The following is a 144,179-nucleotide window of genomic DNA, read 5'->3' as shown; positions in this document are numbered from 1 at the left end:
TTTGTTGATCCTTAAAAGTTATTCTAAATACATGTAAAATATAAGATTATCTTTTATTTATATATATATATATATATATATATATATTGGCGGACCTATGCCATGACAGAGGGGAGCCATGGCTCCCCCAATTTTTTTTTTTAAATTTATTATATATATATTTAAATATATATATATATATATATATATATATATATTTAATTATAATAAAAAATTAGATTTTTAAAATTATTTATATTAATTTTATATTATGGAAATTATAATAAAAAATAAAATAAAACATTTAATAGAGACATTCATTTATAAAAGAGATTAGGATTTTTTTGGCTATAAGATTTTTTTCACCGTGTAAATTATCGTGAAAGTGTGTGAAGAGAAATAAAATAAATACAAAGAGATACATTGAGAAACAAAGATTGGGGAACACATAGATTGAAATTGAAGTATACTTCTCGCATGATCTCTCACAGATCAATGTTAGTATCTTATTATGATTTATGTATGTTAAATTTATGATTCATTTTAGAATGTTTCTCCAAATTAAGTTTATTCGAAATTAGTATAAACCTAATTATGATTTTAGGGATTCTTTTGTGAAATTGGTATGAACTGTAATTATACTTTTTTCAAAATTATTATAACCCTTAATTATGAAATTTATGGATTTTGTGTTTTCTGCTGCTTATGGTAATTTTTTTTAAGTTTTGAATTTATATCGTGTTGCTTATTTACAGTGGCGGATCTTGATCAAGAGGTTGGAGGGGCCAAAGTAATATGATTATTTGATTTTGATTGAATCATTAGTATAATGTTTTTAAAAAATAACTTGTGTAACTGAACAATTGAATCATTGGTATAATGTTTCAAAATATGTGAAGAAGTAAAATCTATGTTGTTTTTCATCTTCACGTAGTTTTTCTTTTATCACTTTTAAAAAAATATATATTATTTTATTCTTCATCAATATACTTTTTTTTAAATGTATTAAAAAATAATTTTTTATAATCTAATAAAAAATTGAGAGACATAATTATTAAAAGAGAAATATATGGTAGTCAAGTTACAATTAAACATTGGTTATAAAAAAACACATAATACAATATTTTTTACTTCTATAATAATAAAAAGTGAATATACAAGATACTCATGAGATAAAAAATAATAATTTTAATAACTATTAAACTAATATTTCATTATCAAGTAAGACAAAAGAGTTACATCTTGTTATTCGAGAAAGAAAAGAAACAAATAAGAAATAAGAGCAAAAATAATGAATATATATATCTAACTTTATTTTTTCTTCAAAAACAAAAAAAAAAATACGAGAGTGAAAAACTAAAAAGACAATGAGAAAAAAAATAAAAAATATCTTATTAAATATTTTGTTTAATTACTCTTTTGGTTACTATTTCCAAAAATATCAAGGTCTTCCCATTTTTTTTAGTCTCAATTTGATCTTAATTGTTTAGTCACAATTTGATACTTTTAGATGAAAATATAGATAAAAAAATAATTAAACATAAATATTTGTATTCTTTGTTATATTTGATTTTATGTTTTATTATTTATTAGTATTAAATCTTTTATTTTATAAAAGAAATAAAATAATTTAATTTAATTTTCTTCAATTTCTAAAATACACTATCTATAATTTTAAAAAAAATTCAAAATTCTTAAAAATTTCAAAAACATATATATAATTTTAAAAAAAAATCAAAAATATTTGGGGGGGGCCAAGGCCCCTTCCAGCTTCATAGAAGCTTCACCCTTGCTTATTTAATTAAAGTGGTATGAGTTTTGTTATATTTTACATTGTGATAATTGTGATTTGTGAATATAAATTTTATCTTTTTCTAAATAGGTGAGATATGATAAATTTATATTAAAAAGATTATGATGAAGAGGAAAAAAATTGATTCATTTTTTTTTAAAAAGAAGGTTTGTGATAAAGATGAAAAAAATACATATACGCTAACTAAACTTTTCATGAGAAATTTCATGAGAACCAAGAATTTAAGATAATGAAAAATAAATCACTAAAGTTTTTAGAATTATATATACTGAATTTAAAAATTATTTAGAACGCGATCCGGGAAAAGCATCATCAAATTTGACAATACCCACCAAATCAAATTGATGAGGTATGAATGACTTATCTAAAATGATATTCATGGTTTGGTATCATGATTTAATAGCATGATATAATAACGAATTTTGTTGAATTCTACTGTTTTATGTGTTTGTTTTAAACAGGGAAAATGAAAAAAATTATATATAACAAATCTAATTTGGCACCCCTAAAGGTTGTGTCCAAGTTCCGCCACTATATATATATATATATATATATATATATATATATATATATATATATATATATATATATAATTTATAAAACACTTTTCTATCCCAATAAGTTTATGTTAGTCAATACTCCCCTAATATAAAGATTATTAAAAAGAAGTATGAGTCTTGTTAACCATTGTCATTAGTTAAGAATAATTAATACATTAAATTTTATAAAAGTTCATCAAACATTTAATGACCTCAATAATTATTAATACAGATTTATTTAGAGCAAAAAATTGTTCATAAATGTTATAAAATTGTAAATTCATAATTTATCTAATACACACAAAAAAAATTAAAATAATTATATAATAAGATAATTTTAACGTTGTAATTTTTTGGTGGAGATATTAGAAATTCTAAAGTATTTGTAGGAATAAAAGACGAAAAGGATATTTTTGTCTGTAAAACATCTATTATATGGATTTATATTATTTTAATTAGGGGAGTTAATTATTTCAGATTTCATAAAAATATAGTAGAATCAATGATAATTAATTATACTTTAACCAGTTCCTTGAGGCATTAGTTAGCGTTCCCAAAAAATAAAAAGAAGAACTGGAAAGCATAGGGTCATATCAAACTCATGATAAAAAAATTATCTATGATGAAAAATTAACTAAATACATAAATGGAAAAAGTAAACCAATACAACATTAGTAGAAAACTAAAGCTCAATAATCAAATTTCTCAGCATATTAAACACATTTACAAATCACAAAAGGCCTTTAAAACTTGTTACAACATTTTAGAAATATTTATTTTAGATGATTTAGTATTAATTTTCATTGGCATTACCCCGACCAGGTTTCTTTGTAGTTTGAATTGACTCATCATCCTCCTCAGAATTAGAATATTTTCTCTCAATCATAATATCCCATTTTGAGATTATTTTCAATTCCTTCACAAAAGTAGTTTTCTTAAGCATAAAAAAAATAGGAACTACCTTAGAACTACAATGAGGTGAATATAAATGTTGTAAACCATGTAGACTATCGACAGTAGGAGTAACATCCTTAAAAGAAGACATATCAGTCAAGGAATGAAAATTCACTAGCACACCACCACCAGTAGAAAAATCTAGATTCTTAACAATAGAAGATTCATACACAACACAAACATTATCATGATTTGACTCAAGTTGTGATTGAGCAACATTAACCAGTACAAACTCCCATACGCCCCTACGAGATCCACTACAGGCTCCACAAGCTAACCCATGGGCTCCAGCACGAGCTCCAAAACATGCTCCACAATAGGTTCCAAAACAAGCTCCACAACTTGTTACACAATAGCCTTCACAAGCTTTAAAACCGAACCTAGAGAGCTTTTATTCCCATTCGAGGCACCAACCACCTTAGGACGATAAAATTGTTCTAATTTTACACCAATTGTTTCTTCCAATTAAAACCACATTAACATCTTGTTGTAACCGTGTACAATTAGATAGATCATCAATAATCATTTTATAATTTGAAAAAATAAAATCATACTCCACATCAATAATAAATACAAATCCTAATTTTTCCAAGACACGATCTCTATCAGTATAAACAATATTGAGTTCATGCATAAATAATATACAATAGTATTTTCCATCGTTAACAAATAAATATAACTAGTAATAGATAATCTTATTAGTATAAAAATCATGTTTATCATCGGTGTATGAATATAAACATGCATTACATTTATTAACAAAAATAATTTTCTTTGAGCATAATAATTAATATATGATTTCTTATTTTTAGTGTTAAATTGATATTATGGAAAGTAGTGAAATATTGTACTAAGATCTTAAATCTTAATGATTAGTGAATGTCTATTTTTATTTATTTTTCTAGTACTACAAGAAAAATATAATGAGCCGATCAAAAAGTCAACATTCATCTAAAAAAGGTTATTAATTTTTCGTCTAAAAAGATAAGAATGCTATAATAGCAGTAGTGTCAGATGCAGCTAATAATATAGACTATATGTTGACACTAAATGGGACATTATATTAAAAATTGATATAATATTAATTGAATGTAATATCCTTAATCAAAAGTAATCCTATAAAACTTAAATATTTATAATATCTTATTTCGACTAAGGAACATTAACTGTGATAGACATTAATTCGATTACTTATAAAAAAAAATTAAATAAAATTATATTTTTAAAAATAAAAAATATATTTAAAAACTAATTTCCTAATTAAATATTAATTTAGAGATTAATAATTTAGGTAGTCAAAATTTTAATAATTAAGACTAATTTAGAGACCAATTATAATTTTTTTAAACTATTTTAGTTATCGATATTTTTGTTTATGAATTGATATCTATGGTGACTAATTATTTTTTTGTCACTAACATTAATCATTATTTAAAGATTTTCTTATAAAGAGTATTTGATCAACATAAAAAATTTAGTTTTAATTAATAATTATGCTTATATATTAAGCTTTATGATTCATTATTTATGTATTTTTTTTACTCAATTCAATCCTTTTATCTTTTAAATTTAAATAGAGTTGATTTGGTCTCATTTGCTAATCACGTTTGTTTGAGTAATGTACCTTTAGAAGAGATGATGAGTAGAGTTTAAAAACAAATTCAAAAACTACGTACACAAATATACAATTACAAGTAAGTTACTTAATTAAATTAAAAGTGTTGGAATGAAAGAAGAGAGACAATAGAAAGAAGGTTAAGGGGAGTCCACTCCAAGAGTCCGATTTTTTTACTGAGTTTTTTTGTGATGTTCTTTGTTGAGCATTACAAACACAATGTGTTGGTACTTTAAAGATAATTTTAATATATTTGAAAATTTTAAAATTAATGGCCAATTTTAAAGGCACATCAGAGAAATAACAGAGAAGAAGCAATAGAAAATCAAAACTCTCACCCCTCACACCCCGTCCTCCCAAATAAAATTATATGTAAAACAATTTTTAGGTAATTATAGGTAGTATATATTGAGAATTGATTGAAATTAAATTAGGTAATATTTAATGTTAATCAAATAAGTCTTAATTTTGGTTTTGCATTCAAATAGGTCCCAATTTTAGTCAATTTTGTTCAATTGGATCCTTTTTTGCTAACACTGTTTAAATCATTGATGACCATAAACAGTGACTACCATGTATCACTTCGTGGCTTTTTTGAATTTTTTTATTTTTGAATTTTTTTTTAATTTTTTTTAACTCTTTTTAAATGTCCACGTATCAACCCAGTAGCGTGTCATGTGTCAAAGTCAATGTTCTATATTTAATTTGGTCCCTTTTATTTGTTATTTTTGTTCAATTTAGTCCCAATTTTGTTTAAAATTGACTAATTTTGTCCCTATCGAAGATGTGACCAAATTTAATTTTTATATCAAAGTTATAATGGTATGAATTTTAATATATTATATAAAAATATTTAATAAAAAATGTGAAATTTTAATATAAAAATTAAATTTGGTTTCAATTTGGAGAGAGACCAAATTAGTTCATGTTAACAAAAATTGAGACTAAATTGAACAAAAATAACATATAGGAACCAAATTGAATATAGAACATTGACTTTGACATGTGACACGTTGTTGGGTTGACACGTGGACATTTAATAAAATTAATAAAAAATTAAAATAAAATAAAAATTTAAAAAAACCACGAAGTGATATGTGACAGTCACTATTTGTGGTCGATTTAAAATGTGTTAGCAAAAAAGGATCCAATTGAACAAAATTGACAAAAATTGGGATCTATTTGAATACAACCAAAACTATGACTTATTGACAAAACTTGACGAAAATTTGGACTAAAAGGGTATTTTAACAAAAAAAAGAAGAAGATAATTTTCTCTTGTCCCACTTGATACTTAAATATTAGTTTAATAGTTAACATGTTTTTGTTTATCTCATGAGCCTTTTGCATATTTATTTTGTATGAACATAGGAGAAAAAATAATATACTATATGTTTTTCCATAATCGATTTTTAATTGTGGCTTAATTATCTCAAATATTTTTGTTAGTAATTACGTCTTAATTTTTTATTAGATTATGATAAATTATTTTTTTGTCTTAAACTTAAAAAAGAAAAATAGGTATATTAATAAATAGATTATTAGTTTAAAATTTCACTTCAACATTTTATTGTTGATGTTCCTAACCATTCAAATTTGAAGAATTTATTGACCATTATTGAATTATATCAATCTTTGACAAGAACAAACAATTAAAGACATTTTACTTGATTGCTTATCTAATTCATTTTACGTTAACTCTTTATGTATCATTTTCTATAATAAAGATTATCAAAACAAAAAATTGCAGAACAAGATGAAGGATGAATCTCATGACGACAATATGGTTATTTACGTTGAAAAAGAAATAACTAAAATTTTTTATCCAGAATCAATTATTGATGAGTTCAAAATTTTTTAGTATATATTATTATCACTCTCCCAAAATGATTGGCCAAGATATGTGGCGCTATGGAAAGACAAATCATTCTGTTGATAGTTATAACTCGAGACATTTTTACACAAATGTTTTAAAAATGTATTATAACCTTTATAATACCTACAATATCCTCTTTATAATCCTTCAATGATAGTTAACATTTTCAAAAAATACAAAACGCCCCTTGACTCCAATTTACATCGAAGTTGCCCAAGTGCTACCAACATGTGTAACAAAACTCCCTTTAACTAATTTGTATCGAATTTGTATCCAAGTTTCTCAACTCCTACCAACATGTGCAATGTTCTCTTTTTATCAACAATGTCGGTTTTGAACTTTTTTCGCCTAATAATTGCTTTGTCGATTTTTCTTTATGTTCCTCTTATTAAGTTTAAACTTTCTTGATATATAGATATAATTTTCACCGACAACATCTTACCTTCAATATTGTCAAAGAAAAAGTCATACAGAAAAAATACACATTATAAAATAGGTTTCCATATTTGCAGCTTAATTAGTCCCTAATAGAAAGTAATGTCGGTCATCACTCTCATATTGTTAATGAGAAATAGCCATTTTTTTTTTCTCTTTTGCTCAGGAAACGAAAGCAATTTTATATATTAAACGAGAGATAAGTGTTGCAAGATGATACCACAAACGTGACAGAGCCAAGTTAAGTTGTCGGGTAGAAGGAAACAATCCCTCCCCATGCTTTTTAATCTACAAAAATTATAAGGGGGAATCAATCTATCAATGAATACGTAGACACAAGGGATTAAAAAAATGTTATCTTTACGTTAAGCATAGCATGAATCATAAAACTCCATTACTCCATCATCCCATTACACAAACTCAAATAAAGAACTCTTAGACAAATCGCATTCAAGCAATTAACAAAACATAGATTTAGATAATAAAAACAAGGTCTTTGGTAGAAATTTATGATTATTTTGGTGGAAACTAAAAGTTGAACACAAAATCCAATGAGGTGCCCACAGTTTTAAGTAGCAACATATAATATAATACTCGTTTTTGCCTAAAATGAAGTGCGAGAAGAAAAACGGAAATAAAGAAACAAGTTGCACTTGCGTGCATAATATCTGTGAGAAGAAAGATTCTCTAGAACTTAGATGATGATGATGATGATGATGAGCAATAGTTTATATAAATTAATCAAGTGGATACATATATAGTTATATATCTTACACTTGAGGGAGAGAAAAAGAAAAGAAAAGAAAGATGCATATATATATGTTAACTAGTAGTAGTAGTATGGTTGGTGGCGATGGTTTTGTGTGCCCTGTGTGGAGGGCATGTTGGTAGTATTGTAGGAACATTGGGGTGTGGAGGGTCCAGAATCGTGTTCAGTTTGGTATTCCATGTTCACCCCAAAAAGCCTAAGTACCCTTGAACTCGAGCTTGAACTGGGACTGTTTCCCTCTGCTACGCTCCTTTCTCTCTCACCTTGGGACCCTTGTCCTGTAACATTGCAACACGTGCATTTCTCAGTACCTTCATCAAACTATCCCATTCAATTCAAAAATAAATAAAGCATCATCATCATCATCGCCATGGATGAACATGAACATCACCAGATAGATACAGACTAAACGGCACCGCATGCTTTTCTCAACCTGCCAGTTTATGCCAAAAACCTTGTTTTTTTTTTCCTTAAAAAATTTGTTCAGCGACAATCGGCGCGTGTGCTTCACGTGGGTTTCGGCAATCTAAAACAACCTATTTGCCTCCTCGCAAATCCCAACATAAAACCACATTTCTCCCGATTAATTGGAAGGTAAACTTCACGCACTTCCACAAGAATGTAATTATTTCATCATCTTGTCCTTTTTTTTTCTTTTTTTTCACATCAAAAAAAGAAGCAAGTACACTTCAAAATAGGAAAAATAAACCCGAAAAGAAATAAAAAATCCAGTGAAAGGAAGTATTTGAAAGGATATTGTACTCAAAGAAATCCAAAAAAAAAAAAAAGAGGCAGTGTTATTTATGAAAGGATAGATGAATTACATTTACAAGTACAACTTATGAGTTGTAATACTATTTTACTCTCTCTTTTTTATTTTATTTGATGTTTCAGTGTAAAATTTTTGATTGTTTTTAACATTGTCAATGAAATATTAAATGTTGTTAAAAGAAATATGGGTCAAAGAAAAATCTAACGGATATATGAAAGATAAAAAAATGTGTTATATATATGTATATATATTTTTTTTAATTTCAAATATGATTATAGTATTTGTTACACAAAACCTGAATGGCAGAGAAGGGGATGAGAAAAAATATTAAAAAAAAAAATAGGTGAAAGTGAAGAAGGCAAATATAAATTTTTTTAGGAAAATTATCCATATTTTTTGGGAAAAAGAGACTAAAGAGATAAATTATTTATTTGGATTGAAGAGATAGAGCAACCTGCATGAAGACAGTCATATTGGTATGGCAAGGGCTGATGATTATGCAGCTGCTGCTGATGCGTAGGATAAGGATGCGCAGAATAGAACCCTCTGGTCCACCCCAGACCACCACCGGTGCCGCCGCCACCCTCATTCTTACTACTCCCGTCGCCACTCTTCCCGTGCGCAACCGCCCTGCCGCTAACGTGCACCGGCGATGTGTCGCCGTGTCGCCGGCGCCTCCATCCGATGAAGAGGCGGTGGGCGTCGGCGCGGTGGCGCTCGAACAAGACAACGTCGCCGGCGTCGAGGCGCTTGTCCTTGACGTAGCGGCTCCACCCTTTGGTCAGCACGTAGCTCTGGCTGCTGTTCCAGTAGGAGTAACGAAACCGCCAGCACTTACCCGACTCGTCCTCGAAACTCAATAGGAGCCCCTTGCACTCGCCCGACTCGCCGCCACCGCCACCGCCACCGCTGAGAGGGAAGTACTTCTCGGCGTGCTGCTTGGGGATTACGAGGCGGTTGAGCTTCCCCACGTCGCTGGGGGTTAGAGGCTTCTCGAACATGGGTTCCTTCTCGTCTTCCGTTTCCTCTTGCTGTGTAGTGGTCGTTGTTTGGTCCTCTTCCTCTTCGTCTTCTTCCACGTCGTCGTTTTGGTGGTTGAGGTTGAGACCCAGAGGCTCCGCAGAGGGCCAGGAAGTGGAGGAGCGATTCGGGGTTGCTTCCATTAACATGGGTTGTTGCTGCTGATGAGGCTGTTGTTGGGGCCACCACAGTGTTGTTTCGGGAAGGTCCATGGAGTAGTGGTTTATCGACATTTTCTGCGTTGTTCACTTCTCTCTCCACCGAGAGAGAGAGAGAGAGAAAAGGTGGATGGGGAATTGAGGATTTTGTGAGGGTACAGATAACAGTGAGGAATGAAGAATGAGAGAAAGGAGAAAGAGAAAAAGGAAGGGTTTTGAAAGAGGCGTGATGATTATGGTTTGATGTGGGAACTGTGGGAACTATTTGATGGAGCAAGATATGACAAAGAGAGAGAAAGAAAAAGAAAATATTATCTGCCACCATTTTAGTTTTCTTTTCAATTCTTTTACAATAATTCGGAGAAAAACAGAAACACATGTTTCTGTTTAGTTTTTGAATTACTCTTTATATTTTAGCAAAATCTAAAAAAATACCCCGCCATACACGTAATACTTATTGGCTCAAGTTACGTGCGAAACGCGTTACTACATCGAAAAAGTACATCACATTTTTTTTATTTCAGAAAGTACATTACAATATCCCGACGAAGGATCGACAATGATAACTTATTTTCTATTAAATAGTTGATATCCTCGACAACTATTTATATATAGTCGTTTTTTTTTTCTTCTGGTTTTCCACTCTAATTGTTTATATTTTAATGAACCATGACTCTGTAAAATTGTCTGGGTAATTAAAATTAGTGAAATATGTGGTAATGATGGTTGAATAAGTTGATAGAAAGGTATATATACTAGTACGTGAGATTATTAAAAAAGTGAATTATTACTGAATTGGGGCGAACATTTATGTCTATGAAAGGTGAGAAAGAAAGAGAGATTGTAGAGGAGAGTAATTTGGTGGAATTAGGGACATCCCATGTTACTAAATTGGCAAACAAATCAAGTATAAAAAAAGATGGGTCCCTTCTTCTTCTTCATTCCCAGACTAAGTAATCATCATAATCTCAATATGCTCCCTCACTCTCCGATGCTTCCTCTTTTCTCATTCCCATGCCGGCCTAGTTTATTACCTATTACTCTTTTACTCATTTAATTATTTCCATTTTCCATTTTCCCTCAGTTTTATTAAACAATGTTGACTTTATTCATTACGAGTTTGTGAGTGACGTAAAAGTATCCATTAAAAAAGTAGTAACAACACACTTCTTAATTGAAATCACGATAAAGGGTCATCAAAAAGGGTAGCAATTTTTTTCGCAAAAAGCTAATATCATTGTTACTGTTCATAGAAGTATATACCTACCTACAACCATGTTTGTGTTAGTAAAAAGAATAGAGAATGTAATCAAGTAAAACAAAAGAGAGATTGGATTGTGGTTTTGAAGATGGTTTTGACGAATGAATGAATGAAGGTGATAAAATGAAGTTTTAGGGTGAGGTAAAAATGTGAAAGCGTGGAGAGATGAAAGAGGTGAAAAGGGTTGATTTTAAAATGAGTGTCCAATGAGTTGATATTTCGTGGTTGAGATGGATGAAAGGGTGGCCATTTGAAGAGTGAGAGGGGGGAAAAAAAGAGAGTGGTCCATGTCTTTGGTTTTTTGTGTGTTTATGATGGGCATGTGTGTGCGCAGATATAGGTGCAATTGATTGAGGTATCTCCAAAATGTGGCATTATGTTTGGATGAGAAAGAATAGTATTCGCAAATTGCATCACGTGGAAGAGTGCATTATTTGTGTTTGGCCACTCCTAGTGTTTGAATGATAGGAAATTATGAAAATGAATAGTGAGGGAAGAGAAGCAGAGAAAAAAAGAAAAGGGATGGATGCATTAGGTTCCCAATGAAGGAAGATGAGATAAGATTTGTCCAATAAGAGAAGACAGAAAAAGGGTGTTTGTGTAAGTGTAAAGGTGTTTGAATCCCCTCCTCACACTTGAATCTCTCTATGCACCCTTCTATTAAAATATGCTTCTATTGCATCATATTTATTGGCTTCTTTGGTTAGATTGCGTCTTTTCCATGACTTGAAGACAAAACTCACCTCAATTTCCAGGTAGATTCAGACACCCTTTTCTGCTCCACCAAAGGTTCAACTGTGTGTTGTTTTAGTTTAAGTACATGTTAGAGTCACGCCCATAATTATAGACCCTCCTTTGGCCTTTTCTTGCATTTTCTTTCATTGTTAATTCTCTAATACAAACAACCACCATTGTGTCATCTTACTCCAGGTATATATATAAAAATATACTACATCTCATGTCCCTTTGGATCGGACGGTCCACACCACCAGAACAAAAAAATGGTATCGCCAAAAACACAAACACATGGAGTGCAATTAATTCCCAGAAGCTGGAAAACTTGTTGAAAATTGCACTTGCAGGAGCCTCTGCAAATGATGATGAGATCGAGTCGCTTATTATTACATGTAAATGCCGAAACCTGAAATTTTATTTTACTTGGCCTAGTGCAGGAATCCTTAAATATGAAGGAACACACAGGCTGGGGGTGGGTGAGGAATCTGCATGCCATGTTGTTGTTTATTTCAGGGAAGAGATATGGAGAACAAGACAAAGTAAATAAGAGATATTTAAGGAAACTAGGGTAGGCACTACCATGGAGAAAATAATAATAATACAGAATCACAGATTTAACATTTTCCCTATGTGGGGGTTTCTCTTTCCCCTAGTAAAATTCCACACCAACTTGCTTTTTTTTCTACTACAATCTTATTTTAGAATAACAAGTAATGTGAGTTGAAATTTCAATAGTTAAAACATAAGTAAGATGAACATTATACAAGTTAAAAGATAAAAAAATATAAAATCGTTAAAGTTTTGGTCCAAAATAATATTTTATTCTCTTCTATATATTTGTTCATAACTTAGTACCGAAACTATCAGTTTCAATTTGAATAGATATGAAAAAATTAAATATTATTGTAGAAATAATATCATAAATTTATTACTTTAAAGTTTTAAATTAAAAATGATGTTAATTTTGAGTTTATGTCTTATTAATATCGTAAAAAAACCTATCATCATTTTCCTCAAGAAATTCTTAAAAGAAAGAGATCATAACTTTTCACATACTATATTTAATAAAAGCATTCCAAAATTTGATTGGAGAAGAACATCAATAATAGTTGCGGCACTGTATGTATATTCTGTGATAATCGTAAGTATATTTAAAAAGTGCATTGAAAAGTATGTTATTGAAAAATGTGTTCTATTTTGAATTGATTTGGAGGAAGAAAGCAAGCGAACATGGTTTTGTGATAGAGATGCGATGATTGGTTAAAGTATATATATTGTGTTTTGTATGAGATCGGAGAGACCGTTCCAGATTGTAATTTGCAACAGTTCATTGTAGCATTTATGTATTCCAAAAACAACTTGTTAACAACAGGCCAAGAACGATGTACGAAATCTATTATCTTTGATACGCATCCTGCACCTCAGTTTATCGCAAACCGAGACTAATAAACAACAACAACAACATCTACTATTTTCAAATTACAATACAAAATTACTTAAACTTGAGTTCATTCTTTGACCGGTCTTTTCTGACACACCAAGCATATTCCATTAGAATTTCAGATTACTTTATCAAATTTCAAAACATTAAATTGAATCAGAAAACCTGTATGCAAAAGGGTAAGTGAGAAATCAATTTTTCATGAAAGATTTATTCAAAAGTGATACGAGTCCGACATCAGAAATTACCACCGTTACCGACTCAAAATTTTAAAAATATAAGTGTATAGATTTTCGTGATCTTCGATTTTTTTCATTTTTATTTCATGTTAAACTTTAAACTCATGCTTAAATTTTTATTGACAAATAAAACAATTAATTGAAGGTGATATCACTTATAATAAATTTGGTCTTTTTTATTCATTTTGGTTGTCTATATTTATTTTTAATGTAGTTGAGTCGTCTATTTTTAAAAGACACAATTATAAGTTTCTATTTTGAAAAAAAAAAATCAATATGGTATTTTTCATTAAATTGACTAACGTTAACATTGTTTGGAAATATCATGTTAAAATGAGTTTATCATGAGTCAATTGAGTTTGTCAAGTGTCTAAATTTATGTCATAATTTATTTATGTAAAACAGATTTAATGTGCAGTCAAATTGACATTATCGTTATTTGGAAGTGTTATGTGTTAAAATTTGAGTTCGCGTGTCAAAATTTGGATCATTTTTTATTTAAAATGACTTACATGTTAAAATTAAAAGGATTTCAAACACTTATATTTTGACACGAAAAAGATCTAGAGTTCGATATACGAAAAATTTATATTTTGATATGTGACATTTCAAATGATATTAACACCAATTATTTAATGGAATGAACATTAAGTCTTTTTATAAATATTAGAACTCAATTAAATCAAAAACTAATATAAAGATAAAAATGAATCATCAAGTCTAAATACGGATACCAAATTAATAATTAAACCAAAATATTGCATATTGCATGTTTGTGGTTTGGAAGTGGAAAGGAGTACGATGATTATAGATGGTAGCTTAGCTGGAATTAATTTAAACGTATGTGAACCTAAACTTGCAAGAAAAAGCAGAAAAGCAGATTGAAAGGTGCAGTCGGAAGGCAACGAAATGTGAAACTAGAAATTAAAGTTGATGGCAAAATTCAATAAAATTAGGCTCACGCAATTCCAAATGGGTGCAAATAATGTTCCATGAGGATAATTAATGAGTGTGGGGACCATAGTCCTTAATGTTGTCGTTGTTGATGGAGCATTAACTTTGGTAATAGTGGTGAAATGCAAAGTGGAAGAGATGTTGTTAGACTTTGATTACATGGGTAGGGACTGAAGTTGTGCTCAGCTTTCCATTGTCCTTGGACATTATTAATGATCAATCTTATCAACATCATTAGTTTCAGGAGGGTTGGGTTTAACTAGCCACCTATAGAACATGGGTTGAATTTGGTTTATTGGAAGACCACCGTGGATCTATTAATCAAACACAGACCAAGTATTTGTAATTTGACTAATTTCCAAGAGTGATGCCATAAAGCTACAATTCAGTTTTGCACGCCAAATGTCAGGGCAATCGCCACTCCCACACTTCTACAAAAACACCATTAAATTATTTTATATTATTGAGATAAATAATAAAAGAAATAAAGTACTTTTAATGGATTTGGAAAGTTTGTTGGCATGAAGATTCTTAAGTAATGATTTTAAGGATAGAAATACATGGAAGATTCACATGCAAAAGAAATTCTGATGTTAAAGATAATGAGAGAGTTTAAATTTGTGAGTGTATAAGTAAATATGAGAGAGTATCTTATTTCTTAGAAGAATAGCATATACTTATAAGATTTCTAGTCCATCAGAAAATCAGTTAATAATAATAATAAAAACTTATCACATAGAAGATAAATTAGTAAGATTACTCTCATGGGAGAGGATTCTTCTGCAGAGTCATCTTCTCTTTTTGGCGATGGGACTTCCTCATCGAAGCCCAGTAGTTGTTTCAAAGAAGTAGAAGAAATAAAAAAGAAGATGACCAAGGGAAGAAAATTACACAATTTGAACTCACGGTAAGGAGATGTGATCGGTTTCCCTCTATAAGAGATTCCAGGTACACCTAGACCTAGGATGAAATTGCATCCTATGCTTCCGAATTCGTTGTTGCTAAGAGGGTTGTCGAGCTTGTGAAGTCCTTCAATATATACCCCGATGAGCTTACTACCTTGTTCCTGTGTGAGAGGATCTTCTCCGAACCTCTAGAGAAAGAGGATAACTTTGTCATCGTGTGTGAGTACTTTTTTAAAGACTTTGACATCTCTTTTCACTTGACCGACTTCGAGAGAAGTCTTCTTTCTTTGACCTCTATAGCTCCTAACGAGCTTCTTTATTCACCATGTACACTCAATCCTTTAAGAATTTCAATAAAAGATTCGTTAAGTTGAATACTTTGTCTAATGAGACCTAGCTTTTGTTCAAGAAGTTTCTCAAACGGCTAGGTGGAGCTTAATTAAAGGTTAATGACAGAGTAGGTTTTTTCTTATTCTTAATCTTCTATATATTTGGATACTTGTGAAAGTTACACCTTTGAGTACATCTTAAGGGATTATGTTGTTTCCTCAATCTTTTTTAATTTATATGCTTATCATATAGGAAAATGGAGTTAAGTTTTGTTCCCAAAAACAAATGAAACGTCTTATAAATATGGACGAGACTTTAGTTTTGTATATACATGTCATTCTTTAAGGAATTAAATACTATATTTAAATGTTATATGTTAACTACTATAAGCATATCCATTTACCGATAAAAAAAGTAAAAAATAAAAAACTATAAACATGACTCCAAGTTAGTTGCATTCTAAATAGTTGCGAAATTAATAAAAACTGAATTTCTTAAAAAGTAACTATAAAAATGTTTTACTTTAAAGGTAATTGTGAAATTTTATTATCTTCTGTATTATTATTTTATTAAATATTGTATTAGTGAATGTTCAAAATGAAAATTTAGAGACTGTTAACTATTAGTGGCAACGAGTGGGTTAATTTCATGTTAATCCCTTGTTTGTCGATCATGAAATGGATGTTTGATTAAGACATATACCAATGATTTTGGCTTATGAAAAGTAACACTAATCATGAGTTAACATAATTCTATATTGTCGGTATGAACTCTTTCTTTTCTCCATCTTATATTATCAAGCAATTTTTTTTAAGAGTTATATTACTAAAAAAAATTATATTTTTTTTTTAAATTTTTGTTTTTAGAAAATACTTACAAATTTGTTATAAAAAAATAATTTGCAAGAAATTGATATTAATTTTTTTGCAAAATATTTTATATAAAATATTTTTCGCAAAAAAATTTGTAAGAAATATTTACGAATTTTATAATTTTGTAGAAAATAATTATTTATTAAAAAATATCTGTCAATAAAAATTTTAAAAAAAATGGTAGAAATTTTTTTTTTTAATATTTTTAACTAATTTGCAAAAAAAAATCTTGTGTAATATGAGAAATTTTAGTAGTGTTGGTTATTTAAATAATAATTCGTGGAACATCTATGTAATTTTTTAGCACTAATTTAAAATTAAAAAGAGTCTAAATGATAATAAATATACTAAATTTTTTAAAACATTGTTAATTAACTAATTAATAAACTAAGGTATAGGAGCCAGTCTATTTCCGAATAAGATATTATTATTTTCGATATGAAAATAAAATGGTTAATAGTAATTCTAGTTATAATCAGAGTTAATGACCAAGTTCGAGTCTATGTATAGTCTATTTTGAAATTTAAAACTTCTTCACAACTTTGTTTTAAAAAAAAAAAAATCTAATATATTGAAAAAGATAAGTACATTTAAATTATTCTTAATTTTGACTTCTTTGTGCCAAAAGTAATATATAGTTATATAATTTATAAAATACAGTAATTGTGATGTATAAATGAATGGAAATCATGATTTTAAGATGGTTACCTTTCTTAATGTCAATGGTAGGCATGATTCCACTAATAAAGAGGGTGAAAAGCAGTTGATGATACGAAAATATGAAAAACTTGATGAAGTTACATCAACCTGAACTAATTAAATATTGAGCAGAGTATAAGACCTAGGGCATGTTAGTTTTTAAACATACCTTTTTTAAGGAAGCTGTATTATAGCTTCTGAATTTTATGTTATCTTTAATATATTATATACCAAACCAAAGGAAATGAAAGCAACCTTACAACACATATAATTAAAATAAGAAAGAGAGAGAAAAGAATGTTTATAATGGAATTATCTATATATAACCAGATAAAGAATATAGTTCTGTTACTCCATGTTAATAATTTTGTTTAAATTGTAACAATTAATAAATCCCTGAATAAAAAAATAACTTAAATATGATTTTAGTATGATAAGATCGGTAAATTTTGACTTTAGTTTTATAAATAAATAAAAAATCTTCGTCTTTTCATTTTTTTTAATTTGAAATAACTATTTTTAGGTTTGGGTTTAATTTTAAATAATTATTTTTTGTATTCATTTAACATGGATAAATAATATTTATTTCATGAATATAATGCTATTTCATCACATGACATGATATTATATATACATGCATATTGTTGAAAAATTCAAATGTGAATCTAAATCTCATTAAATAAACATAAGAAAGTTGAGCAAGATTTAAAGAAAAAACTTATAAATTGTTATAAAAGTAATTTCCAAAGAAAGTTTTGTTCCTCATTCTTTTACTTCTCATCAAATCCTCACATATGTCAAGCACTATTACAGTATATAGGTTGTTCAGATGTCTCACTAACCTTGAAAAGAAAAATATGTTCAAAGAACTTAACATTTTTTTGTCTTTATTATGTTGTCTTCAATGATGATGTGCGTGATGAGGTCCGATAGTGACACCTATTTCTGTTTGTGCTCTAATTGTTGTTTGTAATCGTCCTGAATTCCGAAATTTTTTTTATTAAAAGGTTTGAAACAAACTCATGAGGTAAGACTATATTTTCTACTTTGATATCCTCAAGCAACTTGTTTGTTGATATGGATCTTGATGTTCTTGTCTTCTATCATCTCAAAATGGTTGTAGTTTTTGATAATGAACCATTGTTAAGTTGAGTCATACAATTTTCCTCTTCTAATTCACCATTCAAAATAATTGTTTTAACATTCATCTAATGTATCACTAGCTTATGGATAACTACTAGAGCTAACAATACTCAATAGAGAAAATCTTAGTCGCAGAAACAAAAGTATCAATGTAATTTATGTTTGATTTTTTAATATATATATATATATATATATATATATATATATATATATATATATATATATATATATATATATAACATTTTGCTATATATCTTGCCGTACATTTCTCTATAGATCTACCAGGATGATACTTTCTCTTAAAGATCCATATGCCACCAATGAGTTTTGCTTTTTTAAATAAGTCTTTTAAGGTTCAAATATTATTTTTCTTAATTAATTCAATTTCAGTCCTAATGACCTTATCCCAATATGTTACATTACGAGCACCGATAATTTCTAAAAAAATTATTATCTTAATATTTTTGGTTGGATATAATATTATTTACTTAGAGAGTGAGATCATGTCTTATTCATTCCATGTCTCCCCAATAATTATTCCTCCAAAGACCCATCACACACACTATCCCCAGTTGTGAAGTAAAAAGCAAAACTTGTGTTTGAAATCTCTTTTCTATCATAGGTGGTGTTAATTAATAGTAGTTTGATCTGAAATACATAATGTTTCATGTAAAAGCATTAATTTCTAATACATTTATTCTTAGTTTGTTCATAAGGAGTGTGAATGAATTAACACATTAGTTTAATTTGTTTGAAAAATAAAATACTCAAATTTGAATAAAAAAAATATAGAAGGGGCAGAAGGGGAGAAAGATAATTTAGGTTTTTTGATTTTTAACATTAAGTAGAAATGAGAACAGATCTGGAGTCCCTATATTTCACCCTACAAAGTACCCTACTCTTCAATCCAGACAACCGAATATCTGGCATAATGCAACCAAACACCCACCAAAACCCCTACGCCCTATACCTATACCAACAATATAAATATATATTAACAATAACAATTCCCCAAAAATTATACTCATGCATATGTTTCACAAACACTTCAACACCTACATAAAATAATCTAAAACTCTATACTATGATATCATTAATACATCAAAACAAATTCTCACACGGAACAACAAAATATAATTCATTCTTTTATTTTCATCCATCAGTTAACATTTAAGAATCGTTGTATGTGACAACATATTTAAAAGTTTTTACGTGCTGAAACAGTATTCTTGGTGCAGTAGGTAAGAAACATTCACAAGTACTTTCTAAAAAATATAAAAAATTAATATGTAATTTGTTTATAAATTATTATTTTTAAAATATTTGTTTTAAAGCCTTACGGTGTCGTCCAAAACCAGTTCACTGAGTTGAAAAACAACAGGGGAAAATGATTGGTGGGGTGGTGAAACGGTGTTATTTACTGTTACTTAAAAAATGTACAGTGAAAGAAAAAAAAATACTGTGGGTGGCGAAACAGCTTATATGTGTAGTCGTGTCGTAAATAAATGGGACAAAATTAGGCGCCGTACTTAAATCTTGTTGTTATCACTTAATTAAAATTCCAGTTTTATTTAATAATTCAGGTAACAAAAGTTGACGTTAAACGTGGATAATTCTACCTACCAAACTCTCCAATTAAGAAAAAAAGTCGGAATTAAATTAACCGAATTATTTATATATTATTAAATGTTGAATATTTTCTATAAATACATCGAATAATCAGATATTGATAATTATTAAATGAGGTAAGTTATATGAAAAATTGTGAAAGAAAAATAAGCATCTTCCTGAATTAAATGCGTACCAGGGAGTAAAAGCGAAAGAAGGCACGCGGGGTGGTGGTGGAGGAGGTAGGGTTACCCTAAACGGGGCCCACAAAATCAATGCATATGGTTTGGGGGCCCACTGGGTCAGAAGCCCAAAGTGGTACTATTTTAACCTCCTCCTTTCCTTTCTTCCCCTTTGTCAACCGTCCTTGTTGAGTTCACTATTTCTCAATTCTCATATCTTCTGATGCCACAACAAAAGGGTCACAGAGAATGGTGATGGAATCGGGTAAACAGCACGTGGCGTGTGATCACTGTGGCTTTCTAGGGTAGGAGCATAGGCCCGAATCTAGCCTCTAGATGTAGGACCACCCCCATGTAGAGGGTGGAGGTTTCACAAGGCCCAATACCATGGCCCACCCACCCAGCCCAATACAATCTTTAACACGTTCTCTTGGTGTACAAATTGTTGATAAATTAATTTTTTTTTGTCTCAATGTGAAATATTAAGGTACAGCAGAGCACGCTCTGTATGTTATTAGTTAAAAACAAATTTTTAACTAATATTGTTGATTTTATTTTTTTAACTATTATTGGTGACATGACAAGATTGTGAATGAGAGATTGATGCATGAGACGTTTTGGTCGTAACTATGTAACGAAGAAGAAGGATTTTGACTTACCTTTTTAAGAAAGGTTATGCATGCGCGTCTTAAAGGACATCAATGAATGCTGAATTCACCAAAACACGAGATGAGATAACGTCGTCTCAATTATTTTTGCCTTTCCTCTCAACAAAGTGAGACGTATATGCATTATGCAAACTTTGTGCTCCGAAAAGTAGAAAACAATTTATGCATATGCAAAACACACACTATTTATATCACATCAATTATTGAATTACTTTTCAATTTTTAATGTCATTCAATCTTTTGTCTAATAAAAGTAACATGTTAATCATCTTTTCGCATTCAAAAACTGTCACATATTGCAAACTTATTAAGAGCCTTCATGTCTGTTAAACAAAATATTTATCTTAATTTTTTATCTTGTAATGATATAATTTTACTTTAATACGAAGTTACTCGTTAAAGTTTCACATCATTAAATATAAGAGTAATTTATAATATATATATATATATATATATATATATATAAATATATACAAATTTTACGATATTAAATCAAATTTAAAGTTCTTTTATTAATTTTATTAGAATAAATCTTATCTTAATTATGAAAAGTCTATCGCTGTCTCCATATGAATTTAGAAAACATTATCTCGTTCAAAACCTTTTTTTTTTTTCTTAAACAATGTTCCTTAAACAGAAATGTTGGTGGGAGGTATGCCATATCACTGGTTTCACTCGTCAATTTTGTTAAGAAATGTTGCTTAACCATAAACATTTTTTAAAAGAACTATATTGGAGACACCTAACGATAAACCCGAACTGAAATACTTACTAAAAAAAATTAATCAAATCATTTCTTTAATTTTAATTTTATTTGTCTATATAAAATAATTATTAAACATGAAAATTAAATAATTTTAATTTAAAAAATATTAATATTAAAATAAATGTAATTTAAACATTATAAATATTACATAATTAGTTATTTTGTTTTTTAATTATGTTTACTATTATATGTAATTTTTTTCATTTTTATAAATGATATATATCTTGGTTCAATAAACTATTATTTTATGAAGAGAGAAATAAAAAGATTAACTATATAATATTTATAATATCTAATAATATTTTAATTTTAGTTAAATAAAAAATAAATAAAATAAAGATAATAATCTATTAATAAATGACGTATTTTTGTTATAACTCTTGTACTTTACAATAATTTTATATTAATCTCAAGATATACATCAAAAGACGGCTGAAAATTATATATATATATATATATATATATATATATATATATATATATAAAGAAATATATTTCAATCAAAAATTTAAATTACAAAAACTCCTTTAGTTATTTTAAAAATATTACTTTTGTTTATGTAAGGATGGTCGTTGTAATATAAGAAAGCGTGATATGTGGCATCTGAAAAATCTCAAGAGGTCAATATAATTACTTAAAAACGATTTAAAAATTAAACTAATTACTAAAATAAAATAAATATATAAATATTACTATTTTTTATCCCAGCTTTGGATTCTTTTTCTCTCTATTACTTTTTTTCTCTCAAAGCTAGTAATTTATAATTGGTTCAAACAACTCTACGAGCAAGGATGAGAGTATCAACATCCTTTTTTATCCTTCCTACTGTGTTATGACAAGACAAATTAGATGTAGTGTGAGATCTAGAAAATTGTTTAAGAGTATAAATAGTTTTATAAATAATATTTGAATATTTTATTATTAAAAATTTAAATTATAAAGAAAATTTCCATAAATAAGTTAATTTTACAAAAATCATAGTCTCTATAATTGTTTTCTCTAAATATTTTTCTGTCATCTTTTTTAAGTTTTTGACATTATTATTGTTATTTTTTTAAAATTTGAACTTATCTTAACATTTGATATTAAAACTATAGTAGTTGAACCGCAAATCATATCGTATATTGAAGAACTTGTTCTTCATATCGCAAATTGTTTTGTACCATGAATAGTAAGATTCATAAATATTTAGAAAACATAACATTCAAAACATACAAACATGTAAAGATGAATTTAATAATAGCAAGCACATTAAAAAAGAGTGTTGTATAGTGGATAAATTAAGTTAATATTAAATGGTTGGATATATAGGGTTAGGTTATATGACCCAATTTCTAGAAAGTGGTAATCTCAAAAGGGGAGGTGTCGATAACAACTCTACAAAATACAAGAAATAACATAAGTTATAAATTTTATTTTAAAACAAAATTAAAAAAAACTAATAGAAAAAAGGTCAATAAACTTCCCTTTAACATATTTATTTTTCTCGAATTTCCTATTCCATCTTTAGTTGGGGATAGATGCTTATCCAAGGTTATTTGAAGAAAAAGATGGAACAATTGATAAAAAATCATGAACAATATAGTATGACATCATAAAAAAAGATGAACAAATAAAACTTATTCTACAATACATTTAAATGAAAGACAACAAATGAAACTTATTCTCTTTACTAGTGGAGATAATTTACATATTAGACTATATTAGTTACGATAAACAAAGGAACCACTATAGTTGCATGTCTAATGGTATATTGACTTTGAGTACTTTTTTCATCTTTTCTTCTCAAATTAATAAGAAATTAGTTTCTCTTTCTTTCTAAATTCTTTCACAACATAACAATTTTTTTATAATGATAATGAATGATAGACTTTATTAAGAAATAGGAAAGCTTAGATCTTATTGAAATATATTGTAGACCTCTTATAATAAACCAGTAAAATGAAAGATGAGGCAGAACAAGATAAGCATCACATATGAGTTTAACTTATAGCATTAAAGATAGGAGAGATTTAAAAATGATTCATATTTGTTCTAAGAAGAGGATCAGAAATATATTTAGTCTAGTAAACTGAAAACCCTAAAAAATACCCTAAAGTTGCAAGTACCTTAAAAGCTATGATAAAGTTTAAGTTGGATATAAGAGTTTTAACTCCATATTTGGAATTAGCTGTAACATATTTGGAAGGTACAAGAAAATGGAGAGTGGAGACGAAGGACAGGTCATATTTATGGCCTAACTTTTGAATGTAGTCAATTTGTTGAAGACTCCATACAACAACCTGTCTATTTCTCTCTCTAACTCACATCAACTTCATTTTTCTTTCATAAATAACACTTCAAAATTAGTTTTTTTTTTAAATAAATATATGTGAGTACAAAATAAAAGAGAGTGAATGAAATAATGTCTAAATACATAGCCAAAAAGGAAAATTGCGTAAGTGACACTACTTCAGTTGTGTATATATAAAAGTTCAGTAGCTTTTTCATCTTGAATATGACTACTGATATAAAATATGATAAAACATTAGAAAATGCCATTCATTGAATGCTGATAAGAACTCAAAAGCTACAACATTAAACATTAGTCAAATACATTTATTTTGTGCTGAACTACATGTCATACTTCTATTTTCCGAAGTTCTTTTTTGTGTCTCTCTTTGAGTTGATAAGAGGTGAAGACACGTGTCGAGTAAAAGAAAAAAAATATTTTATGTTCATTTTTTTAATTTATATATAAATTGATTTTAACTAAAAATTAATTTAGTTTTTAGTTTTTAGTTTTTTTTCTCAAAAAAATCCAATCTTGTATACAAATATTGTTTTCCTTCTATATAATAACTTATTCGTTGTTTAGAATTAATAGAGAATATAAAAAAAAAAATCTGTTTAAAGAACTATAAGTGTATGAAATTTATGTAGAATACCTGAACAGAGATACAAGATACATTATTTGATCCAATTTTTCACTGTAAAAGAAATAAATCATAATGAACATATATAGCTTCCAATTTCAATAACACATATCAGTTAACAATTTTATTTATATCAAACTAAAATGATTATCACACCAAAGAGGCAAGTAATTTCTACCTGGACAAGAAGAAAATAGAGAAAACTCGACCCCCAAAATAAACTAAATTTTAAATTTGATTTAAATATTTTTTCATAAATTATGGAATATATTTTTTCCTAGTAGTTTTTTTTTTTTTCTAAGCAGCGATATCTGAATAAGTTCATTCTTATGCTCAAAGTTTTAATATACTTTCAAGACAAAAAGTACATAAAATAAAGTATTGAAAAAATATTTTTTTTATTAGAATCCAAAAATAAAACGGATATTTTATTAGATACAGAAATCATGTTTAAGCTTTCAAAATTTAAACGGACATTTTATTTTGAGCATTTTCAAGTTTTATTTTTAAGCAAAACGAAAAATAAATTTAAGAATATATTGTTTGAAAACTAGAAAACATTTTAAACATGCAACAAATTTTAAAAATAAATATCCTATTATTATTATTATTATTAATTATTATCATTCGAGTACATCATCACTACTCTTCAATTATGTGAATGCAACTCTCAAATGTGGAAAGTAGTGAGCGAATTAAAAAGGTACAAAAGTGAAAAGAAAAACATATTAAAAAATAATAAAATATATTTATTAAATAAAAGCCAAAAAAAGGAAAAATGTTTTTTTTTTTTCAAAATAAACTCTTCTTTTCAATAAAATGTTATTTGCTATTAGTTTTTACTCAGAGTTTTATCTAATGTACTTTCAAGACAAAAAGTACAATAAAAAAGTATTGAAAAACTATTTTTTTATTAGAATCCAATCCAGAAACAAAACGGATATTTTATTAGATACAGAAACCATGTATAAGCTTTCAAAATTTAAAGGGGCATTTATTTTTAGCATTTTCAATTTTTATTTTTAAGTAAAACGGAAAATAAATTTAAGAATATACTGTTTGAAAACTGGAGAACATTTTAAAAAGGCAACAAATTTTAAAAATAAATAGCCTATATTATTATTAATTATTATTAGGGTACATCATCACTATACTACTGAATCTCATTCAAGTGTATATATATATATATATATATATATATATATATATATATATATATATATATATATATATATATATATATATATATATATATATATTAAAAAATAATAAAATATCTTTATTAAATAAAAGCCCAAAAATAAAAGCAAAAATGTAATTTTTTTTCTTTCAAAATAAACACCTCTTTTCTATAAAATGTTATTTGCTTAGTTTTTATAAAGAAGTAAAAGAAGTCATATTGTACAAAAATCTTACGTGGATTAGCAAAGTATTCAATGTATATGTCTTATCTAAGATATTCTTTTTGTACTTTTATTTTCAAATTGTTGCTTAACCATTTTAGAGACTCAATTATTGATGAAGATAGAGGTTAAGTATGTGTGGACGTGTTATTAAGAAGAAATTGAAAGAAACACGTAAATCTATAAAATCAAATTATTCGCATTCCACAGAAGAAGAAGAAAAAAAAAAAAAAAAACTAACCTCACACTTCTACATATAATTTTTTGAGAGCTTTTAAATTATTTTAGAAATTCAGCTCTATAACAATAGTGTAGTGTAAGAACTTAATTTGTTGGTTAAAAGTTTTAATAAAAAATATATGAGAAATTTTTTAAATTATTTATGATTTGAAGTGTGATTTAAATGTATGCAAAAATAAACTTGTCACCAATAAGGGTTTTTGGCCTGGGTTGTTTTTGCTATTTTACCTCAGTTTCAGAACCGAAAGATATAGAGGTGAGGTAAAAAGGGGATACGATTGGTTTCGGGTGTGTTAACCGAAGCCATAAAGCATTTTTCTACCTTGGGTCACGCCTGAATCGAAGCCATACAACAACCACCAGAAACCTCCTTTGCTGCAGAAACGCGAGCTCCACCATTGCAGAAACACGAGCTCCATTCTCTCATCAAATATCGTCCACCACACTTCGTCAACCTACATCCACAAACCAGATCTGAAATTGCACATGCGACTTCTTCACCATCCACGCCCACGTCGCCAGAAGCACCACCATTCTCGAATCTGCAAGCACTTTCAAACGCCATGGGAGTTCCACTTCCATCACGTTTCCACCATTGCAGCATGCACCATCGCAGATCTGAATCATCAGCATTCAACCGTGAACCACCACGAATTTGTCGGAAACGCGTCTGGGAGAGAACCATGGAGTAGCAGCTTGCAGACTGGCCACCACATATTGGGCAGCGGAAGTGCGGCCGCCATTGGTCACGGTGGTTCGAGCACGACTCAAGGTTAACGTCGTTGGCAGTGGCCTTGGGTGCTCACGCGGGGGTCGTTTGGGTCGCGACTGAGAAGAAATGGAGTGGCAGAGAGAAATGGAAAACGCGGGGAAGAAGAAAAAGAAAAAGGGGTTCGCGTTTTGAACCCTAAATAAGCTATATGGCCTCGGTTCAATTAATAACCGAGGTATATGATTGGTTTTGGCACCGGTCTTCTGTCACCCGAGGCCAAATATGCAAGTTTTTTGCTTCGGATCTCCGCAATCGAGGCATATGCTAGCTTTTGGCACCGATTTTTTATCAACTAAAGCCTATAACTGTGTTTTGCTTCGGATTTTTTTCTGAACCGATGCATAAAAGTTGCCTGAAATTGTAAAAATGTCACCGTGCTATTATATACTTTAGTTCCTGAACAACTGAGACATATAAGGCGAGTTAAAATGTGAAATTTGCACTAGTGTGTAAATTATTGTTTACGGTTTTCTTTAACTGCTTTTTCAAATTAGATATTGAATCTGATTATTTTCTAAACTATCAAGTGCAAACAATCTATTTACTTTGAATTTTGGAAAAGTTATAAATTCTTCAATAATGTGAATAAAGCAATGCAAGTTTTGGTATATTTTAGTTTCAAAGTTATCAAGCTAAAACTTACCTAATTTGTAAGCGTTAGGAAAGTTAAATATTAAAAAAACAAAGAAATAATAAATAATTGAAAATTAAGGGACTATAATTAAATAAAACAAAGACCAAAATTACTAATTTCGTGAAATATAGAATAATTCTGTTTTTCTATAAAAGACGAAAAGCATATTCCCATAAACCTTTCAATAAACAGTTGTGTGTGAAAAAAATTTATATATATATATATATATATATATATATATATATATATATATATACTCTTTTAAATTTTAGTAAAAATTAGAATTAGTTTATTTTTAAAATTTTAGACTAATTTAGTCAATCATCTTTAAAAATATGTGAATCTAGTCCTTCAAATCAAATTTTATTAAGTTTATTCATCGTATCAAACGAGTTTTTCCGTTAATATTGAAGTGGATATGTGTCAAGATATAAACAATTCAAATATTATCATAAAATGCGTTTAAAACGTCATGAAAAGTTAAGTTAACAAAGTTTGATTAAAAAAAGACTAAATTCACATATTTATAAAATTAGAGAACTAAATTAAATTAAAGTTTCAAATACTAAATTTAATTTTTTTCGAAGTGAAAAGATAAAAGAAAACATATTTAACCATGTTTTAAATTCTTATAAAATTAATTTTATTTTATTATAAGTCAAACTTAGTTTACAGGAAAAACTTATTTTATGTTTTCCTCTTATTTTTTAAAAATAAAAATTAATTCTTGAAGAAAATGTTACTTAGTTGAAGTAATACTACAATTAAAAAAGCCTATATATTAATGTCTCGTTTTTAATATATAATTCTTTCTTTTAAGATAAATATACTTAACAGGCTTTGTTTATATTAGGATGACAATAAAAACTGATAAAAATAGTGACAAATAATATTATTTAAATTAAAAATAAGTATAATGGTAAAAATTGTAACACCTTGATCACTAGAATCACCTATTTAAAGTATTTCAAATTTTAGTATTAAGCAAAATTACTATATAGTATACGACATACGTATTAATTATTTCTCATAAGCAAAGATGACAAATGAAACTCTCATCATGGGTGTTAATGAACCCATATGAAAGAGAATTCTTAAATTATTAAACATGGGTGGGTAATATTCGATATTTTCAATTTGAGATATTTTTCCGTCCATGTTTTTATACCAGTATTTAGAGATGACAAAGGTACGCGGCGGGAGGACAGGTTTCGCTATTCCATACACATCTTTATAGAAAAAATTCATCTTCATTCTCATACTCAAACATAACGGGTATCAAACTTTTGTCTCATCCACATTTCCAACCGGTAACAAGTATATTTTCGTATCCATATCCGTACCCATTTTCTTACTATTTGAATATTAATTAATTAATTTTTATAAAATAATAAAAAATTACGGTAAAGGAAACATAATATTATCAAGGCTTAAATATACATTTGGTCCCTATTTTTGTTGATTTTATTCAATTTGGTCCCTATTTTCGTTTTATGTTCAATTAGGTCCTCATTTTCGTCAAATTGTGGTCAATTTGGTCCTTTTCACTAACGGTGTTTAAATAGTTAACGTTTTTGAACAGTACATGCCACGTGTCAGCTCCTGGTTTTTTTGATTTTTTTTAATTTTTTTTTAATTTTTTTTTAATTTTTTTTTAATGTTTTTAAATTTCAAAAAAATGGTCCACGTGTCAAGTCATAATTGTGCCACGTGTCAGTTGTGGTAGTATTATTATTTTTGTTCAATTTAGTCCCTATATTCGTTATTTTTGTTCAATTTAGTCCCTATATTCGTTATTTTTGTTCAATTTAGTCTGACACTAAATTTAATATCTTTTATACAAATTATATTAATATCTTTTCTAAAATTGATCTTTAAATTTATTATTTTTTAAATTCAATTATAAATTATTAAATTTAATTATAAATTGAATAAATTCTTATATTTAATTTCTAAATAGAATATAATTATTTAAAATATTATGAAAATATAATTATTAATTTTTTTTCTAATATTTATATTCTAAAATATTTTTAAAATTGATATATAAAAATATTTTAAATATTCAAAATATTTTAGAAAAATAAACTAATATTTGTAAAATTAACATTTACATATAAAATATTTTAGATTTTAATATCTAAAATGCAATAAAAATATTAAATACTTTAAATTTAAATGTAAATTTTACAAATATTAATATATATTTTTAAAATTTTAATAATTATATTGTAATAATATTTAAATAATTATATTTTAATAATATTTAAATAATTATATTTTAATAATATTTAAATAATTATATTTTAATAATATTTAAATAATTATATTCTATTTAACAATTGAATCTAAGAATTATATTCAATTAATAATTAAATATTATAATTTATAATTAAATTTAAAAAATAAGTAATAATAATGTCAATTTTAAAAATTAAATGGTTCTATTTTCACAAAATTTGGGACTAAATTAAACAAAAATAACGAATATAGGGACTGAATTGAACAAAAATAACGAATATAGGGACTAAATTGAACAAAAAAAATAATACTAGCAGAAATTGACACGTGGCACAATTGTGACTTGACACGTGGACACTTTTTTTGAAATTAAAAAAATTTTAAAAAAATTAAAAAAATTAAAAAATTAAAAAAAAAATCAAAAAAACCAGGAGCTGACACGTGGCATGTACTGTTCAAAAACGTTAACTATTTAAACACCGTTAGTGAAAAGGACCAAATTGACCACAATTTGACGAAAATGAGGACCTAATTGAACATAAAACGAAAATAGGGACCAAATTGAATAAAATCAACAAAAATAGGGACCAAATGTATATTTAAGCCTATTATCAAATATTCAATATTAAGAGGAAAATTATTTCTTTGATATCAAATATTTAGAAAGAAATTAAAATTGTATACATTTAAATTTAGAATACCAAATAAAATTTCATGAGAACCAAAACATTTATTAAATTTGCAAATAAGTTGATAAAATTTAAAAATATTTTAAAAAATATAAAAGAAAAACAAATATTCAAATTAAAATATAATTTAAATATTTGTTTACTTCAATTTTTTAAATTCTAATGAATCTCTTTTTTATACACTAATAAAAGTTATAACACATCACTTGATTAAAATCATGAAAAGAAAAAGTATTAAACTAATAATAATAAAATTTTAAAATAGATCTTATATCTTTTAAACTTCAATATATGTTGGATGGTGATAAAAAAAATTCATGACAAATTACATTAAATTTTTATATTATAGTAAATATAATTTATTTATACAATTATGGTGACAAATTACAGTATGATTAAGAAAAATTATATAAAATATATCAAAATAGTATTTTACATGATAAAAATAAACAAAAAATAAAAATATTAAAAAATTATCAAATGTGTGTCTTAGAAACAATTTGAGAGATTATCGAATGAAATTGCACAAAGGAAAACATATGTATATTAAAGGTATGATAAGATGAAAAATACCTTGGAGATGTAAGAAATTTCTTCAAATATTAACATAGTTAATGGTTGAGAAATAACGAAAATTGTTTTAAGAAATATGTTAGATATTTATTTTTTTAAACTGCACATGATTGCAAGTGATATTTTTTATTTGTTTATTTTTCATTTTTAGTTATTGAATAAGTTTGCTAGTCAAAATAAATGTTCATAGATTTTAAGAGAATATCTCAACAATGTGTCTTTGTAGTTTGTAGAACGTTTCTCATGTCCATCCATGTACAAGAAAAAGAAGGTTGTGGCGTGATCTATGAAGGATATTATGATATGACCATCTCGGACATTCTCTCATACCGTTAAGATCTCTTGAATTTTATATATGTTAGTGGATTCATTCACTAGAACCATGAATCCACATATATTAGATATTTATTGTTTTAAACTACACATGATTGCAAGTGACATTTTTTATTTTTTTATTTTTCATTTTTAGTTGTTGAATATGTTTGCTAGTCAAAGTAAATGTTCCTACACATGATTGCACCTGATATTTTTTATTTGTTTTTTTTTTTCATAAGTTTGCTAGTCGAAGTAAATGTTCTTATATTTTAGGAGAGAATATCTTAACAATGTGTCTTTATAATTTGTGGAACATTTCTCATGTCCATCCATGTACAAGAAGAAGACGTTGTGGGGATATTATGACATGTCCATCTCAGACATTCTCTCATGCTGTTGAGATCTCTTGAACTTTACATATGTTAATGAATTCATTCACTCAAATCATGAATCCTTATATTTTAGATATTTATTTTTTAAATTGTACGTGATTGCACGTGATATTTTTTGTTTGTTTATTTTTCATTTTCGGTTGTTGAATAAGTTTGTTAGTCAAAATAAATATACTTAGATTTTAGGAGAGAATATCTCAACAATATGTCGTTGTAGTTTGTAGAACGTTTCTCATGTCCAACCATGTACAAGAAGAAGAAGGTTGTGACGTGATCTACGAAGGATATTATGACATGTCCACCTCGGACATTCTCTTAGGCCGTTGAAATCTCTTGAATTTTATATATGTTAGTGGATTCATTCACTTAAATCATGAGTGAATGAAACAAGAGTTGTTCAAATGAAACAAAAATATATAATAATAGAATAAAGAAAGATAATTTTTTTATATTACCTAGTAAATGAAATGTTTATGCCATTAAACACTTAAATTGAGAGTGTTAAACATTTTCATGTGAAATGAAAATACACAATAAATAGAAATATTGAAAAAGAATGGAAATATTTAAATCTGAAACATCATAAATATTTAATTGACATACATCATTTGAACATAAGTGATAAAGATTATGATAAGAGTAAAAATATATTGGAGATGAGAATGAATTTCATAACAAACTAAATAATTAGAAGAAATAAAAATAAAAAGTGGGTAGTAATATATATATATATATATAATATATATATATATATATATATATATATAATGTTACTTAATTAACTGTTAATATTTTAATAATTTAATCGGGGATCGGGATGTGACAGGTATGGAGACGAGAACGGGACAAATATGTACATTCTCATACCCAATTGAAAAAGTCAGAAATCAGAAATTTTTCATATTCATACTCATACCTAGTCAATGTAGGAATTCTCCATCTAAACAGGAACGAGATTGAAAAATATCCATAAAAATAAATTTATTTACCATCTCTGTTCATATATATTTCGTCCCATATTGTTCTTGTGTAAATTACTAAAAACTCATACTTTATATATATATATATATATATATATATATATATATATATATATATATATATATATATATATATATATATCATTACAATTATTTACACTAAAATATTTGTATGCGTCTTTTTTTTTCATTAATTTTATGATATTATTTTTCATATTTTTATGTCCTTAATAACATAATTCAAGACCATGCGCTCCTTTGGTTCTGGAAGAGTATAATGAAAAACAAGTGTAAAAAATATTAAACTGGACATAATTGATTTGCATTTAGACATAATTAATTATATTTCATAATGGTATATAATTTATTAAACTTAAAGACATAATAAATTATGCATTATTTAAACAATTATTCTTCAAACCTATTCATGACTATGAGTGTAAGTTACAAAGATAAATCTGTAAAATGCTTTACCTTCCATTCAAATTAGCTTATTATGAATGGAACAAGAATCTTAACCTTCAACATTTCATGTTGCACGAATATGAATATAATTCTTTGGCAGCTATTGCTATTTACACCCTCTACTTCCTAAATTCGCTCATCTCTCCTTTTTTTTTCATGTAAAATTACTCAATTTTTTTTTATCTCTTTTCAATTACCCATATTCACACAATTTTTTTTTCTTTTCTCTTTTGACCATCTTAAATCATTCAACCACTCTTCCTGTTTCTCTTATTCCACAACTACAAACAATAATATATTTTAATTTTATACACACAAAATTTAGAATTTAATACAAATATTTCTATAGAAAAACATTTCAGTAGAATAGAAATGAAATGAAGGTAAAATCTGTGTGTACCTTTAGTAGAGAAAAATAGAAATTTGTCGGAAAATAAGGTGTGGAAAATGAATTGAAGTGTAAAGAATAGGATTTAAGGTTTCCACTACAGTATATTTGATAATAAAAGTAAAAAAGTTAAATACGTTTTCTATATCTTCAAAATTAATTAATATTTAAAAAAATACCTAACATGTAATAAATATACTAATATTACATTGTCAATATACATAATTAAAAATGAAATTTGAATTCTTTACTGATTCTTTTTATTATTTACTGATTACTACTAATTTTAACGTTTTATAATATATTAAAAAAATATTTAAAATACTAATATATTGTATTTGTAATGTTTAGCAGAGAAAAAAAAATTGAATAAAGAATCTGGACTCTTAAAAATATTGCTATGATAACCAAATCAATATATTTATTAATTGTTGGATTGGATACCACTGTGAAAAGAACTTATTTTATAAAATTTATTTTATAAAAAAATTGAAACAAGGGAAGTGGGTCTGTTGGTCTAATATGGTCTTGGGCTGGTTACACGAAAGGTCCAATGATTTGGATAGGATTTTTACAAAACCCTAATCTCCCTCCGTTTGCCCTACCTCCGTGCTTGCCGCTCTGTATCTGCGTCTGTGTTGCGTGGTGTGGTTGAGGAAGAGAAGCAGTTGAATCAGCAGAATGGGGCGTGTAAGGACGAAGACAGTGAAGAAGTCGTCAAGGCAAGTGATAGAGAGGTATTACTCTCGCATGACGCTGGACTTCCACACCAACAAGAAGGTTCTGGAAGAGGTGGCTATCATTCCATCGAAGAGGCTGCGCAACAAAATCGCTGGTTTCTCCACGCATCTCATGAAGCGCATCCAGAAGGGACCGGTGCGCGGCATCTCCCTGAAGCTGCAGGAGGAGGAGCGTGAGCGCCGCATGGACTTCGTCCCCGAAGTCTCTGCCATCCGGATCGACCAGATCGAGGTCGACAAGGAGACCATCGACATGCTCGCCGCCCTCGGAATGTCCGATGTCCCCGGCGTCGTCAAGGTCGATCCGGTTCCCGTACAAGCACCGCTCGCCTTCGGTCGCGGCGCCGGCGGAAGGAGGTATTAACCACCGCCGCCTTATTTTTGATTTTGGTCGTGTTGTTAATTAGAGGACCAATTGTTATGTTTTGTGATTTGGATTATTATATATCTTAGGGTTTACATTTCTGGATGGTCGGATTTGTTAAACTGGTTCATGGAATTGATTTGGTGTTGCTTATGATTTATACGTTTATAATGTTACTCTTGTTTGAAGTGATGGGCTAATTACATAGTTTGATTACTGCGCTGAAACGATGTTAGTTAGATTCTGTCATGTTAATTGATTGATTATCTGAGCTTATTAGTTGATTTGAACTATACTACTAGTTCTCCAAAAAATCACATTCTAACTTATCAACAGAGAAATCCTGGGTTTTTCTTATGGAGTGTAAAGTTATTGGAGCATTTTCCTTCAGTTAGCAATGTTCTATGTATGTTATCCTGCCACTTAAATTATGTTCTCATCACCTCTGTTGTATTAGCCAATATATCTCATAATGTTTTTATTTGAGATATGTGCATAAAGTCGATGGTTGGTTACTCATGGGATTTTGTAGCATTTCATATTTCTAACTTAAGAGGCGTTCTCTTCAAGGTTTCTTTTACCACACAGATTGATATTCTTGAGTCCTATAATTAACCTGAAATATTTTCATCATGTCAAGTATTATCTCCATTTACATTATGAAAATTTTTGAACAGCTATATTTGCATAATCTTACGCCATATTTAACAGAAGTTTTATTAGACTATATAGTTTAACATGAGTAATGATATTGGACATTAGTATAAATTAATTTTAATTGAATAATAAATTATAATTTGATTATTAGTTAATAATTTTAATTTATTAATTTTATTATTGTTGTTTATTAATTTATGTTTATGTTGACTTTGTAATGGATAGACTCATTTTTGTGAATTTGAAGCTTTTGGTGCCTTCATATCATCATGAAGGTCTATAAATAGAAAAAAGGAGTCTCTTGTGGAATTAAAAAAATAGGAATTACGCAAATACTATTTTTTCTTTAATGTGAATGGATGAGAAAAGAAAGTATGGGTTTAGTGAAATCTCACCAACTTATTCTATTCGGTGTGTTCATTTAGTTCATGTTAGAAGCTTTATATTTGTGTTACTTTTATTGGAACCTCGGAATTATCTTCATTTCTTTACATGCTCTTCAAACAGTCCTCACTTTGACCATCTTTAGCATTTAGTTTAAAATTCGAGTTTATCTTTCTTTTAGTTGTTGATGATCAAAGATGGTATTTTCTCTGGATAATATTTTGACGATGTAACGGCGAATCATGCTCGTAGGGAAGAAGATTTATCATAAGATAAGAACCGCGATCACTACTTTTAGATGTTTTCAAAAAGGATTAAAAGAATATTTAAAAATAAATTAATCAATTATCATTTGACATATATTACTATCTTAAGTTACTTGATCAATTATAATTATTTTTTATTTATTATCAGTATTGTTAAATTACTTCATTCTATTAATCAAAGTCAACTAAGTTATTCTTGGATTACGTCATATTAAAGTATGAAAAAAAGTTCAATTCAATAAAATGTAAATAGATTGAGTTGAAAATTAAACTAAACTCGATCTAATCCTACCATTTTAAAAAATAGTATTACATGAATGTTAATATCTTGCATAACGAAAATCTAATATTGATAATTAATTTTGTTTGAAATCCATAGATTCAATTCACCTACACTTCAAAGTTCCTTAATTATGACATTATAAATTGTTTTACATTTTTAGTCCTTTTATTATGAGACTTGATTTCTCAAACAGATATAATTTTGTATTTCTGAAAAAGTAATTATAATCGTCAAACTAATATATATATATATATATATATATATATATATATATATATATATATATATATCAAATTAAGATTTATATTGTGAACAACATAAAAAATTAAAAAAATTGAAATATATGATATCAAACTTTGAATTTAAAATTCAAAATAACAAAAAATATGATATCAAAGTTTGAATTTAAATTTTAAAATCCAAAAAATTATAAAAAATTAAAACTTTTTTAATGTTTCTAAACCATTGATCGTATATATTCACCTATAAAAAAACTTAAATAATAATTTAAAAAACAATTTTGATAACATACACTAAATGTATTATTAAAAAGGGGAAATTATAAATTCTTAAAATTTTTGAATATATAAAATTCACAAACAATTTTAATTTTAGGCTTAAAACCTAAGTTCGTTCTTTAATTTTAGTGAAATTCTTAAAAAGATCTCTAGTTTTTTAGTTGTCAATTTAGTCCTCTAGTTTTTTAAGGAAATTCAATTTAGTCCAAGTTAGTCCAAGTTATTGACGCGGTTAAAGCAGTTAACATAATAGTGAGTAGTAAATAGGATTACATATGTGGCATATTTTAAGACAACTTGGAAAATTAATATTTAATTGATTGGAAAAGTGTTTTTTGTTAAAAACGTATCAAAAGCAAGGATTAAAAAAGCATTGTCCATAGTAGAAGAAGCTGAAAGCGATTAGGGTTTTGTCGTTCGTGAAGATTTTGTGTTGTCGTGGTGGAAGGTGTGCTGATTTCTTCTCCCTTTCTTTGATTTTTCCATGTAATTTGTTCATCAACATTATGTGGTCCTCTAATTTGCTCATGTGATAGTGATTGTAGAGATTGGATTTCTTCATGATATTGCCTCATTATAATTTGGAAGGTTATGTGCATTGGTGGTGAAATGTGCACTTTTAGTTTTTCGTTGTTCGATTTTAAGTTTCTATTTAGGGGTTTTCCTTCTTGATATGTGTGTTGCCTATTGTTGTTGTGTCAATATCCATGTGTTTTGTTTATTTGTGCTTTGTCAAGTTGTGGGTAGTGGATTGTATTATTGTTTAAGGCCCACCACGCACTTCTATTTGGTTTGATTGTGGTCCCCTAGTTATACATCTTGTCTGATTGATTTTTGGGGGTATGGGTTGTAATATGTCTTGATTTTGTGGGCATATATATTTGACAGGATAACTATTGTTTGTGTATATATAGGTTGAAATGTCAAACAATTTATTTGAAATGGTGGTCCACCATGGTGGCCATTTTGTTAATAATAGGGCATTGGAATATATTGGGGATACAAGTACCTAGTCTTATGACCTAGATAGATGGAGTTACTTTGAGGTAGTAGATATAGTTAAACAAATTGGATATGTAGATATTAAGGAATTGTGGTATGTTATAGGTTTGGGTTCTTTTTTGGGTAAAAAGTTCCACCTCTTGTGCGATGCTACTGGTGCAATGGACATGGTCCATATTGGCAAGCGATGGGGTAAAGTCCATTTATTTGTTGTACACACAATATTTGCAGTTGAGATTGTTGAAATGCTGGAGTATCCGGTGGAATATAAGGATAATTGTGAGGGGGAAGGTCAAGGTGAGGGTGGGGTTGCTGCTGAGGTTGAGGGTGAGGTTGATGGTGAATTTCATGGTGTGGTTGAGGGTGGGGTCAAGGGCGGAAGAACGTTGTGACAGGGGGGAGCCACGACTCCCCCAACCATTTTTTTAATTTTATTTTCTATATATTTGAAAAATAATATTTATAAATTATTATTTTATTTATATTAATTCATTTTTATTTTATTTTATTTTTTATATATTTTAAAAAAATATATTTATATATTACTACTTTATTTATATATTATTACTTTATTTATATATATTATTACCTTATTTATATTAATTTAGTTTGAAAAATCTTTTTTAAATTTTAAAAATTACGTCTTTTTCTCTATTATAATTTTTTGTACCTTTTTATTTGGTTTCTCTCTTCTATGCCTCCATATCTTTCTCTCGTTTTATTTTCATCTCAATTTTTGTAACATCCTTAAGGAATTATTACTAATATTTAATAAATAAATTCTAAAATAAAATAAATACCACATTTATAAATAAACCATTTCCCAAAAACGCTGGAAATTCAAACCAAAACTAGTAACCAGACATAGTTCGAATGTACATTATCGTTGTATATACAAGTTACTAAAGTTCAGCATAAAATAATTACATCAAAATCAAAACAATAAAGTTTGCTTTCAAAAGCCCAAGTAGCCCATGCTCTCCGTCTCTAAGCATCTCCTGACTCACTTGTCAAATCATCTGCTCTCGGATAACAATTTTTTCGATCATCGTCATACACACAGAGATAGGGTGAGCTATGCACAATATATAAAATTGATACATGAATATAAGTATGTTCCCCAACCCAAAATAACATAACTAAAATTCTCATACTTTTCAAATCACCCAACCATGACCTCATATGCATGAACTAGGTCTTGGGACTTCACTGTGCTTCCACGAAACTAACTCATTCGTGGTCCAACCCTATGAGTTTATCCCGCTCATAGTCCTGCCCTACAAACTCCTCGTCTGTAGTAAAACATCCAAGTCTCACACTTGGACCCTGGCACGCACACAATCACCATACTATGGACTCCTCGCCGAATAGTAGCCGACGGGAACATATCTGTTCCTTGCCCATCGTGCGGCCGACACATGTAATCACCATACTAAGGACTCCTCGCCCATTAGTAGCTGACGGGAACTCAATCAGTTCCATGCCCATCATATGTCCAACCACCAAGCACATCCCAGACCCCTACTGGACTTAGTCCTTCAAACCCAAACACCACACCACATGCATTTACATCCTATACCTAGGATACAGAAGCCAAATCACACACACAAGCACACACAAACATGGAATTTCGCATAAACTCGCTTAAGCTAGGGACTCTCGCCCAAGCTAAGCCCTCAGTCTCGCTTAGGCTAGCTCACCTCGCCTGAGCGAACTTAAAACAACAACATCATCACGTTAGGTCATCTCTCGCCCAAAACTCACAACTCTTCCTCGCCTGAGCTACAATGCAAGTAACACATCACAATTTCGTCACGATATCTCGCTTAGGCGAGACCTTCTCGCCTGAGCGAGACCATGGTTCGCTCAAACCCACAAAAACTCTCGTCTGGACGAAAAGTCGCGCTCAACACACGCAACTTCATCACCACCTCGCTTAGGCGAACCTCACTCGCCTGAGCGAGTGTATGTGTCGCTCAAACCCAATCCTCATCGCATGAGCGAGAAGCTCGTATGGCAACAGAGTTTGCGTCTCTGCTAATCTCGCCTAGGCGAGCCTGGCTCGCCTGAGCGAGAAATGCATACTCATACACTGATCACACATGCAACAACGGCAACCCAAAATACCAATTCACACTCCACTTCATACCAAAGTAGCTTGTATCGATTGCATCAAACATACCACATAATTTAAATACAATACAATCCCCAAATTCACAATTTTGCACAATAGCAGCATACATATTGCAGACATCCATCATAATCGTACATCTAGGCAAAAACACCAATAAAACAGTTCCCAAATACCCAACCCCTAATTCCTCTCAGGTAGAACACGAAAGTTCATGGCAAAACAACATCACAAGCATACAATATAACCAAAAACATACAACTACAGTTTAGCTCCCCCTTGCACTCTCAATTCAGCCTCTCACTCTCAAATTTCGCTCTCCTCTCCAGCTGCCACAAAACAATGGCAGAAACCCTTCTTTTTACCTAAAATTTTCCTTTTATAGGTGTCTTAAAAATAAAACGAAATTGGGCTTTAATTCCCCTTGAAGGTTAATTATTTGGTGGTTTTCCCAACCCTCTTGGCTGCCCATTATGCTAGGTTTTCTCTCTACCTTTCCACATTTATCCCAAGTTAAGTTTAGTAAAAATGAAGGTTAAGTTTCGTCTACCAAGGTTTGAACTCGTAACCCTCCACTCATAATGCCAAGCACAACCACTATGCCAATTCACATTTGGTGATACCCTCCAATCAATAATAGCTTACATTATCAATCCATACTCATACATATTATTAAAATTGATAATACAACACATAATTGGCATACATAGGACTCGAACCCAAGTCCTCTCACACAAACCAAGTACTCTCAACCACATGAGCTAGTATTTATCCATATCACATTAAACAATAATTAATTCCATAAAGACACTTTCTACTCGTATTTATTAATTATTTATTTATTTAATTAATTAATTTCACGGGTCTTACATTTTTCACCATCAATTCCTTATTATTTTCAAAATCAAATTCCACTACAACAAAATTGAAGAGTTAAGGAACATTTTGGATCGAACAATTTCTTCTTTTGAGTAAGTTCATCTATTCCTATTTGTTTTTGAAGCAATATGTTTCCCTCTTGTATGTGACTTTTCTACGCTCTAGACATATATCTATCTGTTAGAGATCATAAAATCATGCTTTAATTGTTGATCAAACTCTTCTTTGTGTAGATAGAGCTATTTTAGGCTTTGAATTTGTGTAAGGAAAAAACAAGATTAGGAATCTACTCTAAGGTAAGGGAAGCTAATCATTTAGAAGTTATTAGTTTTCTTAAAATATTGAGGAAGGCTTGTGATGAAGATGAAAAAAATGCATCTACATCATCTAAAATTGAGAAACTTCATGAAAATCCAAATATTGAAGAAAACGAAAAACAACTCTCTAATGTTCCTAAAGTTACATATAATGAATTTGAAAATACTTTAGAACATGATCCGGGGAAGCGTCTTCAAATTTGGCAATACCCACCAAATCAAATTGATGAGGTATGAAGAACTTATCTAAAATGAGGTCCATATCAAATGCATCTGACTAAAGGTAACTTTTGTTTATATATATATATATATATATATATATATATATATATATATATATATATATATATATATATATATATATTATTGTTGATGATAAACTTTATGTCACTCTTTCATATATATTATTGTTATATTGTTTGGATTTTATTGTCATGAGTGCTTATTTTGAATAAAAAAATTATATAAAGAAATTATTATTTTTTAATTAAAAGAAATTATTATTTTTTAATAAAAAAAATAATTTATATATAACAAATATAATTTGGCCCCCCTAAAATTTTTGGTCAAGTTCTGCCACTGGGTGGGGTTGTTGTAGTGGTTAAGGGTGAGGTTGATTGTGAATTTCAGGGTGAGATTGTTGTTGTGGTTGATGTTCCAGTTGAGGGTGGGGTTGCTATTGTGGTTGAGTGTGGGGTTGATATTGAGGTTGAGGGTGGGGGTGAAGGTGGGGTTCATTAGTCAGGTTGAGGTTAGTGAAGATGTTCATGGCAATATTCATGTAATGAAAGGTAGTGTGGAGGTGGAAGTCCGTCATGAAAAATATGATGATGATGTTAAGGTGCCTTGTGGGAGTGCCTTCCGAAAGAGGAAAAAAAGGGAAGGCAAGGTTGATTTTGACAAAGAAGTAATGGATGGAGAGGATGAGAAAGTTAGTAATGATGATTCAAGTTGGTCTGGTGGTGACTAGGAGTTAGAAGAGTTGGGCAGCGTGTGTGACAGTGATTCAAAGGATGACAGACAAAGTTATGGGCATTTTCCAACCTTTACCATGTCAAAAAGCATGACTGATTATGAATAGGAGGTTAGAACATATTTTGGAAACAAGGTTGAATTCATAAATGTAATTAGAACATATGACATGCATAGTGGAAGAAGATTGAAGATTGGTTATATGTAGTTCTTTGAACTACAAGTTTGAAGGACATGTATTTTGTTAATGTAGTTCGTAGGCTTTTGGAATGTATGCCGAATGTTGCACGTAGCAAGTAATAAATATTGTTCTCTCTACAGGGACTTGTGCAACACTTGACAAATCTAACAAAGCTCACAAAAACACAAATAAACTCTTTTTGGTATTTTATCAAACAGTTGATGTGCTCAGAAATTTAACATAGCTTATATACAATTGTCAAGACTTGATTTCATTCTCATGCATTCACAAACATCTTAATTCCAATTTCAAGTCAAAATCAACTCAAAAGAATACTCAAAGCATATTCCTAACAACTTTGAGTTTATGATAACTCATCGAGTTTCAATTCCTTGAATCCTCAACAAGTGAAATCATGCATTAAGTTCAAGAGTCTTAAGATTACTAATGAATCATGTTCTATCTCCATTAGGCATTCAATTTCAGTTCTAGGTTCAAAAGACATTTTCCAACACCTCAAGAACCACAAATCATGCATGATAGCCAAACCAAAGCAAGCATTAAGCATGGAAATCAAATACTAACATAGAAATGGAAAAAACATATGGATTAGCATCACACAATACACAAGAATTTAGTTCATTATATCTAATATCAACAAATAGGTTTAGCTCTCCATGGTGGAGAACCTAGGTTTTACAAATTGAAGTGATAGAGAAGAAATGGAAACCAAAGAAAAGATGCAAGCCCTTTCCTAAGATTCTTGGCAACTGATTCATGCTCCAATTGCGCCTCTCATTCGCGTCTCCATCTCCAATTCGCAACTCACTATAACCCCAAAAGGGGGAAAACCCACCATGAATGGAGGAGAAGACCCAAGGAGGAGTGGGAGAGTTTCCCAACACCCCTAGCAACCTCCAAAAGGCTCTCCAAGCACCCAAAAGTGTTTATCTATTGTGCAAAATGAGGAAGATGACTTCAACCCTAGTTTTCCACCGCTTAGACTTGGACAATTTGACAACATTCTGTATTTAAAGCATTGGGCGTGATTCTAGTGGTGCGCAACGTGGGTATTTGCTTCAAAATCATGCTCCCTTGAGTTCTTGCTTATTTTCCTCCACCACAAATGCTTCTTATTAACTTATTTAACATACTTAGAAAAGGAGATTAGAGACAAAACAATCATAAAACAATTAAAACACAAAACAATACAAAACACACTAAACTTGAGGATATAACACGATAAAAGCTCGAAAAGAGTTTATTTATTCATGAAAATAAACACACAAAAAGAGGTAAAAATGGAGACTTAATTTCGTAAACCACAATAATGGGGAAACAAATTTTTGTTTAAACTTGTTCAACAAGGATTGTAAAAAAATTTGTCTGAATGAACCAATATTATATATACATAAGTTGACCAACATTATATATACTACCAGGCATGATGTTCCTTTCATATTCTAAATTGATATATCATTTTTTTAGTCTAAAAGTCGAGAAGGATGTTTAATTATGCCTAAATGCATTGGCCCTATAATGTTGTGATTTGAGCATCCAAAATATGAAAATTCTCTTAAATGTTATTGTCCATAACATATTCTTTTTTGCATACACACTTACATTTTAGGAGTTAAATTCTTCATAATGTATTATTTTTTGCATACACATTGCACCTACAATATGCAACATCAATTACATCCTTGAACACCTACAAGACCTACATAATCACTGCAACACATTCATACACCCATTCTTCATGGAATTCTCACTACCATTGATAGGATCACATTCATTATACCAAAAATAAAAACCAACCATATCAACAGATTAACCCATTTCTTTAACACCTTAAGATATTTCTCTAAATTACATATCTTCTTCCTCTATCTCAAAATAGTACAATCCCTTTGGTTGCCAACATCTTCATTACACCATTTGAAGTAATTGCATCCAACAAAATATGAGCTTCCACTCTATTATTCAAAAAAAAAACATAACCTTAGGGTTACAAAAACGGTAAAACAAACTAAACCAATAAACTAAAAAAAAATCATTAACATTACCTTATAATTAGGTCAACCCCAAAATTATTTTCCCTTATTCTTTATAGTTCTTGCCGTTTTCAACACTGCAAACTCTCTGCAATTACAAATTGGGCTTACTGCAAAACACCTTGACCCAAATCCATCAGAGGGAATGCTATGATTTTGAATCGCTAAGACATTGCATGAACAAGAGGAAGATGAAAGAGACCTAGCCATAACTCACCTCAACCCTAAGCATGAACAAGATGAAGATGAAGATGAAGGTATTCAATGAATTAGGGCAATGTTCACATTTTTCCTTCATAAAGGGATGGCACGTCACCTTCACAATTTCCACTAATCATTTAAACAAGTGTCAATTTTTCATACACAATGTGCCATCTCAATAAAATCTAAACAACGTTTACATCAAATTAAAAGAGAGGACAAACTAATACGTTTTTAAAAAACTTGAAGACTAAATTGGACAATTGAAAAATTAGGGATCTTTTTGAGAATTCCACTAAAATTAAAGGACAAAATTAGGTATTAAACCTTAATTTTAATATTTTTTTTCTAAAATTAAGATATATATTGTCAAATTTCAAATTCAAAATATATGATAATAAAGTTTGAATTTGAAATTCAAAATCATAAGAAAAACTATAAAAATATAACAATGAAGTTTGAATTTGAATTTCAAAATAAAATAAAAAAAACTATGAAAAAAAAAACTCCAACACATGAGTACACCGTAAGTCTAACTTTTGTATTTTTTAGGTTAAATTATACTTTTAGTCCCCATTTTCGTAGCAAAATTTGAATTTGGTCCCTCAATTATTTTTTATCTCAATCTGGTCCCTATTTTGGGAAATTTGACTCAATCAAGTCCTTTCCGTTAGTGGTGGAGTAACGGTGTTAAATGGGGTGCCACGTGTCAGCTTCTGGATTTTTTGAATTTTTTTTTATTTTTTTTTTATTTTTTTTTATTTTTTATTAATTTTTTTTATTTTTTTAAAAATTAAAATTTTGCCACGTGTCAAGCTGACATCGTGCCACGTGGCAGTGACAGTGCCACGTGTCACTATTTGGGAGGTGTCATTTTCTCATTCTCAATTTGGTCCCTGTATTTTTATCTTTTTTCTCAATTTAGTCCCAATTTTTGTAAAAATTGGGCAATTTCGTCCCCCTCCAAATTGAAACAAAAATTATAAAATGTTATACAAATATTTTTATTAAATTTAATTTTTTTATTCAAATTGATATTTTTATTATATATTTTCAATAAAACTAAGTTTCTTTAAATTTGTTTCACATTAAATTTTACTTAAAATTGTTTTCAAATTTTAAATTTATTTCTTTTTTATTGTTACATAAACTAGTTAATTTTTCTTAAATTATATAATTTTTATTTTTATACTAACTAAAATATTTGTATAGAAATTATTCAATTTTACACATTTTAAAAATATGCAATTATTTAAAATATAAATTCAAATAAAAAACAATATTAAAGTATAATGTAATAAAATATCAATATAATTTATGAATTTTTATTAATATTATTTTCTATTAACAACTTTAAAATAATTTTAAATAAAGTTTAACGTAAAATATAAATTAAAATAAATTTAATCTTGTTAAAAATATTTACTTGAAATACCAATTTTGATAGAAATATCTTTGCATATTTATATAGAAATTAAATTTGATTTCAATTTGGAGAGGGACAAAATTGCACAATTTTTACAAAAATTGGGACTAAATTGAGACAAAAAATAAAATACAGGGACCAAATTGAGAATGAGAAAATGACAACTCCCAAATACTGCCACGTGGCACTGTCACTGCCACGTGGCACGATGTCCGCTTGACACGTGGCAAAATTTTAATTTTTTAAAAAAATTTAAAAAAATTAATAAAAAATAAAAAAAATTTCAAAAAAAAATTTTAAAAAATAAATAAAAAAAATTCAAAAAATCCAGAAGCTGACACGTGGCACCCCATTTAACACCGTTACTCTACCACTAACAGAAAGGACTTGATTGGGTCAAATTTTCCAAAATAGGGACCAGATTAAGATAAAAAATAATTGAGGGACCAAATTCAAATTTTGCTACGAAAATGGGGACTAAAAGTATAATTTAACCTATTTTTTAAAAGTCTAATTTTTATATTTTTTTTAATGGTCGATTTTTGGTAGGTTTAGATCGTTTAGTACTTATATTATCATATTGTTATGAATATTATTTGTAGTTTTATATTGTGTTCTCTTCGCATTTTTATTATCATTTAACTTTTATATTTTTAGAAAGCTTACTCAATAATATATTGTTCAATTTTAATTTATTGTTTAAAATAATTATGTATAATATATTTTGTTATATATATATATATATATATATATATATATATATATATATATATATATATATATATATATATATATATATATTTTCTATAAATCTCTTTACCCGGAATAAGCTTACAGTGTTGTATACAATAAATCAAACTAATGGATGCCAACATACAAATAGGATATATCGTACAAAAGTAGTAATGAAATTTTACTTTTTTTTTTCAAATTAATATTTATATTGTCACCTACATAGAAAATTAAAAATTCGAAATACATGGTATCAAATTTTAAATTTGAAATTCAAAATAGCAAACACAAGTGGTAAAAATACGATATGACAGTTTGCATTTGAATTTTAAAATCTAAAAATCTATAGAAAAAATTAAAGCCTTTTTAATATTTTTGAACAACTGATAAAATGTTTTTCACCTCTTAGAAAAGTTTAATTAATTATTTAAAAATATTACAGAGTGAAAATTATAAATTCTTAAAATTTGTAAAGATATAAAGATTACTAACGATTTTAATCTCAATATTTTTTCTAAAATTAAGATATATATTGCTGAATTTCAAATACAATAAATTTTGAATTTTAAATTTAAAATCATAAAAAATTATAAAATTATAATAAGAGTTTGAATTTCAAATTAAAAAAGAAAAAACTTCTGAGAAAGGACTCTAACTGTAGGTTTAACTTTTGTATTTTTACAAAAGTCTACTTTTTATATTTATCGCTTATGGTCAATTTTTAGTAGTTTTAGATCCAGATGGTTTACTACTTATGTTATTATACCCTGATTTATTATTTGTAATTTTATATTGTGTATTTTTCACATTATTTGTATGATTTAAACTTTATATCTTTAGTGAGATTATTCAATAACTTTTGTATTGTTTTTCCTTTTCATTATTAAAGAATCTATTATTTATGTTTCTACACTTTCGAATCATTATATCATATTTAAAATTAAATTTGATTTCTAAATTTTGATTAATTCTGTAAGACCCGTTAATATTATTCCTTTTTTTTCTACCTTAAACTAAAGGGCTGTCCTTGTAAGTGGGCCTAAGGGCTGATCCAGTAGATAAAACCCTTCTCAGTTGTCCTAAGTCACATTTTTCACTTCATTTCAGAGAACTTAAGCTGCAGCTATCAACCCCCTCCGCTAGAGTTTTGTTTCCACTGCCACATTGAGCTAAGAGAACTCGTGCTCCATGTAAGTATCTCTTCTAGCCGTATTGGTTTCCTTTTTACCATCTTTTCGTGATTTCGGTTGAAAGCCTCTGTTAACGTCATTTGTTTGGTTCTGTTCCACCCTATTTCAGCCCATAGTCCACCCTTAGAGCTGTTGCGTCCGTGGTCGTGCTGTCAAGGTTCTGTTAACCTTTTTTCCAGGTACGGGAAGTTAGGGTTCGAGTCTAAGTTGTGTTTTATGCCTGTTCTTGAGCTTGAGAATCGTTTGTATGGAATAATCGTTGTTCTTGGTATGTAAGATGCTTTGTGTGATTGGCTGGGTTGAATGATGCTTCTGTTGCAGGTGAGGCTATGGCGAGGACTGATAATCTCGCCCAGGCGAGTCGAACTCGCCTAAGCGAGTCTGGCGGAGGCTCGCCCAAGCCTTTTTCGCCAAAGGTCGCCCAGGCGGCCAACTCTTTAATTTTGAGCGAGCAGACAACTCGCCCAGGCGAGAGGGGTCTCGCCTAAGCGAGATCCCACGTTGTTTCCTGTTCCTGTTTTGAGCCCTCGCCTAGGCGGAGACTGTCTCGCCTGAGCGAGACCCCTCAGCCTGAGCGAGGTGCTGGGCGAGACAGTGCTGTGTTGGGATGTTTGTTTATTTCTGGATGATCTATTTTGGTTGGGTATGAATGTTATGATGAGGGACATGTATATACTGGAGCATGATGTGTACGTAGCATGATTCATGAAATTTAAATGATGGGTTTGGTATGAGTTTTGGCATGTGAACTAAATGAGATTAGTGTTATTAAAGTGGCATGAAAATGAGATGAGTTGGATTCTATGTGCATGAATGGATTATGATGAGTTGGAAAGGGTTGGACCTGGAAATGTGAAAGGTAATGGCTTTAAAGGTTGACATAATGAATGTATCTTTGCATGGTGAATATTATTTGACTATATGATCGTATTTTTGTCTGTGTCAGTGCATAATTCTTTGGGGTCTCTAGGTGAGACTTTCAGGGTCGCGCTTTAGTGGTCAGGACGTAATTCCATGGTCCCTGTTAGTGGGTGTCCTTGGTGGTGCCCCATCTGTATAACTAGGTAAGGATTCAAGGTAAGGTCGCATCCTGACACTCTGAGGAGTCAGTTAGTCTCACCTAGAGCGGACTAACTCTTGTGGTGAGAGTAGCAGGAGGCCTGAAATTCATTAAGGGCTAACCTTGTGGTGAGGGAAAATTGATCCATCGTAACACTTGTAACACATAGCTCGGGGGTGAGCAGAGGTATCCACCACAAGCGCAAGCATCCGCTGAATCTGACCAAGTTATACGTATCCGGATGAGTCGAGTCGAGTCGTAGTGTATTGATCGAAAGTCATAACATGCTTGGTTGATGTATGGATATTGAATGGTGAGAAATATATTTGATTGTATGATAAAAATGTTGTTGGCTCTAGCTTACCTTGTTTATTGTATGGTTGTCTTGTATGTGATTCTTCTTTCTTGCGATGATCATCAATTTAATTGATGGGAGCAGATGGGCGAGGTTCCCGAGGTCAGCAAGGAAATGGAGATTCTGCTGCTTAGCCATCTGGGCTGGACTTTATGCTTTTTTGTTTCGTGGGTTTTCTTTAGGGCTACGGCCCATGTATTTCTCTATGCCTTACTATTCTACTCTCTTTGGTTAGACCTTTTATCTGGTTTCCGTTGGCATCGTGGTGTGCCCAGTTAGTATGGGTTGTGTTAAGGACCCCAGGACTACTCTACATTACTATTTTGCGTGACGTTTCTTTTAATTTCGCTTAATAATTAAATGGGACGTTACAAATTCAATCTTAATTTATTGTTTAAAACAATTATATATAATATATTTTGTTATATATATATATATTTAAAAGATTATTATTTAATTTTACAAAATAAAATACTTATATAAAAGTTAATTATATATTTATAATTTTAAATTAATTTAATAAATATATTATAACTTTTAAAGTATCGTACATGTATATATATATATATATATATATATATATATATATATATATATATATTACATTAATAACATAAAAAAATTTGTACGCGTCTTTTTTTTTCATTAATTTCATGATATTTGTTACGTCTTTTTTTTATTTTTACGTCCATATTAATATAATATACATATAATTTATTAATTTTTATATCTTCAAAATTAATTTCTGCTAAAATTATTATCGAAAATAATTCCGTACTTCAAAAATCAAACATGTAATAGATACGCTAATATTACATTACATGTCAATACATAAGTAAAAACATTGCTATGATAACCAAATCAATATATTTATTAATTGTTGTATACCATTATGAACCGAGTAAATCTTAAAGTACCGAAAAAACGTTTATTTTATAAAAAAAAAAATGAAACAGGGAAATTGGTCTGTTGGTATAATATGGGCTTGGGCTGGTTACAGAAAAGGCCCAATGATTTAGATAGGATTTTTACAAAACCCTAATTTTCCTTTGTTTGCACTACCTCCGTGCTTGCCGCTCTGTATCTGCGTCTGTGTGTAGGTGGTGTGGTTGACGAAGAGAAGCAGTTGAATCAGCAGAATGGGGCGTGTGAGGACGAAGACAGTGAAGAAGTCGTCAAGGCAAGTGATAGAGAGGTATTACTCTCGCATGACGCTGGACTTTCACACCAACAAGAAGGTTCTGGAAGAGGTGGCTATCATTCCGTCGAAGAGGCTTCGCAACAAAATCGCTGGCTTCTCCACGCATCTCATGAAGCGCATCCAGAAGGGACCGGTGCGCGGCATCTCTCTGAAGCTGCAGGAGGAGGAGCGCGAGCGCCGCATGGACTTCGTCCCCGAAGTCTCTGCCATCCGGACCGACCAGATCGAGGTCGACAAGGAGACCATCGACATGCTCGCCGCCCTCGGAATGTCCGATGTCCCCGGCGTCGTCAAGGTCGATCCGGTTCCCGTACAAGCACCGCTCGCCTTCGGTCGCGGCGCCGGCGGAAGGAGGTATTAACCACCGCCGCCTTGTTTTTTGTTTTGGTCGAGTTGTTAATTAGTGGACTAATTGTTATGTTTTTGTGATTTGGATTATTATATCTTAGGGTTTACATTTTTGTGCCTGAGTTTTGGATGGTCGGATTTGTTAAACTGGTTAATGGAATTGATTTGGTGTTGCTTATGATTTATACGTTTATAATGTTACTCTTGGTTGAGGTGGTGTGCTTGCTAATTACATAGTTTTATTACTGCGCTAAAACGATGTTAGCTAGATTTTGTCATTAATTAATTGATTATATGAGCTCATGAGTTGATCTTAGTCGGATTTGTATTCTCTTGTGACGGTCACCTGAATGCTATATATGGATTTGAACTGTACTATTTCTCCAAAAATTCACATCATAACATCCTAAATTATCAATAGAGTACTCCTGAGCTTTCTGGTTGCATTTCCCTTCTAATGGAGTGTAAAATTGTTCGAGCTTTTCTCTTTTAATCAGGAATGTTCTATCTATGTTATTCTACCACTTGAAGTAGAAAAAAAATATTTTACCAATATTAGTGACATTAATTATGTTGTCATCACCTCTGTTGGAATAGCCAATATATCTCATAATGTTAGTTGGTGGGCGTGTTGAAGGTTTTTTTATCTGAGATATGTGCATAAAGTCGAAGGATGGTTACTCATGGGATTTGTTGCGTTTCACATTTCTAACTTTAAGAGAGGTTCTATTCAAGTTATCTTGTACCACACAGATATATTTTTTGAGTCCTATAATTAACCTAAATATTATTGCTTGAAATATTTTCTCCATGTGAAGTATTATCTCCATTTACAACATGAAAAATTTTAAGCAGCTATATTTGCATAAATTTATGGCATGTACTTAGCAGAAGTTTTATTAAACGATGTAGTTTAACATGAGTAATAAAGTTATTGGACACGATCGGTTTGGATTGACTTTGTTTCCACTATTTGATTTCTAAATGTAATAAATTTGATAAGAAAATAAGAATTTATAAATTAAAGATAGTTTATTCATTAAAATTGTTATTCTATTGAAATAATGGCAGAAGGAGAGTGGAAAATGAAGAAATATTTGAGTGTTTGGATTGATATAATTATTATTATTTTTTAATTATAAATTATGTTTATAGAATATTTAAATTACACATGATAGTATATATTAGTTTTAATTAAATAATAAATTATTATTTAATTATTGTTTAATAATTTTAGTTTTATTATTTGCATTATTGTTGACTTTCTAAAGGTTAGACTCATTTGTGAATTTGAAGCTTTTAGTCTTCATAGCATCAGGAAGGTGTATAAATGGAAAAAGGGGAATCTGTCGTGTAATTAAAAAATAGGATTTTATGCTTATACTAATTTTTTTAATGTGAATCGATGAGTATAGAAAGTATGGGTTGAGTGAATCTCGCCAACTTATTCTACTTGGTGTAAGTTCAGATTAGAGGTTTTTTATTTGTGCTAATTTTCTTGGAACTTTGATATATCGTCATTTTTTACATGTTCTTTAAATTGTCTTCACTTTGACCATTTTTAATTTCAAATTCGAGTTTCTCTTTCTTTAATTGTTATAAATTGATCAAAGATGATTAAGATAGTATTTTCTCTGGATAATTTTTTGACGATGGAACATTATTTTTCAGTCTTAAATGTATACGTCATCCTTGTAGGAAAGAAGATTTATGTTAAGATAAGGACAGCGATCATTACTTTTAGATGTTTTCAAAAAGGATAAAAATAATATTTAAAAACAACTCAATCAATTATTATTTGACATATATTAGGAAAACAAAATTAATATTTGTCATTTGAATATTATGAGTAAATATTTCATATCACAGGTTTTTATAATAAACATTTCATTTCCTAAAAATTGATTTATAATTAATTTTTAGTTTTTTTTTACAATTCTGTTACAATTTACTTTTGAAATTTAAAAAATAGTGCAAGTTTCTAAAATAATTCTACGAAGGGAAAGTTGTGAAAAAATTGTACATTTTCATTACGAAGAATTTATGTCAATATAAAAAGACTTTTTGCGTGTCATAGTCATATAACTATAGTTAAGTTTCCAACAATGTTGTGCTAATATGGCATGATTTAAGCTTTGGATTTTGTACGAAGAAATAGTCCAAAGATGGCATAATTTTAGTTTTTTTTTTTATTTTTTTTTCACGTAGTTAATTGTTATTATCAAAAATAAAAAATTAATAGGAGAATAATATAAATACCTTTCTGAAGGGAGAAAATCATTGCTAATTTATGCTATTGCTAATTTTTTTTTTAGAACCACAAGGGACAAAAATTGAATGTATGTTACGAGTTGACCAGTAATATTCAGAGAATATTTATGTTTTATTAAAGAAAAATGAACAATAATTTGCAATATGTCATGTCTAAAGATATAATCGACAGAATTCAGTCTTTGATGTTCACGAGATTTCCACTCTCCAACTTGGACGTCATCCAGTGTCATATATTATTAAGCTAAATAATTGGTGGTGTGGTTGTAGGGACTTAATTACACATCACCCTCATGTAATAGTTGTTTGCTCATCCTTCCATTTACAACCTACAATATTTGTGGATCTCTTTATAACCTCCAAAATATTTTCAAAGCTAATGAGGTATAATTTTAACATGTTTAAAATGAAGATTATTGGTCTATTTATATTAGTCTAAATTTAATTCTCGACCCTCACATGTGACACAAATAATCAAGAAGACCAAATACAAATTGCGTCCACAATGAAATGGACCTGTCAATTTCAAACAAACCAGAGAAATGTTTCTTTTTTTTTTTGCAAAAGTATTGGTAACAATTAGAGGTGACAAAAATATTCGTGCATGTGGATATTCACAGATAAAATTAATTAGTACTCTCAATAAACTACAAAAATTCAATATAAACTCAATTGAAAATTCATATATTTATCATGAACTCAAAGTATAATTAAATATATATTATACTAATAAAAACATATATCTTACGTTTTTATGTATTCACTTTTTTATGACAACAAAATAAAAATTATTATTATTGTTATTATTAAAATTATTAAATATAAATAATTTTTTTAATTTTATTACTAAAGATAATGTTTTAATTATAAAAATAATTAAATTTAATAAATGATCAAATCAGATACAAAAATGTTAAATTAAAAAGAAAACAACTTAAAAGATGATATTGATAAAATATTTATTTAATTTAAAAAATTATTTAGAGAGTAAAATTAGAAAATAAATATTATAAAAAATCATCTTTATATATAATTTATATATAGGTATCGATTATATTATATATATATATATATTACATTTTTATTTAATTATATTCTAAATTTTTAAAAAAAATATTTAAATATTAAAAGCAACTATAATCTTGAATACTATAACACATATTTACATAATTATCAACTGCTTGACTAATAATTATTAAATTAAAATAGTAGATAAGCTTAATCATCGCTTAATCACAAGCAAATACACTATTAGTTATTGAGAATGGAAACAATTACAACAAAAAGAATTTCTACAGGAATTGATAAAAATTGAGGAAAATTCACAAACTAAGCCTACGAGAGAAAAACAACACGCAAAAAAACAAAAGAACGTTTTAATTGAACAATCTTCCAGAAACCAGGAGTATCAAAGAAGGAACCTGCATCGGCGTCAATCTCCGAATCGCTTCTTGAGAATATTTTTCATGACTTCCCTGCGAGCCTTCAAGCGCTCCTGTTGAGGACCCACGTTAACAAGCGAGTAATAAGCTCCGACGCCGAAGCACAAACCGCCGACGATAAATAAGCCGCCAGTCACCATCATCTGCCTTGCCGTTGACGGATACAACCACGTCATTGAATTCACTTATTTCTTGGTAGTTAACGAAAGGTATTCTTCTCCGCCCAAAAATATAAAATGATAAGAGTTTCGATATGGGCTGAGGCCTATTTCAAACAGGCCGAACATGGACTGTTAAAAAGTCCAAGTTAATTTATTGAATTCGGAGTAATTAATTAAATTATCTCTTCAAGATTAATAAAAAAATGGCAAATATAGATGGCTTATTTGAATTTGTAACACTATTTGGGTAATACCGTCTTAATTTAATTTAAAGATGGGTTGATAACTTCGGTGTAAGGAATAGAGATAAAGTTGGGATAGTATTTTTCAGTAATAATAGAGTTGGAATTGTGGAATAAGAGCAAGGATAAGAGGGGATTCATGAGGGAAGGAAAAAGGCAAAGGGTGTGAATGTAAATATGATGAATATTTGAAAAAAAAAAGAAAAAAAATATAAGTTAAGTAACTTTACATGATCTTTAAAATGGGAGGGTGAAGAAGTGAAGAAAAAGTGCAAATAGAAAAAATTAGCAACAAAACTATATTTTCAGACTAATTGAAGGTGTGTCTAATGAGCTTTGTCAAAGCATCTTTCAATAGAAAACAACATTAACCTTCATTTGTTCATATTTTCCAATACGAAAAATTATGTAAACTTTTCTAAAATCTTGTAATACAATTCAATCCTACCTTATCGTGTTTTTTTTTCTTGTTTTAAGGAACATGCATTACTCATCAACATATGCCATAGTCAAAGAACTTGCCATCTAGATGAGGCTTGTATTGCTTCAAAGAGTAGGTGCATCTGACACCTTTTTGATGAAGCATCTTGGTCATCATCTACAACTCAAAGGCATCTTCATAAAACTTATAGTCTTTAAACTCATCTCTTGTTAAATGGTCAAGTGAATCAATCTCAAAGAATGATAAAGCAAAAAGGTCTAGTGGATCCACCTTTGTCTGTTGCAGAAGGTGAGAACGGATGAACTAATTTTTCTTTATCGCACGATCTTTAGACTCATTAAGTGGCAACATTGTATTGAATATGATATTGTAAACCATCCTACCCAATGCTACCAAATTTGAAGCCTTCAGAAAGCTTCATATCTCTGAACTTGAGCCATACTCTAGTTGTGACTTTTTGTACAACACCTTGTCGACGACATCAAAGTTGTGAATCCTTATCCCAACACATTCAAGCACATTGTATTCACCAACACGTATTCAAAGAGGTTAAAGACATCAAATCAATTCTTTAAGGACAATGGTAACTTTGATAAATTTGACTCCAAAAGTGTTGTAAAGACCATGGTTTGTTATTCCAAAACTTCAAAGAATTAAAATCCGCAACTCTAATGAATTATCAAAGGTTAATGATGCATCTAGACCTTGAAAATATGCAATTCAAGATACATCTACTCAACAAATAAATAATGTTTAACATGTGTATAATCTATCAATATATATATATATATATATATATATATATATATATATATATATATATATATATATATATATATATATATATATATTTGACTAAGTTAAAAAGTGAGAGCTAAAAAAAACATTAAACCATTTGCTTAGCTCTGTTCGTTTGAGAAAAAATATTTGAGGAGAGTGTGAAGAAGATTTTGGATGAATTTAACTACATGAATATTTATGTTTTTTTTAATGGATTTAGAGAATAAACGGAATAAATTTGGAGATAAATTTTATTAAAGTTAATTAGTGATTTGATAATACAATTAGATTAAAAAAATTTAATAATTTTTTTTAAATTACTAAAATACTCTTCATGATAAAAATAAATTTAAATAATTAATAAATAAGTTAAAAATATTAAAATTTAATAATATTTTAATTCTTAATAATTATTATATATATTTATACATATTTTTATTATTAATAATTATTATATATAACTATATATTATTATTTTTTAATAATATTATAATTATTATTAATTATTATACACATATACTATTACTAATAATAATAATTATCATATGTATTTTTTAATTGCTATATACATAATGTATATTTATATATATTATTGATAATAATAATAATTATATATATATATATATATATATATATATATATATATATATATATATATATATATATATATATATATATTATTATGTAATCAGTTAGGTAATCAGCTATATATACTATTAAATTGGTTATTTAACAGACTACGTAATATATAATCGCTTAAGAAACTGATTATATAATCTAATATAGATAATAAATTATTATATTAAATAATAATACATATTTGTATATATGAAAATTAATAGTACTAACGAAACAAAGTATAAGTGTTTGATTTTTTTAATTTTTATAAAAATTTAAGTTAAGATTAATAATATTTATTTTTAAAATATGTAATTAAATTTTAAAATAATTATTAAATAAAATAAAATAATTGTAAAAGAATTTTTTTTTAAAATAATGATTAAATGTAAATTATTGCTAAAATAATTAATTTTTAAAACAATTAAAAAAAATTTAAAAATAAAATATGCACGCAAAAGAAAAACTTTTAAAATAACAGTTAAAATAAAAGAATTTTTTAGAATAATGTTAAAATATTAATTATTTATAAAATAATTAAGTTTTTAAAATAACACGTAAGGATAAAACTGAAAAACAAAAAAATGGACACGAAATAGAAAATTTCTTTAAATATTGTTATAAATATATTTAATAATAATAATAATTAATGATATACAAAATAATTAATAGTATCATAATAGTAATTATTATTTAATTTTTTTATTATATACATAAGGTTAAGAAAGTAAAATAATTATTTATTTATCTAAATCACTCACAATTGAAGATATTAGTTTTGAATTTGATCTCGTAAATCTGTTTTTACTTCTCATATCAAATCGTTCCATAAGAACATGAAAATTAGTTATCTTCACAAATCAATAGATTTAAACAATCGTTACAAACGACCACAAACTTAAAGTTATTCTTGATTATCTGAGTAAGAGAATGATGATAAGATTAATCTTTTTATGAAATTTCAAGACTTATCTCTCAAATAAAGTTTTAAACACTTCCTGGATTAAATACCTAAGTCCATATTCATGTAATACAAGGACATAAAGAGTTTTTAAAAAAATAATCCAAAAATCTTTAAGTAATCTTAAGTACATAAAGTTATTAGAATTACATTCATCTAAAGAATAGCTTGACAAATAAAATAATGTTTTAAAAAGTGAGAATAAATTAATAGTCAAATGAAAACATGAATGAAGACAAAAATTACATTCACATTAAGATACTTAAATAAATACATATTTTATTAGGTGATATTCACTTATTGTGCCAAATTATAAACTTTAATAAAAAAAATCATTAAACTTATAAATAAATATAGAAAATAATTTATAACACTGATTAAAGACAATTAATATATCTTAAACTTTACAAAAATACATATTAAATATAATATTAAATGAATTATGATCTAATAGTCATAAATATAATTTTACTTTATCTAAAAAATAAAAATATCGTGAATATAATTTTAATTAATAATTTATTTGATGTACACCTATAAATATTTAAAAAATAATAAAATAACTATATTTATAATATTATTAAAAATTAAAATAAAATTAGACATAAAAAAGAAAATTAGTTTTAAAGGAATCACAAAAGTTATTGTGAAGAAGGAGAAATTTTTTCAAATGAAAGAACAAAGATTACATATTTCAAAAAGATTTTTTTGTTTTAAAAAATTAAAGACTATATATTTCAAATGTTTCAAGCTTTCACGTATCGACTCGTCCAGAGTAAAAATATAATTTTGTCACTCATTCAAATTATTTTTTTTACGATTAATTATATTTTAATTTTTAATATTAAAATATAATTATTTTATTATTTAATTACTTTTAACTTTTTATAAATATGTATCAAATAAATAAATTACTAATTAGAATTATATTTACCTATAAACATTTTTATCTTTTAAATATAATTAAATTATATTTATGATGATCACGTGAAAATTTATCTAATATTATAATTAATTATATATTATTATAAAATGCAATACATATTAATTATTCGTAGATATCGGTCCTAACAATATTGATCAGCAAAACCTAATAAATATTTATCTTTTATCAATTAAAATATAAATCTAACCATAGAAGAAAAGTTAGTTTTTAATTTAGAAAATGAAACTGTTTTAATTTAAATGAAATCCAAAATTTGAAACATAAATATCACAATATAACAAATACTTTTAAATTAAAATGAAATAGTTTATATATATATAATTTACAATTATTTTCAGTTTGATCTGTATTTATATAGCTTTTGCACATATTAGGGTTTCCAGTATCCCTCCACCTATATATTCCACTCTCTACCTCGGAGTTAGGGTTTATTGTCACACCCCAGCCGTAGCTGCACTTTCGTGTTTGCATTACTTCGGTTATTGACAATGGCGACTCAAATGAGCAAGAAGAGAAAGGTGAGTTTCTAATTCCTTAATCTTCACGAATTTGCAATAGCCTTTAACAACATCAGCAACTAAACCTTTGCCAATAATAAAATCAATAATTAAAATATTTGTGTATATGCGTTGCAGTTCGTGGCTGATGGAGTGTTTTTCGCGGAACTGAATGAGGTTCTGACGCGAGAGCTGGCGGAGGACGGTTACTCCGGCGTAGAGGTGAGGGTTACGCCGATGCGCACTGAAATCATCATCAGAGCTACAAGAACCCAAGCCGTACTCGGTGAGTGTGCCTCTGTATAGTTATTGAACCTTCTATTAACTTTTTGTTAGAATTGAGTATTGAAGGTTTTCTCTTCGTGTATGTGTAGGTGAGAAGGGGAGGAGAATCAGGGAACTTACCTCGGTGGTTCAGAAAAGGTTCAAGTTTCCAGAGAACAGCGTTGAACTCTATGCGGAGAAAGTCAACAACAGGGGACTTTGCGCTATAGCTCAGGCCGAGTCTCTTCGCTACAAGCTCCTCGGAGGACTTGCGGTTCGCAGGTACAGATGCAGACAGTATTTTTTTTTCATTAATTCTTTCTGTTGCCGTTGTAACATTTACTTGTAAGTTGTGATCCTCAACATTTCTTCCAATCATGACATTGGTGTGAAGTGTTCACCATGGCCACCGACATTCTGGTTTCCCATTTAGAGGCGAATGTGTCTTCCTTGCAAAACTTTTTTTTTCATTAGTGCAAAATCTTAGATTTATTGTGATCCTTGATATTGAGGATTATTGTTGACGAAGATGGTTCTGCTGTAATTCCAATTGTGGTGATTTCAGGATCATTGATGTTGTTGTTGTAATTGCTGCTGTGTACTGCATTTTATGAGTTGATTGTTTCTTGTCCTCATTGGTATTGTGGTCAATAGAGACACAGCTGCAATGCCAGAGTCAGAGATTTCAGGAAGTTTGATGTTGCTGCTGGATTTGCTGTTGGGGATTGTTTTTAAAAATCTTGGTTTCTTCATAATTTGATTGATAAATGTCAATTTTATTTTGACAGTGATTTTATTTAGTTTGGCAATTTACGAGTGGTTGAAATTAATCTTGTGTTATTTACAGAAATGTAACTGTTTATTCTTGTTATTTAAAGAATGTTCGGAGATGCATTAATTTTTATAAGCAAAAAATTATCTTTTAGACCTATTTGTTTCTGTAAGAAACATAATTTTGATTAGTTTGTAAATTTGTTTATTTTCTAATTTCGGAATGTCCTTTTTACTTCATTGAACACATGGAATTTTTCATTGGATTTGTGGTAATGTTATTCTATTGTGTGTTTACTTCAGGGCTTGCTATGGTGTTTTGAGGTTTGTCATGGAGAGTGGTGCCAAGGGATGTGAGGTTTGTTCTCCAAATGCTTTTATGAGGTATTACAATTGTGGTGTGTTGCTTTGTCTGATGGTTTGCTTGTTTGATTTGAGCAGGTCATTGTGAGTGGTAAATTGAGAGCCCAGAGGGCAAAATCCATGAAGTTTAAGGATGGCTACATGATTTCTTCTGGGCAACCTGTCAAGGATTACATTGACTCTGCAGTGAGACACGTGCTCCTCAGACAGGTTATTTTATTTCAATCTTTTAATAGATTGTTGATAAAATTTCTCTTTGGTTGTTGATTCACTGTTTTACTATTGTCATGATACTATTTTTTTGCCCTGGTGTCTCCGTAGGGTGTTCTTGGCATTAAGGTGAAGATTATGCTTGATTGGGATCCTAAAGGGAAGCAGGGTCCTAAAACTCCTCTCCCTGATATTGTCACAATCCATTCTCCAAAAGAGGAAGAGGAATACATCAGGCCTGCTCCAGTTTTGGCCAATGATATTGAGGTCCCTGTGGCTTGAAAATACATGGAGCAGTACTTTATCTAAGCAAATGCCTTTTTTTTTTCTTGTATTCAGTGTTTTTGGTCAAGGACATATTCAAAATTTTGTAGTTTCTTAAAGAATTGAAGTCATTTGTTTTATCTTTTTTATTATACCTTTATGCTATGCAGTTTGGATCTTATACTTGTGATTCATTGCATCCATACATTGTGTTATTTTCCTTGCTCCAATAGTAAGTAAACTTAATCTTTAAGTGCAGGTGAATTTCAAAAACTACAAATCAAGTATTTTTGTCGTTGGAAAGTTAGCATGAATGCCGTTTGTATAATAACGATGATCTTGTAGTCGAATAAACTCAATTTTTTTGATGTTTACCTCTAGTGGCCAGATTGCCGATTGTGCAAGCAACATGTGTTGTAAAATACAATAAGATTGGTGTCTACCATAGCCAACAAAAGCATTTTATTGTTCTATACCTTATGGTTTATGAATTGCCCTGCTGCCATCTGCTTTGTACATGGAATGGGGTATATAGTGGGCTTATTTTGATTTATGTATTGTTCAGGATTACGCATCCTTGAAAAAACTGAATGAAACATCAGTGTATCAATTTGTGGCACATAATATAATAAATCAATTTTTGTATTTCTATTGCTTACTATGTTCCAAAATGTTGCTGGAAAACATGGTACTGTGCCCGTATATTTGCAATCCATGCTTCTGGATTCTCAAGTACTAATAGAAAGTGACGGAGTGTTGTGTATATAGTGTCTTCCACCTGGAAAGTCTTATATTGGATGCAAACTTGGACTGGCTCCTTGGACTTGTTCAGAAATGAGTTCAATTTTATTATCAGGTTCTCAAAGTTGCACTCTGGCTGCACGTGGTGCATACATCCTTTGGAATCATGAAGTGTTGCTTTTACTTGCTTGGTTGAGGCGTTGACTGAAAATCTTAAATTAGATGATACATTTCTACTATGTCAATCTGGTTCTCGAAATAGGTAAGTAATGACAATAAAAGTCACTTTTGGCATTCTATAAAAGTCGCTCTGGCTATGCTTGGTGCATAGCCTGTATCCGTTTGATTCTTTGTTTTTAATTTAATTTCTCTTTGATTTGTTTTTGTATATGTTCGTGTTCGTAATATTTATGATTTTGGTTTAGTCAATAAATATGAATGATTATTATTTCTTTAATTGTATGAGGAAGATTCTTATCAAGATATCTTGTTTTTGAGAACTTTTACATTTTCTTTTTAGATTTTCTTGAAATAAGAAATTCTCAAAACATTTCTTTTTAAAAGTTCTATTAAACTATTTATTTTCTAAGGAATCAGAATCATGTCAATGTTATACATATACTTTAGAAGTATATATAGTTCTTATGCACGAACATAAAGTTCAACTGCATAATTAAGTAAATCATAAAAATTTAAATAATTGTAAAAATTAGACAATAAATCTTTTGCTTGAATTTGAAAGTCTCCATTAGTTTCGTCAATCCTTGTAATACTTTCTATTTAAAGAAATTCAGGATTGTTCGAGGTAGTTTGATTCTTCTAGAAAATATTCAAACTCTTTAATTTTTCTAGTTAATTTTTAAAAATTGTAATGAATGTCTTACCAGTGATATTCTTTTTTATATAATCTTTTAACTTTAAAACAGTTTCTTTTGTTTCTACGTCTTTTTCTTTTCTTTTTTTCTCATTCTTTATTAATTTGTATTCACATCGGTTAAAAAGTTCATAGCAAGGTACATGGGTTGGATTTGCAACAATATGGATTGCTTAAGGAAGAGAATTATCCCGGTCTTAAATATCAAAACAAATGAAACACTCTCGCTAAAACTTTGAAGGTGGAAAAGCTCTCATACACCCTTAAGTAAAGTAAGACACTGATGAATTAAATTATATCTCTTTCATCATTAAAAAGATTCATCAAATCTTAAGAAAGAAAAATGATTTTAGAGGTCGAAGAGGTTTGCCTCAACCAACCATGAATTGAAAAGAAAAAAAACAAATTTATGTCATTTGTCTTGAATTCAATAAACTTGACCACTTTTAATTAGGATAAGAATCAAGATAGACAAAGAAGATACATTCATTAATCTCTCACCAAACAATTTTGATGAAGAGGTAAAGATTATTTTAAGACGAGATTCTAAGGAAGGTCAAACTCAATCTTTTAAGAAGATTGTTTAGTAAAACCTTTACCAATAGCAGATTAGGTTTTGAGGGAGTAGAAGTTCCAAAAGGGATCAAATAAGGACCAAATCTTCTACATGCATTAACCGAGAATCTAAGGCTTGGAGAGCTAACAAAAAAGGATCTAAGTTTATCTTGGTACCTAAAGATAAAGTGATTCCTATCGTAAACATATGTAGGAAGAAAACAATTGTAGTGGTATCTAGATAATGTATTTACAAAACACATGGTGGGAGAAAGAATAATGTTCCCACACTTTAAGAAGAAGAGTAGTACATTTTGCATTCAACAAAAATAAAAAAGAACACTAGGCATTGGATAGATAAATATGAACCCTTCCTTACGTGTTAAAAATATTTTAATAGTAAAAGGTCTAAAGCATAATCTACTTAATATATGTCAATTATGTGAGAATGGATACAATGTTCCTTTAACAAAAATCCGCATAATCTATGTGTGGTAAAAAATGATGTCAAGAGTGTCTTCTTTTGTACTAGGAGATAAAGTAACTTATACGAGATAGATCTTAGTGGACTGTATCAAAGGATCTCTTGCCTTTATCCTATTAAGAAGATAAGTGGGTATGACATAGGAAGTGTGGCCACGCAAGCTTTAGATTAATTTGTAAGCTCTAAAAGCTCAATCTAGTAAGAGTTTCACTGCAAACACCATTCAAAGATGATCCTCTCCATGAGACATGATATTGACAAAAAAATTCAATCAAACCCTATTTCTTTTGATTAAGTACTATTAAAAAAAAATACAAAGCATGATTATGCTTTGTCAAACGCAAGCTTCTTTTTAAGCAACAAGTCATGTATGATGTAAATGTTTCATATGTCAAAGAATATAATACCTTTTTGTCTTCACTTCATTTGAGTAACGAAAGTCTTAATTATATGTTTGTAGAAAATCTATTTGTCTCAAAAGGAGATCTCAAAATCTCATGTCAACATCAATGACATATACTCTGTGAGACATTACCCCTCTCCTGTTAGCAACTCTTGTAATCTTTGTGATTACATAGTCACACAATTAATACGTAGTTTTAGTTAGGAGAATATGTGTTCCAAATAATACTCGTCTTAATTAGGGGTGATTATGTTCCAAAACCAATACTCTTCTTAGCCATGAGTGACTATGGTCAAATTAATACTTAATCTTAATTGTGATCCTAATAGTACTCGTCTTAACTAGGAGTAGTTGCATTCCAAATAATATTCATCTTGGCCAAAAGTATTTGAGATTCAAATAATACTTATTTGTATCTTGCGTTTGCAGTTTGCCTAATGAAACTAAATATTTTGGCTAAGAATTGGATGTAGTCTTTGTTAACAAATAAAAAAGTATAAAAACAAAGTGTAAATCCTTCTTATCTCTTATCTCTTTAAGTTACATGACATTTAACTATAAATAATCTCCGAAAAAGAGCTTTTGCAATAAGAAGTTTTGAAAAACTTTGAAGACAATCAATCTGTCAAATTCGAAGTAGTGTTTTACTATTCTCATCAAAGTCAATCATTTTAGAAATTCACTTGATAGTGTGTTTGTCAAGTGAAACTATTGTTTGACTGTATATCACTAGTCAATGTCTTGCAAAGATTTCATAAACCTATAAAACACAATTCAATTATTACATTTGTGTTTTGACTAGTCTTTCATAGTTGGTATCAGAGCTAAACCTTTATAGAGTTGAATGTCTCACAACGACTAAAGAAAGATCCAAATAATTGCCAACATAGAACGACAACTAATAGGTGAAGGAACATCCTTTAGAGTCCTCTTCTTAGGAGAAGACTTTCCTTATTGAAAATATTGTATAGAGATGTACGTTTAGTCCACACATTATTAGTTGTGGCAAATTATGACTAGAGGAGATATCAAGATTGAATCTCTATAAGAAGTTTGGATGCAAAACAAGTTTGATATATCAGATGCAAAACAAAAAGGCAATGTATACTCTAACTTGCCTCACACGTCAAATATGAATACTATGAAAATGGTGAGACTATAGATGACATATTTTGAAGAATGTAATTTCTTCTAAACTAGCTACAAAAACTCAAATGGAGCTTCTGTAAGGCTCATATCAACCTAAAGTTGTTGGATGGCATGCCAAAGGTCTGAGAATAAAAAATAAAAGACATTAAAAAGGTCTGAGATCTAAAAAAACTCATGTGGATGGACTTCTAGGAATCTTAAGAGTGCATGAGGTGCATCTCCAAGCTTGTGTGCAAAGATAAGTTTCAACATCATTTGGTCAAGTTTTCCATGCAAAGTCAACTATAAATAAGACTCACTTCATCATTGCATGAAGTTTCATGAGTTATCCTTGGTCCAATTACAAATGTAATTCCACTAAGAAATAGCTTGTGTGAAAATAATTTTAGACTTTCTATTTTCATTAGAAACTTATACATAATGAATTCTTCTAATTATAACTCTTGTGGTTGGTCCATTATCTTTTACTTTTTCATCAAAAAGCAAATAAAGTTGTATCTTCTAAAGCTCTAGAAGTAGTAGACCACTTATTGAGTATCCAAGAGTCAAACAATGAAGACGTCTTCTACTTCTTGATGTATAAGTTTAAAATGAAGGATTCAAAAAAGAAAAAAAAATAAAGTTAAAGGAAATCAAAGAACACAAGAAAAATATCATTTATTATGATGCAAGAAACTTGGATATTTCATGTTAGAGTGCACACAGCAAGCCAAAGAGAAAAAGAATTAAGTTTTTCATGAAATTTTTAAATTAACATGGAAAAACCTTGATCTTTTTGATTTAGAAGATGATAAGAAGAGAACAAAATTTATATTAATCTAATGATAAACATATTATACGATTAATCCTTTTATATCTTTTATTGTAAGGTAGACTTTAATGACATAAATTTCATCTCTCAAATATATTATAGAACTACTGGTAATACTTTGAGACGTTGTAAATTGTAATGCTTATAAAAGTTTTAAAACAACACTGATTTTTAAGTCTCAAAGAGGAGGTAATATAAACTAGATTTTATTTTCTTTGAGATTAGGGAACATATATGTTCATAACTATAGATTTTTATTCTTGTTAAATGATTTAATGTAGTAGACACGACCCCACCTAATTCTAAATGTTTATTTAATTGGACACATCAACATCGTTCATTTTAATTCGATGGATTATATTTAAAAGTAAAACTATGGACCTATATTTACAAAATCCCGTTATGCAGCCGCCGAGTATTAAACCATTCAAACACTTCAATTTTCATTCTCTTTAAATGATTACAAAAAAAAAAAAAACAAGAAACTAGGAAGCCAGCCATATGCAAAACTATACAACACTTTCTTTTTCGTTTTGAAAACTATATACTATACACTTTTATTATTCTTTTTAACTTTCTACACTGTACTCATTGTAGAGAGAGAAAAATGGTAGATGCAGCTCACACATCTCCACATCTACTGAGGTTTTAGGATATCCAAGCGAAAGTGAATCCCAACTCCATCGAGAGCCACAAAACCAGAATTCTGAGTCACTCAACAAAGAAGAAAAAGGCCAAATCTTTTGAGCTTTAGATGAAGCAAAAAGCAGAAGAAAAAGGCCAAAGAATCTACACCAAATCTTGATCTCTCCCGTGTACCCTTTGAGCATTGGAGGGTTTTGATTCCTCAACTCCAGAGTTATGAAATGGATTTTTCTACTAAACTCAAGTTATTTCCTTTTTTGCTGGTTTTGTTCACATGTTTTGAGGCACCCCATGTTGCAGAATCTGCTTCTGATTACTCCACTTTGGTCTACAAGGGTTGTTCCAAGGATTCTTTCACAGATCCAAATGGGGTGTACTCGCAGGCTCTCTCTGCACTCTTCGGCTCATTGGTTTCACAATCCACCAAAACCAAGTTCTACAAGGCCACTTCTGGTTCTGCCCAGAACACCATAACCGGTCTCTTCCAATGCAGAGGGGATCTCACCAACTCCGACTGCTACAACTGTGTCAGCAGGCTCCCAGTTTTGTGTGACAAACTTTGCGGCAAAACCACCGCTGCAAGGGTCCAACTACTAGGTTGCTATGTTCTGTACGAGGTTGCTGGGTTCTCCCAAATCTCAGGTATGCAGATGCTGTACAAGACTTGTGGGGCAACAAATGCTGCTGGAAGAGGGTTTGAGGAGAGAAGGGACACTGCATTCTCTGTGATGGAAAATGGTGTTGTCAGTGGCCATGGCTTCTACACCACCAGCTACCAGTCTTTGTATGTGATGGGGCAGTGTGAGGGAGATGTTGGTGACTCTGATTGTGGGGAGTGTGTGAAAAATGCTGTGCAGAGAGCTCAGGTTGAATGTGGAAGCTCTATTTCAGGACAAGTTTTTCTTCACAAATGCTTCATCAGTTATAGCTATTACCCCAATGGGGTTCCTTCTAGATCATCTTCTTCATCAGCTTCATTCTCTTCATCTTCTTCAGGTACTAACTAGATGACGTGACTGTTATGTTAATGTCTAATCCCTACCCTACCTACTTACACAGACCAAACACATATGGAGGTAGCAAGTTTTAAGTTTTAACACCATTCTAAAATCTGAACAATCTGTCATTTTCAGTGTTTGTGAGTTCAGTTTCTAATGCTGTATGCTTTTTAGTTTTAATTATCTGTCAAAGTCATGTTGAAATATTTGAATATATTAGACAGATACACACTTGTTCTGCATTAATATGAATTTGTTTCACTTCAAAGTCAATGCTAATCTGAATTACTTCTGTTTGATGCACTGGATTAGTTGTTTTAAGGTTGATATGGTGCTGGTATGATCATATTTGACTCTGCTATTGTGATGTGTTACCTTGTTGGTGATGCAGGGCAAAATCCAGGGAAAACTGCTGCTATAATATTAGGAGGAGTAGCTGCGGTGGCTTTTGTGGTTATATTTTTGTTATTTGCTAGAAGTTTGAAGAAGAAACATGATGGTATGAGTTATATGAGGCAATAAGAAATGATCTTGTGATGGATTATATTATATGTTATCATCTTAATCTTATACTCTTTTGTTATTTTTATTGTTATACATGTTTTGTGCTCATTTTTCTGATACTCTTTTGCTCTTATCTTGCACAGATTATTGACAGAAGAATATGATTTCTGAGAAGGCAAAACTATTCATTTTGGTGCGCTGTTTTTGCATTATTAGTTGATGATGAAGGGTGAAAAAGTTTGTGGTAAATAGAACATGCTTGATACAGAAACAATACATAATGGTTCACTGTAATAGTTGTTGTAGTAAGATAATATTTTTGTTGTTGGGAAGAGCAATGTGATTAGAACATGAAAGTTAGATTCTTTTTCACAAGGGTGTAAGTGTAAATTACCCAACTGAATGAATGAATGAATGAATGTTTGTCATTCCAAGTGGATGAAAATTTTGGACTTTACCCTTAGCCATGTGAGAAATTTCTCTTTCTTCTTTTTAATTGTTCATTGACTTTATGCTTTTTAAAAGTTGCAAGTTGCAACCCTCCCATGTCCCCAAGAGTCTTGTTTCTGTGTTCCAACAAAATACTTAGATAGTAAGTTTTCTTTTTTCTAAATTAATGTCATAGAAATATGAGTAATTGAAGTTGAAGTGGTAAAATTTACTATAGATATTATATTATGTTACATTTGAATAACAAGGTGAAACTGTTCTGCAGTGCAACTACGTACTCAATGTATGTTTTCTATGTATTCTCTAGAATAATTAAATCACGGAAACTGATTTTGTATTGTTATTTCTGTTTTGTTACATCCAGATTACAAATGCAAAAATTCACACATGATCCAATAACTCAATTGTTTATTTATTTATTTTTATGACAAAGTTGAATACTCAATTTGGTCGTTGAAAAAAAAAAAACTTGGTCTGATTTGGTTATGAAGGAAAACAAGTTCAAAGTAGCTGAATAATTCTTTTACGTCTACAATTTTGATGTCCACAAAATTTTAATTATACATATATGGTCTTACAATGTAAATTGAAAATATTGACGTAGTGTGTCGTGAGTGGTAACAAGTATTAATTAGCAATTGTTGCTATCTTAATTTGGGAATCTCGGGAAATATTTATAAATTAGTTAATATTTTAATAAGCAATTTTGATCATTAACCGAGGAATAACAATTCAAACATTATTTGATTATATATTTATAGAAATTAATTTAATTAAATTTTATTATTGCTTATTGATTTTTTTTGTCTAGGAGACTAGAGAATATATACGACGAAGCCTCTAGCGACGAACGACATTGGACAGTGACAAGACGCTCAATCCTGGATCCTGGTGTTGACATTATTTGACCTTGCACGAAGAACGACAAGGAGGTGAGAGACATGATGACCTCGGTGGCGACAACCTTCGTGACGAATCGTACTGACGACGACAACTCCAATCGATTGGAGGCAAGCAGCGGAGAGACCCAAGGTCTGTTGTTCACCATTGACATTGGAACCCTAAATTGCCACGACCGTCCATCGAAGGGATAATGACCATTTCGTCATGGTTGGACTTTTTGTGTTCTGTTTGGGTGAATGCAAAGAAGGGAGAAGTTGATTGTGGAGGAGAAGAAGAAGAACATGTTCTCTTTGTCTTCATTTGGGCAAGAGAAATAATAAAACCTAACACACTCTTAATTTCAACCAAAACGTTCATTTTTCGTTTCTTTCATTAATGCTAGCATGAAAAATAAATAAATAAATAAATAAAAATTAATTTTTATGCCAAAGACAGGTGCCAAGTCAGGTAGTAAGACAAGTTGTCAAAAAAAAAAAAGTTGTTACTATATTATTATCCAATATAGAAACATCTTTTAGAAAAGAAAGTATCATCTTATTACTCATATTTCTTTATATATTCATTTTTATTTTTTTATTAAAGAGTTTTCTGCACATAGATATTTGGAGTTCGCAACTAAAAACAAATGTTTCATCTTTTAAATAACTTATTTAGAGAGTACTTTTGAGATTAGACTAACTAGATTAGATCTTTTGGGTTTAACAATCTTTCATTATTTTTTTTTAATAAAGCTTGTAGAGCATCATTGATCTAGTCACATGTTTTTTTAATTTTAGTAAAATGTTCATATGTCAAACTCTGAGAGCAACTAAACCAAGTGAGCAAAGATAAAAATGTTATTTTAATTTAAGAAAAGAGACTTTAGTCAACGTATGACATATGCTTGCTATTATTAAAGCTATTGAACTAATACATTAATGAGATTTTTAAATAAATAAATAGGACAAACATGAACATACAAGATATTATCAAATTAGAACGGTGGATTAGAACATACAAGTAATTAAAGAAAAATGTTTCATAAAAGTATCATATATGATCATAACATTTATGCAATAGTTATAAAGAACTTATGTTGCATTACAAAATTTATATGTATAAATGAGTATATAAAGAATATTGTGAAAACATGCCAAATACATAAGAAGAAAATGTTGAATTAATTATTTAAATTTTTGGAAAATTTTTCGCAAAGCTTTGACTGGTAGATGTGAATAGACAAAGTTTAATGGTATTTATTTTTTAGAGATGCACATGACAAATCTCGTCAAACACAACTTCAGTAGGACAGATGCATAGTCAAAACTCTTTTTAAAAACACATTTTCGTTAAACTCTTTTATGTAAGTTAGTTGTTGATAAATAACATGTTATATAAAAAGATAAGAGATATGGAAATTACACGTTATTTTTATATTAGTTCACCTAAAGCATATAGACTATGTCCAATTCTAAATAAGTTTAATCAAGATTCAACTAATAGACTATCGCTACAATATGCAAATATTATTTGAACCTAATCACTTCAAACTAAATTACGAGTATTATTTGGATATAATTACTTTAGACCAAGCTACAAGTATTGTTTGGACACACTTGAGCTATAAAAACTAAGACTCAATCAAAGGCTCCAATGTAGATGGTCAACTAATGCAAGACAATAAAATGTATATCCAATAGTGGGCTGAGCTAACATCAATGTACTTTGGCATGTTACACTTGTAGAAATCAACAACATATCTAACTTATCACCATCTTCTTTGTCTATTAAACTCAACTCACAAGGGATAGTCAAAGTCATACCTCCTACTCAACCTACTCAAGAGATCATATTGTTTGTTATTCCCCTTCCACATCGTTTGATCTTAGTAGGGGAAGGGCTTGAAGTGTGGCCTTGCCCTTGCCAGGCCTAGCAAACAACACACATACCAAGAGGACTCGAGGAAAACCTAGATTGATGAGTCCATGGATAGGACACACACACACACACACACACACACACTCACATAGAAAGTTCTTGAATATAAATTTTTGATTCATATCATTGGGTTTCAAATTTAAAGTGATAAATGTTTCTTAACTCGTCAATTTATTCTAATTATTGTGTCTCTTACTTATCTATCAAGTTAGACAAAAGTTTCTTCATTTTTTCCCCAATCCTTTAGTGATAATTGTTAGAAATAGTCCTCCTCAAAGTTAGGTATTCGTCATTTAGTATTATAGTTTAGATTTGGCATTAACATGACAAATCTAGAATTTTTGTAACATGCCCAAAAATTTGTCTAGAAAACTTTTTTTTTCGTGCTGCAACTAAAATTTTATATGATTCTATTCTTGATCCTATTCAAGTGGTGAAAATTTAACGCGAATTAACTTGGAAATTAGAGATTCATTTATTGTTGTTGGAGTGGTTTGTAATACAAACCAATAATTGTATCTAAAGTGATTTTTTGAGATTATTGAAACAAAGATATGTCATCAATGCATCAAATTAGTTATCATTGTATTGAAATTATGGAAATTGATTAAAGTTTAAGCCCGAGGTGCTAAGTTATCCAATGTAGTGTTTTGATTCAATCAGCTGGAGAATTATATGTGAATTCTTTACGAGTGCCTTTGCTTTGAGCATTCAAGCATAACCTAATTTGATGCTTTCAAATTTCACAAGCAACAATGATAAATGTTCATCTTATATCTTTTAGAGGACAAGGTGTTAGTGTTTAAGTTTCTTAAGAAAGTCTAATGAAGACTCCCACTAGACATTAAGATAACTAAGTTAGGTATCTCTAAAGGTTCACTTCAAAAAACTCTAGAAGGAAGAAGAGAAGAATGGACATAATGGGGGCATAAGTAATAAAGGGAAAAGAACATGAATGAACAAGAATGAACAAGAATGAAATAAACAAAAGATGGAGATAATAGAAAGGGATAAAGGATGGAACGAGGCACACCATATCGGGTACTAGGCCACCCAAGATAAATGGTGGTTGTCGCCACTTGAACCAAGGTTCAAGATAAGACTAACAATAGAACACTGTCACAAGAGCAAAGCTCACAAATGCACACAAAGGTATCTTCAAATTAACATTAATCAACCTTCTAAAAGTGATGGAGAGACTATCCTAAATAGACAAAGAGAGGGGTCTTCTAGTAATTACAAAAGAAAAGTAACATTTTAGAAACTAGGGCAACCAAATGGTCAACCCCAAATCTTTATGGGTCTCATCTAATCTTCAAAAATGTGTTTTTATTCTCTCTGCATGCATGTGCAACCCAATCTTTTATGGGTCTTATCAAATCTTAAAAAGTTTTTTTTTCTCCCTCCATACATTTGTAGTGGTCCTCACACCAAAAGATTTCAAGGTGCTATCCTTTTTCACTTCCAAATGGGTCTTCTTAGCAAAACAAAGGATGTGGTGAGAACACTCCTTTGGGCTAGGCTCCTCCTAAGCCCTTCACTCTTCTAGAAAGGCGACAACCTCATAAAGGAAGGGGCCACTCGCAAACCTACAAATCACAAAACACAAACATAAGTCTTAGATTGTATTTAAGATAGAAGCTAAACCAAGTAAAAGAAGGAAAGTGAAGAAACTTCCCTCCTAAACAAACTTATCTACCATAAGCATTTTCCTCCGTCTTGGTAGGGGTTTGGGGCTCATCATCCTTTCCATCTTGGAGAGAATTTAACCACATGTTCTTGGAGCCCTTCTTGATTGAGTTTGACTTTATTTGAGGAAGTGATTTCTCCTAACCCCCATGAAATCTCATCCAATACCTAACTTTGAGGATGCTATCCTTTCTCATTTAGTGGGTGTGATTTTGCTCCTCTTTCTTGGTGTGTCGATTTAAGTGGAAAGGGAGAGAGAATGGGAGGAGAGTGACCAACTTTCTTTAGGACTTTCTTTGGAACTCTCTCTTTGTGGGCAACTAACACTCTTGTGGAGGCTTTATTTTAAAGACCGTGTTCTTTGTTATTCACTTACCACTCTATCAAACCTTAGTAAGGGAAGCACTTGAATTGTGACTTCATCAACAATTGACCTGACAAATGACTACTCATGCAAAAAGGACTCAGGAAAGACCTAGGAGAAGGCTGAAATATTTTTTAAAAATACTGATTAAGCTCTCTAATGATGCTACCAATATGAAAAAAAAAACTCTAGAGTGGACCCAAGAGGAGAACCCCAAAGAGATTCTTTTTACGGGCCTACTAAGATATCCTTTGGCATATATTTTTGAATTGCTAATTAAGATTAGGTGGAAACAAATGACTCCTCTAAATGTAAATCTTATAATACTTTTATATTTAGTTTAGATAGATTTATGATTCAAGCATTTTTGTAGTTAATTGCTCATCTTTGTTTTTTTTAATACTTTAATATTTGATTTGCAACTTCTAAATGGATATCCATCCAAGTTCATATTATTTTCTTTCGATTTATACTTTATATGATGAATTTATATTTAATATGATGAATGAATCTTATTATGTTCAAAGTTATACAAAAATGTTTAACTATTGATTATTTAGAGTCCTGTAATTTTTTAATATAAAATAAAGTCATAATTTTTTTAATATTATATACATTATTTCAAACTCATTTTTAAGTTATTATTCAAGATGACAAATAGACCCATCTCTATGTGTATTCTTTGAAACCATTTACATTTTGATTGCGAATCTTTGCATTTACTAGATATGAGTATGATTAATACTCTATTTTTTTTTTAATTGGATATGAGAATGAGGATGAAGATATAAATATCCATTCTATCTCTATTCTCATACCTTATTCCAATGCTCATATCCATTTTTATCTTGTCATTGTTTAAATTACTAAAATATTCATAATTTATTAACTAACATAAAAGACTTATTTATATATATATATATATATATATATATATATATATATATATATATATTTTGAAAATACATGTGACACACATGTGATATTTTGTTATGATAACAAAAAAAATATTATAATTATAAAAATAAATATAAATATTTGTTACAATTTTATAGCAGATGATTTTTATATATTTTTGTAGATATTTTCTTTAAAAATAGTTATTTTAATTTAAAAAGCAAATAAATTAAAAAACAAACAATCAAAGTAAATAATATTTTCTTAGTATTTAGTTTTGTAACTCTTTTTTTTTTCTATACACATTTGTTTTCCTTTCTTTTGATTATTTGGCTTACTCAATATCTAAAAAATTCACTCAGATCTTGAATGTACTTTCTCTATTATTATAATCTTCATCGTATATTTTGTTTCTTTGAACAAAAATATTCAAATTTTGTATTACTAATTTGGGTGAATAAACAATTATGTCTCATATTTGATTATTTACAGTGTTTTTTATTTTTTTATTTGTTTTACATAAAAATGTTTGATTATCTTAATTTTAAGTATTTGGTTGCGTAAACTCCTCGTTTATTAGACAGTTTAAAAAAACTTATCTTTATTCTAGAAACTTTTTATTCTATCTTATCCTTGCTTGTACGATTTTATTTTTTCTCTTTGTTTGTGAAATTTCATTCAATGGTGCACTAAATCATTTATAGAACACACAATTGATATTTTTAATATTTTTATTATTCGTTTTTCTATGAGGTATAATATTATTTTAATGATTTTTTTTATATAATATTTTTATTATTTAACTCATTCACATAAATATAACTTTATTATAGCAATTGTGAAAAGACATTTTATTTATGTGTAATTTAATAATATTTATATATTATTCTTTCACTTTTATTGCCATTTTGTAAATTTTTTCAAAATTAATGAATGTTTTGCTTATTATGAATTTTTATTTATGTGTAATTGCATAATATTTATATAATTTTTCACTTTTATTTCTATTTTGTTTGACGCTCTAATTTAAAAATTTTATAATTATAATTAATTTTTAAATATTTGACATTAAATATGTTATTTTGATATTGAATATTTGATAATATCATGACTATTTTTTTATAATATTTTTTTTACCCATTATCTAAGAAGGATGAATGAGATAAAAGTTTGTATAACGTTAGATGTGAGGATGAGATGTGTATTTTTATTTTGGGATGAGATGAGATAAGACAACTCCTGAGCCTTGTTGTCACCCCTAATTGTTACATATATATTTGTTTTTCTCTATTATTTTTTTATTTACCTACTTCAATATAAATTTATTCAAAATAACCTATTATACTATTAAAAGTTAATTTAAGGGTTAAATATGTTTTTGGTCCTTTAAGTTTTAGTGAGAATTGGAAGTAGTCATTCTTGAAACGGTGTAAACAATCTAATATACTATAATGAAATGTATTTTTTGTTTTTGTAAGTTGATTTGACGTTTCAAATGCGTTTCTCAGTTAATATTGAAGCGAACGTGTCTCGAACGGTGTAAACAATCTAATATACTATAATGAAATGTATTTGAAACCTCAAATAAACTTAATAAAATTTTGTTAACATGATTAAATTCACACATTTACATATTTGAAGGACTAAATTGGTTCAAGATTTTTAAGATGGACTAATTCAAGTTTCACTAAAAGTTTAAGGACAAAAACATAAATACATATTTAACCCTTAATTCAACTGTGTAAAATATCATATGAAAATAATTTGTAATTAACCATCCTTTTACACACTTTGACGTAAATGTAAAAAAGCATATACAAATTAATTTTAAATAAATGTAAAAGTAGCTATTAGTAAACTAATTTATATACAAGATAATTAAATTTTACAAAAATAACGTGTAAGGTAAGATTTGTATCCACTTATATATCGTAAATCGATTTTATTCTAAAAGGTTGTTTTTGTATGAAATAAATTGTAAAGCATAATATACTATTAACCTATTGAAATGCAATTATTTATAGAATTATCAAAAAGTTTAAGATACCATCTTCTCCTAATCCATGAATAAATATATATTTTTAGTGGATTAAAAATGTAAATAGTTGATCTCTATGTTTCTCATTGATTCAAAATGGATAAAAATGATTCCTCCCCAAATTAAGTCATTATTACTATCTATAACAATTCAATTTATTGGCATTCAAGTGTGTTTGGATTGTATATGATTTGTAATGAAAGTTTGTCAAAATTTGTGTATGATATAATGAATATATGGATTAAAAAAATATTTTAATGAATAAAATAAAATGATTATCATTTTATTCTTAAAAATAAATGTAATATAAATTTAAATATAGATAATAAAATTACGTTAAAATAAAAATAAAATTATTATTTAAAATTACAAATATATTATTATTATTATATATGATAAAAAATAAAATTATATATATATATATATATATATATTGAATTGATTCACATAAAAAATAAAGAATAATTTCGTTTATCCATGTGCGACACAATAAATCTTTGTCAATCTTTACATTTGTGCGAGAATGAAACTTTTCACACTTATAAATCAACTCTTTCAAATACTTTTAAATTTATTAAAACAAACAACCTATTGTTTGTTTAATTATAAAAGTAAAAATGATTTAACTTATAATTTATTTATTATTTTTTCCTTTCTACCATTTCTTGTTTAAAATGTTATTTGACTTTAATGAATTATGAAGAATGAGAGTTATGCCGGTCAATTATAAATGGACAATAAGTTTTTATCATAAAATTAACGAGTTTAAAGTGTACACTAAAGATTAAAGTTGTTGGACAATATATAACTTTTCTGCATACAAAAACAAAAGCTATTAACTTTGTATTCTATAGAATAAAACCATTAATTGAAATAATGCAATGATTAGCATATAATAAATTATTTAGAGGAAATTTTGGTTGACAGATGTAGTATTTATTTATTACCTACCCATAATGATGATTACATAACTCAAAATAACTAATTAAGTACCACCATGATAATCACATCATATAAACTAAAATAAGAAAGAAGAATTAAGATTGATACAGAGAAAGTGAGAGAGTTCTGTTTCTTCTTCAATAATCACCCCTTTACAGCTTGAGGCGAAATTGACAAATCAAAAACGAAAATAACCATAAACACAGCTAATGGATGGAACCTAAATCCAAAATCAACACCTAATGATATCAAAAAGCAATTTAGGGTTTCATTTTTCAAACCCTAAAAAAATCACTGCCTTTAGAATTGGTCCCATCATTCATCCCTTTTGCTCCCACCCACATACAACCCCATCCATCATCATCATCATCACCAACAATCAGGTCCAACCCTAACAGAACCCCAAATCTCAACAAAAGATTCGAAACACGAAATTAGGGTTCCGAATTGAAAAATCATGCCCCCTTTGAAATGGTCCCTCTGACTGGTAACCCCAACCCCACAACACAACCAACTACCAATCATCATTATCATCAACCACAAGCAACGCCTTCTGACTCCAATCCCAAATCCTAATGACCCCAAAACATTTCATTGGGGTTCCAATTTCAAGCTCTTATAAAAAAATTAGGTTTTTGTTTTTGTTTTAATTTCCCCCAAATACAACCTCACCGGCACCGACCCATCGCACCTGCCGCCACCAAGCTTCGATTTTGACCCCGGAAATGGCGACGAGGGGCACCAGATCGGAGAAGGTTCGGCGAATTTTCAACCAATTCGACGCGAACCGTGATGGGGGTCTCAACCGTGAGGAAATGGCGTCGCTGGTGGGTGCGGTGAACCCTAGGGTGAAATTCAGCGACGAACAAATCAGCGCGATCCTTGACGAGGTGTTCCGAACCTACGGCGAATTCATCGACGGCGACAAGGGTCTCACGTACGAGGGTCTGTTGCGCACGTACGACGACGGAGCTGGCGACGTCGACCGTGATTTCGACGCGCTTGGCCTCGACCTCGTGGCAGACGCCGTGAAGGAGCCCCTTGCAGCGTCCGAGGCGTCATCCTCGTCGATCGTGGACGAGAGAATGGCGGTGGAGACACAGAAGAAGCAGCGGACGGCCGCCTGGGCGGTGTCGCCAAACCACGGGATCGTGTTCGACGAGACGTGGAAGATTGTGGATGATTTGGAGCTTCTCGTGAAGAGGCTGAAGACGAAGCAGTCCAAGGAAGGTGGGAAATTAAAGAATGACAACTTTGACGCATATTCAGATGCCGGGTGGTCTCGCGAATTGGGTCCCTCGTCCGAGATTACGGAGAAGAGAGTGTTTTGGGAGGAGTCAGGGCATGATTATGCAGTGTTTTTGAAGGAATTGGGAGGGTTGAGAGGGAGGGCTGATGGTGCTAGGTCAAGAGAAGAGGCTTTCGATGGGCACATGGCAATTGGGAGAGTTTTGTATGAACATCAGTTGTTTAAGGAGTCATTGGTTAGTTTCAAGAGGGCTTGTGAGTTGCAACCTGTGGATGTGAGGCCTCATTTCAGAGCTGGGAATTGTTTGTATGTTCTTGGCAGGTACAAGGAGGCCAAGGAGGAGTTCCTCTTGGCTCTTGAGTCTGCTGAGGCTGGCGGCAACCAATGGGCTTACTTGCTCCCCCAGATTTATGTCAACCTCGGCATCGCCCTTGAGGGTGAAGGGATGGTTTTGAGTGCCTGTGAGTATTATAGGGAGGCAGCGATTCTCTGTCCCACACATTTTAGAGCCTTGAAGCTCTTAGGTAGTGCACTTTTTGGCGTGGGGGAGTATAGAGCGGCAGTGAAGGCGTTGGAGGAGGCAATTTTCATGAAGCCAGATTATGCTGACGCTCACTGCGATTTGGCGTCGGCATTACATGCGATGGGTGAGGATGAGAGGGCCATTGAGGTGTTTCAGAAGGCTATTGATTTGAAGCCTGGTCATGTGGATGCCCTTTACAATTTGGGTGGGCTGTATATGGACCTGGGAAGGTTTCAGAGGGCATCTGAGATGTACACTAGAGTATTGGGTGTGTGGCCGAACCACTGGCGAGCACAGCTGAACAAGGCGGTGTCACTGCTGGGAGCTGGGGAGACTGAAGAGGCCAAAAGAGCTTTGAAGGAAGCGTTGAAAATGACGAATAGGGTTGAGCTGCATGATGCAATATCGCATTTGAAGCAGCTTCAGAAAAAGAAGACCAAAGCCAGTAATGGAGGTGTTCCTGGGGAGGCATCTTTTGTTATAGTTGAACCATCCAAGTTTAAGGTGGTTGGAGATCGGACTACAGGGAGGCAAGAGCTAGCCACTGCTCTGCAGATCAGAGCGCTTCAGAGGGTAACTAGGTTGAGTCGTTGCAGTGTAGAGCTTTTGAAGAAGGAGATGAGTGAACGTGATGTGTCAGTATCCTATTCTGGTAGTGGAGTTCCTGAAAAGTCCATCCGGAAGCCCAATTTGGAAGAAATTCTTCGCAGATTACTCAGTTTTCTGAAGCCCGAGACTTTTCAAGGGGCTGTGAAAGCCATCAACGAGAGGATTCTTTCAGTTTTGGATGAAAATGGTTCAGGCAGGCTGGACCTGGGAATGTTCTATGCGATTCTTGCTCCTATTTGTGGTGGTCCTCCGGACAGACGCAAAAGGGTTGCCTTCGATGCACTTTTGTGGCGTCCTATGAATGAAGATGGTGCTAATATCAGGAAAGTTGATGCCACTCTATACATCAAATTGTTAAGGGCCGTGTATCTTCCTAGCCAAGCTGTTAGTGAATTAATGGAGGTTCGTGGAGAGTCAGACACTTCAATGGTGTCTTTCTCCGAGTTTCTAGTGATGTTTGATGATCCAGATTGGGGTTTTGGTATAATGCCTACTCTTGCAAAGCTTGAGACAGGGGATAGAAACCGGCATGGTAACTCGGTGTGCTCGGTTTGCCGCTACCCAGTTATTGGTTCTCGGTTTAAGGAGATAAAATCTCATTTTAGTGTGTGTAACCAATGCTACAGTGAGGGAAAGGTGCCTTCTTCATTTAAGCAGGAAGAGTACAGATTTAAAGAGTATGGAAGTGAGGGTGAAGCCATGAAAGATAAGTGTACGTGCTTCAACTTGCAATCCCGTAATGAACAGTAGATAGTGGCATTCAATTTTTTTGTATTTTGATTTTTTTGTTCTACTATCTTGTATTATCCCATCTTGTTTATCCTAGCTTTTCGGTGTGAATGTGATTATATCTAGCTCATGACTTCACCGGTCACTTTGGCCCCTTGTTTAATAATTGTTTCAGGTGGTGTGTCACTGCTTTAGTAACTGTTTATAGACATTGTAAAACCCTTAACCTCTTCCGTGACAAACATGTGTGCTGATCATGCTTCCTTCTCTCTTACTGTTTTCTTGTGAAGCATTTATCTATTTTCACAATTGAAGCCTCATAATTCAGTCTAGAGTATTGTCATTATTCAACTGAGGAGGATCCATTCTTCCTTCTTGCGTTATTTTTTACATTTACTGTTTATGTTCCGTGAGTCTAACACATTTACTGTTTATGTTTACATTTACATTTACTAGGGATACTGGTTTTGTATGACAAAATGACAAAATTTTCCTCCTTTTCAAAAAGAGACTAGACTTGTAATGTTCAAGTATCATGTGTACAATACATTCAATGGCTTATATTCATCTCAACGTTAATATTATGACAGTACATTTAATTCTGTTTTCATTGGTCCTTTTTGTATTGTTGTGAACAAGAAAATGGTGGAAATGAAGGGTTTTTGAGTCAGTTAACATGAGATAGTAGAGGAGTTTTTTGCAAAGAAGACCTTTGTTTGTTAGATTTGAAGGTGCAATAAGACAGAATGGATAATGTTGAGAATTTTGACGTTAATAGGGTGCAACATAAAAACAATGCTGATGTGGAAGTGAGATACACGAGACAAAAGGCAGAAAGAGAACGGAGTTGAGTAAATGTTGCATTTATGTATTTTGCTTTCTACTGTGCACCTTCTTCCACCGCCACATATTTTCTTCTACCATCCTAAAATAATAGAAAACGACTAAATGACTAAAATGTTATGGATAATATATGGATAACCAAGAACTATATTTCAAATTATGCAACGAATTATATAATCTACAATTATGTATTTTAAATTCTCCTTTTTAGTGCTTTATTTTAGATTACACAATATGAAATTATATTATGGATTACTTAATTATAATGTAGTTTTGGTATATTGAATTAATTTTATGTAGTGTTTGATGATTGTGGATATGATTTACTCGTTGAGGTGTTTAATAGATATAGACATTGTCTAATGATATGTTGTTTCATGATTTAATATTACATTATCTAATGAATCGTTATTGTATACATTTTATGTTAGTTAGTTGTCGCTGTGTTTTTCTAATTAAAATATTACTGTTTTATAACCTTTTATAACATTTGTACTTGGACGAATTCTGAAGAAGGAACTTAACAATTATCTTGTTTATTTCATTTTTCTCTTGCTTGTTCTTTGTTTTGTATCTTTTGTTAGTGTGATTAATAATGAATATTGCATTGATTCTTTCACATTTATGACAAGTTCTTGCAAGAAGATCAATATGACACCCAATATGGAGAAGTTCAATGGAAGGAACAATTTGAAGCTATAGAGAATCAAAATGATAGTCTTGTTGAAGGATGAAGGAGTGTAGACATGACTTTTTGGAAGTACAACACATAAAGAGGTATGCTTTTGGGTAGATGGAGAAAAATGCTCATTTGATGGTCCTTTTGTCATTATTAGATGAGGTCCTTTATGAGGTTTTAAGGAGAAGATCTTGTCATTATTAGATGAGGTCCTTTATGAGGTTTTAAGGAGAAGATCTTAGTTGTGTTGTGATTGAGGTTGGACAAACTCTTCATCACAAAATTCATTTGTAACAAGCTTTTGTTAAAAAAAGTCATTGAAGCTTGAAAGGATTTTTTTTGTTGTTCTACAAAACATTTGTTCTTTCTCTTTGTTTTCTGTTTCTTAAACTTGTCAATGGTTGTGTTATTCATGGAAACTGGTAACGAATTCCCAGCCTGTCGCCACAACAAGTTGGAGGCGAATCGGGTTTTCGATGGTGGCCCATGGCAGTCGCTTTTGAAATGGCAGGTGGTGGTGGCATCACGGTTGTGGCGAAAAAATTGGATTGACAAAGAAAACAAGATCTTAAACAAAAGAGAAGAGTTTTGCAGATTGAGAGGCAACATGCGCGTGGTGAGAGAAGTGGGAGAAAGAAGACATCATAAACCCTAATTTAATCCATTTGTCTCCTAGTCTAACAAATTGGGCATGGCCTGCTAAAATATTTATTTAAAAATTACCAACATGTAGATTGGTTCACTCATTCTCTTACCCTATTTTATTGTTTTACCTAAGTTATTACATAGCCACACAAAAGTAAACTTTTCTTTCATTTTAAGTTTTCTATATTCTAAAACAACAAACCACATTCACGTTAGTGCACCACATTATTCAATTTGTTCTCAGTGCACTTGTTGTCACAGCTAGCCACTGTCGTCAGTTTCCACCGTTAGCCACCACCACTATCGGTCGTCGCTGCTGCCACCAGCCACTGCCAAGTGTTTTTTTTTTCTACTTCTCTACTTTCACTATAATGATTTTGCAAAAGATATACTTATTTCTAGCAACAATAATGCCAATGATCAAGATACTTCAAGAACATCTTATAGAAGTGACCCTGGTTGGAAACATTGTCATACAATGGATGAATCAAATTTAAATATAACTGTTTACAATTATTGTGGGAAGTTATGAAAGGAGGAGTTACTAGAGTAAAAGAGCATCTAATGGCAAAGAAGGGCAATGTTGCTGCTTGCACCAAAACTCCGAAAAATGTGAGAGAAGAACTTTTGAAATTATATAAAGAAAATACAAATAGCTCCTATGTTAATTAGAGATATAATACAACTAATGATAACTATGAGAGTGAAGATGAAACAACTAATGATAACTATGAGAGTGAAGATGAAGTTGAAATTTCCATTGCTAACAATGATAAAGGGAAATAACGATGGAAGAAAAAGACCAATGGATATGTTATGTAGAAATCCAACTCATACAATAAAGAAGAGAAAAAAGGAAAAAACTAAGGCAAGCTAACATCAAATAGGCATGTGACAAAAATTTAAAAGTCCCGGTTCATCAATATATTCTCGATTTTGGTACCAAGCAAACTTGTCATTCAATCTTGTATACATGATGTGCATAAGTAAGGGGTTGGTGTGTTAGTCATCTGGATGCCTTGTGACCATTTCAGTTAAGGTTTTTTATTCGCCAATTAGGAAAGTTGAAGATGACTTACACATTAATGCCTAACTCATTTTAAGTCCCACGTTGGATGATTTAACAATGTTAAACTGGAGAGTTTATAAGGCATGGTTATTTGTATGAATGTATGGCTGAGTGAAAAGGGCCTTTGGACGTGTCTTGACATGTCGTGGTTGAGGTTGACCATATGGTTTGGGATCTTGACCACCTAACATTCTTTAGATAACACCCATTTGCATGTTCATTTTTATATATTTTTTTACATTAAGAAATGTGTGTTAATCCTATACAAAATAACCTATTCTTATTTACATTTTTAAAAGACTAATAGGAAGGAAGACATTTTTTATATTCTAATATTCAAATGTCAAGTCTTCATTTATGAGGCTTCATCTTCTTCTATCTTCTTAACCATAGTTTTGGTGATGAGATGATTTCAATCAGGACAACTCAACTTTTTTATCTTAGAATGATTACTCAATTCTTCAAAGACATTATTCTTTCTCGATGTCTAAAGGTTGAACTTGAATAATTAATTGATTTTGGTATCTAAATTTGATGAGACACGTTAATGAGTGCATAGATTAATGATAACGATGAGTCTTGAAATTAAAATAGGAATTTATATTTTGCATTAGGCCTTTATTAGGTATTTGTATTTGTTTTATATTTTTTTTTATAAAGACTTTTATGGATATTTTTAAAAGGACTCATCACTGGATGAGTCTAGTAGTCTTGGTCTATAAATATAAATAGACTTTCGTTGACTTTTATCAAAGTTTAAGATTGACTTTACGAAATTGAAGATTTTTTTAAAGAAATCATCTCTAAGCTCTTGAATGAAACTTTTAGTTGTTATATTTGAATTCCTATTTCAAAATGATCTTTTCTTGATTTTTCAATAATTTGTAATTGTGGCATCTTTTCCTTCTTTTTCTTTTGTCTGTTTTTGTATTTCCTTTTTTTAATTCATTCAAACTTTCATCACAAATTTATTAGGAAATTTTAATTTCTATCGTTCAATTTGAGCAAACTATATTTTTCTCGTTTCATTTAATAAAGGGTTAAATATGTTTTTAGTCTCTTAAATTTCAGTGTTGGTAGAAATATATCTTACTTTTAAATCTGAAATAATGCTTATATCTACGTGAAATCGATATCCAAACCTTCAAATAACCAAGATGATTTTCTTTTTCATTTAGGAAACTTTGAAATGAGCCTGTGCAATTTATTTAACTTTATTAAAATAACTTGTGTTTTTTAATAAATTTTTAAAATTTGGTTTTATGACCAAATTTATCTAACAAATGGGATCATCCGATTGGAGGCATGCTCAATAAATAAATATGGTCCCTTATTCTGATTAGGTCACGTGTAAGTGTATAAATAACTTTATCTTTACGTCCACTTCAAGTAAGTTTCAATGTCAAATTATGATAAAAACTTAGTTTAAAATCAATTTTGAGAAAACCAAACAAAAGTTTTTTTTTACTTTTTAAACACACTTTTGATCTGTTAAACTGCGAACAAAAAATATATTAAAACTTCTCAATAGTACATTGAATGAACAGAACCATCGATAAAGGTTATTGAAATCGGAAGTTTATAAGGCTTTAAAAGTTAAACTAATATATAAACACATAATTATATGATAGGATTATTATTTGATAAGATTAAGAATACATTTATAAACTTCTATAAAATATCTCGATAATGATGACAATAATGCATTTTTTTCACTTTATAAACTTATATAAAATATCTCGATAATAATGACAATAATGCATTTTTTCACCAATCTTCTTTCCTTCCTCGTTTTCTTTTGATTAGGGGTTTTACATGCCTTTATATTTTTTACTATTTTTCTCAAAACAAAAATATAAGAAAATATTTGTGTATATAATATTTCATATGATAAAAAATGTTGATTACTTATATTGATAATTTTTTATTAAGTGATTTATATAAAGATCAGCACATAAATAGTTAGTCATTATTATTCAGAATCCATATTTTATATAAAACCTAATTTCTTAGTATTTTCTTCCCGATTATTCTAGTTTATTTACTCAAGCATAATCTCAGCCCGGTCAAATAATCTATAATGTAATATAATTAATTATTGAAGTTGTTAAAAGTTAAGGTTGCCTACTAAAATTCATTATCAAAACAGATGACTTGACTTTACCTGCTTATTCAAACAGATTGTGTGTGTGTGTGTGTGTGAATAACATTATCAGAATGACAAGGTACTAACCTTAGGTTCGTACTCAACCTGCCACATCCTCTCATCAAGTGAACCCAGGGGTAATGTTTATCCATTGACAACATTATCCGAATGACAATGTAATACAGAACATGTTTGATATAGTAATGGAGATTGGTTAAGAATTTGCTGAATGTAGAACCAGTAAGATGGTGATAAATTAGACAAGAATGAAACCTCTTTTTATGTATTCCAAGCATGAGAATGGCAAGTCCATAACATGTTCCAGTTCAAGGGATTTGGAAATGAGGGTGTTAATAACAAAGTCGCGGTCAAAATACTCACTGTCTTTATCAAAACCTCTACACACAACCAGGGAAGTATTACACACCCAAGGAACTGCAACAGTAAAAGCAAGACCAGAACCTTCTTTTCCTACAAGTACATCTTTGTATGCTCTGCTAACTTGAGATACATACTTTCCCATCGGTAAAATCTGCTCAAGTGATGATGGAACAGTATCAGAGTCAGAATGCAGGTTCACCACAACAGTTCCATGTTTGGGATGGAGTCGATTACTCAGGGCTTTAAGAAATGTTGAATCCGGGTGCCATAGCTTGTGGGGAAATATATCATCACCATCATAAGCATCAACAAAGATCATATCATATATATTTGTGCTATTAACAATAAATTCCTCAGCATCTGCTTCGTAGAGGTAAATCCTTTCATGGATGCCTTTCCACATAATTTCATCAATGGTTTCAGGTTTCGAAACAGCCTTGTCAGCTGATTGGGTCTTGAGTGAGCAAGCCGGGAATCCCATAGCTCGAATTGAGGCTGAGATAACAAGGGGATCAATTTCAACTATATGAACAGTGGCACCTGGAAAGTGCACGGAAAATTAAGCAAGGTATGAGGATCGATTACAATAATAAATTTGTCAAGTTAACAAGGTAGAAAATCACTAACAAATCCCAAAAAACTACACCATAAAAAAAGAATGCAGTAAATTGGACTATCCATCAAGAGCGTGGAGAAAGGAATAAATTGATGATGGTCCGTGTAAATATGTATCCCACGTAAATCAGCGCACAAGAGGTGGTGCCATATGAATATGTTGGTTCAGTTTATTACTATTGACATTACAGCTGGTTGCAACTGACAATAACAACGTCCAAGGTTCGATGCCTTATCCCTCAGAATGCAAGATATGACTACGTTAATAACAAGAAACAAAATTATATATTTCAATGATGGATTTTCTTTTTCCACCCAAAAGTAATAACTTTTAACATGGATGTTTCAAGCTATCACTTAAAAGTTAGAACCAGTAAAAACCCATAAAGGTATAACTATTTTCACCTTGAATTTGACTTGCCAAAAACAGTGGTAAACTTCCTCCACCATGTCCAATGCATAAAATGTGCATATTTTTCTTTCCTTGCAGTGCACCGATTATATCAAAATTACATGAGGCTACAGTAGTCAACCCAGCTGATATCATACTTTTCACATCTGCAAGATGGCATTAAACAAAAAATATGAACTGAAAATCGTATTAAGGATAGATATCAAGAATCATGACTAGAAGTTACCCCTAGAACTTCATTAATAAATACTATAATCATGACCATGGCAAAATAAGAATATCGAAATTCAAATCCACAGTGGCACAGCAGCAAGTGTAAAATGGCCGTCGTAAAGGAGTGTTGAGCACAAAACAAATACTTGAGTGATAAAAGAAAGGAAGCTATTTTAGAGTGCAAAATCTTAGCCAGATGCTCAAGATTTAACAAGGCAGCCAACAAAGCAATTGTCCTCAAAAGGCATGCAGGAGCTTCCAAATTAACAGCAAATACAAAATATCAAGGAAACTTCACATAGGAAACCTTTTTATTTTGCATTATCTTTCATTTTTTTAAAAGGACAAACAGAGAAGGAACATACAAAGCGGACAGGTGGTTTCAATCCCGCGCAAAGACCTTGACCCAACAAATAGGCTATCTGAAGAAGACCTCTTTGTTTGAATTCAGTAATTAAAGCATAGCAAAAAAAAAAATTTGTTTATCAAAATCCATCCCAAATCAAACAAGGTATGTATGATCTAAAAGGTATCACTCCTAGCAGGTTAGCAGAAGCATTAATCTTTGCAATCTTACAACATTGCATAATAGCAATCACTAACTAAAAACAAACACTACCCTAGAAGTCAAGCTGATATTCAAATTTGCATATATAAAGCTTTTCAAATAAAACTTCACTGGTTGAAACACCAAAATAACCAACCCTAGGAGACACAATTCCACCACAATTACATTTCTATTGACATTTTAAATGGTTAGGAAATATACATGGAACAGCCAAACAACGTGGTTGCTGCATGAGGTAGACAACTCCAGGCACGTTTTCGTGGTAAGTTGCCATCACTTTTGCGGTGCTCTGGCGAGTAACGTCATTGAAACGAAGCACCCTCCATTGGTATCCAAGTATCCTCAGTTTCCTTTCATCCCCATATCCTGGATGCACCTCCTCACACCTTTTCTGCAGCCATCTTTCCATTCCTGACCAATGCATTCTGTTCTAAAAAAACCATGCAAACACCCATCGTCAAAATCTTGCAGAAGAGGAAAATGAGTTCGTAAAAGAAAAACTCGAAAGACTGTTTAAAAGAAAAACGAAGCATTTAAAAACATAATCGAACAATTTGTCCCACGGTAAAATTAAATTAAATGAATTCAAAGCACTTCAATAATATCTTACATAAACACATAATGTCTGAAACTTTAAGTTCATTTGGAAACTCATAAAGTGCTTCGTGTAAACAGAAACTAAAGGAAACAAAAACGTTGAGAAAGGGAAGAAACTAACGGGTCTTGAAGAGTGATACGCGACGACCGAAACGACGCCGTTCCCCTTGCCGGAAGTTGATCGAAGAACGGTGTGACCGTCATCGGAGTCGGAGCCCCACCACTCGGAGGAGTAGAGCCAGTCGCCTTCGTCTTCCGAGCGCCGCCGCACCGCCGTTGAGAAGCGGCGGAGGTAACCGTAACCGGCTCTGGCTCTGCGCCACATAAGGTAGAACCGTGATCGATAGGTATTAAGATTTTGGGTTTTATTACCCGAATTATATTTGTTTAACCTACACAGAAACAAGGATAACTACACGAACCATCTCGAATAATGACACGTTTTATTAGTCAGACCAGTATAATATTGCTCAAATCATTTTAGAAGTTTCGATTTTTTTTTTTAGCAAAATTTTAAGTAGCATTTTTTATTTGATTCAATTGAATTTTTATTTTAAAAAATTTGTTATAATTAGGTCTTTCTTATCAATAGTATAGTAATAATGTTAATTATGTGTTATATGTTAGTATATGATTTTTTTTTTTATAATTTAAAAAAAGTTAAAAAATATTGTCACGTGTCAATATGATATTGTGCTACGTGACAAAAACAATATGATGTGACAGTGACAATGTCATATGTCATTGTTGGATGTGAAAAGTCTGGTATCAATTTGGTCCCATTTTTTTAAAAACTAAATCAATTTTATTTCTATATCAAATTTAATTTTTATATAAATTTTACAATAATAATTTTATTATAATTGATATTTTTAACAAAATTAAATTTATTTAAATGTATATTTTACATTTGTAAGGCAGTTTTCTTTTCTGCCCTAATGTTTAAGGGTTGACCTTAATCTGTTGGGCCTAAAGGCTGGCCCAAAGGGTGCTAAGGTCCCTAAAGTTGTCAGGGTCTTCCATTCAGCCCTCATTCTCGCAAACACAGCTCCCTCACACTCTCCCTTTCTCAACAGAACGCTCTACTAGGGTTTAACCCCGATCTTGGTCAAGGTTGCTCAAGCTCAGTCTTGTTTTTTCACTCCGTGTAAGTGATTCTCAAGCTCGTACCTACACTCTCTAAAGCTTATTTTCATATTCTTCCATTTAGGGTTCCATAGTAACCCCGTTCTTTTACTGTTCTATTGTTCTTCCAATTTCTAAGTTTGTTCCTCGAGCTTTTTGCACTCCGCAATTGGTGTTGAAGTCCTTTGCTCACCCTTTCCAGGTAAGGAAAGTTAGGGTTTACTCGTGTATTTCGTTTTTCTTGTTGTTCTGCTGTGATTTTACGAGTCTATGGTTGGTATGCTGTTGTGAATGTGTGGGATGTTTTGATATGTTGGTTTGGGTTGGTATGCGTGGTTGTTGCACGGTAACAGTGGCGAGATCTGATAATCTCGCCCAAGCGAGCCAGTCTCGCCTAGGCGAGATGAGCAGAGACTCGCCCAAACCATTTCACGCGATTGGTTGCTCAGGCGACCAGCTCAGTTTTGAGCGAGCGATCGTCTCGCTCAAGCAAGGGGAGTCTCGCCTAAGCGAGAATGCGCAGGAACCACTGTTTCTGGAGTCGAGCTCTCGCCTAGGCGAAGCTAGCTCGCCTGAGCGAGAGACCCTCTCGCTTGAGCGAGACCCTTCAGCCTGGACGAAGAGCTGGGCGAGAATGTGTTCTGATTTGGTGTTTTCCCTGTTCTTGGATGTTTGGCTTGTGTTTGGTTGAATTATTATATAATGGAATAAGGGGAATAAATATGCATGAGTGGGAGGGTGTATGAGTTGTGAATGACGAACCTGAATGATTCTTGGCATGTAATGAACATGAAATGGTTGGTTATGAAAGTGACATGGTAATGAGATGGGTTGAAATTCTATATTCATGAATGGAGTATGATGAGTTGGTATAGGTTTGACCTGGAATGTGAAAGAGGTTGGTTATAAAGGTTGGCATCATATATATATATATATATATATATATATATATATATATATATATATATATATATATATATATATATATATATACATGCATGATAAACATTACTTGGTTGTCTGAATATGGCTGGTCTGTGGTCAGTGTGTAATTCTTTGAAATCTCTAGATGAGGTTTCAGGGTCGTGCTTCAGTGGTCGGGATGTAATTCCATGACCCCTGTTAGTGGGAATTCATGGTGGTGCACCATCTATATAATTGGGTAAGTATTCAAGGCAAGGTTGTATCCTGACACTCTAAGGAGTCAGTTAGTCTCACTTAGAGCGGACTGACTCTTGTGGTGAGAGTAGCAGGAAGCTTGAAACTCATTAAGGACTAACATTGTGTGTGGGGGATTGAATCATCGTAACACTTGTAACACATAGCTCGGGGGTGAGCAGTGAGCAGGGTAATCCACCACAAGTGCAAGCATCCGCTAAATCTGACCTAATTATACATATCTAGATGAGTCGAATCGAGTCTTAGTGTATTGATTTGAAAGTCATAACATGCTTGGATGATGTGCATATATTTGACTATGAAAGTATATCTGATTGCATGATAAAAATCCTTTGGCTCTAGCTTACCCTTATGTTGTTTGTTGTGTGCTTTGTATGTATGGTTCTCTCTTTTGCGATGATCATCAACCTATTGATGTGAGCAGATGCAGGAACACCCGTGGTCAACAGGTAAGTGATGGTTCCGCTGCTTAGCCATCTGGGCTGGATCTTTCTACTTTGGGCTTTCTTTTTGGGGCTATGGCCCATGTACTAGCTTACCTTTTTAATTTCCTATTTTGTTTCTGTTGCACTTTGTATCGGTTCAGTTTTGGCATCGTGGTGTGCCTCAGATTATTGTAAGGAGTTAAGTTTAATCTGATGAATATTCAAAATTGTTATATCTTTTCATCAAATTTATCTTATAGTTGATGTCATTATTAATTTGTCTTAGTTTTTTGTGTTAATATATATATATATATATATATATATATATATATATATATATATATATATATAAAAGATCTTTTTAAATTTTTAATGTATTTGAGGGGATTTGATTTAATATAAAAATAATATTATAATAAATGTAAAATAATGAGAAAATTTTTTGTATAGATGATGAAGTCATTGTGATTTTTAATGACTTTTTAGTATTCTACAATGACTAAGAGATTGTCTTATCATCATTATTGATTGTTATAACTCTTTAACAGAGATAGACTTTTGTTGTTTAGTTTATTGAGTTTATGGATTAAACATAACTCATTTGTATGAAGGAGTTATAGTTATAACTCACTAGTTCTTTATAAAGATAATAAGAAATTTTATGTTTAGTTATGTTAGTGAGAATACCTTAGCCCGAGATTGAGATCTTTGTGAGTGTGGAGTACTGGAGGATTTGCGACTAAGAGGTATAGTAGCTTGGTGTGAGAAGAGAGATAGAAATAAAAGAGAGCATAGGGTTGAGAAAAAAGAATCCTCAACAATCAATTAGCTAGGAGAGATAATGGCCAACAAAGATTTGGAAAATTGTTTTGATTCTTTAGAAAAAATTGTAGTAGATTCTCAAGAAACTACACAAAAAACTTTGCAAGGATTACAACAAGCTATTGAAAGGCTAGTCTCTTCTATGTCAACTCTAAGCATGAAAAAACAGATTTAGGCTCCACCTCTAACTCATCAAGATTGTCAAGAAACATCTTCTACAATCCTTGACAAGACCCAAGTAGAATTTCCATCTTTTGATGAAACACATTTCAAGGATTAGGGAGCTAAAGTTGAACAATATTTTGAATTGGAGCATACTCCAATTCATCACAGGGATCGATTGCTATTGTTGTTTATGGAAGGTAAAGTTTTTGCCTGACAATGGTACTACATCAAAGATTATGATTTCTAACGAAAATCTTAGGTACATATATTACAAGATGTGGACAATAGATTTGATGATGGAGCCCTGGATGATCTAGTAACAGAACATGCAATATTGAAACATGGAAGTTTTTTTTATTGAGTATTTAGAAAACTTTGGTAACTTTTTAGCTAGAGTAGCAATTTCTTAAGAGATAACATTAAGTTTCTTTATTTTTAATTTGGAGTTAGAAAAAATTGTTCATTTGCATGAACCTACCACAATTCAATACAAAAAATTGTCTATTCTAAATTCATTTTATTTGCAAAAATTATCATAGATAAAATTAAAGTTCATAGTTAATAAAAAAAAATTATATACAAAAATTTCATAAGTAAGCATGATGGGCTTTGCGGAATTTTTCCTACAAAGATTTATCTACAAAATTTTGTGTACAAAAAAAGATATTATAAAAAAAATTATAAAAATTATTTTAAAAATAGTTACTTGCGAAAAAAAAATTATATGTAAAAATTATACAATTTTTTATTAAAAAATATATTTTTTTAAGTTAAAGACACAACATTATATAATACTTAATTTTGTTTAAGGCAATTTTTTTCTAAGTTCGCTCATTTCGAAATAGCATTTGGCCACACTCAAAACCTTCATCAACATTCATTGCAACCTTCATCGCAACAACTTGGCCAAGCTCACGTTGACCTTCATCAACCCACACAGCAAAGCGTCCCAACAAGGTTGAGGTTCGTTGACAGCTAATGCGACCCAGCTCCGGCCATAATGAGGTTGACGTTCACGAAACAAAACGCCATTCACAAACTAGAAAGAAGTGCACGGGGAAGGAATCATAAACCCTTCACGAATTGGGAAAGAATCATAAGTGATGGGTTTAGGATTTTACATTTTGGGTTTTTTTTCTAGTTTTATTGAATCTGTAGAAATACAAGTGAGTTTTTATATGTAGGATTATGCTCCTCTAGGTTACCTCATATATTGATGATGCAAGAACTTCTCACTTTCGTTAGATCCTATGTTGTTCCTGAGGCTTCCTTCGACAGTGTTACTCCTTCCTATGTCTGCTACATGACATGAAGGGTTTTTAAGGTATCCCTATTCCAATCTTTTTGTACTAATTCAAATCTTTCGATGTTGTTGGTAAAAGCAGAAGACAAGTTTAATGTTAAAGCAAGATTTTGATGATGTCAAAGAAACTCAAAAGCTATCTAGAAGACAATTTGAAGACAAGTGTTTTATGTTTAAAGTTATCTTGTAATTGTTTTAAAGTGTTTAGAATAGCTTAAAATCAACAAGATTGTTATCTCTCTAATTCTCTTATTTTTTAAAACAACTGTGATAATCGATTATCACCTAAGATAATCGATTATTTTAAGCTGAGTTCATTTTTCAGAAACCCACTGGAATAATCGATTATCACCCCAGATAATCGATTATCTGCTCAAACTTTTATTTTTAGAAAATGCACTAGAATAATCGATTATCATAAGTGATAATCAATTATCTCTGACAGTTTGAACATGACTGTTCAGTTTTTAACCTAATTTTGAAAACCCCTATTTAAAGAACTGTAGTGCTAGTTCGAATTCACCTTTTTGAGAGTCAGAGTCTTATTGCTATGATTGCAAAGAAGTTCTCTGAGTGTTCTTAAAAGTGCTTTGAAAAGTCTAGTATAAGTAGAGCGATAACCTTTCCTAATAGGATTTCTAGGAGATTGAGTGTTGCCGTTGTTGCTAGGAAAGTTAAGTCAAGGTCTTTGTATGATTCAGAGAAAGTTTCTTTCATCTCTTGTGTCTTCAAGAGATGTGTTTTTTTTCCTACTATCTTGATTATCTGTAATATGTTGTTATTAGTGATTAAGTTAATCTCTTTGTTTAAAGAGATTAACAACTAGATGTAGGATCTTTTGATTTGAACCAGTTTAAATACTTGTGTCAAATCTTCTTCCCTATCTTTTTATTGTATCTATTGTTGCATTTAAAGGAACTAAGATTTAAATTCAATGGTAAATTTTTAAGAAAAATTTTAAAGTATTATTTTAATATTAAAAACCAATTTACCATCCTCTTGATTTTCGTCCATACACTAAACACTTCGTTGTGCGTTTACAAGAGATGCTTCCCTAGACTCTAACCCTTTTCCTTCTAGCACTTTTTTGGTTGAGTAATTAGGATTTTCACCACTTAGAATTAGTTTAAAATTAAAACAAAAAGTTGAAAATGAGATTTAAAATCATTATCTAAAATTTTACTAATAATCTTGATTCTTAACATTTTCATTCTAATATTAAAATAATTATAACCTTAAACCGAAATATATTTTTGTGAAGAAAAAAATTAAATTACTATGAAAAAATTAAATATTAGAAATATTTAATTTTAAACATTTATGAAACTAGTTGTAGTCCTATCGTGTTACTGTACGACTATCCATGAAACAAATTTCATGAATTTTTTTTATATCCACGATATCATGGATACTCACGTGTGTATATATATATATATATATATATATATATATATATATATATATATATATATATATATATATATATATATATATATATTATTTTAATAAAATCAGGTAAAAAAATTATTTCTAGATACAATTCAAATCAAATTTACTAATGTTAATACAATACAAATTTAAATGAATTGTTTTTAAATATAAATTTTAAAAAAATTAATCTTTTTGAAAATAACTTTAATTTTATAAGCGTACATAAAAAGAAATCAAATTTAAAATAATTTTTCAATAATTATTACTTTCACTAATAATTTTATTTATCACTCCATTTAAAAAAAATATTAAAATAAAATTTTACGATACCATAATACTTTTACTCATTTCATTATTAAATTACCAATAATTAAATACACATATCCATTATCACGGATATTTATCAAGGATATTCATTACGATCGGCATGAATTTTATCTGCAAATAATTGTTACTATGTTTTTTTTTTTTCTATCCCCAGTGGATAATTACATGCATTAAAATTTAAAAAAAAATTATAAATCTGATAAAGAAAAATCAATTTAATATTTAATTTTGAAGCATAGTGATTGAAAAAATTCCCACAGGAACCTTAAAACTAATAAATTAACGATACAAATTATTTATAATTTTCGGTATGCAACATTATCGAAGCTTTTTATCTGTCATATATTTAACAGATCATACAGAGTCAAAATATTGCAGTTAAAATGAGAGAAATATAGCGAAAGTTATACACATTCGATCTTATACATAGAAAAATACATCTGGGGCATATGCTATACGACTTGAACTCATCTTATCTTGACATATCCATTCTCACCAACAACACCAGACAGTGGACACAATCATGCCACGCAAGCATAGGAACAAACCTTTTCTCTCTCATCATGTCATTAACACTGAAATGATAATCTTTTAATGTAACATTTTTGTGTTTCATCGGTCACAAAATGGCTGCCACTGCTGCAGGCATAGCTTCGTTGTTTTCTTCTTCCATTAACAACATCAAATGTCTTCGTTCCAAGCACTGCTCCGTGATGGATCCCCTTACGACAGCAATGCCGTCAAACCGCATGTTTGCTGCACCTGTCTCACACTTGGTCGAACCTTTGTCCATCGGAGGTACCATGTCGCATAGGTTGTGGGGGCCTAGAATTTCTGCTGCTGTTGCACAAGAAGAGGTGGTTGTTGAGGGTGATGCTGGTTTCGTTGAACAGCAGAAAGTGGAGGAGAATGAAGAGGAAGTGGTGCCAGAACAAGACTCAGATGAATCCCTTGCTAGCACTAAGCTTTATTTTGGGAATTTGCCTTATAGTGTTGATAGTGCCAAACTTGCAGGGCTAATTCAGGATTATGGTAGCGCAGAACTTATTGAGGTATTTATTTATGCAATTCATAGAGTTTAACACAATCTATGGTTGAAAGATAGAGAAAAGAGAGCATAAACTATATAAGTATTCTTGTACTTTTAGAACTTCATTGATCCAGCTTGCATTTAACGATTCAGTAAAGTTGATGATTTATATATATACATATATATTTAGGTTCTTTACGACAGAGACACTGGAAAAAGTAGAGGCTTTGCATTTGTGACAATGAGTTGCATTGAAGACTGTAATACAGTGATAGAAAATCTTGACGGAAAAGTAAGGATTGCTGTGAGTTTTTGTTGAATTGGTTTGTTCTGGTGATACCCTTTTGCATGATGAATTTTGTGAATGTGACTTCTCAGGAATTCATGGGCAGAACCTTGAGGGTGAATTTCTCTAACAAACCAAAGCCAAAAGAACCCTTGTACCCTGAGACTGAACATAAACTCTTTGTTGGGAATCTGTCATGGTCGGTAACTAATGAGATTTTGACACAAGCCTTTCAAGAATATGGAACAGTGGTTGGAGCTAGGGTCTTGTATGATGGAGAAACTGGAAGGTCACGTGGCTATGGCTTTGTTTGCTTTTCAACAAAAGCAGAGATGGAATCTGCACTTGAAGCCTTGAATGATGTGGTATTTTACTTCACACTTTTACTGGTTGTGTTTTTGTGAACTATGTAGAACTATATTATGGCTTTTCTATAGACAAAACCTTAGACACAGTTCTTTAGGTCTTCCTAGAGCTACTTTTCAATCAGAATTGAAATTTTGCCTTGTAATCAGATCATTATAGAAGTGTTAGAGATTCCATCACGAGTAGAGACAAGCAAGTAGTTTCCGGCATATAAATAGATACAAACCTTATATTTCAAACTAGATTTAAAAGGTTAAGTATAAAATTCAATTCTTAAAGATGATATCAAAATCATCCAAACTCTTAGTAAGATTTGTTGTTTATCGGAACTAAACCAGTAAAACACTTTTCCAAGGTGATTCATTCAACCACACACCATAAGTAGTATGATTTTTAAGATAATTGTTATAAAAGTTACCAAACTCATTGTGCAATATGGTTTGTGATTGACTCATAAAGCAAAATTATTTGCTGATGTAAACATGAACTTGGAGCATAAGATGCAAAAAAAATGAATGTTATTTTGCTTATTGATCTCAGGAACTAGAAGGAAGGGCTATGCGTGTGAGTTTGGCTCAAGGAAAACGTGCACAAGGCTAATAGAAAGTTGGGAAGTATGAGATGAGAGATGTTCAACAATGGTGGCATAGAAAAAAGAGAAGGAGATGCATTATGCACTTAACTGCTGCAATCTGATGATGAATTCCTTTTCATTTCTTGTGCTGTATTGTATAAATTATTTACTCACTCCCATTTTTAATAGATCTGCTGACCCCAATGCTGTTATATTGTGTTTGACATTTTTTTGCTGATACTACTAACATTGGCCAATATTTTTGCTTCGTTCTTCACTTGCAGAGTCGTGCATTGAATCACCTACACCTACTCTAATGTAATTTGTTATGAAATATTCTGCACCTGAAGGTGTGAAGTTTCACACCATAATGAAATGACAAACTTTAAAAATACCTATTCATATTGCTGCAAAACATTAGAAATGAGTTACTTTAACATTCTGAAAAATCTACAGCACTAGTATGCTGAAACAATCTTTCTTGTTTCATTTCATATATACCATTTTATTAGAATGAGTTTATACTTAATTTGGTATGAGTTAAGATTTGGATTCATTTATATATATTATTAATTGGATTAATTATGTTTTTAGTCCTTAAGCGTCCTTAAGCTGTGATTCAAAATTGAAACTCGTTCATGTCCGAAATTTCAATACATTTTGGTTCTAAACTTTAAAAATGAATGAACATAGTTGGTTTAACCCAATTATGTTAACTTATTTTGATGTGTCGAACGCGTTTCATGTTAGTATTGAAATTATTTATACCGTTTGATACATTTTTTAATTTAATATCGGCTGAAAAATGCGTTGACACCTAAAAAAAGTTAATGTAACTAGTTAAAATGATTATATTAATTTATTTTTAAAATTTAAATAACAAAATGTATTAAAATTTCGAACAAAAATAAATTCCAATTTTAGATCAATGTTTAAGAGTTAAAAACATTCTTGACCCCTACTAATTTGATGATGTGCATGGAATCTTAATACATAGTAGATAAAGTATTTGCACGTGGTCAAATAAGGTTTGACGACAACTAATATGATAGATTTAATAATAATTGTTCAGATAAACTTTATACCATAAAGTGAGTTTTTGCTTAATTAAATTCGATAAAATCAATTTATCAAGTGATGTATGCATTTATTGTATTACATATTTTGACAGTGTAACTAATTGATTTGAGATTTCTAACCTATTTTAAACAATTCTATATCATTTGGTTACCGTTTTTAAATCTTCGGCTATGGACAATGAAACTCTGAACTGTGTTGAATCTTCGGACAAATATATTTGAAAAGTTCAAACTGCAACATGTTCTGTTTGGTTTAACATGATTGCTGTTCTGGGAACAATTGTTCCATAACTTCCTGCACTGCTGCAAAGATAATGTCAATGTTGAGCTCCTCAGTTACCAGCTAAGAAAGAACATGATGACAAACTATTCAACCACAAGGTTCACGAATAAGATGATATAAGAAAATAACACTTTAAGGAAAAATATTCTACTATTTGGAAATTAAAATATTGAAAATTTCTTTTCTTCTTTTTCTTAGTCTTGTATATGTTTACAAATTTGTTTGTAATTTTTTTTGGATTTTTTAAGACATGATTGTTCTTCCATTTAGACCAACTTCGGGCCTCCATTTGGGCTTCCATTTGGGCCAAGATAGGCATCCAAAAAATATAGAAGGATTATATGTGCCGAGATTAAATTTAGTTTTTGATTGGTTCAAATCATTTGTTCATGTTTCTTGAATCAACCTATATGTGTTTAGGATTATACATACTTTCATTTGTGTTCTTTTGTAAAATGTTGTTTAGTTAACACCTAGGAGATTGAATTTTAATTTTTTAAATCTTCAAAATTTGTTTAAATTGAGTCTAGCTCCTTTAAATGTTCTTAAATCTATTACAAGTGGTCCTAGTTTTTTTTCTCATATCAGTCCATGAAAAGATAAACAAATAGTCTTATTCATCATGTTTGAGTTCATAATTTGCTATTAGATATTAGCACGTTTTTAGCATAATTTTCTAATTGATAGAAGTGCTTGTCAAGACCTATTTCTTCTTTTGTTGACAAATAGTGCTTCTAGCGCATGTTACTCACACTTGCTTGTTGATTTTGGAATTGAATTAGAAAAAAAGTAATTTGAAGTTGCTTCTTGATTTATTTGAGAAAAACAAATTATATACAAGAAAAATGATATAAAAAGTTAAGACTTATATGTGATTAAAACAAAAGAAAACAAGCAAATAAAAGCAAAACAATACCCCTTAATATAAACTTCACAATTAGCTAATTCTTTGGCTTATCTTCATGTCGGATGCAAACATCATAGAGTTTAAAAATTTGTTGAGTTCTAAAATTAAATTTTCATCTTGTGTTGCATTTGAAATGTTATTCAACTTACATTTTTATTTCTTTTATTAATGAATTCTAGAATCGTTTCTTTGGACTCACTTTGAGTGTTTGCTTTTAAAATTTTTCTTTAGTTCTAGCTTGTCCTTTTTTTTGAGAATTCCTTAAATTATTGTCATCATCTTTTTTTACTTTGAAGTTAATAATTTCGACTGATTTTTTCTTGATTTTATTTCTTCATACTCTTGATTAAAAGTGATTTGGTTAATCAATGTTTATGGAGAACTCACATTTTCGTTAGATAGCATCTTAGGTGTTGTGGAATCCCAGGTGGAGTAACTCCTTTGGTAACATCAAGAGACATGAAAAGACACCATAGAAAGCAAAAACTTTAGAGAAAGACAAAGGCTCACAATTGAGCAATTTTGCAAAGAAATTGCAAAACAAATATATAGACACAAGGATATAAATTTGTGACAGAAATTTTCGTCTCTAAGCCTACAAATTTTGTTTTTAAATCTTATTTGTATTTTTAGCCGGCAATTTGCTACAAATTTTTTTATTTAGGTATTTTGGAAAATCTTTGGTTTTCTCCGATTTCCCTAAAATGAATAGTGTTAGAGGAAATCAGTTAGATTGTCCCTTAGACTTTCACTTTAGGAAAACATCTCGCTTACTTAAGTGTTTAGACTTGTAAAAGTGTGCTAAAGAACTCACAAGTGTCACTTAGTCTTTCACATTAGAAAATCTTCTATTTTAACTTTATGTCAAGTTTTACTTCATTTGTCTTTTAAATTTTGTCCTTTTTGTTAGAAACCAATTCATGGCAAACTAAGTTTTATGCCTAAATATTTGAGAGCATTTCATTTAATTAGGGTACATCCGTATACATTCTTCAAAAAAATTTCAAAATTTTTGTCACTCCATTTTTATTAAAACATTTCGAAGTTTGAGAAATTTTTCTATTGATAAAAAAATGAGTGATAATTCTCATTATTCTAGTGTGCATGGAAGTTGTAGAGGCATATAAGAGACCATAAAGGTATGAACTTAAAGGATATGGTAAGAAACTTAGAGAAAGAAAAGCATAAAATGGAAATAAGGAAATAAATTAAAGATTTAATTACTAATTTGGCTCTGTTTTCGTCCAAAAATATTAAGTTAGTCCTCCAGTTTTTTTAGTCTCAAATTGGTCTCGATTGTGAATATTGATGCAATTTTATCATGATTTGTGAAAAATGATACAATTTGGTCATTTTTGTTAAATTTCTTACAACAGATCAATGATTTTTTAACAACATTAGCACTAGGATTATGTTAATTACACAAAAAAAGAAGCACCCCCAATAGCAATTTCAATTTTGATGAAAAATCATTGATCTGTTTCAAGAAATCTAAGAAAAATGACCAAATTGCATCAATTTTTCACAAATCGATATCAAATTGCACCAATTTTCACAAATAATAACCAAATTGAGACTAAAAAAATTGAAAGACCAATTTGAAATTGCTGAACGAAAATAGGGACCAAATGAGTAATTAAACATAAACTGAATTAGAGGTTTGTTTTCTTAACTCGTGAATAAGCAAGGGAAAAAATATAGGAGCAAACTTAATGAAGTTTCACAAAAAATAAAATATCATTATAATCCTCTAACCTTCTCTAAGTGAAGGGGTGTATAATAGCAATCACAACAATGGCAATATCATTAAACCTATTAGCATCATAGACCTAGAAGTAATACTTATCCTATGGAACCTAGGATAGACATAAGGTTGAACTTTCTTATTGAATCTTTGGATTGTATATATATAAACATGCAAGATAATATATCATTAATTATTTTTAGATGTATTTTCCTCACACTTCTTAATTTATTACAATGTCAAATTATTCCTTAAAAGGTTTTCAAACATTATTGGAATAACATTTTTACTTATTAACATATAGTGCTTTGGATGTCACTTATGTCACATATGCTTTGATTTGAGCTAATATCCATCATAACATATATAGGTTGATCTCAAATAGAAAATTCATTATACGTAGCTTTGAACACATGCTTATTTAGTTAATTCTCAATATAATTAATGGTGTTTATTAAACACACTAAATACGCATTATCATTAGACAATACCATATGAAGAAAAGGTAAGGGAAATATAGAATAATAAGTAACCTAAGATTAAGTTTCTGAAAACTAAATCTAAGTCACTCATAATTTTTCTTCTAACAACCTAAGTTCATTTTATTTTTATAAAATAGTCTAAGCTTAATTAAAACAAACAAGTATATTGTTTTTTTAAACGATAATTCAATAACTTTATCTTAATTTATTAAGACAAAGAATATTATCATTATGCATTTAATGTCTTTTAGTACATTTTACAACCTTATTTCACCATAAGATAAAACAATTTATAGACCTATAATTGGTAGCATATTTTAAACTTACACAATTTGACATGCATTAGAATAAATTAATTTTTCACTTTACTAATTAAAACTCGTCTTTTGATAATCTTTTATCCACCTATTTATCATTAATGTAATTAACTGCATTAATATATATCATTTCAAAAAATAATATTAATATTATATATCACTCCTTTATATCAATACTAAAATAATAAGTTATATGTTTATATATCAACATCAGTGTTTATTGACCATTGAGTTATTAATTAAGTGGTAGTTTTTGTTTAATGAAGTTGATTAAATACACTTTATAGCTTAAAGGTTAAATAACCTCGTGAGGATAAAATTATTTTTTTCGGTTTTCAAAATTTTTAAATTGATTAACAGTAATAAAAATATTAATTAATAGTTCAAATGCAATATGAATTCTTAATCAATTAATTCTAATTCTTATGATTTCGTAAACCGAAATATTTAAATGGATGTATATTTTATATAAAAATTATATTTTTATTAATATCTTAAAAAATTTAACACTTTTAAATAAAAAAATCTTCTATGGTTCATATATATTTGCAACTAATTTTTAACCTACAAAATTGCACACATAAGCGTATCTCTATAATTAATTACAAAACCATTTTACTAAACGACAAAATATATGTATTTATGCTTCTACTTTTTATGTTTCTACAATCAATCAATAAAATAAACTTTTCCTTTGTTGCGTATTATTAAACTTATCAAAAGTTGTTGGTGGTTTCTTTGTGACGGAAAGTTGCTTCATCTTCAAACCCATTTTTTCAATTATTAAATAACTACTTTATGGACAATGATTGTGATTGCGCCGCCAACATTGACTCACGTAGCACGCGCTTAATAAATAAATAAATAAATATATTAATATTAATCGTTATTTTTTTTCAAACCTTTTATTAAATAAAGATTTGACTTTTTAAAACAACATATGTTAGAGATTTCTTCTTAATGGTTATACATGATACATCGCTGCTTATATATTCCATTCCATCATAAATTATACATCATTATACATCATTGGAAGTTTCAAATAATTATCACGTTAAAGGAAAGTACGAAATGTTTGAAAGAAAACATTTTATTAATGTTTTATTTAAATAATTGGAGCTGTTATTAGAAAATAAATCTTATTTAATTTTTAATATAGAAAGCATTTAGTAGGATATATTTAATTATTTGTAATTAAACAATGTTTAATGCATTAATAAAAATGTACAACATATGTTTTTGGAATTTTTTAAAATTTTTTAATTAATAAATTATTAATTTGATAATAATGTATATAATGGAAATAAATGAGACTAATCCAATACAATAAAAATATTAAATACACATGGTTAATTAAATTCATGAGTATCTGATTTCTTTTGTCAGTATCAAAAGATTACCTTAAAATGAAATTGTTGAATGCCTTTTTGTGTTTCGAAGATTCTAGGTGGTGGTGTCTTCTATAGTATATGTTTCCATTCTTTACTTTTAAGAATGTATGTGATCACTGCTATTAAACACGTGATTAAATACTTTAAATTTTCTTAAATATGTTTTTTTAATATACGAAATATTCCCACACCTAATGATTTTTTTTGTTAAATATGATTTTTTTCTTTACTTTAAATTGAAAATTGGAAATTTTGTCACAAGTTAGTCTTTATTTTTATAAATTTGTGGATTTAATTCTTATAATAAAAATTTGTTAAATTTATTCGATATTTCAAATGGGTTTCATTTGAATTATTTACATCGTTTGACATATATTTATTCCGATGTTAGTTGAGAAATACGTTTGTCAAATAAATTTTAAAAAAATTGATTCAAATAACTAATTTTCTGCATTTATAAATAAATAGAAAATCAAATTGGTACAAAATTTTGAAAGTAGACCAATTTTAATTTTTAGTGAGAATTAAGAGACTAAAATTATATATTTAATTACTTTTTCTAATTTGAACCTTTTTAATGTGTACATGTTTACCATAAAATATCTAAAATGAATTGTGTTCCTATATTAAAAACTGTAGTAGTTTAATTTTCAGGTAAACCGTAAACTTTATCAAGTATTTTTAGATTAACATATCTTAATTAGTATTAATGAGAAATTTTATTGAGAAATGTCTTTGACAATGACATATATATATATATATATATATATATATATATATATATATATATATATATATATATATATATATATATATATATATATATATATATATATATATAAATATATATATATAATAAAGACTTAAATATATTTTAAGTTCTTTAATTTTTAGTGAATATTAAAATTAGTTTTTTTTTTTAAATTTAGGTTTAATAGTCTAATTTGATTTTTCAACTTAAGAAATGCATTACTTTAGTTCTTTTATCCAAATTTTGTTAAGTTTATTATGATTAACATTAAAACGAAGATGTGTCAAATGGTGGTACAATCTTAACAAATTTGAAACGTCAACTAAATTTAACAAAATCCGGTTAAAAGGACTAGATCTACATATTTTTTTAGATTAAGACTAAATTGAACAAAAACTTCGAAGATGGACTAATTATAATTTTCTCTTAAAGTCAAAAAATAAAAAAACATAATTAACCCTAAAATAAATAATCAAAATACTGGTACATACATATACATATACATATACATATACATACATATACATATACATATACATACATACATACATGCATACATATATATATATATATATATATATATAAGAAATTAAAAACATAAGAACTAAATATTTAAGACATATACTGTGAAATAAAATTTAGAACTATATTTACAAATTCATTTAAGCCGTATGAACATATTAATAAAATTTAAATTTTCAAAATTTGTCTTTAAATTTTTAAAGTGAACTTACCCGATCTAATAGATAAGGCTAAGTAATGCGACATAATAAGGTCTAATTAACCTTATCACCAAAAAGACTATAAAATATTATAAGATATATCTATTAGAGCAAATATTTACATATCAACGGTAATTATGATAAATCTAGGTAATTTGATTACATCTTGATATCCTTTACACCAAATATTTACAGGATATATTTGGTATACCAAGTAAGGTGTCACATTATTATTATTATTATTATTGTTATTGTTGTTGTTGTTGTTGTTGTTGTTGTTGTTGTTTATTTGAGGTAAGTCGTTATTTTTCTGATATTGTTTTATATTACATTACTTGTTTTATCATATGGATCCAAGACCCAAAAGGTCCTATAAATATATCTAGTATTCCCAAGTTATACACACCTCATACTCATTCTCCTTTATTATAAAAAATTCAAACTCTCTTACTGACTTGAGAGTTGGAGGATCTTTTACAGATGAATTTTTCTCTTTATTCTAGTCCTCAGGAACATACATTAAGATTTTTTCATCCATTCATATCTTGTCACCTGTCCAAAGGTCCACATGTCAAATCCCGATAAGAACAAAAACCATATTGAAATAGGTTGAATGAATTATGTAAAAACTACGAAAACACAAAACCAACCAATATCAAAAGTGAAGTTAAGTCTATCATTTCAAAGTCAATATATACAACAATAATGCAAAAGAACAAAGTTTGAATTCAAAATTTTCTAAGAATAATCACAATTTGGCGATAATTTTGTTTCCACCAACTTTTTTTAAGTAAATCTATTTGCTTTTAGAACACACTAATTTCTAACTACTTACAACCAAGAATGATCCTAAAAGTGATAATTCTTGAAGTTAGATTAACTTACTCATCTTACTTCGAATTACTTCCCTACCTATTAACAATCTCATGTGATCATCTTAAACAAAAATTAAAGAATAACACTTTTGATACCAAATATTTATACTCACTTATATTTAAATACAATAACTTTTATCTATATTTGAATTATTTTTAAGGTAAATTAGAACACTAAAGTCACTAAAGTGATCATCACATCACATGTGTAAGACTATAACGACTTTGGGTCAAGTTTGGCAACTCCACTCCAACTAGGATTCGGATTTTCTGCAGTGGAGAAACAACGTGAGATGGTGAACTTCTATCATTCTACCATTAACTTCTGATTTTTTTTATTTGATAAAATTAAAATAGTAATGAATGGCTAAGATCTTCTAAGTGGTGGTAATGTTATTATATATAGGATTCTCTCCCACTCAAACTAGATAATTCATGTCAAGGTCTCCCTTGAAGGGAGTCCCTTCATTCTTCACAGAGTTGAAATTGATAATAAAGGACAACTTGGGTTGCTTAATGCATCATTCAACATAGGTTTGGTGCATTTTCAACTATTCTCGATTTTCTTGGAATTCTTTCCCAATAATGTGAAGATTAATTTACTTTTTCTTTGTATCTATAATAGTTTTCTTGAACTTATTCTATAAAATAAATTTTTGTATGACTATTGATTACATTTCAAAATTAATTATAAATTTATTTTAAGTATGGTAATCTATAACAATATATAAAGGGGATTCCTTTTTTGTGTCCACATTTCAAAATATCCATTTTACCCTTTAAATATAATAATTTATTAAATTTTTAAAAATTAACCGTTACTTTTACAAGATTTTTATAAAATCGGATGTCTCTGTTTCTTCTCTTCGTCTTTGTTTATTAATGATTATTCTTTCATCTATTATCATATATTTCACTTTATTTTTAATAAATATAATTTTAATTTATATATTAACTTAATAACATTACAATATTATAACCTGCTATAATAACATGCATATGTGTTTTTATATGGGCTAAAGAATATATATATATATATATATATATATATATATATATATATATATATATATATATATATATATATATATATTGCAGCTAAAGGTTTTGATATCGGTTATTTTTAACATAATACTTTTGTTCTCGAACGAAGTATAACAAGGCAAGATAAAAAAAATGTGGGTCTTTGGGCTTCAATTTTGAATCGAAGCAAAAACTTCAACATTAAACTTTAGTTGCCTTTAAAATTGAAGCTCAAAATACTAAAATATTATATAAAAAATAAAGGAATAGACTTCAATTCCGAGAAACAACCAAAGTCTATTGTGCTATTTAAAAAAAAATAAATCAAAATTTAATATTGCCAAATGAACCATAAACAAACAAATTTTCATGCTTTTACGATACTATACAAAAAGAAATATTTTTTTTATAAAAGTACTATTGGTGGCATTGTTAAAAATATTTGTTCAACTATAAACTTCGGTTCTTTAAAAAATTAAAGCCTTTACTAGTATAGACTTAAGTTATTTTAGAACCAAACGTTTGTTCACCTACGCTATAAAAACTTTGTATATATCAAATGTCATTAAAAGAATAATGGGAGAGGTCTTGTATGAGTCATTCATACACGATGATTGTACATTAAACTTATTTCTTTTGAATTCTTAGAGGTAATTCTTCAAAATCCAAAATCCAAATGTGCACCAGGGGACATCTAAACTCCTTATTTCTTTAATAAAACATGCACTTGAGTGCGATACAAATTGAAATTTTTATTTCTTCTGAACTTCTCAATCTCGATTGTGTTGACTTTCTTCATGACAAAAGAAACACACAAAGAGGACTAATCTTGATTAGGGACCGACCATCTATGGATTTGAAACATATTAGAATTAAAGTTCTAATACCAATTTGTTAGGTAATCGATTAAGAAGTTCACATAGAAACACATACAAATCATCCTACAATTTTGTAAATGTTGAAAATAATGAAAAAGGAAAGAACAAACACATTATATGATAAGAAAAAAAAATAAGGGTTAAATATGTTTTTACTCCCTTAAACTTGGATGCAAAATTGGAATTTTGCTCATTTCCAAACTTTGATACAGTTTGGTCCTCAAACTTTAAAACTGAATATTTATAGTCCTTATAATCCAACTATGTGAATTTCTTTTATACTGTTAAACAATGTTTCAGGTTGACGTTTGAGTTATTTACACTATTTCACACATTCCAGCTCAAATGTTAGTCTAGAACACCGTTTAACATACAAAAATAAAGTTGATTTCGTTGGGTTAAAGGATTATACCCACTCATTTAAGTTTGAGGACTAAATTGTATATACTAAAAAGACTATCTCCAATTTCGCATAGTTTAAGGACTAAAAATATATTTAACCCAAAAAATAATATATCTACTAAATAGTTCTTGATTAACACATATTATAATAGAATACAACAATTACATAGATAATACACATTCAAACATAAGTGAATTACAAAGATTGTCAATACAAATTACACAAACACATATGATCTTTCTCACATATTGTTGGTCAGACTAGACTATATATAAATTAGATACAATATAACTAACTACATAACAGAATATTTGAAAGCCTAATTGACTAAACAAAATAACCATGTGATAGTAATTAAAAGAATATGTTGAAGATTCATAAGATAAATGCACCATTAAACTTAATTTATTAGACATTGGGGAACCATACACATGTAATTAGATGATCCATAAAGATCAGTCAAGATTAACACATCATCAAACTCAACCATACACATGTCATTACAAGATCCATTAAAAAAAGAAAAAGATGACACAACATCCTTGACAATTAAAAATTTCAAGATTTAAGTGTTAGAATATGTTTAAAACAGTTAAAAATGATGTTAGTTCCTTGATAAATTGTACCTATAAATACTCTTTGTACATCTCATAAGTGGTAATCTATGCACACCAAATCAAGAGCATAGTTTTTGTATTCTTTGTGTGCCTGTTATTTCTTTCTTTGCTCTAACAAGTGGTATCCAGAAAAGTTCAGATGGGACCTGGTATGTTTTCAATCAAAATTCCTATTTTCGATTGAAAGAAATGGTATAGTAACGTGTGTAGATGAAAGCAATTTTTGGGTATCAAGATGTTGTAGAAATTGTTGAAAATAAATACCCAATGCTAGTTGAAGCTTTCATATATAGGGTATATGTTTACAAAGAAAATAAGAAAAAAATTGTAAAGTAACCTTCTTGAATAAAAAAATATTATGAAAATTTAAAATTATTATATATGTTTAACCATTTTTTATTTATTAACTACTTTACCATATATTTTTATCAAATATTTAGATATAATAAGCTACTTTAAGTACTTTTAATTACCAAAGGTATAAAGTATTTGTATTTTGCTATCGAGTAGTTTTACTAAAACCTAAATTAGGAGTGTTTATGGGTTGGGTTAGGTAGGATTTAGTAAATTTATTATGTAACTCATAAAAAGAAATGTTAGAGTTTGGTTGAACTGAGTCTCTCTCTCTCTCTCTCTATATATATATATATATATATATATATATATATATATATATATATATATATATATATATATATATAATTAATTAATTAAACAAGTTAATTCAATCCACTCTTAAATTGGTTAAATTGGGTTGAGTTAATTAGGTAAAGATGTTTAAAAATTCTCTTTTAAAAAAAATATTTGTAAGTTTTAAGTATAACAATTAGAAAAATAACACAATATTTATAAAAGATTAATTAACTTTTTAAACAAACAAATAAGTCATGCAAGTTTGTCTAAATTAGTTTAAAATATGAAGAAAAAAAATATAACTCAATTTGTCCATAACACATCTATGCAAGTGAGTCATTTGATTGAATCTTAAATAATTGATATTAAACCCATGGTTGAATTCGTACAAAAGTAAATTAGGTTGGATTTTGTCAAATTTGACCTAATTACAAATTAAACTCAATTAAATCTAATTAGATTAAAGTCCACGAAGTTAAATTATGGAAAACCGGATTCAATGAACACCCGAAATCTAAACTCAGTCCCATGATTGAATGATTCACCATTTCGATCTAACAAAGTTAAAGTTTATAGGAATACACATCTTATCCAAAAGTAAAATATTGTGATTAGGGTTTTAAAAAAATTAAATTAGGTTCTGAGCCAAAACTTAAAGTATTAGTTTATGATTGCCCAAAAAGACCGTTGTTGAATGCTTCACTATTTAATATTTAAGCGGTAAATGATGTGGTAGATTTTAAAGGCGCTCCTTTCATTTAATAGAAGAGTTTAATAAGTACCAAGTTTCGTACGTAACAAAGTCTTGCACGTGATCTGGCTCGGGTACTTAACAATAGAGAGCTTTTGAAGGGTAAGTCAACTTATGAATCGTGTACTTTTTTCTCAACATACATTTCTTTTCTTTGCTTTAAAAGCTCAACCATATTCCGTGTACGGTATGAAGATTTCAATACAGGGAACATTCAAAAGAGCATTAGAATGATAACATTGTATATACTACACTATGGTTAAAATAGAAGATACAAGAGAAAAACCTTATTATTTAATTATAAATTATTATATACAAAAATTATGAGCAAATTGTGTTAATCATTTTGAAAGTTTTGAAAGTTTTGTAAAGTTACACACATATACTCTCGTTTTCCTGTCCTACATTTATCACTATTAATTTAAAATATTGAATTAATTTTTATAAAACGTTATGATGCATATTGTGCTGAAATGTAGTGTTTTCTTTTATTATTTTTCGTGTTCAAGTTTTCGGAGTAGGGCTTTAGATAAGTATAACTATCAATTTGGCCCAAGGGTTTTGTCATGATCCATGTAGATGGGGATAAAAAATTGAGATGGTCAAAAGGTTACTATTAAAAAAGTTTACGGGACCAAAATATTCACAAAAATTACAAGGTTTAGAGTTAACTCATGAATTTTCTTTTAAACATAAAAAAGTATTAATATATTATTAGACCTTCCATTAAGACTCACTCAGTTAAAATTCAATTGAGACCGAATTGGTCAAATTTAGCAAAATTTCGAATGAGGCATACTTGGCGAAAATTTGGTTGGAGCCGACTCATCTAAAATTTGGCAAAGCAGGCTCGGTCGAATTTTGACAAAGGTCAACTCAATCGAATTTCAATCGGACCTAGCTATGTAGATTTCGAGCGGGACCAACTCAACTAAATTTCTACTGGAGCCCGTGTTGACCTTTGGACCAGGCCAACCTATTTTGACCATTATCCCAAACCGATCCTTCTCGACCTTCGACCTGAGCAGACCTATCTCAACCTTTAGCTTATGCAGCCCATCTAAAACCTTTGATTTTGGGCCAAGAGTCTCGACCTTCATCTTAGGTCTGCTCGTTTTGACCTTCGTTTTGGGTCAACCCTTCTCAACCTTCGTTTTAGGCCGACTTGAGATTGTTTGTCTCGACCTTTGGCCCAAGCCGACCCGTCTCGACCTTCAACTTGGTCTCGTTGTTAGCTAAAGGTATTGTTTTTAAGAATTAGTTAAAGTCTTGTAGTGGGTTAAGCTCACCTTAACCCTGACCCTAGCCTACTTGTGAGACAGCTTTAGGGGGTTAGGATTTTCTTTGCCCCCTTAAAGGGAGCTTATTCAAGGGTGGGCTAGGGTTGGCCAATGGCTCATGGATTAAGTTGATAACTCTATAGATAAGTGTCTTGTTTCTTCTTTGTATCTTATAAATGCATTAGTAAAAAACTATAACAGTGTAGAAAAACATATATTGCTTTTCTTTTTTATCTCATTTATCTAAATTGGTATAAAAAGGATCATCTCCGTCTACTCTTTGACAACCATCATCACTATTGTTTTTCGTCGTCGCTCACATCACCATTGTTGTCGTGTTCAACGTTGATACCACATTTGTTATTGTCGTCATTGTTACATCTATCACCTTTGATTCCTCCTCCTCCTCCTCCTTCTTCTCTTTCTCATCTCTTTCTTTTCCATTATCATTGTTGTCTTCGCCACCTCTACCGCCTCTTCTTTCTTCTCTTTATTTTTTGTCTATTTTCATTTAATTTATAAAATAATAATTCATCAGATTTAACAAGAAAATTGAGATTATTTTTTATATAAATTTATCGACGGAATTACCATCAAAAGAATACGCATACAAATGCTTAGATTAAAACTTCAAAAAATTACAATAAATTTAAATCAAATAAGAGTATTGAATAACAACAACCCATCGTATTGAAATAAAATTTACTCAAATCGATCACATTACTAGATTAAAATATAGTTTTTGAATTATAAATTTAGGTTAAATTACTAAGTTATATTATAAGATTGAACAAGATACATATCATTCATTAAATATTTAAATTGTCATTTAAAAACCGTAAAGGCATGCTAGCAAAAATTGATTTAGTGCCAACTAATAGTGATGGGATCTTGAAACGATTGTATCACGTGAAGTAAATCTTACTTTATTTGGGACTAGTGTCGGGAAGAGTGTGCTAGAAGCTACTTTACAACATTGATGTTTCAATAGTCCTACTAATAGAAAATGGCCGTTATTTAAATGTAATATATATATATATATATATATATATATATATATATATATATATATATATATATATATATATTTTATTAATTCATTTATTTATTTTCTTCATAACTTTCTTCTCTCTCTAAATGGTTAATGGTTTTCTAATCATTAAGTGTTTTAATAATAGACTAACTCACGTGTTTTATTATCTCTCTTCGATTCCATTATTATTTTTAATTATTTTATTGGTGTATAACGGAATAGATATTTTTAATGGAATTTATTTTCTATTGCTTTTATATATGAAATTCAAATTTGATGACTTATTTATAGATCTTAATTCAGTATGAGTAGTTTTTATCGTCGGTATATTCAATAGTCTTACATTATTTAGGAGTTGATGTCAAAAGTATTTAAATATTGATTTCACCTTCCACTCTCTGAGATGTCTTTCAAGCACAAAACTATGACGAAGTTCCAATTTTCAGAGTGAATAATACCTCAGAAATACGTTGATTGACCCTAACGATGACAGTCGACAGACTTGAGATTGAAACATTAACACTCACTTGGGGATAATAACGAGGTTCTAAGACGAACCATCAATTCCCTTTAGCCCTCCATTGGGGATGAACTCTCATTCCTCTTAGACCTCAACTGGGGGACTTATGTTCCGGTATAACCAATAGTCCCAATCGTTTAGGAGTTGAGGCCAAAGATGGGTTAAATACTCCTTCCTCCTTTTACTTGCTGATATGCCTTTTAAAGGTTAAACCGTGAAGGTTCTTTAGGCTCTAAAGCGGACAATACCTTAGATGTATGGTGATTGAACCTAAAGATAACAGTCAACTAAAGACTTGGGATCAAAACAACTATCAACTTTTTTGTGTGTGATAACAATGACCTAATGCTTATAAATAGACATTCATCCATTAATTGATTTCATTTTAAATTCTTAGATGAAGAATTGCTTAGTTCCTTGTTTTCTCTTTCACCACCATAATAATACATTTTAGACTTAATTACATATGCAAAATAGTTATCCAATTTTTTTTTTATCATCTTCCAAATCTGTGTAATTGAATTTTATTTTAAAATGCATATTGGGTTTGTTAAGATATTGAACACCTTTAGACTTTAGATTTTAATTAAAAGGATAGGTGTGTATGGTTTTATGTTGGTCTTCTAGTTCAATTTGTGTGTATATATAACTGAAGGTTGAGTCAAAAGTCAAACCGAGTCGGCCTACGTCAAAGGTCAACCCGAGTCCTATCTAGACTGAAAGTTGAGCCGAGTTGTCCCGGTTCAAATGTCGAGTCGAGTTGTCTCAAGGCGAAGGTCGAATTGAGTCGTCCTGGACCGAAGGTCGAGTTGAGTGGGTCCAAGCCGAAGGTTGAGTTAAGCGGGCCTGAGTCGAAGTTCGAGCCAAATAGACTCGGGTCAAAGGTTGAGTCGAGTTGACTCAGATCGAAGGTCGAGCCAAGTCGACTTTGGCCGAAGGTAAAGCCGAGCGGGCCAGGCTGAAGGTAGAGTCAGGTCAACTTGGGTTGATGGTTTAGACCAATCAGCCTGGGTCAAAGGTCGAGACGAGTCGGCTCGGGTCGAATGTCAAGATGAGATGGCTCTAAGCCGAGGCAACTTTGGCTAAAGGTTGAGCTAGGTCAGCCTTGGCCAAATGTCGAGCCAAGTTGCCCCTGGTCAAAGGTTGAGACGAAATGGTTTTGAATCGAGTTGGTCTGGCTTGAAGGTTGAGCCTAGTCGCCTGTGTCGCAGGTCAAGCCAAGTCAGCGGGTCAAAGGTCAAGTTAAGTCGTCCCAGGTCTAACTGTTTTATCTAAACAAGAAAATTGAAATGTAAAATATTTCAATTACTTCATCCAAACTAATTATTTAAAGAAGATGGAGAATTTAATTACAAATAATTCAATTACTAAATATTTCAACTTTTTGAAATTATTGAAATCTCTCGTTCAACCACAAGGTAAAGTCTTTTTATAAAACTAAAGAATCAAAATAATATAATATCCAAATTGAATCATAAACTAAATTACTAATTATACCTTTCAAAAATAAATCAAACCATAACAAGACAAAATATATTTTACACTTATTAAATATAAAATAAATTTATAACATAAAAACCTTATTATAAACTTAAATTACTCTTTCACTTCTTATTATTTTATTCCTTTAACAAAACAAGATTAAGAATGCATAAATAAAAAAAAATCATAAAAAAAAGACTTCATTGTCAGCCTCTCCTCAGAAGTCTCCTTCATCTGCATCGACTTCAGAAGAAGCCATGTGACCCATGTGGCTCATGTAATAAGTTTCCCTAGAGCAGAGTGGTCATAGAAGTACTGTACAATGTGAACAACATCACAGGTTCTGTTCCATGAAAATAGGTTTAATGGTATTCTTATTCTCATCATGCAACATACTTAATACAAATAAAATATGCAAAAAAAATTAATAACATCATACATTCAAGTAGAATCATCTTCATGTAATAAAGTGTTGAAAATAATTCAAAATTAAATTGCATTAATAACTATTAATAAGATATATCCATAAATATACGAAACATCACTTAATTTAAAATACATTGTAATCATTAATCAATATAATAAAATAGAGTATAATGTCATGTGCTTTAAGTAATATCATTCAATCTAAATAATCATTTCACATATGTCACTTAAATTTATAAAAATTATTGAGCAATTATTTGGAGTTTTTTATCACACAAAATTCAACAATATTTTGATCACATGTACAGTAATTTTAATACTCTAAATATCATCAAACCCAATTACGATGTCAATATATATATATATACATATATATATATATATATATATATATATATGTATATATATATATACATATATATATATATATGTATATATATATATACATATATATATATATATGTATATATATATACATATATATATATATATATGTATATATATATATATCGACACACACATATGAACATGATGGATTAATTTCAAACAACAAAACCGGTATAGTAATTTCCCAATAAAAAACGAAAAAATTGGTTTATTTATAACTTCTAACAAAAATGAAAAACTTATTTTAGATCAAATCCTATTTTTTCATATCTAAAAAATATTTTTCTAGAATCAGTTTTGTCAAATAACCCTTACAATTTCCATGGACCAAAACAAGGCAGGTTACAAAATTTTTAAACAAGACTAAAGATATTGGATTTGTATTCGAATTAACTCCTAATGAAACTTTTATCACAATATAGGAAAAAAAAACTCTAATTCAAATTTATTTCTAAGAACAAATAAGAAAAACTCTCAAAAAAAGAAAAAAGATATACGATAAAAAGAAAAAGAATAGAAGGCTTTTAGAAAAGAGGAAGTTATCTTATAAGAGTGAAAGATTGTAGAAGAATGAAAGAAGAGGAAGGAGATGAGAATTTTCACCTTTATTCTTTAAGGTGACTAAAACTTTTGTACGAGAGTGAGAAAATGAAAGTAGTTTCTATGTTTCAAAATGCTTAGCTTGTAATGGAAACCTTAGACAAGGATAAAAAGAAAAATCAAATTTTTACCCACCCACCCTTTTACATTTATGTGGCCATGATTAGAAAGAAAAATGAGTTAATATTTTTCTCAAATTTTCTAGAAAAACTCATGTCAAATTGATCATGTCATTAAATAAATGGGTAAAATAAATCTTCTTCTCATATTTATATAATGTGCTGGCAAAAAACTTGCATTTGAACGTGAACAAGTGGCTTACATTTCAAACTCATATCAGTGTTGGTAAACCTTCATTAACTACCTCAAAACCTTTTAATTTGCATTGTTTGGCATTAAACATTTTTGCTCATAGAAATGAAGACACAATACTTTTGGAAATGAAAGCGACTTTATAGTTTTATGTTAACTCCCAAACACCACTTTTCACGTTCAAACAAAAACCATTGAAGATGAAAGCCAACGGTACCACCCACCACTGTTCACGTAATCACGTGGCCAATAAACAAACATCACTTTTTTATATAACCTCAAAAGGTAAAGAAAAAATCACTATGGTTGGAAATTTTTTAAATTATGTTTTAAAAACAAAAATATCAGGTTGCAAAAGAGACAAAAATTAGAAGAAAAAAAAAAACAAAGGCATGAAAAAGAAACCCATAAATCAAATAATTTTACTTCCGAGTCATGTGGAGAACCAACTTTTGGAACAATTAAACCTTTTAACAAAATCTCTTATTTCTTTTTATGTAATCTGAATAACCATTCTACAGACAGAGAAAAATGTACTAAAAAAATCTAAAAGAGAGACAAAAAATAACCTAAATAATCGTCATGCATATGTGTGATGGAGGTGGAAGGCGCGATTGGCTCAATCTTCCTAAACAAATATCATAAAAGACTAGATGATACACATTCATTATTCAAGAATTATTTTAAATTTAAAATTGAAGTTATGTTACAACAACTTTAGATACTCTAAAATTATATTCTTAATTTGAAAAAATATTTTACTTTTAGAACAAAAAACATTCATACATAAATCAAATTATTCCAAAATTAACTTCATATGAAAATAAATTGGTCATTACGTGAGACGTTACTGTGTGAACATAATGGTTGCTGGTAAACGTCAAAGAAAGTGGTCACTATGCGATAAGTGGAGTGGGAAGAAAAACGGGGAGTACAAAAAGAAAATACATTAATCACAAATATATATATTCAAATATAAAATTGAAAGAAAAATCATCGTAGTGATTTTAATTGCATTGACAAAACACGATGCCATAAATAAAAATCACAATTTTCATCGGTGAAGATAATAAAAAATGTTTTTATGATATAAAAACAGGGAAATAAATTAGAAAAAGGCGTAAATAAAATAAAATGAAATGTTTATACAGACATTTGTCAAGCCTAGGAACAGGAACCTAGACAGGACCAACCCCAAGACAGACACGTTCGCATCTTTCTCTGGAATCTTTTCGCTTTGAGTTCAATGTACGACCATTAACAAGATTTACCATCCTACAACAAAAAATCTACAACAACCGAACAAAAATAACAAAATCCAAAACAGAACCTACCATCGTCATCGTCATCGTCTTCTTCATCTCAATCATAATCCCCCATCAGTGGTGGGAGTAGAGGCGTTGGGTTCAACCTTTCTCAATTGAATCCCATGCCTGTGAGTCTCATCATCCTCATAGGCGTAGGCAAACCCTCCATGCCGGGTCAGATCCATACCCGCCAGTTCATCCTCCGCCGAAATCCTCAAAAGCTTCAATTTTTTCAACCCCCAGAAGAGAGGCCCCATGGTGGCACTAACCCACCCAACAATCACCAAAATCTGAATCACGTGCGCCGCCAACAACTTCCCTCCGCCACCCATAAACAACCCGTACGGCCTCGACTCTCCCCGGTAAACCTCAAATACGTACTCCTTCTTCGCGAACAGCGCCGTGAAGATCACCCCCCACGCGCCACACCCTCCATGCAACTGCGCCGCTTCCAAGGGATCGTCAAACCTAACCTTCTCCGCCAGTTTGTTACACGCGATCAGAACAAGGGACGCCACAAAACCACACACGATAGCCGCCCACGGCTCCACCACAGAACAACCGGCTGTGATGGCGGCGAACCCGCCCAGCAAACCGTTGCAGACATCGGTGACGTTCCAGTGACCAGATATCAGGCGTTTCCCGAAGAGCGTGGTCAACGCCGCCGTTGACCCTGCCAGAGTTGTGGTAACCGCGGTTCTCCCAACCGCGCTCCATTGACCATACTTGTTCCCTGAGCCATAAGGGACTAAGATTTTGTTGAATGAACCAGGGTTGAAACCGTACCAACCGAACCACAGCATGAAGGTTCCGAGCACGACTAACGAGGCGCTGTGCCCACGTAAGGCCACCGCGCGTCCCGCGTGGTCGAATCGGCCGATTCGTGGACCCTCGATAAGCGCGCCCCAGAGTCCCGCCACACCGCCGACCATGTGGACAACGCCGGAGCCGGCGAAGTCGATTACACCGGTGGAGAATAAAAGATTGCCTACGTTGAACGCGGATGCCCAACCGTCAGGGGACCAGAACCAGTGAGAGACTACCGGATAGACGAAGCCGGTGAGGAAGGAAGAGTAGATTAGGTAGGCGACGAACTGCGTTCGCTCGGCGATGGAGCCGCTGGTGATGCCGGCGGCGGCGATGGCGAAGGCCCACTGGTAAAGGAAGTTGCTGTAGTCTAAATTGTCGGAGTGGAGGTCTGTGAGGCCGAAGTAGTGTTTCCCGATGAAGCCGTTGGAAGGGGAGCCGAAGGCGAAGGCAAAGCCGAAGAGGTAGTAGAAGATACCGCCGGCGGCGGCGTCGAGCACGTTGGTGAGCATGATGTTCATGGTGTTCTTGGCACGGACCGAGCCGGCACAGAGCATGGCGAAGCCAAGCTGCATGGAGAAGACGAGGTACGCGGAGAAGAGGAGGTAGGTGTTGTCGATGGCATAGCCTGCGTCGGTGAAATTCCTACCCACGGCGGCGAACTGGTCGCAGATTAGCGTGGCCGCCGCTTGGGCGTTGGTTGTGTTTGGGCCAAAAAGTTGGGCTAGCTGGTCCGCCGAACAGGTTTGCTGCGACATGGTTAGGGTTGTGGTTGAAACGCAGCGTTCCGGTTGGGGGAGTGGAATGGGAACACTTTGAAACGGAGAAGATAGTGTCTGAGTATAAATAGAGATAGTGGTTGAAGTCAAATTGTGTGCACTTTAGAATAAGAGAGAGAGTGAGAGAGGTGACTTTTCAAAGGTTCAGATTCGCGGAAATTAATTTAAAAGTTGGAAAATGGAATCACGGTTTTCTTTCTTTAAGGTTTCTTTTGCTTCTCAACTTTTTATTTTTCTTTCATCACTGCACCTACTTTGTTTTACATAAAAGTATCTGTTTTAGTAAGTATCGTGTGGACACAGTGTACGGGAATCTAATAATAATATATTATTATTATTATTATTACTATTATTGTAAGAAGTATCTCATTTTTAATTATTAGATTAAGAAAATAAAGAGCAGACTTATAAAATCATTTCTGATTTAAATCTAATCTCAAAATTAATTATATATTAATTAATGTGGAAAACATTCCAATTTAACAAATCTTTATATTATTAATGATAAGAGTTACATATAAAAAATAATAGGGTTAATTAATGAACGTGTCTATCCCAGGAATATCAAATTAGTGTATAGCGGAGACAATTATTTTGTTATATTAATAGGAAGAATATTATTTTAACAAACTTCTTCCCATATACACTGAATTAGAGTGAATAAGATAATAAGTTCTAATTTTTATCTTTTTGAAGTGGTTTTGACTCTTTGAGTTTATTTATGTGCTACCCCAATGTAATGTAGCTTAAATGTGTTCAAGTGAATTTTTGTTTTTTTATGATCATGGTGATATGTTTAGATTTTTAATCAATATTTTATTTGTCTAATTAGATAATTTTTATGAGAAATAAAAGTATAAGAAGCAACCGGAAAAAAGCAAAGTTTAACCAAAGTAAAGGGAGCTACTTTGAATTTATAATTGTACTAATGAAATATGAATTATAATGATGATTGATGTGAAAATTAACTGTGTGAAATATGTTGTAGATTGCATGTTATAATTGATTGAGTATGATGAATAAAAGTGATTGAATGTGAAATATGGGTTCCATGTTCATTTGATTTTTGATGTGTGAAGTTTGAATTCAAGTCATAAAGTAGTATCCTAGGCTACTAATGAGTCATTTTAACTTGAAAAGAGCATAGGACACTCATTAGAGCCAAATGTATCATTCGTTTTGCATTTTTGGGTTTGTAGTTAGTGAAATGTTTTTCGTCATTTTGATGTAATTACTAGAAATATCGTATCTGAATATTATGTTAATTCAATAAAAAATAATGATGAATTATTAACATGTAAATTTAAATAAATAATAGGTGATTGATGATATGAGATGAGTTTGTAGGTTGAGATGAATTTTTATGTTTGTTGGTATGCTTTGTGCATAATGTGGGGATTTCCAAGGAAGAAATACCTCTTCTAGAACCCTACTAATGTAGAAAATGTTTAATTGTGAGTTGGAGGTTCTATAGTTGGAATTTAGTGGTTGACTATACTTGCAACGTGCAACAATTTCTCCTTTTAACAATTGTCTAATTTGATTCTGATACCAAGTGTTAGGATCGAGTGTTTTCCACTAAACCAAAAGTTATAGGTGTTACGTAACTATTTCTATTTAAGAGCGTAACAGTTCAAGAGTCACGATTCAATTGTAACCCGCAACATGGAGTTGTCCCGCTTAATATTGCCTTAATATTTATATAGCTATATTTCTGTGAGATAGGAATGGGAGATGTCATATGCATGATCTCTAAATCTACTCAATATACATGTTTAATAAATTAAAGAATTTAATAAAATTTAATTTAAAATATGAGAAACTTAAAATTTAATGATAATAAAATATTCTAAAAAGAATTTATTGTAAATTTATTTTATTTTATTTTTCTTGAAGTTAAAGTTAATATTTTTAGAGACTATATGTATTTTCTTATTAAAAAAAGTTATATTAAAATTGAAAAAGGATATATTTCCAAATAGTTAATGTAATCCTATGTATAGAATTAAACTTAAAATTACATGTGCCAATTGCAAGTTCAACAAACATCGTTAGGGGTCAACTATCATGTTTTTGAAGTATTGTTTGCTTCTGTGTTTTCAAGATATTATCCATCTTAGAATGTAGAACTGTGTCACAGTTTTATCTTTAAAAAGTGTTTCGAAGAATGAAGAGATAAAAAAAATATTTAAAATGTATTTCACCTCGACACCCAAGTGATGTGAAATTATTAAATTTACTGAAATATTATCAATTACACTAAAAAAAATCTGTAAATAAATATAAACCCTCGAAATTGAACATCATAGACATAGACAAAGTTAGTCAATGCATGCCATAGAGAACATATTTAACACCTCATATTATTAAATAAACTTTTTGTAGAATCTTGTGAACATATTCTAAATTGCTTTGGATTTTTTTGTGGAAAATGAGGGTACTTTCTTTTGTCGCATACAATGCATTTAACTTGACGAGACAATATTACATACAACTCAAAACCCTTCATTATCCCATGTTTGTTTTTACATAGGGAAAATAAAGTTTGGAACTTAGTTTCAACCACACAATGATGTTGTGGCCTTTGTGTTGTTACGCAATAGTTTTAAATTTCATCCACATTTTATTTTATTTTAATGATAAAGGTTCTATATTTTTCTTATTGGTTCCACTAATTTGGGGATTGTTAAAAGGAAAATGACACGTATGTCCATTTAAGGTATCGGATGATTCATATTATTCATATAATAGAAAATCAGAAATTTATTTTTAATATGTAAAGATTGTCACACGAAACTACCATCACAAGTATAATTAGTATATAATTCACACATATAAAAAAAACATGAACAAAAAAAAAATGCTGGTTAAAAAAATACAAATAAAATGAAATAAAATAATGATAGTTTGTGATTAAATAGTGATATACAAAAAAGTTTGTAATAAGTTTAATTATATTTTTATTTCCTAAAATTTACCATAAATTTGATTCCAATTTCTCAAATTATATATATATATATATATATATATATATTAGTCCAAGAGTTTAGAAAAATGGGATTTTAGTAATACTAAATTTAAAACTTAAAAATAGTTTTAAAATTTAATATGATTTTATTTTAAATGTAATGTTTACACGTTCAAACCATATATTAAAAAAATTTAAGACATGAAAATTCTTTCTTACATTTAATTGTAAAGAAATTTATGTAATATACAATATTGTCAAACTGGAAGATGTAAGGAATCCCAAGGGAAATAAAAACTTGTAACTTAGATTTACAAATAGATAAAATATTATATTTATAAATAGGTGTACCATTAAAAATAATATAAATGATAAAGGTAACTCATACATAATTCATAAAATAGATTCATAACACAACTAAATAGGCTCATAAATTATAAAAGGAATATGCATAAAACAATTAATGAATTCATAAATGTTTAATACAAATTATTCAAGTAAATATTTCTTACCAAAGATATGATAATTATCGTTCTCTTCCACATGACTTCATTTAATGTCTTCTCCTTCATAACCTTCATCATTATCAACACCATCTCTACTAACATCTTCATTTTTTTCATCTTCAACTAAAATATCTTCATTTAAAGCGTCCACACTTGAACTTGCTTCATTTTTCTCCACAATCCATTCACCATTGGAAACAAGATCATCAATGTTATAAACCTTTATTTTTTTCCAATATCATTCTTCTTCTTCAATCCTGAATTAGCCATCACAAACACCATTGTCTTTTGATATAAACAATTTATTTTCTTTGTGTGAACCTTAATAGTTATAAAAATATTTATCACATCATATTAGTCTCTAAAAAGTAATTATAAAATTATGCTCACATCCAAAGGAATTACAAGTTAAACTCAATAGTATATTACAAATATTTGTAATTTTGGATGTTCATTACCATATATTCCCACTAGTTTTGTTTTTTAGTACATGACTACAAAAAAGTCTAGATTTGCTTTTGAAACTCTCAATTTGAGCATTAATCTTATTAGCTCATTAATGGCTTTCACCCAGTGGTGGATCTTCACACAAAAATTTAGAGGGAGCAAAACAATTTACTCAATATTTATATATTTAATTATTGTTATTAATTTACCAAAAATATATATAATTGAGTATTGGATTTCTTCTTAGAAAAATGACGGTTTTTAAGTTGTATTTGATTTATAATTCATTTAAATAATTTTTTCTAATTTCATCTCTTCCGTTTTTTACTCATTGGATACTCTCATATTTGATAATGTTTCCTGATTAAGTTTCAAAGAATTAATATGAAATTTCCACCTATAATTCTTCGAATCTTAAAAATGATTCCTCTAATCCAACCATTGGATTGTAGTATCATGTTTGAAAATATGTAAAGAAGGTAAGAAGTAAATCTATTTCGTTTCCATCTTCATTGATATCTTCGCTTCTCTCACTTTAGAAAATGAATCTATTATTTAATTTTTCATCAATATACATATTTAAAAGAAAAATAAGACTACAAATAATTTATCAAAATTTAATAAAAAATTGAGAGACATAACTACTAAAAAAATTACATGATAATCAAGCAAAAACTAAAAAATGGTTATGAAAAACATATATTATATAACTTTTCCTTTTATATTCATAAGAAAGGATTACCTTTTTATCTTAAAGAATGAAGGAGAACACATGAAAAATGAGAGCAGAAAGAATGAATTTGTGTCTAACTTATTTTTTAAAAACAAAAAACAAAAGAAAACATGCAAAAGTGAAAGATGACTAGAATATGCAAGAAACTTAAAGATAAAGAGAAAGAACATAAAAAATATTTCAATGAATTTTTTTCTTCTTTATTATATTTAATTTTATGCTTTATTATTTATTAGCATTAAATATTATACTTTATAAAATAATAAAAGTCTATCTAATTTAATTTTCATATCAATATAATATTATATATATATATATTTTTTTTTTTAATTTTAAAAGAATATATTTTTAAAAAAATTAAAAATTTTGGGATGTACTTTTTGAAAAAGTTGAAAATTTTATGGGGCCATGACCCCTTAAACACACACTAAAATAATGCTTTCACCAACCTATCCAAACCATCATGCATTCCCCGTTTCACCTCACAATTAATTAGCTTTTAAACTTAACATCATGGTGTAATATGGGATTAAGGCGATAACCTGCAACATGCAATGACTTATACAATTGGTTATCCTATCTTTGATAAATGATTTTTCAAATGGGTATTGATAAGTAAGATAAAAAATAAATTAATTAGTCTCCAAAACCAAAATCTATAATTCTAAAAAAGGAAATTAGAAAATCAAATATAAGTGAAGGGTAATTAGTTATTATTACCTTTTACTAACTCCACTGAAAAGGGTTTTAATCTTTCCTTTAACAATATCTATTTCTTCATAAATAAATCTCATGGTTGGTTTCTCGTTTGAATTCACCGTGCGCAACATCTTAATTAGGGAATCTTAATTAGGGAAAGAGCACCCCTCGTGCATTTCAAACTACTTTTCAAGAATTTCTTATTCAATATCAAATTTTTTACAATCCCTCAATCTAGTGTTTGCCAATTGACTAGATTGTCACTCATTTGTTGTGAACATCCTAATAGATGATTTTTTATTTTCATTCAAGCATCCCAAAGTCAAGTAAAAAGTGACAAAATATCTTATCAAATTTGGCCCTTTAAATTTGTGCAACAAGAAAATAAGACTCATTCTTGAGTTCTTAAATAGATATAGATTGAGATTTTTTGCTATCGAGTATTCACTAAAAAAACAAAAAAGACTTATTCATGATCAAAATTGTCAATAATGGCCAACATTTATCGGTAAATAAAAAATTACCGACGAATTAAAAATTTGTAGGTAAATTAGTTTGATAGATTTTTTGTTAATAATAGATAAATATATGTGAGTAATTAGTGACAAATTAATATGTCTTTCATTTTTATCTTTACACTTTGTAAAAATTATATAAAACATCTTCCTAATAAAAAAACATATTAAGTTTTTTTCATGTTACAAATAGAGTCCTACTTTGGACTATAATATAATTTTTATATGTCATTTGTCGGAAATGGTGTTTTACATAATTTTTTTCATAAAGTACAGTAATAAAATACTTTATAATACTTTTTTATATGTATCTATGTGATTTCTCTCATTAATTAAATATTTAAATTCAGCAGGATTAAGTTATCCGATCCAAAGATTAATCATTTGAAAATTAATTTACCTAAACAAATATCTTAAAAGATAGAAAATTTAAACCTTGTAATTTAAATTTCTAAAATTTCAAATTCCATAAAATTTCCTCTAAACACGGCTATCTAAAGCTCAATTATTGACTTCAATCATATTTTTTAGAATCTGGGTTAAACACACTAAAGATAAATCTTATTAATACTCACAAGGATGACAGATGTATAACCAATTTTAATGAAAAAAACTTTTTAGTTTGTTATGAATTTTACTAATAAAATCTATGTGATTCACTAGTGTTCATTTTGAGATATAATTTGGAACATGTACTAATAAAATCTTAATTTTTTAAGAATAAACCTTTATCTTATTAAATTCACACCAAACTAATAATGTATTATTACAAAAATCAGTTTCAATACTAAAATTTTACCTTCTCATAGTAAGAAAGATTTAATACCAATAAAATATGATTAAAGTCATGTAGAAGATTAAAATATCACTTTTTAATTGTTTCTGTCTTGTTCTATTTATATATCCCATTTAAGTTTTAAACTCACCTGACATTAGTACAATCGTAACATCATTTTCGGTCTGAATGCTTTGTAATAATTTGCATTTATTAAATACTGAAAAATAGGTTAAAACATGCATGACAAAGCATCTAATTAATTAAGATGAGAAATTTGCTAACTATCAATTTAATTGTCACCATCATGATTTAATCTTGGTAAACATAGATAGTTTTTAATAAGATTCAATAACAAAATGCTAATATGCTTGTTAGGATTAATTTGTTTAATCTATTGTATGGTATATATCTTAGAATATTCGAATAAAGAAATGTCCCCAGATTTATCATTGTGGGTGATGCTTTTTTCTTCCGTACATTGATTGTGTACACATTGAAAATTGAAATTTTATTTTAGTTTACTTTCTTGAAGAGAATAATCATATTATGGAAAGAGACACAACAAAAAAAAAAATGTCAACAAATTAATCATGATGATAATTATTAAAATATGACATAACCAATAATGTTCACATTTAAATGAGTAATCTTCTGTTGACTGCCATTTATTATTCATTTGGATTCATAAAGTAAACTTCTATCAAAATCATTCATATTTTTTTTCTTTCTTAAAACTATTCTATTCTTATTATATTTATTGTCATCAACATCTGAAGCTTCTCGGTTGATTCGTAGAACAAAATAATACAATTTTAATTAGGTCAAATTACAAATTTTATAAACTTTTATAATTACTTTAGTTTTTTTTTCACATTTTATCATCAAAATTTTCAATTTTCACAAAGTTTACCAATTCGTTAGATTTAATGTGTCATAAGAAAATAAAGTAAGTTAAAATAATAAAATGCGTAAAAATATTTTAGATAGTAAAATTTATGAAGCCATATGGTATTAAGTGATAAAATTATGTTGTTAAAAGTTAATCATTTAAAGGGGGAAATTTATATTTTTGTGGAATTATCTATTGAATTATATTTGTAATCATTTATTTATTTATTAGTAGAAAAAAATAAGAATATACTTAAAAGAGAAGATGATGATGAGGTTTTTGCTTAAAAGAAATGGAAGAGGTTGAAGGTGGAAGGTTTGAGGAGTTTATAATATTCAAAAAATAATAACTTAATGTAGAAATGTTACTCTTTCGTAAAGAACTCACCAACTACTTCCACAACTAATGTTTGAAAAGACTTTTTCTAAAAAATTGACAGGAAAAATAAAAAAGTTCACCTTTTAATATGTTAAAATTATGTTATGTACAAATTAATTTATAAAACTCTTTCATATAATTTTTTTAAAAAGATATTCTTAAGTTGTTTATATTAATTTTAATTTATGAATAATTTAATTTAATTTTTAAATTATAATTTATCCTAAAAGTACAAACTCATCTAAAAGCAATTGTTTTAAAAGTTGAACATCTATCTCTATTATACTCTAAAATTGATCTTTCTATATAAAAAATAGAAGGTCAACCCATCATCCAACTCAATTAATGAATGAGACAACAGTTTATGTTGATTTTATTAGATGAGAGCACAGTTTACATTAATTTTGTTTAAATGTCAACTACTGACAAACAACAATTAAGATAAATATGGCTTGATGCATGGTTTTTATTTTTTAAATAAATTTACTAACTTTTGTAATTTTATGATTTTTTTTTCAGTTTTATTCCCGATATCTCACTTAAAATGAATCAATTTGATCTTTAAGATTTTATAACGTTTGGTCTTTACGAAAATGAAAAGTTAAGTAAAACAATTTATAAATATTGAAAACAAAATAAAACTGTATTGTACAACTAAACTTGTAATTAAATATTTTTTTTAATACTAAGACAGATTGTAAAACCCATTTTCTTTCGAAGAAAAAGAAATTTATCTCGGCTGTCTTAGTTTCTAAAAAGTATGTTTTTTTCTTTCTCTCAAACTTATAAACATTCTCCATTTAACTCAATCTTGTTCTCCCTCTTTCTCGTTTGATTCTCATATTCTCTGAAATTAAAGACACCTTTGACTTTGTGGCGGGGTTCTCTTCGAATTAACCTGAACAAAATCTTTATTCTCATAAATTAAAAATCTAACCTTCATCTCCTTTTTTGTTCTGGAGTTTTGATTTATGCTTTGATCATGATTAGAGCCTCATTCTTCTATGTGTTCTTGTGTTTTGGGCTTCTCTAGGTTGAATTGGGGGTTTTGGTGGTCAAATTCCCTTGGGGTTTTCTTCTTGTCAAGTTTGGTCCAAGTTCAAGGTAAGGAAAGCTAGGTTTTGTTGCAATTTTGAAATGAGCTACTTACTTTGGTCATTAATTGTGTTTTGATGTGTTGAATTGATGAGTGCATATGAATTGTGGTGATTTGTGTTTGTTGTGTTTGGGAGTTGAGAATAGAGTGAAAATATAATATTTTAGCTTAAGTGAGAGAAATCTAGCTCAAGTGAAAATAGCCAGAATTTCACTTTACTTTCTGTTCTTTTAGCTTAAACAAGAATCTTTAGCTTAAGCAACAACACTTGTCACTCAAGTGAGAATCTCTAGCTTAAGCGAGAAAGCCACTGGAACTCTTTTTATTTCTATTTAATTTTAGCTCAAGCGAGATTCTTTCTTTAGCTTAAGCAAGAATCTCTAGTTCATACGAGAATGTTGCAGAGTTTTAATTCCTTATTTTTAACCTATGATTGACTGAATTAATTTTAAAAATATGATGTATGAAGCTATGCATGAATAATGTTAGTATTTTGAGACTTTACTTGATATGTTTTGTATAATATATGATTTGGTATTTGGAATGTGAGACGAAATTATTAATGTGATTATGAAAATGTGATTAAGGATGTATATGATTGTGAAAGACTTGTTGTGAAACTGTGATGATAATGAGTTTGTTGGTATATATGAGCATTAGATGTGTTTGACGTAATTCTATCTCATGGGGGAATTTTATGGTGGTGTTATTTTAGTGAATGCATTGGATTATGGATTTAAGTAAGGTGACATCCTGAAACTCTATTGATCATTCACACTCAAATAGAGTATAACTGATCGTGTGATGAGAGTAGGAGGATGTCCTAGTCTATGAGAGGATAATGACCTTAGATGATGATGAATTAACCTTTTGTGTGGTAGGGCGAAACCCATTGACAATGGCTCTGTAGAGCAGTATAGGCCACCACAAGTGCAAGTCTCTAGTGATTCCGATTCAAAATGCATGTATTTGTATAATTGGGTTTAATATCAATTGTCTATGTGCAGTTATATGAATTATTTGTAGTTGCGCATGTGTATGAGTCATAATTGATATGATTTAAATAGTCTTAGGATAACTCTTTTGTATATCAGCTTATCCTTGCACTTTGTGGTCTTGTATTATGTTCTTCTTTTGTGATGATGATCACCATTCTGGTGGAAGTAGATTAAGATGCAAGTTTAGAGACACCTCTAAAGGATGAGAAGTTCGTAGTTATAGTTGTGAGATTAGATATGATGTATAAGTGGTTAGTATGTTTAATATAGGGATACCTTTAGAGGTATGGTATTGTTATATAAATGATATATTCTTCGAGAAATGTATTAATATACTTTTTATCCTGTTAATTTGTCTTTAAATATTAAATATTTTATTTTATTAGTTTTATATTACTAAAATGAGATATTATATGTATTTTTTCTAAATTATCTTTAAATTTTAAATTCTATACTTTTTTCTTATTTTATTTTAATTTCTGTAAAATGATTTTAGTATTGAGTTTCTGGAGATAACTTTTGATGTTTTTCAAATATGTTTTAAAATAGATTAAAATAAACATAGAATTATGAGAAATGATATAAAAAATATATACATTAAAAAGTAAGTTAACTTATTTAAATGATAAAATTAAAACAAAATACTAATAAAAATAAATTATACCTGAAAGTCAATACCATTGTCTAGAAAATCTGAAAGCAAAACTAAAGAAAAGTCACAACCGAGAAAGTTTAATGATCAACTTCACCGTTCTTTGACCAAATAATTAAATTCAGTGTATTTAGCGGCAGGATAAAGTTACGTCACAAATTTGAATAAAAAAACATAGAAGCTTTGTAAGGTGGAATGTACCTCTAAGAGTTTTATAATGTAAATCTTTTATTTATCTATATTTTTGTTGCTTATATTTTATAAAATTTGCAATTTTTTATTTTACTTTCTCTTCATAATGTTAGTCCTTTAATTTTTCATTACAAATATTTTCTTCAATTTTCAGTTTTAAAAAGTCACCATATAATTAACAATTAAAAGAATAGATTATATATAAGACCGTAATTTTTAATTTTGTAAAATATAAACACCAAAAGCTTGGTAAAATTAGTTAATAAGATAGTTAATAGTTGATAAGTTCCTTTATAGTGTCAGGTTTATAAAGGAGGGGTATCACTGGAGAGAAACAACACCAATGAGACCTGAGCCTAACCACATAGGCAATGAATTTCTGGGTCTTAATTCTTATATAGTGCTCTACTTTTTCATTTCTGGTCAATGTGGAACTTACACTCACACTTGGATTCCTAACATATAGCTGGAAGATGATAAACTCAGTTTATGAATATCAAAAATTGATAAACTAATATATCAACCTAAAAGTGTTTGGAAAAAATAGTTGATAAAGTAGTTGGTAAATATAAAATGACAAAAACAAAAAAAGTAGACAAGTTCTATTATATAATTTTTATTTGGGTTTTTTAGAGAAAAATAATTTTTTATGTTTTAGATAAAAAAGTTCAACACCGTATTATCTTTATTAAGTGCTGAAACAAAAGTAAATTTTAACATGATTATACTTCATATGATACACAGGATGAATTAAACGAACAATAGATCATGACCAAAAATGTTTCATTTGACAAATGACACAATACTATATAGTCTTGGTTTGTCTATTGATGTGAGGAAGCTCTCAGACAATAAAAACGAATAAAACTGAACTAATATTCGTTTTATACAAAAAATATATATGTTTATTTCATCACAGTAGGGAATATCTTACACCTTTCGAAAAATTGATGCACTTTTTCTTGAAAAATGATATTTTAAAAAATGTTTTTTTAATAAAGTTTGACAAACTACTTATTTAGATAAAAAATACTACTTTATTATTTTATTTTAATTAAAAAATAAAAAAATTATCTATTTTAATTCTATTTATAAAAAGTTTGTCAAACAAATTTTTGGTCGAAAACTCATTTTCCCTTTTTCTTCCACCTCCATTGATACCCCATTTTCTTCCCTCATCTTCACTGGCGCCACTTTCACCATCTCTACTTGCACTCCTTATTTTTCCATCTCTTTCATGTTTGTATTTTTATTGTACAATTCAAAATACACTTTTTATTTTATATTTTGAAATATTTAGGCAATAACACGTTTATACTTTGTATTTAAGAATGCATAATCCGAAATACAATTTTTATATTTCAGATTATGTATTTTGAAACGTTTCCCGTTTATATATTCCGAAATTAAAAATGAAAGAGGACAAAATTAGAATTTTCAAGTTTACGGAGGTGCATGAAGAAAATATGGAAGAAGCTGCCCACAAATATCTTTCTTCAGCCCAACTTTAAAGCCTAAACGAATCTACTAGATGCACACCCCGAAAATACTCTCTCACACCCCTTACTTCTCTTCAAAATCACGAGACCAATCTATTTAAAATTCAAAATAACTTAAATTTTGTTATTACTTTTCTGATTACATATATCTATCTTCAGCCCTACTTAAAGGTCTAAAAATATCTCTTAGATGTAACTCCTGAAATACGATATTTCACTCTTTACTTTAATTGTATTAACTATATACATTACAAAAACATTACAAAATTTTTTTTTGCCAATTTTATTTTGAATTTTTTTAGAAAATAGTTACAAATTTCATTATAAAAAAAATTTCAAGAAATTGTTGTTAATTACTTTGCAAAATATTTTGTATAAAATATTTACAGCAAAAGAAATTGTAAAATATACTTAAGAATCTTATAATTTTATAGAAAATAATTATCCATGAAGCATGAAAGAATGACTTGCCAAATAAAATTCTTAGAAAAAATGACAAAAATAAATCTTTTTTTTTGCAAATTTTTTGAATAAATTTGTAAAAAAAATCTCATATAATATAAAAATTTATAATAGGAAAACTAACAAGATCAATTTATTATAATATAAAATGTCACTCAAATTTAATTATCAAATTTTAATAATTATCGCACATACTCTAATATAATTTTCCCATTGAGACTCCACTGATGAACTGAAATGGATGCAATTTTGATGCTATCCAGATGTTTCTAAATGCAATATCTATTGCATGATACATCTCACAATAAGGAGTTAAATAGTTGATTTGGAAGGTAATACTGTTTCTCACATTCTTTATTTGATGGATTGATTATATCTAACGATCAATATTACAGTTTCATTTAAATTCACTTGTGATGTATAGAATTATGAAAACCCTCTTTATTATGAGTCACACCTTCATATTTTTCTTCCTCCATCTTCTAACTTTTTATAAATATTCATTTTGTCCTTTTAAGTTTATAACTTCAAATTTTAAAAGTTCTAAACTCTTGAGTGGTATATGTGAATTCTTACTTTGAACATTGAATTAAAAAGAAAGTATTATTGAAGATTAAGATTTTTGTAGGAGATGAAGTCAATCCAATAAAAGAAATTGAAAGTACAAGAGGAAAATATGGGGAGTGGAAAGGAAAAGTTTCACATACACTGATTCTTCATTTTTTTTGTTATTTTTGTGTGCATATTTATGTCATCCCAATTATAATTCCTTTCAGATAAAATCCCTTCTTTGGATGCAGGAAGAAAAAAAAAAGATTAAGGATAAATGTTTAGAATTATGAATTGGTGACACAATCTTATGCTTTGTTTATACCATTTATAATATATATATATATATATATATATATATATATATATATATATATATATATATATATATATTACTCTTTTTTCTTTTGGTTGAATCACAAGAAAAATGTAAACACAATTTCAAAGCAAATGTTTAAGTAGAATATTTAAGTTTTTTTTTTTTGTATTCGGTAAAAGTCTAAGATGAATGTATTTTCTTTAGAAGTGATGAGTAGCTGGTTTATGTATAGATTGACATACGAAAATTAAGAGGAAAATCAACAATTCGGGAAGAATTTGATTGATTAAGCGTGAACATAAGTGTTGAAAACAATGAACGAAGTCGGGGAGGGATGGTCGTGAGCTGGAACGAAGAAGAGAATGGACAATTGAGATGGAATGAATGAAGCAAGCCATACAACTTGGGGATAATGCCAAGATGAGCGAAGGAGGAGTCGCCACATAAGCTAAACACTCAAAATAAGATCCTAGATGAGAGTTGCATACCCTTTCTCACACAAGAATGTGCAAAAGGTTTCTATTCTTAAAATGGTGAAATGCACAATTTCGGATAAGAAGATTTTCATCAAAGCCTACACTCTAGATACAAAATGATTAGTAGTTGGTTCATGTACATATAGGTATATGAAAATTAAGAGGGAAATAAGAAAATGGGGAAGGATTGAACCGATTAAGCTTGAACCCAAGTGTTGAAAACAATTAACGAAGTTGGGGATGAATGACTATGAGCTGGAATGACGAGGAAAATGGAGAATTGAGATGGAACCAATGGGCAAAGCCATGCCACTTAGGCATAACGCCGAGATGAGTGAAGGAGAAGTCACCACTTGAGTTGAATACTCAAGATAAGACCCTTGGTGAGAGTTGCATTCCCTTTCTCACACAAGAATGTGTAATAAAGGTTTCTATTCTCAAAATACAAACCTGTCTGTTCAAACACGAAAACCTTTTTATAGTTTAAGGGTAAGCTAACCTAAAAATTAAACTAACTAAAAAAAGTCAACTCCTAATTACAAGGTACTAGTTAAAGAAATGCAAAACACATGCATATCTTCTAAAACTCATACGCGCTTGTTGGGCATTATAGTCGTCGCTGGGTGCCACCCTCCTAGGCACCTATGAACCTGCAGGTTCTGATTGGCTACTGATTTCATTGGCATTGGGCGCCCTCTACTAGACTTGGGCGGGAGAGTTGTTGCCTTTTGATGCATGCTAAATTGAGTCCACTCCTCTTCATGCACATCCTTTCATGATCAAAGTCTCATCAAGAAGTGAATTTTAAGCCCAACTTAACCTACAAAATCGGCTTATAAGGTGAGATTTGTACTCACTTATATGTTGTAAATTTGTCTTATCTCTAATTAATGTGGGGTCTCTGACACAACCCACTCATAGCGAGACATAAGCATGAAACTAGACATTATGGGTGATCTTATAGTGATTCGATAATGGGTATGATAGACCCAACAAAAAACAAATCTCATTATGATAGACTTGAAAGAACTTTAATACCATCTTAAGATATGGATTGCAAATCTAACTCATCTAACAAAATTAACTTATAAGATAAGGTTTATACCCATTTATATATTATAATTTTTTTTATCTATAGTCAATATGTGATTTCTAACACTTTTTTTTTTAAATTTAATCAGTTTTGGCTTAAACCAAAACCTGAAATAAAAAAGAAATATCAATGTTAATTTACATACAATGAACTAACGTTATACTAAAATCACAATCTAAATGATACAAAAAATAATTTAGGATACGAAAAAAAAAATTAAAAAACAACAAATTAGAAACACAATTAATGAAGACATGCATTGCGTTTTCCTTATCTTAGGTGATTAATATATCATATGAATTCTATACTTGGATCTAAGTTTATTGGACTTTTTGAGCCTACTAAAAAATTTATAATATATATACGTATAGATTGTTTGCGAAATTAAAAAAAAAAAAGATATCGTGTGAGATATGTGACGTATTCAAGAATCCAGTTCTGTCTTAGACTAAGCTCAAACCCCAATTGATTAATTCAAAACAAAGCAAAAAGAAATAGAAAGCATTTGAATATATGTGTGGATTAAAGAAAGAGAAAGAATTCAAATATGTGGACTATGTATTGGGTTATACGTATTCACCAAAAAGTGTCCCATAATCTATGCTTAAAGGGTTTTGTTTATGCAAACCCATGCTTTCATTTAAATATTTCCCATCCAAATCAAACAATATTTGCAGAATTTTAGTGCATTTTTGTATGATTTGGATGCACTTTCTTTGATTTTGAGACAAATGCATAAGAAAAGCAAAAATCTTCAGAATCATTGTTAGAATGTAATATAAAGTTACTCTCGTGTGCGTGTCTTTGTTTAATAAGACAAGTTTTTGGGATCAATGGTTGATCATGATATAATTATTTCAGACCACATGTTTATTTTAATAGTGCAAAACATTTATTAATTGTCAATTTTGTGCATAAAATGAACGGATGAGAATAATTTAGAATGTTATCTTAATTTGTCACTTGATATATTCTTTTAGTAAAAAAAACAAAAACTTTAAGTTTAATTTCTTTTTTTATTCTATTGTTCAGTGTATGGACGATTTTTATCTCATTGTTAACTTAGCCCTTCATTTAACACTTTACAATTTAATTTAAAAGTTTTAATTGTTCGATACAAATTTCAATTTTTTTATAATTTTAGTTCGGTATCTTTCACCAATAATTCAATTTTTAATATATGTTATGTGGTGATAAATCTAAGAAACATTTATCACTACAAGAAAATCTCTCATTTTAACAATCAATTTTAGTGATTAAAAATTCTTAGTCAATATTGTGACTAATTTAAATACCAATTTATAAAAAAAATTGATTGTTAAAATAATTACTATTATAAATAAAAAATTGTAATTTGTCTCTAAAATTTAACTACCAAAATTTTAATTATCAGATAAATTAGTTTATAAACTAATCACTAAACATTATTTACAAAGATTTTGACTATTAAAGGAATTCATTTCTAAATCAATTTCTAATTAATTAGTGATCAATTCAACGACCAATTTTTTATTTATAATAGTGACTATTTAGTAAATAATATTTTTTTTATAAATTGGTATAGAATAATTGGTCACTATAATGACTAACAATTTGTTTTTACTAAATTTGGTTATTATTTAAAAATTTTCTTGTAGTGTAAGTAACTTAAATTATTTATCTTTTACAAGTCAATAAATGGTTTATATCAAATATTAAATATTAAAAGTGAAGTAAAATCACAAAAAAAAAAAATACTATGCGACTAAAAAATAATAATTAAGTAGATTGCCGCTTCATTAAAATAGTCAAAAACTAAACGGTAAGTTAAGAGTAAAAATAAAGTTATGCATTTTTTAAATATATAAACTAAACTTGAGCAATTAAATTACGAAGATAAAAATTTAACATTTTTAAACATACGAACCAAAATTATGTTAAAAAAAATCACGTATCAAAATGAACCGAAATTGTTCCCGCACTAAACTATAATGCCCTCAAGTCTAAATTTTATTTGTATTACAAAAAAGGAATTTCAACACACGGTTGTAGACAATTGCTGAGGTAGGTTACTTGTAATCTACACAAGTATATATTTTTAATCTACAATATCTTGTAAGATAACCTTTTAAATCAAATTAAAAACATTAGAGAAAAGAGATAGAATAAACTAAATTATTCATTAAAGGGTTGTTTATCTCGTAAAAATATTATAATCTATTTTTCCCCATTAAAAAGATTCTGAATCCACTGCCATAGTATACCTCTGCATTGTTCACATTATTTCAAACCAAATGACTCCATGTGTGAGAAGATTTATTAAAAAAGTCATGTCTGATTATTTAATAAGCTTTTGGGATAAATGCAAAGGGAAAGTTCCCTTTATCAGTTTCTCATTGCATTTTGGCTCTTTCTTATTTTCCTAGAACCTGTAAAGTTCTCATTAGTGCTTGTTATCCAAAAGCAAGTTTTCATAAGAAAAAAATGAGACACTTTATTGACAGATTACAAAGTAAGTTCTCTTCAGAATATAATTTACAACTTCTACCACACAGCTTCTGCAACAACAATAACTCATCCAAACTCCAAAAGTTCTAGTTTTTTTTTTTTTTTCTTAGTAGTTTTCTAAAGCATTAACAGAAGGGAGCAACTAAATTGTATAGACCAGCTTTGCTTGCTGCATTAGCTACAGTGAAATTGCCATGATCCAAGTTCCACAGACCATCCAAAAAGATTTCTTCAGATGAGGTTTCTGGTGCAGAAATGTTGCCATTATTAAGCATGGAGTAAAAGAATCCTTGCTCTTCTGTGTTGTTTTGGTGCATGGTGTTCATTTCTTGTCTAGATTGAGATGCTGCTGCATAAGGTGTTCTGCATGTGTTGTTGTCCTCAAGCAAGGCCATGATGTCTTTCATGTCAAAGTTGAACTGTAGCTGTTTTTGTGCCTCATACTGTTGCTGCTGCTGCTGCAACTGTTGTTGCTGCTGAAATTGCTGCTTCTTCATGACTCTATTTCTTGCTTTCTCAGCTGCATCAGAGGGACTTTTAGCTTTTTTCTTGAAATGAGTCCTCCAATAGTTCTTTATCTCATTGTCTGTTCTTCCTGGTAAACTCCTTGCAATTGTTGACCATCTGAAGTTTTTAGGTTCAGTAGTTAGCAACCAAGAACTCAGAAAAAAAAAATGCTGAAAAAAAGCATGCAAAAGGGTAAGAGAATGAACATGTATACATAAATTTTTTTTACCTGTTCCCCCACCTTGCATGCAACTCCAGAATTATACTCTCTTCTTGTGGTGTTATCTGTCCCCTCTTTAGATCAGGCCTCAGATAATTCACCCACCTCAATCTGCAACTCTTCCCATTTCTTTTCAACCCTACATCATTATTTTTCAGATCATAGAACAGTTTAAGTTTCAAAAATGCAGAGAAGAAGTTGAAAACAATTTCACTTGTTTTTTTTTTTTGTTGCTGTAGTTGGATCGTAATAACTTGTAAAAAAGTGAAATTCAATGAAGAAAAGCAGTGAAAGATTAATATTGTTGTTAATTACCTGCAAGCCTAGAAACAGAGTTCCATCTTCCTTCACCATGGAGTCTGACATATTCAACAAGCAACCTGTCTTCTTCAGCAGTCCATGGTCCCTTCCTCCATAGTTCCTCCTCCATCATCACACCTCCACCACCCAAAACTTTCCCCCAATACATGCAATTAGGGTTCCAAGTTTGTTCTTGGAGAAAAATGGTTTCTTTTTCTTGCAATTTCTGTGACACTGAATTAGGGCTAATGTTTGATGCATGTTGTGGGTGTGGTGTTTGCTGCATATTTATACCTGAAAAGTTTTGCCCCCAACTGGATTCTATCAATCAATCAAAGGTCACTTTCTTAACTTCGTATCATGTCTATCCACTTCACTGTTTAAGGTACTACGGGTAACACTTTTTTTAAGAACATGTTTCAATAAACAAACCCTAGGAACCAAAGTCACACTGAAAATGTTGCACGCTTGTCCATCAACTTTGAAATGACCCAAATACCATTACACTCTTCCTGTCATAATTACAATAAAACTTACTTATTTCTTATTCCATTATAATTCTAACTTTAATTATTTGATAAAAAAAGTTTACTGCAGGTATTATAAAAATAAAATACTAGATCTTTTTTTTGTAATATTATTTCTTTTATGAAATAAATTATATTGCAAGAGAAATATTTATACATTGCACACTCAAAATTCTCCTTTTTACCCATGATTATAAGTTATTTATATCAATATAATGATTACATCAAATATTAAATTCAATTGAGATATAACAATAGTATCCCTTATCATGTTAAATCTAGGGCAAAAGTTGTGTCAATGAGAACTTTAGAAAATAGAGACTTTTAATTATGTATAAATTTATTTGAGAGATGAATCAATTAAAAGAATAAAAAATGATTTTTTTTAGGTATTAGGGGTGATAAATTAAAGAATCAATTTACATGTAAAATTAAATTTCATTTAAGAAAAAAAGGCATATTTGGAAATTGAAGAATGTGTTATGCAATTAGGTGACATGAGTAAAGATAATAAAAGAGAAAATGAGACAACATATATGGAAAGAGAAATGTGATTGCCTGAGGACAGCTGTAAAATAGGGTGATTGCACCTGGACACAAAACTAGAAGCTTAAGGAAGCATAATCCAAGGTATGAGACAAAAAAAATGGTGGTGGCCATTTTTAAAACAAGAAATTAGAAAAGGACTAATGATGTTTTCCCAGGTGTTGGATCTGCTTACTTCTGAAGGGGACTATAATCTCTAAACCTTCATTAAACTATAATATTGTTGGATACCATTTTGAGTATTTTGTTTATTTAAATGCCTTTCGACGTCATCTAAGGTGACAGGTGTTGTCTTCTCATCATATTTTTGGAAACATAGTGCTGCTCCAATGCTGGAACCATCAACTCTTTCTTTCATCTTATAATTAATAAATTACCGATTAATTTATTTATACAAAATCTAAGATCTTTCATGCACTAACAACAGAATGATAACTTTTTTTTTTCTTTCCCTGTTTTAATAAAAAATCCATTTTTTTATTAAAGTTTTTTTTTGTTCGGAAGATGTGCATTTTATTGATCAGTGTAGCTTGTGTTAGAAGTTCCACATCGAATAAAAATTTACAATATATAAGTGAGGTGCAAACCTTATCTTATAAGTTGGTTGTGTGGAATTAGGCTTAAAACCCACTTTTAACATGGTATTAGAGCTTAGTTTAAGCCTGTCTTAATGAGATTTTTTGAACATTCTATTCCACTCACTATCGAGTCACTAACGGACCATCACTAATTTCTTGTCTTATGCACGGGATGAATATACCTCTGCATAAAATGAATATTTGGCCCTTTTAACCTTGACTCATATAAGGAAATGACCAAAAGAAATCATAAGTACTTATTATAATAATCTGTCTCAAGGTAAGGTGATGTGCCAAAAGTGAGATTAAATCTTATATTATGATGTCTAATTAACTGGATGATCGCAACACGAGATCATATTTATCGATTTTTTCAATGTTGTTTTATAACCACAAATGTCTATCACTGAAAACAATCATGTCCAATTGCCAAATATTTTATTATATATTTTAATAGGTAGTAAAATATTATTAAAAAAAGTAAAAATACTTGAAGAATCATAGTTGGTGGAAATTAGATTTTGATATAAGTTAATAAGATTGGATCGAGATTATGAAAATAAGTCAAGAAAAAGACCTTTATGATGGAAGTTACTTTTCAAAGTAAATTTTATTTATTATGAGGTAATTTCATGAAATGAAAATGGAAATAAGAGTTATTTGTTAAGGAAATTGAGAATGAGATCATATCCATAAATTTGATGGGAGTAGAAGTTATGAGGGTATTGAAAATTGCAACTACCAAGTTAACATATAGTTTTATCACAATTTCTGACGAGTGAACTTTCAACAAGACATATAAAAACCAAAATATAGGTGCCACAAGTTGTCTATTTATTATGTTAGAAAATAATCAATCAAAATAAAAAAATAATAATCTATACTTATATATATATATATATATATATATATATATAAAGATATTTTTTTTCATATTTATATTTCAATTTTACCTTACAAATAATTTTTTTTTAAATAAATAATTATTTTTATCAATATTACTTTTTTAACCGTTTAAATTAATAAATTTTACTTACAATAAAACTATAAAAAAACTCATATTTAATTTTATAATTATAATAACAACAATAATAATTTTATTATTTTTTATTATAATAAAAAAAAGTAAACTATGATAAAGATCTTGATAAAAGGAAATTCATAAGACCAAACCATTCTTATAACAAATAATAATAACACAAGAAAAAGAAATTGTAAATCAGGACGGAGAGAGTAAATAGTAATATATCTTATTACAATAAATAATAAATAGTAAATCTTATTAAACTAAAATAAATGTAACAAAGTTAAAAAGTGTTAATTCATCAATGACATTTATCCATAAAATTAATACTCTACAAAATAGTAACAACAAGATAATTTATTAATTAATTATTTTTTACATTTTATTAAATATTTCTACCAATCTCCCATCCAATTTAAAAAAAAAATAAAAGAAAACAAAATATTGTATTTCATCATAAAGAACTTTCGAGTTTTGAGTCTTACACCTAGTGTTTATAAACATTCACCCGAGAAAATGTACAGACTTAATTATCTTTAACTATATCTTCTATAACTAAATCTTAAAATATAACACATAAATATCAGAGTTTATTTTAGGTTTTAATCGGTGGTTGCACTAGCCTTGTGCATAAGTGTCTCTTATAAATTTGTTCATGTCTCATAACGGTAGCTTCACCATCACACTCACTCACTAGGTAAATCCTTAAAATAGTGGTTTGTGACTCACATTCTTACAATAATATTCATTATTTTTATTAACATATATTTTAAAAAATAAGCATAACAATTCAGATACATCAACCTAGCTATTACCACAATTTATAGTACACATTGTCATAGGAATGAAACATAATCTTTAGTCAATAAAAACTTCGTTATTACCCATTGAATTCCACTCTATGTATTGATCGTTCATGTTACTACTAAAAAAACTCATATTTCCTGCCAATTTTGTTTTGAAAATTTTTTCGTGGAAAATACCTACAAATTTTGTTGTGAAAAAAAATTTGCAAGAAATTGCTACCAATTTTCTTGCAAAATATTTTGTATAAAAGACTTTTCGCAACAAATTTTGTAGGAAATACTTGCAAATTTTATAATTTTGTAGGAAATGATTACCCACGAAGGAATTACCTGCCAATTAAAATTCTTAGAAAAAATGACAGAAAAAAAGTCTTTTCTTGCAAATTCTTTTAACAAATTTGCAAGAAAAATCCCATGTAATATGAAAATTTCTAGTAGTGTTTGAAGATGGGCATCCATTGTTGTAACCAATTTATTGGCTTTACACTACTAGAAAAAATAATTTAGCTACCGATATTAGCCACCAAAATAATTTAGTAGCAAATTGTGACTGAATTAGCCATCGAATTATAATAATCACAAATAGTATCGATTTAGCGACTGAATAAATGTAAAATAACTTTTATTCATATAGCAACTGAAATAACAACCAAATATTTTTAGTCTCTAAATATTATGTTTTAGCCATCGATTTAGCGACCAAAATAAATTTTATTCTGTAAAATTTATTTAATATAATAATTAGCAACCGAATATTTTTGGTTGCTAAACATGATTTAATATGTAATGTCTTAGTCACTGATTTAGCGACGAAAATATATTTTATTTTATAAAATATATTTCATATGGTATTTAGTCACCGAATATTTTTTGTCGCTAAACATGATTTAATATGTAATGTTTTAGCCACTGATTTAGTGGCCAAAATAAATTTTATTTTATAAAATATATTTAATATGATATTTATCCACCGAATATTTTTGGCTGCTAAACATGATTTAATATGTAATGTTTTAGCCACTGATTTAGCAACCAAAATAAATATTATTTTATAAAATATATTTAATATGGTATTTAGCCACCGAATATTTTTAGTCGCTAAACCATACACATATTTTTTTGATAAAATTATTTAATTAGATTAAACTAACATGATAAAAATTTTAAATTAGTATTTAATATAAATTATAAAATAACTAAATTATTTACTTTTACAATTAGTTGCTAAACATAAGTTTTTTTTCTCCCACCTCCACCACCACCACCATCACCACCGCTAACACCACCACCAACATCACCGTCGCTAACAACACCACCACCACCACCATAACCACCACCACCACTATCACCACCATAACCAACATCACCACCATAACAATATCACCACCACTACCATAACCAACATAACCAACATCACCACCACCACAACCACCACCAACACCGCCATCAACACCACATCCACCACCACTACCATCACAACCTTCACCACCATCATAACCAACATCACCACTACAACCACCACCACCACCACCACCACCACCACTACCACCATTGCCACCACCACCACCTTCATCACCAACATCACCACCACCAATTAGGAGAAGTTGACAATTAGGTAATGAAGCCGCTATTGAAAATAGTGGTGGCAATTAGTTTTTCACATTCAACTTTTCCACCTTTTCTTTGAATCGAGTCTTAGTTATTCTCCATTTATTCATTTGATTTCCTCTATTGCTTCATTTTATTTGGATTGGCAATGTTATAAAGTTATTGAGAACCTTTGTGTCATGAGAAGAAGAAGGGGCATCTTGGATGAGTGGATTGGGTGTTAAACAACCCTAGTACTTGTTGATATGTCAATCTTATGGTAAGCAGATTCAATATCTGACCTAACAAACTCAAGAGAGATAATACCATGAGTAATCAAGTTTTTAATAGATTTGTGTCTCACTCTCGTATGCCTTCTTTTTTCATTGACATTTTTACTAAATTTTTTAGATACGAAAATTTGACTGTCACAATGCATTGAAATAGGAGATATAAACTTTGTAATAATGGTTAATCATATAATTATTATTTTTTTTTGAAATTCTACCTCAACAATAGCAGTATCTAAAGCAACAATCTCTACTTCCATGGTATATTATGAAACAACAATTGGGTTGGTAGATTTTCATGATATTGTACCCCCACCCAAAGTAAAAAAAAGTAGAAAATAGCTCGTAGTAGATTGTGTCA

General features: G+C 29.5%; 10 protein-coding genes across 17 annotated transcripts; 6 read left to right on the top strand and 4 right to left on the bottom strand.

Moving 5' to 3' along the window:
• Nucleotides 1-7,924: 7,924 nt before the first annotated feature.
• On the bottom strand, nucleotides 7,925-10,188 carry LOC114190136 (B3 domain-containing protein At2g36080-like). The gene is made up of 2 exons (XM_028078918.1): nucleotides 9,207-10,188; nucleotides 7,925-8,258 (listed from the first exon to the last, which is right to left on the bottom strand). The coding sequence occupies exons 1-2, from the start codon at nucleotides 10,003-10,005 to the stop codon at nucleotides 8,038-8,040; spliced, it is 1,020 nt and encodes a 339-aa protein (XP_027934719.1). The 5' UTR covers nucleotides 10,006-10,188; the 3' UTR covers nucleotides 7,925-8,037.
• Nucleotides 10,189-34,295: 24,107 nt separating this feature from the next.
• Nucleotides 34,296-35,032, top strand: LOC114191731 (40S ribosomal protein S17-like). Its single transcript, XM_028081093.1, has one exon. It carries the CDS (start codon nucleotides 34,422-34,424, stop codon nucleotides 34,842-34,844), a length of 423 nt encoding a protein of 140 aa, XP_027936894.1. The 5' UTR covers nucleotides 34,296-34,421; the 3' UTR covers nucleotides 34,845-35,032.
• Nucleotides 35,033-50,496: 15,464 nt separating this feature from the next.
• On the top strand, nucleotides 50,497-51,213 carry LOC114191730 (40S ribosomal protein S17-like). The gene has a single exon (XM_028081091.1). It carries the CDS (start codon nucleotides 50,592-50,594, stop codon nucleotides 51,012-51,014), a length of 423 nt encoding a protein of 140 aa, XP_027936892.1. The 5' UTR covers nucleotides 50,497-50,591; the 3' UTR covers nucleotides 51,015-51,213.
• Nucleotides 51,214-59,217: 8,004 nt separating this feature from the next.
• Nucleotides 59,218-61,434, top strand: LOC114189563 (40S ribosomal protein S3-3). Its single transcript, XM_028078161.1, has 6 exons — nucleotides 59,218-59,382; nucleotides 59,500-59,647; nucleotides 59,736-59,907; nucleotides 60,700-60,754; nucleotides 60,838-60,969; nucleotides 61,081-61,434. Exons 1-6 carry the CDS (start codon nucleotides 59,353-59,355, stop codon nucleotides 61,249-61,251), a joined length of 708 nt encoding a protein of 235 aa, XP_027933962.1. The 5' UTR covers nucleotides 59,218-59,352; the 3' UTR covers nucleotides 61,252-61,434.
• Nucleotides 61,435-66,780: 5,346 nt separating this feature from the next.
• On the top strand, nucleotides 66,781-68,842 carry LOC114190284 (plasmodesmata-located protein 2-like). 2 transcript variants are annotated; one of them, XM_028079111.1, is made up of 3 exons: nucleotides 66,788-67,891; nucleotides 68,285-68,392; nucleotides 68,541-68,842. In XM_028079111.1, exons 1-3 carry the CDS (start codon nucleotides 67,117-67,119, stop codon nucleotides 68,546-68,548), a joined length of 891 nt encoding a protein of 296 aa, XP_027934912.1. In that variant the 5' UTR covers nucleotides 66,788-67,116; the 3' UTR covers nucleotides 68,549-68,842. The 2 variants fall into 2 exon arrangements, with proteins under 2 accessions (XP_027934911.1, XP_027934912.1); XM_028079110.1 differs by lacking the exon at nucleotides 68,541-68,842 and having other exon boundaries at nucleotides 66,781-67,891; nucleotides 68,285-68,430.
• An 8,881-nt stretch (nucleotides 68,843-77,723) lies between these two features.
• LOC114189620 (uncharacterized TPR repeat-containing protein At1g05150-like) lies at nucleotides 77,724-82,559 on the top strand. Of its 5 annotated transcripts, XR_003605699.1 has the most exons (3): nucleotides 77,724-80,690; nucleotides 82,196-82,391; nucleotides 82,439-82,559. XR_003605699.1 is itself a non-coding variant. In XM_028078238.1 (2 exons), the coding sequence occupies exons 1-2, from the start codon at nucleotides 78,323-78,325 to the stop codon at nucleotides 82,282-82,284; spliced, it is 2,457 nt and encodes an 818-aa protein (XP_027934039.1). In that variant the 5' UTR covers nucleotides 77,724-78,322; the 3' UTR covers nucleotides 82,285-82,559. The 5 variants fall into 5 exon arrangements, 4 of the variants coding, with proteins under 4 accessions (XP_027934039.1, XP_027934042.1, XP_027934041.1 ...); XM_028078238.1 differs by having other exon boundaries at nucleotides 82,196-82,559; XM_028078241.1 differs by having other exon boundaries at nucleotides 77,725-80,690; nucleotides 82,183-82,559.
• A 3,685-nt stretch (nucleotides 82,560-86,244) lies between these two features.
• On the bottom strand, nucleotides 86,245-89,261 carry LOC114190167. 2 transcript variants are annotated; one of them, XM_028078959.1, is made up of 4 exons: nucleotides 88,997-89,216; nucleotides 88,480-88,703; nucleotides 87,491-87,643; nucleotides 86,245-87,010 (listed from the first exon to the last, which is right to left on the bottom strand). In XM_028078959.1, exons 1-4 carry the CDS (start codon nucleotides 89,077-89,079, stop codon nucleotides 86,346-86,348), a joined length of 1,125 nt encoding a protein of 374 aa, XP_027934760.1. In that variant the 5' UTR covers nucleotides 89,080-89,216; the 3' UTR covers nucleotides 86,245-86,345. The 2 variants fall into 2 exon arrangements, with proteins under 2 accessions (XP_027934760.1, XP_027934759.1); XM_028078958.1 differs by having other exon boundaries at nucleotides 86,254-87,010; nucleotides 88,480-88,708; nucleotides 88,997-89,261.
• A 6,977-nt stretch (nucleotides 89,262-96,238) lies between these two features.
• LOC114190278 (28 kDa ribonucleoprotein, chloroplastic) lies at nucleotides 96,239-98,181 on the top strand. The gene is made up of 4 exons (XM_028079098.1): nucleotides 96,239-96,704; nucleotides 96,873-96,974; nucleotides 97,061-97,333; nucleotides 97,875-98,181. Exons 1-4 carry the CDS (start codon nucleotides 96,279-96,281, stop codon nucleotides 97,932-97,934), a joined length of 861 nt encoding a protein of 286 aa, XP_027934899.1. The 5' UTR covers nucleotides 96,239-96,278; the 3' UTR covers nucleotides 97,935-98,181.
• A 19,727-nt stretch (nucleotides 98,182-117,908) lies between these two features.
• LOC114192049 (ammonium transporter 1 member 1-like) lies at nucleotides 117,909-119,854 on the bottom strand. The gene has a single exon (XM_028081602.1). The coding sequence runs from the start codon at nucleotides 119,674-119,676 to the stop codon at nucleotides 118,171-118,173; it is 1,506 nt and encodes a 501-aa protein (XP_027937403.1). The 5' UTR covers nucleotides 119,677-119,854; the 3' UTR covers nucleotides 117,909-118,170.
• Nucleotides 119,855-137,523: 17,669 nt separating this feature from the next.
• LOC114190795 (transcription factor MYB108-like) lies at nucleotides 137,524-138,776 on the bottom strand. 2 transcript variants are annotated; one of them, XM_028079833.1, is made up of 3 exons: nucleotides 138,476-138,776; nucleotides 138,170-138,299; nucleotides 137,524-138,057 (listed from the first exon to the last, which is right to left on the bottom strand). In XM_028079833.1, exons 1-3 carry the CDS (start codon nucleotides 138,744-138,746, stop codon nucleotides 137,559-137,561), a joined length of 900 nt encoding a protein of 299 aa, XP_027935634.1. In that variant the 5' UTR covers nucleotides 138,747-138,776; the 3' UTR covers nucleotides 137,524-137,558. The 2 variants fall into 2 exon arrangements, with proteins under 2 accessions (XP_027935634.1, XP_027935635.1); XM_028079834.1 differs by having other exon boundaries at nucleotides 138,182-138,299.
• Nucleotides 138,777-144,179: the final 5,403 nt, after the last annotated feature.

The sequence above is a fragment of the Vigna unguiculata genome, chromosome 7 (assembly GCF_004118075.2).
Source record: "Vigna unguiculata cultivar IT97K-499-35 chromosome 7, ASM411807v1, whole genome shotgun sequence".
NCBI classification, from domain to species: domain Eukaryota; kingdom Viridiplantae; phylum Streptophyta; class Magnoliopsida; order Fabales; family Fabaceae; genus Vigna; species Vigna unguiculata.
The sequence above is the reverse complement of the archived record's forward strand: the minus strand, read 5'-3'. Positions and strand labels throughout refer to the sequence as shown.

What these genes read in the sequence shown, in the direction of transcription:
- LOC114190136 (XM_028078918.1), bottom strand. Translation starts at nt 10,005, where the DNA reads ATGTCGATAAACCACTACTCCATGGACCTTCCCGAAACAACACTGTGG. An exon ending in ATATGACTGTCTTCATGCAG is followed by an intron (nt 8,259 to 9,206) that starts GTTGCTCTATCT and finishes GCAATGTTACAG; the next exon opens with GACAAGGGTCCCAAGGTGAG.
- LOC114191731 (XM_028081093.1), top strand. Translation starts at nt 34,422, where the DNA reads ATGGGGCGTGTAAGGACGAAGACAGTGAAGAAGTCGTCAAGGCAAGTG.
- LOC114191730 (XM_028081091.1), top strand. Translation starts at nt 50,592, where the DNA reads ATGGGGCGTGTGAGGACGAAGACAGTGAAGAAGTCGTCAAGGCAAGTG.
- LOC114189563 (XM_028078161.1), top strand. Translation starts at nt 59,353, where the DNA reads ATGGCGACTCAAATGAGCAAGAAGAGAAAG. An exon ending in AAATGAGCAAGAAGAGAAAG is followed by an intron (nt 59,383 to 59,499) that starts GTGAGTTTCTAA and finishes TATGCGTTGCAG; the next exon opens with TTCGTGGCTGATGGAGTGTT. An exon ending in GGAGGACTTGCGGTTCGCAG is followed by an intron (nt 59,908 to 60,699) that starts GTACAGATGCAG and finishes TGTTTACTTCAG; the next exon opens with GGCTTGCTATGGTGTTTTGA.
- LOC114190284 (XM_028079110.1), top strand. Translation starts at nt 67,117, where the DNA reads ATGGATTTTTCTACTAAACTCAAGTTATTTCCTTTTTTGCTGGTTTTG. An exon ending in ATTCTCTTCATCTTCTTCAG is followed by an intron (nt 67,892 to 68,284) that starts GTACTAACTAGA and finishes TTGGTGATGCAG; the next exon opens with GGCAAAATCCAGGGAAAACT.
- LOC114189620 (XM_028078238.1), top strand. Translation starts at nt 78,323, where the DNA reads ATGGCGACGAGGGGCACCAGATCGGAGAAGGTTCGGCGAATTTTCAAC. An exon ending in TGAAGCCATGAAAGATAAGT is followed by an intron (nt 80,691 to 82,195) that starts GTACGTGCTTCA and finishes TCTTGCAAGAAG; the next exon opens with ATCAATATGACACCCAATAT.
- LOC114190167 (XM_028078958.1), bottom strand. Translation starts at nt 89,200, where the DNA reads ATGTGGCGCAGAGCCAGAGCCGGTTACGGTTACCTCCGCCGCTTCTCA. An exon ending in CGTATCACTCTTCAAGACCC is followed by an intron (nt 88,709 to 88,996) that starts GTTAGTTTCTTC and finishes TGGTTTTTTTAG; the next exon opens with AACAGAATGCATTGGTCAGG. An exon ending in TTTGGCAAGTCAAATTCAAG is followed by an intron (nt 87,011 to 87,490) that starts GTGAAAATAGTT and finishes TGCACTTTCCAG; the next exon opens with GTGCCACTGTTCATATAGTT.
- LOC114190278 (XM_028079098.1), top strand. Translation starts at nt 96,279, where the DNA reads ATGGCTGCCACTGCTGCAGGCATAGCTTCGTTGTTTTCTTCTTCCATT. An exon ending in GTAGCGCAGAACTTATTGAG is followed by an intron (nt 96,705 to 96,872) that starts GTATTTATTTAT and finishes ATATATATTTAG; the next exon opens with GTTCTTTACGACAGAGACAC. An exon ending in TAGAAAATCTTGACGGAAAA is followed by an intron (nt 96,975 to 97,060) that starts GTAAGGATTGCT and finishes GTGACTTCTCAG; the next exon opens with GAATTCATGGGCAGAACCTT.
- LOC114192049 (XM_028081602.1), bottom strand. Translation starts at nt 119,676, where the DNA reads ATGTCGCAGCAAACCTGTTCGGCGGACCAGCTAGCCCAACTTTTTGGC.
- LOC114190795 (XM_028079833.1), bottom strand. Translation starts at nt 138,746, where the DNA reads ATGCAGCAAACACCACACCCACAACATGCATCAAACATTAGCCCTAAT. An exon ending in CTCTGTTTCTAGGCTTGCAG is followed by an intron (nt 138,300 to 138,475) that starts GTAATTAACAAC and finishes ATAATGATGTAG; the next exon opens with GGTTGAAAAGAAATGGGAAG. An exon ending in CATGCAAGGTGGGGGAACAG is followed by an intron (nt 138,058 to 138,169) that starts GTAAAAAAAATT and finishes TAAAAACTTCAG; the next exon opens with ATGGTCAACAATTGCAAGGA.